The following is a 121,896-nucleotide window of genomic DNA, read 5'->3' as shown; positions in this document are numbered from 1 at the left end:
GTGCATAAACACCAGGTTTAGGAATTCACACAATGAAGAACACTTGAAGGTCTTAAAAGATTTTTTTTAACATATAGGCTATAACTAAAGCATTTCTTTCATAGCCAGAAGAAAAATCTTAAGAAAACTAACATGCATCAACAGTTCATGTGGAAATGTTTGTTCCATTAGAAGTATATGAACAGAGTCCATTAAGAGTTTATAATTGCATAAATATGGAAATGTGAATTTCATAATTCACATTATGATACTGTATGCAATCTAATATTTGGATGAGAAATTGGGAAGTTGCCTCTGTGTTCACAAATCAAAAACACAGTTTTCTATACAATGAAATAGATAAATGACATTTTAAAATATACCTTATACTTTTGGCTACCTAAAAGCTATTTTGATTTCAAATGAAAAATGTAGAACATAAACATTTAATTTTTCATGGATTGACTTTTGTGCAAAAATTTTGGCCCCCCCACTGAGTTATATACAAATGAGCCAATGTTCCAGCAGAACCAAATATGCCTCTCAACCATATGTGCCAATTACTTTACAAACACACTTTAAGTCCTTTCACAAAGAAAAGATGAAACTTCTTAGGGCTGTGATGACCAATTCAGTTGGATGACAGTGGAAGGATTAAGGGGGAAGGGAGATAATGTAGTACTGGGAGGATCAAGCATGCTCAAACTTCCTCTGACCACAGTAATTTTCACCCTGGATCACAGTTAAATCCTTTTGACAGAAGATTAAGTGTAGGTGGTACATGGAGCACAACAGAGAGCTAAATTCTAAATCAACACATAATGGATCAGGACAGACAAGTGCAAAGTCACCAGGATCTGAGGCCAGCAAGGCTTAACTGTAACCTGACTGAAGGTATTAAAATAGCTAAAGAAAGAATTTGTCAATCAAAAGGAGGATTATCTGTTAGCAATAGAACCACAGACAAAATGACAGAAAACGAAATTTTTAGGTTTTTCAAGTGTCTTATTTGGATGGACAGCCTAATATTTTGAAATTTCAACAGGTAAAAAATTGATGTAGAAAAATTAGCTATTTTCTAAAAATAATATACTAATATCTAGTGGCATAATACACACAGTTAATCTGAATGCATAACTATATTCTGCTGTGGCCTAATTTCAGGGTGTAAGTCATATCAACTAGTTTAGTACCTATTATGTGGTTAGTTTGACTCTGTTTTGGAGAACTAAGTTTTGAAGTTATTTCTATAGGGTTATTTAATTAATTAATTTATTTAAATTTTTATTTATTTATTTTAGAAAGAGAGGAAGGGGGTGGGAGGAAGGGAGGGAGAGAGACATTGATTTGTTGTTCCACTTATTTATGTATTCACTAGAGGCCCAGTGCATGAAATTCCTGCAGGGTAGGGTCCCTAGGCCTGGCTGGTGATCAGGGCCAATCGGGGCCTTCTGGCTGCCGGCAGGGGCCTCTCTTCCTCGGCTGCCAGCTGCCAGCCAGGGCCTTCCTTCGTTCCATACCACCGCCTGGTGGTCAGTGCACATCATAGTGAGTGATCGAACTCTCAGTCTCCCGGTTGAACTCCCAAGGGGACAATTTGCATATTAGGCTTTTATATATATAGATTGGTAGAACCCTGTCTGTATGTGCCTGGATGGGAGATGGAACCTGCACCCTTGGTGTATGGGAATGATACTCTAACCAACTGAGCTACTCAGCCAGGGCTAGTCTATGGGGTTTTTATATTAGTTTAAAAAATTTTTTAAATATGTTTTTATTGATTCAGAGAGAGGGAGAGAGAGATAGAAACATCAATGATGAGAGAGAATCATCGATCAGCTGCCTGACCATGAATCTAACTATGATCTCCTGGTTCATGGATGCTCAACCATTGAGTCACACCAACCCAGCTACTGGGTTCTTTTAGATTGCTGACTCCTCCAGTAGACCCTACCCTTATGTGTTCCTGACTCATCCTCCCTTCTACTCTCCATTCTACTTCCTTTATTCTCTTTACTTCTTTTGTGTCCCATTGACATAAATTTTTCTTCCAGCCCACTGTTTTCCCTTAACCTCCCAGGATATGTTATTTGATCATGTTCCTCTCTTTGGTTTTCCAATAGCCCCTCATACAAGGAAATGAGAAACCATTCTCAGGCCTCTTAGTTCCCTACCACAGTCCCCTCATCCCCAAGCTCATGGAGGGTAACCTCTTGAGTGCAACTGGATTTAGGGAGTGAGAGAAGTGATTGTCCTTGGTTCATAAACACTTTGTTGAGAATCTTGGCATCTGGGATCATTGTACTTTTTTTTAAAAAAAAAATCTTTTTCTGATTTGGGTGTTAAGGTGACCTTTCTGTAGGTCATCACTGCCTGGTCTGTTTCCCACTTAGGGCTGCCCCCAGTGTCCTGCTGCCTATGTGTTTGTAGTCTAGGCCAAGAGAATTCTCAGGAAGGCCTCCTCCAATAGAGGTTGTTGCATCTTTCCTTAGCCCTCCACAGGAACACAAGCACATGGATAGGGTGGTTCTCAGGCAGTTCACTGAAGCCTTCAGGGTGAGTTTAATGGGGAGAGAGGAGGAAAATGGGAAGGAGCTAATCCACACCCTTTTTGTACCAAGATACTCCTCAGCACAGGATTTTATGTCAGCTCGGCACCGGGTACCTCTGTGTGTCAGCCACACTCAGCATTTGCAGCAAGATGCTGAACCTCTCCCAGAATTCAGGTCCTACCCTTCAACTTTATCGATATGCTCTTGCCACTGGCCTTAGGCAGGACTGTTCAAAAGCAGAGGGACAGAGGAATGAGGGTAAGGATAGTTGCTCCCTTACAAACATTGTTTTCCTCTGAAGGCTTCTAGCCCTTTCAAAGGGTCTACGTTTTGATAGATTTTCTGCAATGTCTCCTCTTATTAAGCCCCTTGGTAACGATGGGCTATACATGGCCACTTCTTTGAACTTAAAATGGAACAGAGTCCACAGAAATCTTGGTACCTTCCCATGAGTTGTTGGGTGGGGGGGTGGGCCAAGGGCATTCTACAGTAATTCCAGGCATCTTAATCTGTTTGGGCTGCTGTAACAAAAATATCAATAACTGGGTGGCTTATAAACAACAGAAATTTATTTATAAAATTATGGAGGCTTGGAAGTCTAAGATCAAAGTGCTGACAGATTTGGCATTTAGTTAGGGCCCTCTTCTTGGTTTATAGCTGGCTGTCTTCTCACTGTAACTTCACATAGGGTAAAAGGTTAGTGATCTCTTTGGGTCTTTCTAAAGGGCATTAACCATTCATGAGGGCTCTACCCTCATGACTTAAGCATATCATTCAGGAGAAATGTGTTGTCTTTTGTATGAATGAATAATACATCCTGGCTAGGTGGAAGAATGAAGAAATGATTGATGTGCACACCTCTATCTGCCCAGGTACCTCCTTTTCTCTTTTTCCTCTCTCCCAATTTCCCGATTCGATCTCCCACTATCCTTGTAACTAGTCATTCTCATCAGCAACACAGGTTTGTAAGGCTTTTCCAACCTGATAATCAAGCAGCTGCTCAATATTACCCCAATAGTTAGGTGTTCAAAATCAGCAAAAGGGTGAACCCAGTTTATTAAATAGGGTTAATTAAATAAGAGTACATTGTATATTAAGAAGGTTCAGTTCAGTCATGGCAAGAGCTCCAATTTCACATAAAATGTAAAGTGCCAGGGAAGATTATGATCTTTAATTCTTTGTCTCGCCCTTAACCATTAATTCTCCTTTATGTGAAGAACGAAAAATGGATGTAAGAAGAATTTATTCTACAATGCTTGGACTCTTCAGCCAAATAAAATATTAATAAATGAATTGGAGTAGAAGAAAAATTGGAGGGATTTTTCCCCCCCAGAATTGTTGCTGGTCTGTGGATCCCCACCTCTAACCCCAAGGAGTGATGTGAGTATAGGGGGGAAGCCTCAAAGGAGCTACTTAGATAATTTGTAATGTGGTCCTTGCAATTGAGAAATACAAAGGATTGGTGCCCAATTCAGGCCTGAAAGAACTACAGACAACTGTGAAGGGCAGGCTGACTCCCTCAGGGATATCAAAGATGGGCTGATTGCTTTGATGGTATACCTGGGAGAATGCAGCTACATTGGGATTGGCTTGTGTTCCCAAAGTTTTTGGTGCAAGGTTATGTCTGATCATTTCTGATAGAAAAGATTTTCGTCGTGTGGGGGAATGGAAAAACTAGCCCGGGTTAGACCTTCCCTCCAACTCAAGTGGGCCTCTAGGAGAGGATTAGGAGACCTTAGATGGTAGAGGCAGAAGTAGCAACCACAGTATGCCCTGCAGCTGCAGAAGGAATTCTAAATGACTACCTAGAATAGAGATGTCTCTCTTCACTTGCAGGTAACTATAGGAGAGAGGTCTCCAGAGCAGTGAATATTCCACAGAAGAATCAGGTTCAAACGTTTGCAGGTCCAGTGTATGATGGTACCAATTCATGTTAAAACTGTCTATTCTTTTTCCCCCCTTCCCTCCTCATTTTGTCCTAGCAGGGAGACCACTCCACTTCTTCCCTACTATCCGATTCCAGCCTGAAACAGGTCCTAGGTGGGGGATAACTTATTATGAAGGGATGGTGGGATTCACTCATGAAGTTGTGTTTTGATCACATGACCATCATGTTTGTTGAATGCAGTGGTTAAATATGTACCTACATTCCAGTGGACCCAACCAGGCACGCCTTCCCAGGAACTATTTCCCTCTGCTTCATTATGGACCTATGGCAGTATCTGTTTGGTTCTCCTACTAATATTACAAGAACCTGCCATTTCATTACCTGTTTACAAACTCAAATATCTTTGGGATATGAAGTCACCACGGAAATTCACACACCTGTACAGCTATAAATAGGAAGACCATAATATCACGTTAACAGTCTCCAGCAAAGAATTTTCTCGGGCCAGGCTCCAATACCAGCCAATTAGAAAGTCAATTGGGCAGCGGGTAAACTTGGTGTCATCAGAGGCAGCCTTTCCTGGACCCGGGGGAGGCGTTCCGCTACCCACTCTGCCCTGGACACTAGGGATAAACGTCCTTTGGAGAGGAAGTGGAAACGCCTACAGTTGGCTTGAATCTCCAGATACAGCCAGTGCAGCCCTTGCGGCGCTCCCTGGCTTTTCCAGTCCATCCCTTTAGGCCGAATCAAGCAGCATCTCAAAAGCTTGCACTGCGGTGAGACGTCCTCGCTTAGACTGGCGCATCACCTCGGAAGCCGACAGCGCGGTGACGTACAGATGACGTAGAGGTGACGTCCCGGCGTCCCCGCGCGCGTCGGCCCTGAGCGGTCCTGGCCGCTCCGCCCCCACCCCCCCCGCCCGACCAGTCGCCAAGGGACGCGGATGGGCTGGTCTCCTTGGCAACCGCTTGCTCCACCCCCTTCGTCCCTTTAACCTTTAGGGTGCGCGGGCGGGCGCCGCGTCCCTCGCCCTCTCCCCCTTTCCCCTCCCCTTGCCCCACCGCTGGGGCTCGCAGCCTTCCGGGCTGGAAGCGAAGATGGCGGCGGAGACTGCGGGCGCGGCCTCGGCGGAGCTGGTGATCGGCTGGTGCATTTTCGGCCTCTTACTTCTGGTAGGGGAGGCGCTTGGAGTTTTCCCAGTGTTTACATTTGTGGGAGAGAGGGAGGGGCCGGCCCAGCCGCTGGCCTCCCGGGGCGCCGTCGACACTCTTCGCCCCGTCGTGCCTTCACCTGGGACTGTGGGGTCCTGGCGGGGTTTGGGGGGCTCCTCGGCGCTGGGGATGGGGGACGGGGCACTGATTCCCGGCCGCTTTCGCTGTTTTTTTTTTTTCCTGAAGACGTCTACTATTGCAGGTTTCCTTTCCCGGAACTCTTGCCCTCACCCCTGACTTGGGCCCTGGGGCGGTTGGGGTCTGGGGACGGAGGAGACCCTCGGGGTGGGGTGGCCTCGGGTACCCGGTGAGACGGGAGCACCGGGTGGTGGGGCAGCTGTGCCCGATCTTTGCAACGTGTGTGGGCCCTGGTGTGGTAGACTCAGAACAGGGCCTGTCTGCTGCTCTCTGCACCGGTTCCCTCCCTTGGGGTTGTTGAGTCGCCAACCTTCTCCACCCATTGTGCGATTCTGTCTTGGTGACTTGAGTGTTCGTTGGTTCGTTCTGACTTCAGGGTTTCACATTCCTTTCGAGTCTAACCGTGGGTGTAGAAAGAAACCTGTGTGGGGCAAGCCGTAACCCTCTCTGCGGCCAGAATCAGGGTGTGTGTATGGCCACCCGTCTGAACTACCCTTCCCACCTTCCCCTTTCACACTCCTTGTCTTCATTCAGCCCTGCTGTTGCTTCAGCCCCCGAGGTATTTTAGCCACTTTGCATTATGAAAACAAATAAAAACAAAACAAAAATCAAACCAAAAAATTGTTATCTTCACTTCTGGAAATCAAGGCGTTTAATTGTACTTATTAGATGCCACACGGTGTCTACAGCCTATGTAAATATGCTTTGCTAGTAAATGTTGCAAGTCTACCAGCAACCCTACCAAAAAAGAAAAAAGTGAAAACTTAAAGGTTTCTCTTGCTACCTTTGCTTTGGCAGGAAATAATACTGCCTTTACACGGGAACATGCTTTACTCCTCTTGGTGAAGAAAATGGAAACCCTGAAGCTTGGCTGTGGTTTCCATAGCCCATCCAGTCCTGTACTTGGGGAGTTCACTGGCTTTTCCAGACCATCGTATTCAGTAGGTTTAGAAGAAAAACAAGCAAGTAACCAGTATCAGAGTCTAGTGGGAATATCTTGGCTGTTATCAGTGAATAAACATTTCACAGGTAGTAGTTTTGCTGACAATTGTAGGAGGATGCCAACAAAAGAAATTGTGGCCTCTAAGGAAATCTGAAGATAGGTAGGAAAACAAAAATGCTTGAAACAGGTATTTTAAGTACTGAAAACCAAAGTATGATTTTATAGAATAGGACTTCAGGGAATAGAGAACGATATTGGAAGAAAGTGTAATTGAGGTAGACTTTGGATAGATGAAGATGGGAAGGCATTTACGCTGATTTTACAGTAGAAACAAAATAAAATGAGAAGGGAATTAGGAATTTGAAACTGGATGTTGAAGTAGAAAAAACTTAGTAATAAGGGCCATTGTTTAATTTTCTGCAAATCTCTTTAATTCCTGACTTATTAGATTAGAAGAGACCTGGATTCTCTTGTCTGCTTCTGCATTCAGTCTTTTGAGATAAGTTATTTTTGTTGAAGTACATGAAGAAAATCCAGTTTTAGTGATACGTAGTTGGAAGCAGAGGAGTATTTTTTAGGTAATTGTGGACGTTGTTCTTTAATACCACACCAAAACTCAGTAGTAGAAGCTTCTTAAAGGTTAGTTGCAATAAGGAATCTGAAACCCTCTCAATGAACTTTTAATTCTGTTTCATTAACACCCATTGGGCCATGTACTTTGAATGGGTCTTTTCACCATGTATGGTTTTATAACATGATGCATTTGTCATTTAGAAAACACTGGTTCACTGAGTTATACAGATCTCCCAAATATGGATATACGTATATTTTATTACATAATATAAAAATTTCACATTCATTAATATCACCACTGATCTTGTCATAAGAAATCCAGAAGTAATATTGTGAAACAGTCAAGCTCAGTTTTGGATACTAGTTTTCCAAAATTCTAATTTTCATTTGAAAGCTTGAATTTGATGATTGGCAACAAATACGGTCAGTTGCCTTTCTTGGAAGTGATAGGTCCCCTTTGTTCATTTCGACAAAATCTGCCAAATATCCAAGTCTGCACAACCACAGTTAGTCAGTTGTGCTTTCAAGTAAAAATGATGTTCCTTGCCAAAAGTGCCTAGTTTGGCTTCCAACCCCTAGGTATTCAGGTATTCACCTTTCCTGGATTCAGCCATCACACCTTGGTTGCAGTTTGGTGCCATTGTCTGGACTCATGCTTGCTTTTTCAGCAGTTTTCCCCGCCATGAGTTATACACTATGCGTGCAAATATCAACATAGTGGAAAAGGCAAATAACATTTTAGTATTGTTACGAGAATAATTTTGAAATTGCAGATCCTCAGAAAGGATTACCAGGGGTCTGGGGACTTAACACACTATTTATTGCCAGTCATCTACTAAAGAATAGAACACTAGGATTGATAACTTTTGTAATTGTGGGCAAGCAGAATGTTTGCCACATAAGGAATTGTTATATCTGGTTCCTCGGCTGATAATCTCTATCAAACCCTTCTATCTAGTCTCCCCAAGAGCCTCAATAATTTGGCTTATACCACCTTTCAAATTTTCCATTACTATATAACACAGTCTCCGTTTCTTTAAAACAAGTTCTCTCTTGTTACTCAAAAGTGAGGGCAGCACCTGGGAACTTGTTAGAAATGCATACCTAAGACCCCAGTCCTACTGAATCAGAATCTGCATTTTAACATGATCCCAGGCAGTATGTGTGCTCATTAGTTTAGCCAACATCTGTTCTCATTCCTACCTCTGCCCCAGTGGTTCTCAGCCATGACTGTTCATTAAAAACAACTTGGGAGTTTGAAAAAATCCTAAAGCCCAGACTAGTTAAATCAGAATCTCTTGGGAGGGTTTGGGGACTGCTCTAAACCTTTCCTTGTAATTATTAGCAAATTGTATGTTAGTTTCTTTTATGAATTTCTCTAAGATGCTATTTTACATGACATCTATCTATATATATAAAAGGCTAATATGCTAAGTGTCCTTCCCACTGTCTGACTGGCTGCTATGATGCGCACTGACCATCAGGGGGCAGATGCTCAATGCAGGCGCTGCCTTGACGTGTACAGAGAAATGGCACTGTGGACCTGGTGCCCACAAAGCAACACTTGATTTCCCCCAAGTGGGACACAGGCCCTGCCACCACCCTGGAGTGACAGCCCACCAAATCGCAGCTGATGCTGCCATGGCACAAAATGCGGCCCACAGCTCAGCCCAGCCCACAAATGGTGGCTGTGGGTGCCAGGTAATGATGTCACGTTTTTTGTTGACATTCTGAAGCCGAAATTGTCGCCAGAATATGTCTGAAGAACACTTATCGACAAGTACTACCAATACTGGTAGGAACTGCCTTCATAGCCAAAATGAGGTAACTGAGGATTGCAATTATTGAACACAAGTTGTGGTGGAATGACTATTACATGTCAATTTTGCTTATCCCTAAATTTCTCCGGTGAAAAACTATCTGATGGAAAATTTACTTGATGTTGTAGCAAAGGCAAAGTTTGTCCTAATGATATGAATTTTCCAGAATACCCAGCATATTTAAAAAAAATTAATGATAAATGAAGATTCTGACAGTAAAAGTTTCATGGAAAATATTTGTTGTTATGTTACTGTTTTTTATTTATATATTATATTTATGTTCATTTTACTAATTTTCTTTCATCTCTGATACTTCTATTACAGAGAAAGGGCGAATAGCGATATTAAAATATTTCTTCTAATTAATTTCCTTTCAATATGCACAAATTCATGCACCAGGACACTAGTCTCATATAATTGAATAGAGCAGAAGTCCTCAAAATGTAATCTCTGGACCAGCACAGCCTCACCTGGGAAGTTGCTACAAATGCAGTTTTTCTGGCCCCACTTCAGACCACATGAATCTGAAACTCTGGGAGTGGGGCCGAGCAGCCTGTGCTTTAATAAGTATTCCAGGTGATTCCGATGTTACCTAAAATTTAGAGAATCAGGAGACTGAATTCCTCTACTCTGTTAATTAGTAGAAAGACATTGCTAACTATTAAGAATACCTGCTTGATTAGAGATGTCAGCCTCAGTACCTCTCTGAGTGTACTTTTTCACTGGAAAGTTCCTTGCAATGCACATGTATCCATTTTCATTGTGCACTTTTTTTTTGTTTGTTTAATGCTCTTTAAAATTTGAGTTATTGTATAATGTGTCAGTTGCATAGTGATTATTGGCAGTTAGTCTTTAGCTGAATGGTACTCTTGAACTGTCATAATGGGGCAAAAGTTAATTTCAATTCAAGTTATATTCTGTGATGCTCCAGTAGGATAGAACATGTAGTTATAGCTCCTTTAGGTTGGAGAGCTCTATAGGGAAAATGTATTCAAAGCTAGTTATAACTGTGACATTGTGTGAAACCATTAATTATTGTACTGTGTTCTGTGAGGATATAGGCAAATGAGCACTGTCATCATTAACTTTTACTTTGTATGTGTCTTTGCACCTAAGTGGGGTTATACTGCATCCATGAAATGGGCTTTGAAAATTATCAATCTTAAGTTTTTTTACACATCTAAAAGAACCTTTACTTGATATAAAGTTTCCCATTGGAAACAAACACATGCTAAAATCAGTTTTGGAGAATACATAGGATAATAACAAAACATTTTGTTTGTTTGTTCTATTTTAGGCTATTTTGGCGTTCTGTTGGATATATGTTCGTAAATACCAAAGTCAGCGGGAAAGTGAAGTTGTCTCCACCATAACGGCAATTTTTTCTCTGGCAATTGCACTTATCACATCAGCACTTCTACCAGTGGATATATTTTTGGTTTCCTACATGAAAAATCAAAATGGTACATTTAAGGTAATTAATATACTATATGATTCTATTCCTTTCAAATTCTTGGCAATTAAGTGTTTAAGTTTAGCAGTCCAGTGTATATTGTTGTCTCTGGAATAAATGAGAATCAAAATGCAGCATAGGCGCTGAGAATGTGACAACTAACATGGAAGACTAGAAAAAGGCTATTGAGTGACATAAGACTATTAATTTGACAACCCTCCAAATTTGAAGAATGTCTTTTGTTAACCTGAAAATGTATTAATTGTAGTAGGTTTTATTTTTGTGCCTCTCATAGCTTGAAGTTTATTTGACTTGATTTTCATTAATGCACTAAATAAACAATTTAGAAGGGCTTTTGTTACTGGAAAATCAGAATCTTAATCTTTATTTCATATTGAGTACTTTTAGTCAGTGTGGTATAGTGAAAAGACCACTAGGCTGGGAATTATAAGACCTGAGTTCTAATCTTGGGCTCTTAATTATCTGGCATGTATCTTTGGCCAAATCAGTTAACTTTTCAAAACTTCAGTTTTCTCCTTTTTTCTGGGAGGGTGGGGTGGGTGGGGCAGGAGGTTGTTCCTATTTTTAAGTGAAGGGTTTTGGAATGGAAGATTTCTAAGTTCCTTTTTCACTATGCAGATTACTTTCAGTTTCTTGTTAGTATAAGCTTCTTTGTGGCAGGAACTGGGTCTTACTTATTGTTGTATGCCCAGTGTCTAACACACATGTAGGTACTTAAATATTTGAATGAAATATTATTCCAGTTACGTCAATAATGCATGGTTCCAAAATAAGTTCCTGAATTTGGCCAACTGGGCTTAAATAATTTGAAACTGTTTTTATGGTTAGATTTAGATATATTTTGATTTTTGTAAAAATTACAGTTACTTTCTATAGGTATTCATTTAGCAGGTATTTAATTGAGCACTTAGTACGTGCCAAATACTGTATGAACTAATATCTGTTGAATATTTACTATGTGTCTGTCCTAAATGGTTAACATATATTAACTGCCTTTGATCTCCCAAACAACTGTATGAGGTAGCTAGTATTGTCCATGTTTTTATGGGCAAGAAAACAAGGATTGGAGAGGTGATGTAACCTATCTACAGCTCCTAAGTGCTGTAGCTAGGATTTGAAGCTCTGCAGACTGGTTCCAGAGCTCTTTGTTCACTAGGATCTTTAGCTGTATCTATAGCTGAGTATTATCACTGGTATAATTATTATTTGAAGAGGAGATTTTGAATTTTGTATTTATAATATTTGATTTGTTTAGATTTTGTGGAAATATGTTTTCATCTTGAATTTTCAAAAAAAAAAAAAGAATAGCTGTAAGTATTCTATTACAGTGTCTTTTATAGTTGGCCAGTAACTCTGGATAGTATTGCACAAAGTATATTAATCAAAGAAAATAAAAAAATGATAGTAATGTCAACAAATATTCTTTATTTTATACTATTTTATACATTGTGTAAAATTAAAATTAGTAGTTAAGATATGGTATCATAATATTTAATGTTTTTTATTTTTTTAGATAAGTTTTTATTGATTTTAGAGAGAGAAGAAGGGAAAGAGAGAGAGAGAAAAACATTGATCGATTGCCTCCTGTGCACATTCCCACTGGGGATAAAACCCACAACCCGGGCATGTGCCCTGACCTGGAATCCAAACAGCAACTTTTCTGTGCTCAAGATGACGCCCAATCAACTGAGCCACACCAGTCAGGGCCATTTAATGTTTTGATAGCTAAAATATATCTTATTCCCTTTCCCCAGTGATTAATCTCGTTATGGCCTATTAAGTATCAGGATTGAACTCTCTCCTAATGCTTCAATCCTACTCTCAGATGGTGGTAGTTGTATCTTGAGAACTTTGTACTTTTTATTACATCTATATATATCCATTCACTTAATATTTATTAAGCTTGTACTATGTACCTGATAAATGTGGGTGCTGGAGATTAACGACCCAAACAAATGAGGCTGCTACTCTCATGGAGCTTACCTACTGTAAAACCAGGCCAACAGTAAACAGCAAAACAAGCTAACTTCATAGTGATGAATTCTATGTGGAAATATAACAGACGGATGTGGGTAATTTAGATAGGAAGATTGGAAGGCCAAATTGCTTAGGTAAGCCAGACTGGTGAGGTTACTTGAGACCTAAATGAGAGAAGCTAGTCAAGTAAAGAGCCCAGAGGGAGTGCCTTTAGGGAGAAAGGATCAGTAGATAAAGAGGCCTTTTGCCTGGATGAGTTTGGTCTTTTGGGTGAAGTGTGGTGTTGGGGCTTATGCTTGGTACTAGCTGAGATCAAGAGAAGGTGGGGACCAGATTACTTATCACTTTTAAGTCATGTTAATGAGTTTAGGTTTTCTTCTAACTGCAGTGTGAATTTAATGAAGATAAAAGATAAGGTGAATTGGATTTGAGTGGTGCTAGTAGAGAAAAATGATTAAAATTGGTATATATTTTGGAGCTAGAACTGCTTGGATTTGCTAATGAATTAGATATGGAGGGTGAAGGAAAAACAAAATTGAAGCATTGATGCCTAGGTTTTTGTATACCTTAAAGAAATAGGGAAGCCTGAAGCAACAAACGGCATATGCATGCCTGTGGGCAGATGAATGTATGAAAAAGAGTTGTATTTAGTGTAAGTTAACTTTAAGTTCCTGTTATATATACTCAAGTGGAGGTGTCAAGTAGAGAGTTGAAACTTCAGGGAGACTTTTGGGTTGGAGTGAAGTATTTGGAAAATCATCAGCATATGGATGTTATTTAGAGCTATGGACTGCCTAGTAATTGGGGAGAGTGAGTAGTCAGAGAAGGCATTGGACCATGCTGCGGTCGCCAACCTTTCGGACCTCATGGACCACCGATTGGCAACCACTGGATTAGAGTGCTCATTATGTAGAGGCCAGCTGAAGGGGAAAGGCTGTAACCTAAGAGTTAGGAAGGAAATTGGAGGAGGGAGGCTATGACAATCAGAAGTATTTGTTTCAGGAAGAGAGAATGAAAGCTTTTTCGAATGATGAAAAGTGAAATGAGAGAGGTAAAAAAGTGACGGTTGGCTTTGGTCAGTGGTAACCAAAGAGCATGAAGAATAAGTTCAATGAGGCATTGGGGTGTCAGGTTGGAGTGGGCTAAATGTGGACAGGGAGGTGAGAAGGTAGTGATAGGGAATGCTGACAAATTTTTGGTGAGTTTTGTCCTTTAGGAGAGTAGAGTCAGGCCAGGGGAGGTGTTTTTATTTGTGGTGGTTGAGAATGGATTGATCTCTTTGTGGTTTAATGGAAATTAGTAAGGTTTGGGTACTTAAGTATTCCGTAGAGTTGGAGAACTTTTTGAGAGTGGAGAGGTTATTATTGTAGGTGCAATGTCTTTGAGAAGGCAAAGGAGTTTAGGGGGGTGGTATCTAACAGTGAAATGTTGGCTATACTAGTAAATGGTATGGACACCTAGCAGAAGGAAGAGTTAACTATTGAATACAGGTCGAATCTAGGTGTTAGATTTGGTAGTAAGTTGAGTAAGTTCTTTTGGCTTCATGTTATTTTATAGACCTCTAAGTTAGTATTTTTCAACCACTGACATTTTGTGCTGGATAATTCCTTGTTGTGCGGGACTCTTCTGTGTGTTACAGATGTTTAGCAGATCCTTGCCTCTATCCCACTACATGCCAGTAGCATATTGACCTCCCTCAGCCCCATATCTGCAGACATTGCCAAATGTCCCATGGGAACAAAATCACCTGAGTGAGAACTCTGGTCTAAGGTGAGGTTATCAGGTAAAACTAAGGAGATTCAGATGTCGTTTTGGGTTGGACTAAGTGTTTCAAAATGTCACCTGAAGAATGGGAAAGGGGATTTTATATATATGACTCATTACATCTTTTTTTCCTATGGTATTTATTCCCTTTTCCTTTCTTTTGACGTTCTTTAATATTCTCTATTTAGTATTAGTTCTTGATTGTTTCACATTCCTTTGGGTCTTAAATGACTCTGAAGTTCCTTTGGTCTCCACTCTGGGAGAGGGTGATTTATAAAATGTATCAAGGGCATAGTAGTTCTCAAAATGTGGAAAAAGGAAGGTTTCATAAACTAAGTTCCTTGGACAGTACATCAGATACCTTGGATGCAAGACAGTGTATAAAAGCCAAATACACTAATAGTTCTTGAGTGATGTTGTATATTTTACACATAGTTTTAGCTTTAAAATAGTAACAGTAACACTTAGTTTCTTTTTGGCACAAGATTTGGTTAAACAAAAGAGCATTGCAGAGTAAAAAATACTAAATTTCGGTGAATCTTTGGCTTTAAATTACCTTCAATCTCTCTACACTTTTTTTTTCTTTTTCTGAAGTTGTGGTCTTACTCAATTTTAAAGTTTAGCTTTAAACAGATTATCAATGGGTATGTTAATACCTCATGGGAGTGTCTTGGAAATTGGTAGGGAGTTTGTGTAAGGGTAGATGTAATTATCCTGTTTCAAAAAAACTTCAAGTTTCAGAAATCTTTTAAAACTTCTGTTTTGATGTATAAACAATCACTAAAGAAACACAGCTGTTAGGAGCTGAAGCTTTGTTTATGTACATATTCATTTAGATACTTGAATCATGGATGAAAAAAATTTCAATCATTGCATAGAATTCTTCCCAGTGCTTTTCCATTCCTATGTGGTAAGCACTACTTACACTTTCCATTTTTCTGTATATGTATGGATATTTCTTTCAGTACTTTTTTAGACAAAGACTGTTAACACTGTTGATTGCAACTTGTTCTGCTTCTCCATACTCAAAATTACTTCATGGGTGTCCAGTTATGCCAGATTATTTAGATTTAATTGTTTTTAATCTCTGTATGATATCCCATGTTATGAATATACAGTATTACATTTTACCAGGCATGTAGATTGTCTTCAGTTTTGTTGTTGTTGTTGTTATTAATATTTTAAACAGTGTTACTCTGAATATTGTTGGGTAAAGGTCTTATGGTGAAAAATCAATAAACATTACTTGGTGCAGGCAGGAATTTACGGGGATAATTATTAGTAAGCAACAAATGCTTATGTACTTGACATTCTGTAAAGAGGCAAGCTTTCTCAAAGTGCATACATCTCAGCAGGTGCCTCTGCCTCTTCTATAGGGCAAGTAGAAGAGTGGCTTTGCAGGTAAATAGACAGTGTGGACTTGGGTTCCAAGAAGTGTGAGCTTAGATGTAAGTTGTTCATGGGGCACTAGGACATTCCAGTTGCGGAACCCTAGAAACTTTGGGCCCCTTTGTCCCATAATTGAAATTGGGTGCAGCTCCTCCTACTGTGTGGGAAGGGGAGGCCCCATTTGGGTTACCTTGTTGCCAGGCAACCCAGTAAGAGATCTTCATGTCATTCATTGGATAGTACTACTCATCTTAAAACATATCTATGTACTTATAGCTGTCCTGATTTATGTGAATCTAGGTTATAGACTATTTTCCTTACTATTACTATGTAGGAGATGGCTTTTCCTCCACATTTGCCATTATTGGATATTATTAATGTTTTAAATTTGCCACTTGGGTAAGTGAAAGGTTACTATAATAATAGATTTTTATGTTTTCTTAATAAAGTTTAGTAACTGGGTAAATTCTTCATTGTTGGTGTTATTAAAAAAAAATTACCCATCTCTTGCTTGTGTTTTTCAGATGACTTTTAGAGTCAGCATGTCAAGCCCCCTTCTCCCCTCCCTCTCCCCCCCACTATTTGGTATTTTGATTGGCATTACATAGTTTTATGGATTAATTGGGAGGGATTTAATATTTATAATCTTTTCGTGTGGGAACATGTGACTTTCCATTTCTTTAGATCTTTTTAATTGGCCTCCGCTCAAGGCTACAAAGTTTCAATTATAGAAGATAAATAAATCCCAGATACTTGCTTCCAGCCAGCCCTGGCCTCTGCTCAAGGAGGTGCTGGAAAAAAAATAAATAAAAGAAAAAAAGGAGCGGCTGGGAGCTTGGGTCGCCAGGGGGTGATCAGGCCAGGATGGGACGGCAGTTGTGGGTGATCAGGCTGGTGGGGGGCGGGGCCGTTGTGGGTAAGCAGACCAGTAGGGGGACCAGTTGGGGGTGAGCAGGCCGTCAGTGGGGGTCAGTTGGAGGTGATCAGGACAGCGGTGGGGAGGCAGTTTGGAGTGAGCAGGCCAGCAGGGGGGCAGTTGGGGGCGAGCAAGCTAGTGGAGAGGGAAGGTGGGGGCGAGCAGGCCAGCAAGGGGGGCAGTTGAGGGTAAGCAGGCTGGCATGGGGGACAGTGGGGGTGATCAGGCTGGTGGTGGGAGCATTTGGGGGCAAGCAGGCCAGCAGGCAGAGTGGTTAGGGGCAATCAGGCAGGCAGGCAGGCAGGCAGGTGAGTGGCTGGAGCCAGCAGTCCTGGATTTTAACCTTTTGCACTCGGATGTCGAGTGTGACTCGACACGGTTAGCATTAGAATAAAGGAATTGAGAAAAAAGCAAGCGAGTGCAAAGGGTTAAGAGGGATGTCCGACTGCTGGTTTAGGCCCAATCCCTATAAACCGGCAGTAGGACATCCTTTGAGGGGTCCCAGATTGGAGAGGGTCCAGGCCGGGCTGAGGAACAGCACCCCACCCCCCTTGCATGAATTTCGTGCACCGGGCCACTAACACACACACACACACACACACACATACACACACACACACACACACACACACACACACACACTGAGTGGCCAGATTATTATGCGTTCTGAGATCAATAATCTGGCCACTCAGTGTATCCTATCTAATAAAAGAGTAATATGCAAATTAACATCACTCTGCTACACCCACAAGCCACGCCCACCAGCCAATCAGGAGTGCGTATGCAAATTAACCCAACCAAGAATGCTGCGGCCACGGAGCGAGCAGGAGGCTTGGGTTTCCCCGGTAATGGAGGAAGCCAAGCTTTCCGCACACCCTGGCAGGCCCAGGCCTCCACTCAAGCCTACAAAGTTTAAATTATAGAAGATAAATGAATCCCAGATACTAGGGCCTCTGCTTGTGTCACCGGGGCGTGTGACCGGCCTGCAAACGACCACAGGCCCCTCTCCCAGGCCACCGCACGCCCCAAGGGAAGCTCCACCCTAATCCGGGACACCCTTCAGGGCAAATCAGCTGGCTCCCACCTGTGCAACAGGCCTCTATCCTATCTAATAAAAGAGTAATATGCAAATTGACCACTCCCAACACACAAGATGTCTGCCCCCATGTGGACACAAGATGACCACCACAAGATGGCCAGCAGAGGAGGGCAGTTGGGAGGGACCAGGCCTGCAAGGGAGGGCAGTTGTGGGCAGTCAGGCCAGCAGAGGAGGGCAGTTGGGAGGGACCAGGCCTGCAAGGGAGGGCAGTTGGGGGTGATCAAGCCTGCAGGGGAGGGCAGTTAGGGGTGACCAGGTCGGCAGAGGAGGGAAGTTGGGGGCGACCGGGCCTTCAGGGAAGGGCAGTTAGGGGCAAACAAGCTGGCAGGGGAGCAGTTAAGCATCAACCAGGCTGGCAGGGGAGTGGTTAGGGGGTGATCAGGCTGGCAGGCAGAAGTGGTTAGGGGCAATCAGGAAGGCAGGCAGGTGAGCAGTTGGGAGCCAGCAGTCCTGGATTGTGGGAGGGATGTCCGACTGCCCGTTTAGGCCCGATCCTACCAGCATCAGGCCTAAATGGGCAGTCGGACATCCCTCGAGGGGTCCCAGATTGGAGAGGGTTCAGCCTGGGCTGAGGGACACCCCCACCCCATGCACGAATATTGTGCACCTGGCCTCTAGAATATATATATATAATATCTATATATTCATATAGCTTTCTAAAATACAAATCATATTTGTCACTCGATATAAAAATTCATCACTTTTTTTCTATGCTCTTAGGACAAAGTTCAAAATATTTGGCATGTTCATGATTCACTAGTCCTTCAAACCTGTTCTTCTCCTTCACTCTACCTGCTTTCTCTTACTTTTCCAAAAGCTCTGGTGAGTCTTTGTTTAGCTTTTTGCAGTTTTTTTCAAATTCTCCATGTATGTTCCTTTCTTCCCTCCTCCCTACTGCCCCTCCCCACCCCCGAGAATGACCTCTCTTCCTTTAGGTCTCAGTTTAGTTATTTTGGGACACCATCCCTGAACTTCAGTCTTAGTTAGGTGCCTCCTGTTTCTATGTGTTTCCCTAGAACTATGTTATCTCCTGTCTCAGCATTTACTTGTCTATCACTTCTTACAGGTACCAACCATACCTGTTTGAGTTGATACATTTATGAGTGATATTCTGTCATGGTAAAACTTAATTATAACTGTTAAACAAATGTATGTTAAATTAATATTTCTGTTTCCTTTTTGTCCTAGGACTGGGCTAATGCTAATGTCAGCAGACAGATTGAGGACACTGTATTATATGGTTACTATAGTAAGTATCTTTCAGTTTTGTTTCCTATATCTGGACTACTAACCAAAGTACAGAATAAAACTACATATAAACTTTTATTTTGACATCACATTTGAGATTACTGTTTGACAGCTTGAATAAGTAATGTAGCATCCATTCTTATAATCCTTAAACTCCTTTTACCTGCTTTGCTATAGGTTCATTTGCAGCATTTCTTTGTGGAGGTTCAGTCAAATTACTTTAAATCTCAGGTCTCTTCCTTTGTTACCACTAACAGTGTCACACTTGCACTCTTGATTTAAAAGTTCTCAGTTTCCTAGCAATTTAAAAAAAATATTGACACTAGTAGAGTGTTCTCTCTGGGGAATTTGTAGCATCAGCTTTACTGAGCCAGTTTAATCCAGGGGATTATGGTTATTGATCCTTTTCTCCCTCACTTCCTTCCTCTTCCTTCCCTAATTTTGGATTATAAAAGCTTTATAATAGCCACCTAAATGTTTGCAAATTTTTTTCTTTTAATAAACATAAGACTCAACTGGAGCTTTTATAAAAATGTATAAGTGCTGAGTTAGGAAAGGGATGCTTTTTTTTTAGCACTAAATCAAGATGTTGAATAAGATTTCAGTAGGACATTAAATTGGATACTGAAAAAAACATCTGTAGAAGTTTCTGTAAAAGATTTTATTGGATCTTAACCTGTTAACTGCCACATGTCCAAAACAGAAACCAACCCCTCACCCCACGATATTTTCAATTTAATTTAAAAAAATCAATTTGCAATTCTATCTAATAAAGAGGGAATATGCTAATTAACCCTCACACTGTCACAAAGATGGCTGCGCCCACAGCCAATGAGGGAATATGCTGATTGACTGCCATGCCCTCAAAGATGGTGGCGCCCAGTTCCCTCAGCCCCGCTGGGGCGCCTGCCTCCAGAGTCCCCCAGTCCCCTCGGCCCCCCAGCTGCCCAGGGCCACGCGAGGCTCAGGTAACCAGGGCTGGCCGAAGATTGTGCTGCTGGCAGTGGCAGCAGCAGTAGTGTGATGGGGTCGTCGCCTTCCCCTGACCTCCGGGTCGCCTCCTGCCCCTGAGGACTCCTGGACTGTGAGATGGGGCAGGCCGGGCCGAGGGACCCCCCTCCCCCCAGTGCATGAATTTTCATGTGCATCGGGTCTCTAATAAATATTATAAAAATATATTACTCACAGTTTGGCTGTTCTTGAATATTTTCAGTTGAAAATTCTCACGAAAAATGATTTTTTAAAGCATCTATAGACACTTATGGCGTACAAAGTGTTAATTTAGCTGCTTTGGTTATAACCTTTGCCTTTTCCCTTGATTTAAAATCTATAGGACCCATGAAATTCTATTCTTTTGGTATAGAGTTTAGAAATGTTTTTATTGTATTTTAATATAGAATTTATTTTTCTGATGAATACATTAAATATATATGATAAAACTTAAATTTGACCTGTTAAAACTTGAAAAGGTGCTATGTTAAATGAAATGTTGCCTTTTTAATACAAATTTATTGGAAGGACATAAATTGCATCTTCAAAAACAAATTTGGGGGAAGGGACCTGTCTCCTATGTGACATTAAAGTGTATTTATGCTGTAGAGCACGTGACAAAATAAGCCAATTTTTATCTCAGTGTATTCAGGTTCATAAAGCATATCTTATTGAACCTAGAGGCTTAGTCAAGGTTACAAAGATTTCTAATAAATACTTCTAAACTGGAATGTTAATTCATGCAGCCTTGTTGGTTTCATGGAGAGAATTAAGCCTATAGGAAATTATTTTAGTGAGTGTTTTTCTCAGTCCTCCTAAGGGTAGTGTGCAATCTTAAATGTGTTATAGCTAAGTTAATCTTTATAAACAGTAGATGACTTAGGGATTTGGGTTTGATTCTCTTTAGAACTTGGGATAACTACCTTGGGATACAATAGATGAGACACTGCTCTAGGAAAGAAATTTGAATAGAAGATTTCTTGAAGACCATAGAGTCAAAGCAGGAAGATTTAATTCGATAATATTTCGAGATGTTAAAGATCAGCTTATTAGTGAGTGGCATAGTCCAAAGTGGATATTATTGCCTAAGCTGGAGCTGCTTGTCATTAAATGAGCTACGTTTTAATCAATAGTGCTGAGGATGGCACCTGTGGGAATGCTTAGCAGCACTGAACCCCCAAGGCAATTTCAAAAATCATCTAAGGACCTTTTAAACAATACTAGTGCTAGGTTACATCCAGAGAGATTCTGATTTACTCTTGCATTTCATTAATATCCCCGCTGTTCTTATAAAAAATATGTATATATTGGAAAGATGTCAGGCTCCAGATGGGTGGATTCAAGTTTTCTCAAAATTCTAATTTTCTCTTGGAAATTCAGGTTTAGCATTGGCAAAAGTACTCTCACTTATTTTCTTTGAAGTGACAGCTCACTTTATTCATCTTTTAGAAAATTGGCCCAATATTCAAGTCTGGATAACCGTTGCTTGTCTGTCTGTTCTTTTTTTAAGTGAAAATGGTGTTTGAAAAAAAAAAAAAAAGACTAGTAATTCACAACTGAAACTGCACAAGTGCTTCTCACAAGTACGCTTTCTGTGGAGTTCTCTTCACCCATAAAGTTAAAGAGTTGTGTACTTGCCCTAACTGGTTTGGCTCAGTGGATAGAGTGTCGACCTACGGACTGAAGGGTCCCAGGTTCGATTCTGGTCAAGGGCATGTACCTTGGTTGCAGGCACACCCCCAGTATGTGCAGGAGACAGCTGATCGATGTTTCTCATTGGTGTTTCTAACTCTCTATCCCTCTCCCTTCCTCTCTGTAAAAAATCAATAAAATATATTTTTAAAAAAGAGTTGTGTACTCAAAGGTGGACATCTAATAGAATTATTACTACTTCAGAGGGACTTTTCCTGAATAAAAGTGATCCTGCTGGTGAATACTTCATGGTGAAGAATACAATAGCTGCTAGTGGAAAGGCAAACAATATCTTAATGTTATTATGAAAATAATTTTCATGTTATGAATACCCTGAAAGGATCTCTGCTAATCCAAGGTCTGGAAACTACATTTTTTGAGAACCTTTTTTTTTTTTTAGTATGTTTTTATTGATTTCAGAGAGAGGAAGGGAGGAAAGAGAGATAGAAACATCAGTGATGAGAGAATCATCAACCGGCTGCCTCTTGCACACCCCACACTGGGAATGGAGCCCACAACCCAGGCATGTGCCCTGACCTGGAATTGAACCATGACCTCCTGGTTCATGGGTCGACGCTCAACCACTGAGCCAACTATGACCTGCAGGTTCATAGGTCAGTACTTAACCACTGAGCCACATGGTCAGCACTTAATCACTGAGCCACATGGGCCAGGCTCTTAGTTCTATTTTTGTTTCAAAATTATTCTAACTTTTAGATTCTTACCTTTTATTGTAACTTATCATATATATTTACTTTATTCTAACATTTTCTCTAACCATTTTTAGTTTTAATTCTTTCACTGTCTTTCTTTTAATTGCTTTTAAGTGAATTTTTCTTTTAACTAATATTTTTTCCCAACTTCTTATTTTGATTTTGCTTGAATGCAGGGGTTGTAGAAATGAGGAGGACCCAAACCATAAGTGGGAATTATTCAAGGCTGTTGTGTTCAGTTCTTCTCTAGTTGTCCTATTACTTCCTCCTAGACACGCTTTCTCCTCTTCACACCAATTCTAGGGCTATTAATTCTTGTGTAGATAACATATAGAATCTCATAGTATGTATTGTTTTCTGTTTGGCCTCTTTAGTGCTCAGCATTATATCTGAAATTCCTCTTGTGTTGTTGCAGGTGAAAGTTAGTTCTCATTGCTGTATAATATCTCATGGTACTAAAACATACCATGGTTTGTTTATCCATTTTAATATTGATGATCAATTGGGTTATTCACTTTACTGCATTGTTTTCCATTGTATGGATACTTCTATTCAAACAATCCCAGATGATTATATGTTTAAGTTCTTACTTTTTTCTATTAAATAATTATTCAGTGAAAATAGGAGTGTGTGGCAAAGTGTATGCATATTTATTTCTATGCCAGGCCTTTTGAGCATTCAAGTTTCTCCTCACTCCCTATTGGCTGATTGATCAAAAATTGTACCTGAAGTCTTTACTATGTATTTTGAATTTAAGGTTTACAACCTTCTAGTGTTTAATTTGAGAAGTTAAAGGTATTTAACTTCTCTGTGATTTCTCCACCTGTGAAATGGCAATCGTGTAGTATCTACTTTATAGTGTATTAAGAGTGTGACCATTTTTGTCTCCTTTTTGTCACTGAATGAAGAGGAGTACTAGTTGATTATTAAGGCAAGTAGGGTTGCTGCTACACAGTAAAGAAAAGGAGGAGTGTATCTTGAAACCAGGGGATTGATTCTTTCTCATGTACCATGTTTAGAGGCAAACAATTGAGATCTATTACACTCCTCATAGGCAGGACCACCAAGGGCTCAGGGTAGCTCAGGAGGAGTGTTGGGGTTCCCCCATTTCTTGTACCAAATTCTATTTCAGGAATTATTCCTGGCTGCTATTAACAAATTGGAAATGCATGGCTTAAATAGTATAGTGGTTTTTTAGTTTCACTTAAAATAAGTCTGGAGACGGGCTATCCAGGGCTGCTATGGCAGCATCATGGCATCATGAGGATCCTAAGCTCATTTTTCCTCAGCTTTCTATCCTTAGTACACGCTTTCCATCTTAAGGTCACTACAGAATCCAAAAAGGTGTATGGAGTTTAAGTTGTCATGTATCCATTTCAGGCAGGATGCAGGAAGAAGGGGGAAGGACCAAAAGGGGAATGCCAACTGAAAGGAAAATGGGTATTGGATATGCCCTTTAGCAATCTTGACGCCGTGTTTCTTCAGCTGAGTAAATAGGATAATTTTAGAAGGCTTTTAGAGTTCCCAAAATATCTTTATACTTTGACCCTCTAAAACAAAAAGCTTTGTAATAATTAATTATCCTATCACAATATTGACTAAGTTATTCTTTGTCTCTGTTTTCTTTGGTAGTTGGGAGGAATAAAGAGTGTGTAAAAAGTCAAAAGCCTAATTTATCCAAGTTAATTTTCATGTGAGTTATAACTTAATTATAAACAGTTCTTAAAAGGTAGGTTGTTTGTTTTGTGTACATTTAAAAAGTCACAAGAATTACCATGCATTCTTTGCCACAGTTTTTGTCCATGGCTCTCTGTTCATTTGTTTAGGCTAGTTCTTGAAAAGTTGTTTTGAAAAAGAACTTGTTTTATGAGTTTAATTTGTGGGTTTTTTTATAGAATTTTCATAAGAGTTTATTTAAGTCAAACTGACCACATATCCTGGGAGCCAGAGCTCAAATGCTCCCATGAGTTTAAATTTTGCCAATGTCTAGTGGACATGAGGCTTTAAATTTTTTTCTTAATGTGTTTTCTTTGATGTTAGTGGAACTATTAAACCAAATAGTCTGTTTATCTTTTACTTGCTAGTAGCAGTCTTTTAACAAAAACATTTACAAGCAAGCATACTTTATAAAGATTTCAGGATATGAGAGTGTTATCACTGTTGGAGTTAAGAATAATTTTCCTTTGAAAATACCTCTTAGTTTGAAGTAGAACTTGAAAAGAAGCACTTTCTATGTTTCATGATAGTGGTAGCAGCACTTTTTTCACTTACAGATATATAAGCCCAACTTGACATTAGAATTGATCTGAAACATGCAAAAATGTTAACTTAATATTGTCTTTACAGTATAATATTTACCAGTTAAAGGGTTAAAAACAGAAGTCTTTAAAAGGACACTTAGGAAGAATAGTCAGATAACCAGAAGATAGCTTAGAATGTAGTATCAGGGAAACAAAGATTTAGAGCAGTTGTTCCACACCTATTTTGAGTCACAGACTGCTGAGGGGATAATATAGTCTCTTAGAATAGTGTGTGTTCCCCATGACCTCCAGTGTTGATTTCTAGAAATCATCTTTTTCTGACTATTTGCTCATAATACACTAGTGCCCCGGTGCATGGATTCGTGCACATTGAAAGGAAATTAATTAGAAGGTGGCCAGTGGGGCGGGACTGGGCGAGAGGGACAGACATGCCCTGGAGCCAACCTCCTGCAATCCTTCCCCGGCAGGTTGAACCTGGGGTGGCACCACGGCTCAAAGGGTGTCTGAGGAATGAGCAGGGTCCCTCCAGCAGGTGGGGTCCCTCGGCCTGGCCTGCAGGGATCGGGCCGAAACCAGCTCTCCGACATACCCCGAGGGGTCCCAGATTGCGAGAGGGCAGTTCTCAGGTGACACACCCTGGAATTGAGCTCTCTCCTCTCTGGTTCCGGGATACTGGTTCCGGGATACGTTACCTGAGAACCACCGCTGCCAAGTCACCGCAGCTTGGCAGCTCCTGTGTTGAGCGTTTGCCCCCTGGTGGTCAGTGTGTGTCATACCTGCTGGCTGGTTGGATAGTCAGACAGTTGCTTAACCTTTTATATATATAGCTAGTAGGATAGAATTTTATACCTTGTTATACTTATTGAATATGATAGTAACTTATGCAGTTATAAGATCATTTATCCCACAAGTTCAGGAATACTAGGAATATTTATGAAATAGTCATTAAGCACTCTGGCTGGCTAAAGGGCAAGGCCACCAAGTACTAGAGACAAGTGACATACTGACCTTGAATCCTAACCTTAATGTATCTTTTTATCAAAGCTTTTGGCATGTGGCAATCATCTCACAAACTCTGCTATGCTAATTCAGGATTTTTCCTATTCTATATAAATTTCTTATTTTAATCATAATAGCGGTATGGTATTTAGAGTGACTTATAGCCCTGTTTCTTTTATGTTTAATTTTTCAAAGCTTTTAGAATACTTATTTTGTTTATGCTTTTGAATATATGTTTATTTCTGTTGGCTTTTAGATTTGTAATAGAAATGTTAATACTAACTACTCCCTGATCTGTAGTAGAAATACCAGTATTCATTACCCTTAATGATTTACTGTCTTTATTAGTTTTTCATAACATTGAAGACTGCATACATTTCACTCAATATTTGTAGTGCCAAAATTCATTATGCTGGCAGTCATTTTCTGATCAGTATAAATTAATTCTTACCTTTCTGTTGGTTATTTAGGGCTCTGTTTGCACTGAGTATTTTAGCTATGTTGCATTTAGTGGGGCTGTTTCAAAAGTGGCCTCCAGATAAATGAGGTAGTGCTAGCAAGTATTAAGATCATGTTTAAAAATTCTATAACTCGTATAATGATTCCTTCAGAATAAGTAATTGAGAATTTTGTATACATTTCTAACAAATGCTTTCTTTTACAAAGGAGTCTAATGATTATCATCCTATATTTGCTTTATATAATTATACTAGAGACCCGGTGCACAAAATTTGTGCACTCCGGTGGGGGGGGTCCCCCAGCCTCGCCTGGGCCTTCTCACAGTGCAGGAGCCCTGCGATCGATTGCCCCAAAGAGGTAGGCCCCGCCCACCCATCTAGGGCTCCTCGGTGGATTGCCCCAAAGACGTAGGCCAGAGCTGGGGGTCCCGCTTCCGAGCCGCCAGACCCCGCTTCCTCCACGCCGCGCAGGGCCGCAGGACCCCCAGGCCTGGCCAGACCCTGCCTCATCCACGGTGTGTGCACCTCCGCGCCATGCATGCAGCGTCAAGTCCCCGCCCACCCGTGTGTACCCTCTGCGCACGCAGCCTCCTGGTGTTAGATTGTGGGATTGTGACAGCGTGAGGGTATCACGGCATGAGGGAGTGATGAGGCCTGGTGCACAAAATTCGTGCATGGGGGGGTGTCCCTCAGCCCGGCCTGCACCCTCTTCAATCTGGGACCCCTTGGGGGGTGTCTGACTGCTGGTTTAGGCCCGATCTCGCCACATTTGGACATCCCTCTCCCAATCCGGGACCGCTGGCTCCTAACTGCTCGCCTGCCTGCCTGCCTGATTGCCCCTAACCGCTTCTGCCTGCCAACCTTATTTCCCCCTAACTGCTCCCCTGCCAGCCTGATTGATGCCTAACTGCTTCCCTGTTGGCCTGATCACCCCCAGCTGCCCTCCCCTGCTGGCCTGATCACCCCCAACTGCCCTCCCCTGCCGGCCTGATTGACCACAACTGCCCTCCCCTGCTGGCCTGCTCACCCACAACTGCTCTCCCCTGCCAGCCTGATCGCTCCCAACATCCCTCCCCTGTCAGCCTGATCACCCACAACTGCCCTCCCCTGCCACAACCCACCTCCTCCACTGGGCCCCGCCTCCACTGTGCAGTCGGCCAACTCTTGAGGCCATCTTGTGACGATGTTAGGGAGTGATGCATGAGGGCATGATGACCAGCTAGGCTATTACAAGTATAGATTGTTGTTATTATTTTCCATGAACTTATGTATATGCAGATAAATTTAAATCTACGTAAGATTTGAAAAGCAAATTTCTTAGGCTTAAGTCTCAAAAAGTTGTTTGTGTAGTTTTTATTATCAAACTAGTAGCCCTGCGCACAAATTTGTGCACCAGTAGGTTGCTGCTGCCCTCCTGTAACTCACCCCACCCCCCTCATTTCGCCCCACCCCCCCTCATAGCTTGCTGCCCTGCCCCTTCCTGTAGCTCTCAGCCACCTGCTTGTAGTTTGCTGCCCCACCCTCCTGTAGATTCGTGATCAGGTCATTACAGGGTTGGTCTTTACACCTTAGGGCGTAACAGATAATAAGTATATTCCTCTCATTATATAGGATATATTCTGTTTGGCTGTTCAAATTTTAAGTTGCATATGAATTAAATAATTTGATTTGCTACTGGTTGAAAGTATCTCAAATCTAACATTACTTTAAAACAGATAAATAGTAATAGTAGTTAACTTTGAATCTAATTTTACTGTTCTGTTGTACTTCTTTTCTATATCTTGATTTGTGTAAGATCAGTTTTACAACACTGCATATTTAAAATTTAAATTTGGGAAATTATTTGTATCAAAATGACATGATTATAGATGTTTCTTTAACTTGAGTGACGGGCAACTGTAACAGTTGTGTCAACTGTACTTGATTTTAAGTTGGAAGGAATATAAAAGTTGAAGTTCATTTAAATGAGATAGATGGTTCACAAGAAATTCTTAGCACTGTGTTGTTGAATACATAATAAGAGTAAGATGTTAGCTGCCACAAGTGTTGGCAGAATTATTATGATTTTATTGTTGAAAATTGCTCCATAGTTTTACTTGAATTATGTTTTGTTATCTAATAGTGTTATTGATTTCTTGGGACAGGGGTCAGAAAAGGCTGATTTGAACTTTAACATATATACATAGATTTATGCTATATATTATATATATATATGTATATATATATGTGTGTATATATATATGTAATTTTAAGTTCATATGTTTTAGTAGAACTCGGTTTATTATTTCTTTTCACAGCCTTATATTCTGTTATATTATTCTGTGTGTTCCTCTGGATCCCTTTTGTCTACTTCTACTATGAGGAAAAGGATGATGATGATACTAGTAAATGCACAGTAAGTATCATTGTAGGGGGGCTGAATGATTATTTCCTTCTTTTTCAAAAAATGACATGACTGAATTTATTCTACAGCATTGTTGTCTAATAGAAATACATTGGGAGCCACATGTGAAGTTTGAAATTTTCTAGTAGCTAGCCACATTAAATTAAGTACAAAGGAACAGTTGAGATTATTTTAATGATACATTATATTTAATGTCATATGTTCTAAGTATTATCATTTCAGATAGAGTCAAAACATATTGAGATATTACTTTTTTCACATTATTTTATTTTTTTCTTCAGATTTTTAATTTTTTCTGTCACCTTTTATCCCCTCTTTGTGCTCTCTTCCCCCCACACTCCCTTCTCCCCCCTCCTTTTTTTACACTATTTTAAATTTAGAGTAGTACATTTTACACTTAGAACAAAATTCCAGTTTGAATGAGCCATATTTCAAGTGCTTGATAGCTGCATGTGACTTGTGACTATTCTAGAGCAGACATCAACAAACTTTTCTGTAAAAGGCCAGGTAGTAAGTATTTCAGTCTTTGAGGGCCATATAGACTCTGAACTACTCAACTCTGCTGTTGTAGTGTGAAAGTAGTCAGAGATGGTACTTAAAGAGCATGATGTAGTCTAGTAAAACTAGAGCCTCAGTGCATGAAATTCATGCACAGGGGGCAGGGGCCCTCCTTCTGGCCTGCACCCTCTCGCAATCCAGGACCTTTCAGGGGATATCTGACTGCCGGTTTAGGCCCGATCCCACCCTGTGGATCGGGTCTAAACTGGCAGTCAGACATCCCTCTCACAATCCGAGAGTCTGCTGGCTCCTAACTGCCTGCCTGCCTGATTGCCCCTAACTGCTCGCCTGCCTGCCTGATCACCCCTCTTCACCTGCCTGCCTGCCTAATCACCCCTTACCGTCTCTGCCTGCCTGCCTGCCTGCCTGCCTGATCGCCCCTAACCACTCGCCTACCTGCCTAATCATTTCTAACCACTCTGCCTGCCTGCCTGATCGCCCTTAACCACTTGCCTGCCTGCCTGCCTGATCACCCGTAACCACTCGCCTGCCTACCTCATCGCCCCTAACCACTCCCTGGCGGGGTGGGGGGGGGGGGCGGGGGATCAGCGGCCATGGTTGTTCTGGTCTCTGGTCATTCTAGTCGTTCCACCGTTTCAGTCGCTGGGCTTTTATTACATAGGATAGGAGGTGGGCTACATGTGGCCCACAAGATGTAGTTTGCTGACCCCTGTTCCAGGGCACAAAGGAACACTTGCAGACTGTTCTTACTAATCCAGGATAACACTGTATAAAACCCTGATAGATATACTACATGTGCATGTCCAAAACTGCAAACCAGTATCTCTTAAGGATTGGTATAAATATCTTAACTAAATATTAGCAAATTGAATGCAAGGCTATCTTAAAAATACATTAATAAAGTATAAATGATTTGGACCCATCTCTAGTTTGTATGAGTGATTTTTCATCAGCACATCTATTAATATGTGATTATTTAATAGGTCAAAGAAGAAATTGTATGTGGAAAGTATTTGCCAAAAACGAACATTTTATTTCTGATTTAAGGGGGAAAAGTAGCATAAAAAGAATAAATGTTTTTTGTCTTTTTATTGAGTTACAGGAATTTGTTTTATACTGTGTTTATGTTTTGTATTTAAGTGTAAAAACAAATATATTATTGACTCAAAAGCCAACATTATGCTTAATCATAGTTATTAAAACCTAAAGCATTTGCATTAAGATCAGGAATTAAGCACATCAACAATATTTTATATGATTCCCAGAGTGGTAATCAGTGTAATTTGTTAGAAGTAGTAAACAAGATGTTTAACTATTTATAAAGAAGGTCAAAATTATTATTTGCAGATACTATATAACTCTCTATTTGAAAACCCAATGTATGTAAGGTAAAGTGGCCGGATACAAATTTATTGTTAAAAATTAATGAGATATAAGCTTTCTCAATTCACTTTTCTAAAGTGCATCTCCTCCAGCCCTTTGCTTGATCTTAAGTCCTTCCTTTTTATATTTTTACCCTCAAGACTATCTTAACTCCTTTGAGAATAAGAATTTATCATATGAAGCATGCATTTAACTTTTAAAAGGTCATTTTTAGAGACTTCAGTAGACTGAGAGACAAATAGTTTTTTCTCACTGATTTAACTTTTTCTTTAAGATGAACTTTTCTTCCATATTTAGAATTAGATTCAGCTTTGTGTTTTTCTTTATATTTGGATGACATCGTGGGCACCAAGTAAAACAGACTTTAAAGACCTGAGTTCCTGGTTTCAGGTTCTTTTTAATCACTTACCACCTATATGACTTATGGCAAATTATTTAACCTTTCTGGGCCTCAGCTTATTTATCTCTAAAGTAGGAATGAGAATATCTATCTTAGGGTTGTTTTGAGAATGAAATGAGTTTAAGTGTTTAGCACAGTTCTGGTATGATATATGTTTTCTGTTTATATATGTTTTTATATTTTATACTAATACTACATGCTTTATGTATAATGTATACATATATGTATACATACATGCATATATGTTAAATATTTATTATAATTACTAGTATAATTTATTTTGGTGAATTGGGGTAGGGCCATTGTAGATTCTTATTGTTCCCTATTTGGGGGAATATTTTATTAAATATTCTAATAATTTTACTAAAGATACCCATTGGAGAATTAATTATGCTTTAAGTGTACTGCATTTCACAAGCTTTTATTTATTTAATATTTTTTTACTGATTTTAGAGAGGAAGGGAAAGAGAGGGAGAGAGAGATAGAAACAATGATGAGAGAGAATCATTGATCTGCTCCCTCCTACATGCCCCCTACTGGGGGTCGAGCCCACAACCCAGGCATGTGCCCTGACTGGAAATCAAACAGTGACCTCCTAGTTCATAGCTCAGTACTCAACCACTGAGCCACACCAGCTGGGACATGCTTTTAAAAGATTTTAAAAGCTAATGTAGTTTGCAAAGATGCTTAAGATGTGTATATACATTGGTTTTCCTTAAATTTTAAGACTTTTTAACAAGGAAAAGTTTACACAGTTGAATAAAATGCACATTTGATTTAAAAATACTGTTATATTGTAGTAAGACTATTATATTTTAAAGACCTTACTAAATGGTATACTTTTCCTCCCTTGACATCTAGCAAATTAAAACGGCACTTAAGTATACATTGGGATTTGCTGTGATTTGTGCACTTCTTCTTTTAATTGGGTAAGTATTAATTACTTTCCCTTGAGAATGAAAATAGCATCATCCTACCTAATAAAATGGTAATATGTAAATTACCATCACTCCGCTACGCCCACGATTGGGCCAGTGGGAGGCGCCGGGGGCGGGACTCGGGGTCACCGGGGTAGCCGATTGGGCCAGTGGGATGCTGAGCTGCGGAACAGAAGGGGCCTCTGGGGCAGCGAGCTCACGTCCCGCCGCGGACCATCAAAAGCGGGGGAGCTGGGTGCCTGTCTGCTGGTGCACCAGGCCTTTCAGAAGCCTCCGCCGAGCCGGACAGGCACCAGCTCCCCCAGCTCCTACACGTGCATGATTCAATCATGCACTGGGCCTCTAGTCCTATATAATAAAAGGCTAAATGAACATCGACTGAACAGTGGTACAACTGGTGGCTGTGATGCTCACTGACTACCAGGGGGCAGACGCTCAACGCAGGAGCTGCCCCCACAGCAGGAGCGCCACTCAGCCAGAAGCCAGGCTCATGGCTGGCAAGCACAGTGGTGGAGATGGGAACCTCTCCTCCCTCCATGGCAGCACTAAGGATGTCCGACTAAAGGCTTAGGCCTGGAAGCAGGCCTAAGCCTTTAGTTGGACATCCCCCAAGGGCTCCTGGACTGCGAGAGGGCGCAGGCCAGGATGAGGAACGCCCCCCCCCCCCCCCACTGAATGCACGAATTTCGTGCACTGGGCTTCTAGTTTTAATAATAACAAAAGGAAAAACAAAATGTAAAAATAATGAACACCTTTCATATCACCACCAAGCAGTAACCACGATTATCCTGTTTTTTTAATGTTGTTTTATCTAGACATTTTGTATGTGCTCAAATACATGCAGAGCGCCCCTCCCTCACATACCCTGTATGTTGTAATTTTACACAATTGTGATGATATTTTTTGTAATTCTTAATAATCTACTTGCTGAAATATTATAGACACCTCTTCAGAATAATAATGTAGATCAATTAATTTTGTCCATATTGCATTTCCTTAAGATATAATAGTTTATCTGATCTTCTAGTGGTAACTACTTGGACATCTGTGATATTTGCAGTTTTCCCATTCTTATAAACAACACTTCAATAAAAATTCTTGTCTGTGCATCTTTCTAGATTTTTTTTTTAAACTTTACCCAAGGAGTGAGGATAATTTTTCCATTGATTTTAGAGAGTGGAAGGGAGCGGGGGAGAGAGCGAGGAGGGAGAGAGAGAAACAATGGTGTGACAGAGACACATCAGTTGGTTGCCTCCCATAGGCACCCTGACCCGGGGTGGGGATTAGACCTACAACCCAGATATGTGCCCTTGACCAGGAATCGAACCCACCACCTCTGCTGTGCATGCTGATGCTCTAACCACTGAGAATGCTGGCCATTCAACATATCAGTCTTTAAGTTGTTGAATTCATCTTTGTCAATGTCTTCTTCTTAATTTTATACTAATATTAATAAAGTTTTACACATGTTTTTATACATTTAAAATTTCCTCTTTGGAAAACATTTGTCCTTATTAAATGGAAGACATTTATTCTTGTTAAAATAAGTCTTGGTTTTTTTTTTTAATGTTAGGAAATATTTTGAGGTACTAATAAATTTTTTAAAGTTTCTATTTAAAATTTTGTGTCAGAAATTTCAATAAATGAAATTTTATGTATTGAATACAACTTGTGATGGGAATAAGACTTGTCACTAATTTTTTATAGTTCTAGGAGTTCTTAGAATGCAGATGTCCTATAGGCATATTTCTAGTTCCCTTTGCCTGCCTTAATGTGTCATGAAAAATAGTACTTTTTGAAAGGACATTTTTTAGTGGTTTTGCTGCTTATTTTAGCTATTGAGTATATTTTAAAAAGTTGTTTTGGCCTTTTAAAGAAAGCTAAATCTAGTTTTGTGAATTTGCTTTGTTAATGTGGAGGTCCCTTATCTGTAAACTGAAATTATCTAGAACAGACATTAGCAAACTTTTCTTAAAGGGTAGGTAGTATTTTAAATTAGAAGTCCATGTGGTCTCCATGGCTACTTGTTGTGGGCAAGCTCCTCAGCCAGGGACTTGACCCTTCTGGGTGCAGGGAATTGGAAAAACACACAGGTAACACCAGGCAAATGGAACATGCTTTATTATGAAGAAAACAGCCAAAACTGGCTGATCAGTGGCAACTTAGGTACAAGCTCAAACAAAAGAGGCTTCTTGCCAAATAGTGATATCAGCATTTGGATTTAGTAAGGTACACCTGCGCAGTGCATACAGTGAAACTGCTGTGTCCTTGCTTTTGCACATGTGTGTGGCAAATTGGCCTTGAACACCTGGCGTACTCTGAACAGCACCCCCATACTACTCAACTACTCAACTCTCCTCTTTAAGCTCTACAGTAGTTATGGGCAATACATAAACATAAGGACGTGACTGAGTGCCAATAAAACTTGATTTGCAAACAGGCAGTCAGTAGTTTGCCACCTTCTGATTTAGAGCCTGAATGAGAACCATCAATAAAACCACAAATCTTTACAGAGACCAGAATATCTGTCCAAAACAAAAGGAATTTTATTCTAAAGTTTATTCTAAAATTTACTGGTCTTTTTTATGGAAAGTCACCTTTAGTCCTCATTTACAGAGTTTACAGTTTTAACAATTCTAATTAATAAGTTTTAACTGATCCTCTAGATGGTATTTATTTATTTAGAAGCAGTATGTTAAAGTGAAGCAAATGGCTCCTTGCAAAAACATTAATAACAAGAAGGGACAGTTCCATTCATTTGTTTTACAAATATTTATTGTGTGCCTGTTATGTTTCAGACACTATAAGGTGCTGGAGAAACAGCAGTTAATTGAAAAGACAACTCCTCCTTCGTGGAGCATACATTTAGGAGGGGGCAGGGGCATGAGAGAAAGAAAATAAAAAGTAGGTTGTGTTGTGTGTGTGAAATTTTAGTGAGAGTGTAGTATTTGAGAAGACATTTGAAGGAAGAGAGGAGCCATGAATTATGTGGGAGGAGGGGAGAACATTGCAGTCAGAGAACAGAGTAAATGACAAGCCCTCAGGCAGGAATGTGTCTGGCATGTTCAAAACAAAGTGAGGAAACTAGTGTGGCTGGAATGGAGTGAATGGAGGCTGGAGTAGCTGAAGATATGGTCAGAGGTAACTAGAGCTGCCAAATTTAGTTGAGCATTGTAGGCTGTTGTAAAGACTTGGGCATTTGTTCTGAGGGAGTTGGGAAGCTATTGGAGGTGTTTTTGTCATTGGGTAACATGATCTGACATTTAAAAGGATCTCTGGATAGTGTTTTGAGATTTGATTTTATGGGGTTAAGGGTAAAAGCATGAGATCTGTTAGAAGTTATTGCAATAATCTCGACAAAACATGATGGAAGCAGTAGTGATTTAATTCTGCCTATTATTTGGAGAGAAAGCCAGCAGGATTTTCTGATAAGTCTGAGAGGAAAAGGAATTGGGAATGTATCTGGAGTTAGCCAAACTAAAAAGTCTGAGGGAACACACCTCTCACTTTTTATACTTAACTACAATTTTGAGCAGTTCATGAAACCACCCTCAGGTTAGATAATTCTCCAGCAGGACTCATATAGCTCACTGAAGGCAATTATATTTATAGTTACGATTTATTACAGGTAAAGAATCCTACCTAATAAAAGAGTAATATGCAAATTAACCATCACTCCATGACAAAATGTCGCCACCTGTAGCCACAAGATGGCGGCGTCCAGTCCTCTCAGCCCTGCCAGAGTCCCCCAGTCTGCCCAGTGGTGGCAGCCCGGGGTGTCCAGCTGGGAGGCCCCCGCGCCATGCCATGATCCCCGCCCAGCGGCCGCAGCCCAGGGTGTCCGGCTGGGAGGTGTCCAAGCCCCTATTCCGTGATCCCTGCCCAGTGGCGGCAGCCTGGGCTGGGGTCTCAGCCTGGCTGGGGCATGCACCCCCGCGGTATGATCTCCGGCCAGCGACGGCAGCCTCGGCTGGGGTCTCAGCCTGGCCGGGGTGCACACCCTCGCGGCCAGGGGCGGCAGCCTGTGGTCTCAACCACTGAGTCACACCAGCCAGGCAGATATGGAGGAATCTTAAATGTTTCTTTTTAAAAAATATATATTTTATTGATTTTTTACAAAGAGGAAGGGAAAGGGATAGAGAGCTAGAAACATCTATGAGAGAGAAACATCGTTCAGGTGCCTCCTGCACACTCCCCACTGGGTATGTGCCCCCAACCAAGGTACATGCCCTTGACCGGAATCGAACCTGGGACCCTTGAGTCTGCAGACTGATGCTCCATCCACTGAGCCAAGCCAGTTAGGGCTGTCCAATATGTTAAAGAAAAAAAACCCTCTCTAATAAAGAGGGAATATGCAGGGGAGGGCAGTTGGGGATGATCGGGCTGGCAGGGGAGCAGTTAGGCGTCGATCAGGCTGGCAGGGGAGTGGTTAGGACAGTGATGGCGAACCTATGATACGCGTGTCAGCACTGACATGCGTAGCCATTTCTGATGACATGCGGCCACATGCCGAGGATGAAACATTTGCTGCTCCTGAGGATGAAACATTTGCGACTAGAGTCTTGGAGTTAGTTTTTTCCTCAAAGTGACATATTACACGAGTTATGCTCAGTTTTTTGGCGAAGTTTGACACACCAAGCTCAAAAGGTTGCCCATCATTGGGTTAGGAGGTGATCAGGCTGGCAGGCAGAAGCGGTTAGGGGCAATCAGGCAGGTAGGCAAGCAGTTGGGAACCAACAGTCCTGGATTGTGAAAGGGATGTCTGACTGCAGTCGGACATCCCCCGAGGGGTCCCAGATTGGAGAGGGTGCAGGTTGGGCTGAGGGACATCCCCCACCCCAGTGCACGAATTTCGTGCACTGGGCCTCTAGTCTCTCTATATAAAAGCCTAAGCAACCGGCCAACTGGCCCACCAGCTGACCGTCAGGTAGCTGTGATGCACACTGACCACCAGGGGGCAGATGCTCAATGCAGGAGTGGAAACCCATGGAAACACTGATGAATCTCAGAGGGAAGTGGGGAGGGGGCATCTTATATGAATACTAGAGGACTGGTGCACAGATTTGGCCTGGCCTGAGGGGATCAAGCCAAAACCAGCTCTCCAACATCCCCTGAGGGGTCCCTGATTGCGAGAGGGTGCAGGCCAGGCGAAAGGACCCCACCGGTGCACGGATCCGTGCACTGGGCCTCTGTTACAATTAAAAGAAGAAATACATAGGACAGAGTCTGAGAGGCTTCCAAATGTGACGCTTTTGTTGTCCTCAGGACATACTACCTTTCTGGCATCGACCTATGATAAGACGTAGTGTTGCCAATCAGGAAAGCTCACACAAGCTTTGGTGCTCAGAATATTTTTGGGATGCTATTATGAAAACATCTGATTTATTTACTTTCATTATGAATATTGGTAGAATCTTGTAAGATAAAGAAATATACTAAGAAGAAAGTAAAGATCAGCCCTGGCCTGTGTAGCTCAGTTGGTTGGAGTCTTTCTGTGCACTGATATTTCTCTCTCTCTCCCCCTCTCCCTTCCTCTCTCTCTAAAATCAAACATATCCTCTGGTGAGGATTTAAAAAAAAAAAAAGATGCAAAATGGTTTCTACTTTGAGTATCTTCCTTTCTTAGGCCCATAAAATTCTTGACTGTTGTTTTGCAAGAAAATAGAGAATTATGATCATTGTTCTAGTTAATATTTGCTTCATTATTTGCTCCTTTGTTCATTTCCCCTACACATTAACTTTTTGTTCCAATAATAATTCATAGTACTATCTTAAAAGACATCATCCCTAATCCCACAAAGAGATATTTACTGTTTATTCTGGTATATTTCCTTTCTATTGTTTCCTATGCATATAAATATATTGAAATCATTACATACATTTATATTCTGTTTTCCTGATTTAATGCAGAGATTCTTAACCTTTTTAATGCTATGGACCTTTTTGACCATCTTTAGTTTATGGCTCCTTCTCAAAATATTTTTGAATGTGGAAAATAAAGTAAATAGGGTTACAAAGGAAACTACCCTGAATGCAGTGATAAAACTATTAAGACAAATTTGTGATATAATAAACACATAGGTAAGAAACTTCTCACACCCTCTGTACATGGTGCAGATTTGATTTGCTAACTCTTTTTTGGGGAAAGTTGATCTCTGTTTAAAAAAATTACTAAGAATTGAGTTTCAGACTATTTCTTTTTATTTGATCTTTTGAATTTAACACCATTAAACAGCTATTTTCTCCTTTGTAGTGCTTTTGTTCCATTGAATGTTCCCAATAACAAAAATTCTACAGAGTGGGAAAAAGTGAAGTTTTTGTTTGAAGAACTTGGAAGTAGTCGTAAGTATTCTTTTCCTTAAAAACACACAATCTTAATATTTCATATTTCATGACCGTTGAGACTTTTTTGAGAAGCCTGTTTTTGCATTATTAAGAATTTTAAACTTGCGGTTAGAAGTATGCTAGACAAATTAGGGGGTTTGTGTTGTTAAGACTTATTTTAATTATGTAGCTATTATGTATCTAGTCCCTTGACTTCATAAAATTACTTTGTTGAAGAGAAAATATGATCTTCAAAGTATTTTAGCAATGAAGGTATTATAATTTTTATGTGATCTGTAATTCACTTTGGATATATAGAAAAATATGTTAAAGAAATTTGCTAAATATTGGTTTTTTAATTTTTTAACTAATGAAAGAACCCTATATTGCTATTTGATCCTGATTAAGTAGTCTTTTATAAATAGAATATAATGTGAAGAAATTTCCTGTGAGTAAAATAATATTACCTTTACCTCATCAAAACATTTTAGAATTGCTTTTCTAGAAGCTTTTTTTAATTTAGTCAACATGACCTAGGTTTTTAGAGAAAAACAAAATAGGTTCAGGAGGTTAGGTTAAGAAAGTTGTTTATTCATTGAAAAATACAGTTGGCATTAGAAATTGATATCAAATAAGAATGTTTACTTATTACTCAGAATTTTATGTGCTTTTACACATAGTAACTTATTTTCAAAGAAAGATAGAATATTTTATAATCATGCTGAGAATTTTCATTACTATTTTATTTTTAAAATTTTTTTATCCTCATGTGAGGATATGTTTATCAATTTGAGAGAGAGAGGGATGGAGAGAGCGAGAGAAACATCAATTGGTTGCCTGTCATACTCCGGCTGGGGACTGAACTTTCAACCCAGGTATGTGCCGTGACTAGGAATCGAACCCACAGCCTTTTTGGTGTACAGGATGATGTTCCAACCAACTGACCCACCCAGCAAGGGCTGCTTTTGTATTTTTTTAACAGGTACTGTACATCCTTTAAATTAACTCCTGGAATCTTTGCTGTACAACTTCTTAATTTTCTCCCTTTCCACTTAAGATTTCATCTTCTAAATTGTGGTCCATTAATATCTTGCTGATACCAGCAAGAATAAGGATAGCAGGCCTAGCATCTACTAATACTGAATTGTCAGGATTATGCACCTGATCCTATTGCTGAGAAATAAATTGCTTCTTTTCTTGCAATTAACTCTTTCAGGTCTCTTGAATAACTACTTTTCTGCCCTCTTAAATAACTACTCTTCTGCCTTAAATATTTTAAAGTTATACTAGTTTTTGAGTATTAGTATAACTTGAATCACTGATTATATAGGTAGCATAATGATAATTTCTGTAATTTCATTCTCTTTAGTCTTAACATTAATTTTTAAAATCTCAAATCTTAACATCATACCTAGAATACATTTTGCTTACCACTATTAGTAATATTAACTTTTTTGATTTGCTAAATATGTTAGCATAGTACTCCATTTTAACAATTCTAAGATGCATATTTTTTCACACTTTTATATCTTTGTTTTGGGGATGTATTTTATGTGATGGTATCTTAAAATTGCTATCCACCAAATGCCAGACCTTTCCTAGTTGTATGAACTCTCTGTTGATACTCCTAGTAAGGTCAAGAAAAAAACAGCATCAGTGTTTTTGATTTGATAAAATGTAGTATTTATAGTTTAAAAAATTAAGGATTAAAATTTCCCTTGCATAGTTTGTGATTTTGTTAATGTGCTCTCTTCAAGTGTTATATAAAAACTTAGATGCAGGTTTTAAGAAGATATTATTCTAATTTTATTATTTATGAAAAGGTTAATATTGATTCATTAATTTAATCAAAATTATAGTTAGTTCCACAGGGCCTGCATTTAAACTAGATCAATATTTAAAAATTAGCATTGCTCCTGTTTAAGAATATTCAAATTTGCATAGTATTTTGTTGCATAATCTGTTATATCCTCACTCATTGGCTTTTGTTTAAATAATTTCCAAAATCTAACTTGTTAACATAGTTTTTCTATTTTGGTATTATGTTTTTCTATTTTCTGTTTGTTTGCTTTTTTCCCCCTTTACAGATGGGCAAATTAGCTCTTTTCAAGTTAAAAAGTGAAATAAACTCTTTAAAATTTTAGTTTTAGGCTATATATTAAAAGTTATTGGAAAATTAAGAATAAAGTAATTAGGAATATCAAGATTGAGGGGAGAGGGATGAGTCAAGGTTAGTGGCTTTCCTGTGTAGGTCTGCTATGGCAAAAGGCCAGAAAAATTTTTGCTAACTTTTGAGTGTCTAATATTTTGCTGATTTTGTGTTAGGCTCCAAAATTAGTGCTCTTCCTCTTTAATTTTAAGCAGTGAAGGAAAGAAAATCTTAGTCTGAAAGATCTTTTACAAATCAATTTGTGAAGAGACCTTTAAAAACATTTTTCTGCACTTGCGAGTTTAGTGCTTCGAGGATGAGGGAATACATACTGGGTTTATTATTTCAGAATGTGTAACAAACCCACTTTTATATTTTTATATTGGTTTGTTGAATATAAACATTTAAATAATATATCTCTACTTTTTTAACAGTGTTTTTCTTTCTTTGTAGATGGTTTAGCTGCCTTGTCATTTTCCATTAGTTCTCTGACCTTGATTGGAATGTTGGCAGCTATAACTTACACAGTAAGTATATGGTGATAATTGAGTTAAAATCAGAGAATCACTTTATGAATCAATTGTTTTTACCTTAGTCATATATAGGGTGGGGCAAAAAGTAGGTTTACAGTTGTGAGTAAGCAAACAGTTTATTCTTGTTTTGTTATTTATCAATTATTACATTTTCTATATGAACAACTGTAAACCTACTTTTACCCCATCCTGTATTCAATTCCTGTTTACTTTCTTTAATATTTTAGTGCTTCTTTCCTCATTTTTCTTGAGTTTACTTAAGAGGAGGGTTAATTTTGAACTACTTAGTCACAATCATTTTATCTTTGTTTGTGAAATTTAATATTCAGAAACAAACATAAGTTGTGAACCTTGAAGGTTATAATATATACCATGCCATAATAGATTTAGTGATTTATAAGCATATTAGAATTCTGAACCATAGATCAGCATCTGTTATTAATTCAGTAGATTTATCCTACTTGGGAGTATAGGACTTTTAAAATCAGATATTTTACATAACTTGATATTTTCCTAGTATATAGAATCTAATGTTATACTCTCAGAGATTTTGATTTTTTTTCAGTCTTCCTAGAAATGATAAGGTAAGAATTATAATAGCCCCACAAACTTGAGTATAGACTGCTTTTTGAGGTTTTTTTTTTCTCTCAAATTATAAAGGAAGAGCCAGTAATAAATGCTTCTTTACCTATCTCCCGAAAGAGAATTGTGCAGGAAGTTTTAAGTATCTGGAACCTTTTCAGGTTAATGGAGTTTATGTTTACAACATTCTTGATTCTTGCAAAGATGAAAAATACTGGTTATAAAGGAAACCTTTTTGATATTTTTTAAATATATCTTCCTTTAAATATAAAAGAAATGGGCTACTAGTGTAATAGAATCTAGATTTTTACATAATCATTTAAGTTTTATAACGTATAATGAAGTCTAAAATACATGCATCTTAATGTATTTCTGGTGCTTATTTGGGTACTCAGTTTTATTATTCATTGTCAGTTTTGTTTTTTTCATGTATTACTATGCAAGGAATTTGCCATCTGATATATAAGTGGGTAATTATCCTCCCATGTCACAGAATATATGTATGGCATATGAGATATTTGTCTTTTAAGAAGCCATAAATAGTTAATAACAAATTAGGAGTTAGGCCTGGACTCTAATTGCTTTTCTGTGACAGATTTGTTATGCTGATGTTGGGTATGTCTTTTAACTTTCTTGGTTAGTGTTTTCCCCATTAAATGGGGATAGAAAGTGCCTCTTAGGATTTTTGAAGATCAGATGATACTGTTTGTAAAAGTGCTTTGAAAACTATAAGGCAAATGAATATATAGCAGTCGATAAAAGATTAGTTGCGGGGTAGGGGGTGGAAAAGAGGAAACAAATATCTAAAGTCAACATCAAGAACTAAGAAGGGTCTGAGGTTTTATCCTATTTGTAGCCTGCTACAGTTTTTATTGATGCCGGCCAAAGATGCAAGAGACAAAGAACTTCATATTACTTACAGCAACAGCAGTAGCCATAGAATAAGCATTTTCTTGTTGCCCCGAGTCCCAAATCCCCTGGGGCAACTTGAACAGCACCAGATGAGACTTTCACATAGAAGAGAGGAAGTTTGAGCTTAGGGAAGCTGAATCTTTTCTAATGGACAGTAAACATGCCTGCTCTTTGCTCCAGAGGAAGATGCTATCTTTGTCTTTCAAGGCTATTTGTTGTACAAACATCTTTGAAAAGATAGTACAAGGAAAAAAAGGCGATTAGTGCCTGGCTTACACGATGTGCAGAAATGAGTGACCCATGGAGAATTGCTTCCCTCTGATCAAGTGGTAGATGCTAGGAAGAAAAATAAGGCAGTGTAAGGGATAGGTAGTAATGGAGGCTGGTTCTGCTGTTAAGGTCAAGAGTGGCTTCTCTAACATTTGAACAGAGAGCTGAGTAAAACGAAAGAGCCAGCTATGAGGGAAGAGTAAGTGCAAAACCCATATATATATGCTGTATTCAGATAATAGCAAGAAGACAGAGCCAATGTGTTGGACTCAGTTCACGAGGGGAAGAATGGCCAAAGTTTAGATGGGAAACAGCCAGAGGCCATGTTATGTAGACTTATATGCCATGGTTGGGATTTGAAATTAATTTGCTTGAGATTAGAAACCATTGGGAAAGCAGTAGACTCTAACAGTTTAACAGCACTACTCTGGTGGCTCTGGGGTGATAAGTGGGATTGGGAAAAATGTGAAATTATTAAAAATCTTTGACAGAAATCTTCTTGTAGGAATAATATTATTGTAAAGATATATATTTTCATTTAATTTTGCTTTTTATTTATTTATTTTCTTTATTAAGCTATTACATATGTGTCCTTATCCCCCCATTGCCCTCACCCCCCTGGTGTCTGTGTCCACTGGTTAGGCTTATATGCATGCATACAAGTTCTTTGATTGATCTCTCCCCCTTACATCCACCCTCCCCTACCTTCCTTCTGAGGTTTGACGGTCTGATCGATGCTTGTCTGTTTCTGTATTTGTTTTTGTTCATCAGTTTATGTTGTTCATTATATTCCACAAATGAGTGAGATCATGTGATACTTATCTTTCTCTGACTGGCTTATTTCGTTTTTCAAATTAATACCATATCTTATATTCAAACAGAAACTGAGAACATTATTATTTAACCTTTTGCACTTGGATGTCGAGTGTGACTCGACACGGTTAGTATCGGTAGCAGGAATCGAGAAAAAAGCAAGCGAGTTCAAAGGGTTAAGCAGTAAGTTAAACCTAATAATCATACTGACTTAGTTGAGATATCCTTAGATGAGCTTTACTTTTCTAGAATGCAAAGGTCTGTGCTGAAGAACATTGATAAAGCAATCAGAGAACCTTCTGATGGTGCTGAGATTGGGAACCAGAAAATCATGCTGAGTAGGTAGGCAGGTGTCACTTAAGGCCTAAGACCTAAGGGAGAGGATCCAGTGTAACCACTTATCAAGATCAAACTACCGCCAAAACCGGTTTGGCTCAGTGGATAGAGCGTCGGCCTGCGGACTCAAGGATCCCAGGTTCGATTCCGGTCAAGGGCATGTACCTTGGTTGTGGGTACATCCCCAGTGGGGGGTGTGCAAGAGGCAGCTGATCGATGTTTCTCTCTCATCGATGTTTCTAACTCTCTATCCCTCTCTCTTCCTCTCTGTAAAAATTCAATAAAATATATTAAAAAAAAAAAAAAAAAAAAAAAAAAGATCAAACTACCTAGGAGTTTTATTACATACTAGAGACCCGGTGCACAAAATTTGTCCACGGAGTGGGTGGTCCCTCAGCCCGGCCTGCACCCTCTCCAATCTGGGACCCCTTGGGGGATGTCCGACTGGCTCTAGCAATCCGGGACTGCTGGCTCTTAACCGCTCGCCTGCATGCCTGTGTGATCTCCTGATCGCCCCTAACCCCTCAGCCTGCCTGCCTGATCGCCCCTAACCAACTCTGCCTGCCTGCCTGCCTCATTGCCCCTAACTGCTCCCCTACTGGCCTGATCGTCCCTAACTGCTCCCCTGCTAGCCTGATTACCCCTAACCGCCTCTGTCTCGCCCCGCACCCGGGATTCCCTCCTCTAGCCGGTTGCAGGCACCCAGAACACGGGATTCCCTCCTCCAGCTGGTCGCAGGCACCTGGGACCTGGGCTTCCTTCCCTCTGGCTGGCCGCAGGCACCCAGGACCTGGACTGGCTTCACCCAGGTCAGCCGCAGCCACAGGGGACCGTGGGCAGGCGGCTTCGTCTGGGCCACAGGCGCAGGTGCCTGGGACCGTGGGGTGGGCGGCTTGTCCCTCTCCTGGGCCGCAGCCGCAGGTGCTGGCTCCCGGGACAGTGGGGCAGGCAGCTTGTCCCTCTCCTGGGCTGCAGCTGCAGGCACTGGCACCCAGGACCGCGGGGCGGACGGCTTGTCCCTCTCCCGGGTCGTAGCCTGGCTGGTCCCCATTCCTCTCTTTCCAGTATTGAGTGTCTGAGCCGTTATGGCATGAGGGCATGACAACCATTTGCATATTAGCTCTTTATTATATAGAACTTAATAAGGAATAAAATTATGATGCTTTTTGATGGAGAGACTTAAATGTGGATCCCTCTTAAGTCCATGGGTCCATTAAAGTGGGGATAATTTTAATAAGGTTATGATAATTAAATAATTTACCAAATCTTGGAATCTGTTGGCTACTCAGTAGTCACTAGTATCTCAAATTGTTGAATATTTATTTTTCTTATGGCTCAGAGTATAGTTCTTACCACTCTGCTCTTGCAGGTATAGAAAACCAGCTGCTAACAGCAATTGTGTTATGATCAGTGAAACTATATGTTAGGAAAAGATAAGTCATAGAGGCATTCACAGTTGGATGGTAGTTACGTGGGTATGTGTGGCTAGACAGATAAACATTATTTAAATAACACTACAAGATATGCTCAAAACTCAGTGGCAGAATGTTTTGTTACCAAACCACAGTCTGGCCAACTACCTAGTGTGTAAAGAGAGAAAGAAGGGTAGGCTAGAGGAGACTCTCTTTAAGGGGGCAGCATGGTGTACATAGCTGAGCACTAATCATGAGTGTCTATGTAATCAAACATCTGAACCCTAGCTTTTCCATTTGTAAAAATGGGCCAATCATATACAAACTTTATTAAAAACTAGTTGAAAATCAACTGTTTATAGATGGTTTAATTATAGATAGGTGGTTAATAGTACTAGTTACCAGTTGTCTCCTAACATTATATAGATGCTTGAGAATTGAGCTTTTCCTGGTGGAATGTGGAAGAGGGTACAAATTCATGGGAAGTAGAGAGGTTTCATTTTCATTAAGGTACCCAAAGAGGGAAGTTAATACTTAGCATATTTTAACCCTAAGTATAAAACATTAATTATTAAAGGTATAATCATGTCTGTTATATTTTTTTTAAATAAATATATTTTATTGATTTTTTACAGAGAGGAAGGGAGAGGGATAGAGAGTTAGAAACATGGATGAGAGAGAAACATCGATCAGCTGCCTCCTGCACACCCCCTACTGGGGATGTGCCCACAACCAAGTTACATGCCCTTGACTGGAATCGAACCTGGGACCCTTCCGTCCACAGGCCGATGCTCTATCCACTGAGCCAAACCGGTTAGGGCTCATGTCTATTATAGAATCTGTAACTGTTAGTATTGAAATTTGAGATGTTTTTGTAATGTATATGTCAGTCAAGTGTGAATTTCTTAGATATGCATTATTGTTTAGTTTATAAACTAGTTGGTTATTTAAATTTTACTAAGATTATACCCACTGTACCATGTCTTAAGGAATAGCCAAATAATTGGCCACTCAATTTTAGAAGAACAATGTCAAGCATATTAATTAGTCTTCCTATTGTTTTCAGCTTAAAAAAGAGAGAGCGAACTCATGGACATATGGACATATACAACAATATGGTGATTGCGGGGGGTGGGATGGATGGAGATGGAAGAGGGCATAGAGGGGATAAATGGTGTTGGAAAAAATAAAATAAAGAGAATCTTTTATTTTTTAAATAAAAAAGAAAGAAACCTCTGGGCACAGATATTTATGTAGATACTTTAATTTTCGGTGCCATCAAGTTGGGAAATGTTGAATAATGATATTTTTATAAAAATGTAATATGTGGACACTGAATTGCCTATAAAAGCAGTGACTACTAAACTTCTTATATACATTTATCAGTTGAAAACTGAACATGTGCTCTAGGATATTTATGAATTTTATTTGTATTTGTATCTCTATATGTTCACCTATATACATTTTATATGAAATGTAAAGTGATAAATTGAAGATTCAAAAATAGAAATAAGTAGAGCAGTGGTTCTCAATAATCTTTGAAGACAGTCCCTTTTAAAAGTCAAATTTCTCAGCCTTCCATGTGATATAGATGCACCTGTATTTTATGTACCACTATAAAAAAGGTCCCGCCCTAACCGGTTTGGCTCAGTGGATAGAGCATCGGCCTGCCGACGTAAAATACCATATTTTCCGGCGTATAAGATGACTGGGCATATAAGATTTTCCTGGGTTAAAAAGTTGTCTTATATGCCGGAAAATACGGTACAGGTTCGATTCCGGTCAAGGCCATATACCTTGGCAGCTGATTGATGATTCTCTCTCATTGATGTTTCTAATTCTCTATCCCTCTTCCTTCATCTCTGTAAAAAATCAATGAAATATATTAAAAAAAATAAAAAAGGTCCCTGTATAGCTCAGTGATTGAGCATCAACCTATGAACAAGAGGTCTTGGTTCCAGTTCCCAGTCAGGGTGCATGTCCCGGTTGATGGCTCCATCCCCCGTAGGGGCAGTGCAGGAGGCAGCCGATCAATGATTCTTTCTCATCATTTATGTTTCTATATCTCTCTCTCCCTTCCTCTCTGAAATCAATAATATATATAATATATATATATATATATATTTAAAATGTCCCTGCCCATGCTTTCATATTTAATGAGAGAAGTTTTTTAGGCTTTTGTAAATAATTTAAAATCATATCACTTTTCTGCATACAGAACAAGAAATATAAGTGAAATAAATTGGAAATGTATTCCTAAAACTTGACATTTGTAATATGAATCTTTTGAATCACTTTTTTGAATTGTTTATTCATGTCCATGATTTATTATACAAGATTGTCTTTTATGCTATCAAGAGAATTGATGATACAGCTTTCTTAAGAGCTCCACTCTTGTCACTGGGATTTTCTCCAAAGCTGCTAGCATACTAGTAACTGTTGTATAAATTTAAGCTTTTTTCATTGTTGTTTTGCAGTTGTTTCTTATTTTGCCATATGAAAGGCTATCTTTTTGCATTTACCTAACTAGCAAAATGGCTTCTACTTTGAGTATCTTCCTTTCTTAGGCCCATAAAATTCTTGACTGTTGTTTTGCAAGAAAATATAGAATTATGATCATTGTTCTAGTTAATATTTGCTTCATTATTTGCTCCTTTGTTCATTTCCCCTTACACACTTAACTTTTTGTTCCAATATCAAATCATAGTACTATCTTAAATAACATTTAAAATGACAATAGTTGTACCAAGAATGCATGCGATTCAACCAATGAAGTAACTATATTGTAACCAGCTATGACCATATTTGTAAATAGCTGGTATGACAACTATGTATGACTTCTGCCTAGCCAATGATTATAAGATGCATCCAGATTTCACTGATGTGAGGAAATAGAGATGTCTTAGAATCAGTGAATATTTAGAAGGGAAATCTTATTGAGTATGTTAAATTGTTTCATTAGTCATTTTAGCAAACATGTACTTGAATAATAGGAGTTACAAGTATATGCAAGACATTTATTCAGCTTAACAGCAGTGCTTGGTGTTGATTCTTTGCAATAATCCAAGGCTCACAGGTTGGAAAACATCCTAGATAGAGCAGAGATATGCAGAGAAAAGGTGCTTTTCTACACTAGACAGTGTAAGAAGGGATTATAAATATTTGTAGTTTGTATGTAGTCCTTCAAAATATTTTGGATTTTAAAATATAGATGGTGATTTATTTTTGGAAGTTGAAACAAATAAAATTGGAGGCAATTATGGATGACCTAAAAGCATTTTAAGTAATATAATCGCTTTAGCCTTGTTGATTTCCTAGTAATTCACTAGAGGGCAGTAGTAAGCAATAAAAGTTTTATTTCTGAACATGATAGTCTTTTCATACATTTTTTCCCCCAAATAAGTCTGAGGTTGAATTGAAAATATTGTTTAAAGATCTTAAAGTTGTGTTGATGAAATGTTTTGTATAATGCGTTATGTAAAGTGTATCATAATCTAAATCTTATCGTTAAATTTCCAGGTAATTATTGAAACTTAAACATGCAATCCAAAAACAAGCTAAAAGCTAGGCAACCAAAACCATGACTATTTCTTTTACTTGCTCTCTTCAGACAATTAACCCTTTGCACTTGCTTGCTTTTTTCTCGATTCCTTTATTCTACTCGGGATTTAATTTTTTAAATACCCCATATTTTAAAAAGCGCGGCAGTAGAATAAAAAACTGAAGTTTCTTTTCATACAAACTTATTTATTTGGATTTTTTAATATTTCAAATTATTGATACATTCAAAGAGTAATTTTAATCTCAACATCCGAGTGCAAAAGGTTAAAAACTCATTAAAAGATGCTGTATTCTGATCCTATGTTACCACAAGGTATTTTCAAGGACATATTTTTTTTCCCCTAAAATCTTTTACATTAAGCTATTTAGAAATTCAGTTCAGCTTTCTAATAAATATATGAATTTCATGTAAGGAAACAAGTTCATATGAATAAAGAATTCTTTTAAAATGATTTTTGGTTAAATATCTCAAAGAAATTATTTTATCAACTTAATAAATGCTTGTTCTTGGAATAAAAGTAGGAGAAAAAAGAATTGAGAGAATCAACACTCTTAGATAAAATTCTGACATGTAAAAATGTAGATGAGGAAAGTAGATTTGCTCTAGAAAAGTAGCAGTAGGTCCCTGCATCACTCACTACCTGCCTTCTTCTCTCCTGTAGTGGCCCTAAAGATACCTACCCAGAATCCTAGGAACTACTCCCAGAGTACTTTGAAAACTACCCTTATTAGTCCTTGAGGGTGTTAATTAGAGGAATGGTATAATCTGACTTGAGTGTTAGAGAAAGATCACATTGGATATGTTATAGAAGATGGGTTTGTAGAAAGTGAGACCAACAGACCAATGTATAGAATTTAGATGACCTGCATTTGACAGTGGACTCTAAATAAGGGCCACTTAACTTCTCAGACATGGGAAACAAAAGAAAAAATAAAGAAATGGGACTACATGAAACTAAAGAGTTTTTGCACAGTGAAGGAAACCATCAACAAAACAAAGACAACCTATTGAATGGAAGAACATATTCGCCAATACATCTGATAAGAGGTTAATAGCCAAAATATGTAAGGAACTCATATAATTTAACACCAAAAAAACCCCCTAGTAATCCCATTAAAAAATGGGCAGAGGACCTGAATAGACATTTATCCAAAGAGTACAAACAGTTGGCAAATAGACATATAAAAAATGCTCAACATCACTAATCATCAGGGAAGTGAAAATTAAAACCGCAATGAGATATCACCTCACCACTGTCAGAATGGCTATTATCAATAAATCAACAAACAAGTGTTGGCAGGGATGTGGAGGAAAGGGAACCCTTGTGTACTACTGTTGGTAGGATTGTAAATTGGGTGCAGGCTTTATGGAAAACAGAATGGAGGTTCCTCAAAAAATTAAAAATAGAACTACCATATGAGCCAGTGATCCTAATTTTTGTTATATATCCAAAGAATTTCAAAACACTAATTTGAAAAGACATTTGCACCCCTATGTTGATTGTACCATTATTTATGATAATGAAGATTTGGAAGCAACCCAAGTATCCATAAAGATATATATAGAATGGAATGTTAGCCATATAAGGTATAGCACAGGAAATATAATCAGTAATATTTTTATAACTATATATGGTATCAGAAGGGTACTAGCTATCAACTTGATCACTTTGTAAGTCTAACCACTATGTTGTATACCTGAAACTAATATAATATTGTATGTCAACTACAATTGAAAAAATTAAAAAAAACAAAAGATTAAAAAATAAGGGCCACATTGTGAATATTGACTAGAGCAACATATTTCTTGGGAAATAGTATTGAGTACTCAGGTAGTATATTTAGGGAACCAAATCCTTCCAACACAAAATAACATACAAGAGGGTAAAAATAAGCCTAATTTGGAGTTGATTGGGAGGACAGGGAATTTACTTAAATTGGGTTTAATAAAATATTTTTGCCTTGGCATCTGGTTGTAAAAAAGCAACATTGTACTGACCTTGTGTTAAAATGATATGGATAATTGGTAATTATAATAATAAAAGCATAATAAAAGCATTACTAGACTGACTTCTGGACGACCTTCTGGACAAAGTTGGGACTGTGAGGGAAGCCTGGGTCCCGGGTGCCTGCCGGAGGCCTGAGGGAAGCCCGGGTGCCAATGTCCAGAGGGAAGCCGGAGCCGGTGGCCAGGGAAGGAAGGCCTACTCTTAAATGAATTTCGTGCATCAGGCCTCTAGTCATTGCATAATACCACATATATATCAGACTCTTAAATGTTGTGTTCATTTTTTTTAAGTGGCATTTTTACCTGAAAATTGTGTCATATATAGGGTGTCCCCCCCCCAAAAAAAAAATGTATACACACACTTTAAATAATTATAAAACCAGTGTTTACTAAAATGCATTTCATTTTCAAAATTGAGCTATCAGCTGTTAAAGTGTGTATACCTTTTTTGGGGGATATCCTGTATTTAAAATAATATTACTAAATCACATTTTAATTTTGTTTTTTAGGCCTATGGCATGTCGGCATTACCTTTAAATCTTATAAAAGGCACTAGAAGTGCTGCTTATGAACGTTTAGAAAACACTGAAGACATTGAAGAAGTGGAACAACACATTCAATCAATTAAATCAAAAGTGAGTTGGTATCCTAATATATAAAAACCCAGGGTCCGTAATGTACAAAACAACCGAAGGCTTGACCGAACACCAGAAGTCAGTCTTGCAATCAGTGCTGAGTTGCCGTGGCTGCAGAGATGTCCGACTGCCCACTGGGATCGAGCCTAAATGGGCAGTCAGACATCCCTCTCATAATCCAACCACTCGCCTGCCTCCCTGCCTGCCTGCCTGATTGCCTCTAACCTCTTCTGCCCATGGCCAAAATGACCGGTGGGCAGTCGGACTGCCGAAGGGGCTGCAGATCAGGCCCGGAGAGGGGCCCCTAAGGAGAGGCAGGGTGTGATCAGCAGCCTCCATGACAGCAGTTGATCAGCCGTTGCCTCTCTTTCTCTCTGGGCTTCCCCCGCCTCTGTTTTTGTCTGGGCCTCTGTGGGGGCTGCTGATCAGCCCTGCCTCTCTGATCAGGCCTAGCAATAGGCCCAGAGATGCTCACTGGCATAGAAACTGACCAATCAGAACCAAATTGGCCGGCAGGGAAGGGCAGTTGGGGGCGAGATCAGGCCTGCAGGGGAGAGCAGTTGGGGGCGAGATCAGGCCATCAGGGGAGGGCAGTTGAGGGGGACCAGGCCTACAGGGGATGGCATTTGGGGGCGACTGGGCCAGCAGGGGAGAGCAGTTAGGGGTGACCAGGTCTGCAGGGGAGGACAGTTAGGGGCAACCAGGCCATCAGGGTAGGGCAATTAGGGGTGACTAGGCTGGCAGGGGAGGGCAATTAGGGGCAATCGGGCCGGCAGGGGAGCAGTTAGGCGCCGATCAGGCTGGCAGGGGAGTGGTTAGGGGGTGATCAGGCTGGCAGGCAGAAGAGGTTAGAGGCAATCAGGCAGGCAGGCAGGGAGGCAGGCAAGTGGTTGGGAGCCAGTAGTGTTGGATTATGAGAGGGATGTCCGACTGCCCATTTAGGCTGATCCCAGTGGGCAGTTGGACATCCCTCGAGGGGTCCCAGATTGAATAGGGTACAGGCTGGGCTGAGGAACACACACCCCACCCCCACCCCTGCCAGTGCACGAATTTTGTGCACTGGGCCTCTAGTTTTATTATAATTGGGAAGCATCAAATTACTTTTTCTTTGAGCTGCTTTCTGATGTGACTTAGACTTTGGCAAACATTTTTGATATTGAATTGTTTTGCAACGTATTCTTCAAAAACCATGCCTATATTTATTTTTACTTTATTTTTTTTAAATATATTTTTATTGATTTCAGAGAGGAAGGGAGAGGGAGAGAGATATAGAAACATCAGTTATGAGAGAGAATCACTGATAGGCTGCCTCCTGCAATGCCCCACACTGGGGATTGAGCCCACAATACTGACTGGGAATCAAATGGTGACCTCCTGGTTCATAGGTCAACACTCAATCACTGAGCCATGCCACTGTGACCACACATTCACATTTTGGTGCTGACCTTTGTATATATATGTGCATTGTCACATCAAAATTGTTCGTTATTTTTAATTTGTAAATTTGCCTAAGGAATCAAATCCAACCTAAAGAAGTTTCATTGCCTGATCTGCTAAATCTGATGGATTACTTTATTAAGACCTTAATGGTAAAAACTGTTTCATTTTTATTCTGTTGTTTGCAGAGCAAAGATGGTCGACCTTTGCCAGCAAGGGATAAACGCACCTTAAAACAACTTGAAGAAAGGTTACGAACACTTAGGAAAAGAGAGAGGCGCTTAGAATTCATTGAAAACAGCTGCTGGACAAAATTTTGTGGCGCTCTGCGGCCCCTGAAGGTAAATGGGTTTTTTAAAATTATGCTGTCACTCTTCTTCCAAGTTTATATTGTACCTGTCAGAGAGGTTGAGTTCTCCTTTAGAGGCAATACAGCATGGTGCTCAAGAGCATTTTGGAGTTAAAATAATCTGGGTTTGAATCACAGCTCTTTCATTTGGTAGTTTGGGCAAGGTACGTAACTCTCTGAACTTCATTTACTCATGTGTAATGCAAGTGTTATCCTACCTAATAAAAGAGTAATATGCAAATTGACCACACCTCCACCACACCCACAAGCCATGCCCACCAGCCACGCCCACCAGCCAATCAGGAGTGAATATGCAAATAAACCCAACCAAGATGCCTGTGGCAGAGGAGAGCAGGAGGGAGGCTTGGGTTTCCCTTGCCCTTGTTGGCCATGGCCATGGTTGGAGCTGGGCATCGGAGCCAGGCAATTGGAGCCAGCTGGGGTCCCCTGCAGGCGATGGGAGCCAGCTGAGGTCCTCTGCAGGTGATCGGAGCCAGCTGGGGTCCCCTGCGGGCGATCTGAGCTTGCTGGGGGTCCCTGCCCAGATCCCGAGCCTCGGCCAGAGGCTTGAGGCTTTGGCTGCGGGAGCGGAGCCTGGCAATTGGAGCCAGCTGGGGTCTCCTGCGGGAGATCAGAGTGAGCTGGGGGTCCCTGCCCAGGGCCCAAGCCTTGGCCAGAGGCTTGCGGCCTTGGCTGTGTGTGGAGCCAGTTGATTGAGCCAGCTGGAGGTCCCTGCGGGCAGTCGGAGCCAGCTGAGGGTCCCTGCCCAGGGCCTAGGCCTCAAACAGAGGCTTGCGGCCTTGGCTGGGGGTGGAGCTGGGCGATTGGAGCAAGCTGGGGGTCCCTGCCCAGGGCCCAAGCCTCAGCCAGAGGCTTGCAGCCTTGGCCGCTGGGGCAGAGCCTGGCCATCAGAGCCAGCTGGGGTCTCCTGCGGGTGATCAGAGCAAGCTGGGGTTCCCTGTCCAGAGCCCAAGCCTTAGCCAGAGGCTTGCAGCCTTTGCTGTGGGTGGAGCCAAGCGATTGAGCCAGCTGGGGGTCCCTGTGTGTGATGGGAGTGAGCTGGGGGTCCCTGCCCAGGGCCCGAGCCTCAAACAGAGGCTTGAGGCGTTGGCCGGGGGTGGAGCCGGGCGATCGGAGCCAGCTGGGGTGCACTGCGGGTGATTGGAGCCAGCTGGGGGTCCATGCCCAGGGCCAGAGCCTTGGCCAGAGGCTTTCAGTCTTGGCTGGGGCGGAGCCTGGAGATCCAGCCAGCTGGGGGTCCCCTGCCAAGGGCTGGAGGCTTTAGGCCTTGGCAGGGGCGGAACTGGAGATTGGAGGAGATAGGTGTGAACTATAGAGGAAACACCTTTTCTGACCGCTCATTGGCTAAGCTCCCTCTATGCCACTGTAATATCCTTAGTAACTTGGGTATAAGAATCCAAAAAGGTGGTCTAGGGCTTTTCCACCACACTCCTGGGGAAAAAATGAAGGTCCGCTGCTGGAGGGCTAAGAAATGTCATAACCTGCCCTACACGGTTTGGCTCAGTGGATAATGCCTAGGTTTGCCAACCGCAGAGTCCAGGTTAGATTCTGATCAAGGTCATGTACCTAAGTTGCAGGCTCTTCCCTGGCTGGGGCCCGGGTCAGGGCTCATGCAGGAGGCAACCAATCAAAGTATTCCTCTCACTTTGATGTTTCTCTCTGTCTTTCCCTTTCTCTTCCACATTCTCTAAAAGTCAATAAAAACATACACTCAGGTGAGGATAAAAAAAAAAAAAAGGAAAGAAAGAAATGTCATGTCCTATGAAAAGAGATACATCTTGAAAATGCCTAAAGAAAGTTGTCATTTTTTCATGGTGAAGGGACTGGAGTCCGTGTTGATGAAAACACCTTGGTGGCTGCGGTGAATGGCAGTGGCTCCAGCAGTGGGGTGATGGGGCTGGTGCCTTTCCCTGATCAGCCCAGTTGTCTACCACAAAGGGAGGCCAGACTGCAGCTTAGGCGTCAGTAGGACATCCCCTGAGGGCTTCCAGTATGTGAGAGGGGGCAGGCTGGGCTGAGGAGACACCCCCCCCCCCGCAGTGCACGAATTTCGTGCATGGGGCCCCTAGTATCAACATAGTTGTTGGGAAATCTAAGTTAAAATATAGATAAGTAATGTAATTTGCTGCTAGCATATTTTGTTAAGTTGTACTTTTCTATAAATAAGAGATCTGGGAATCATAATAAAGTTTAGGATCCCTAACTAAAAAGTAATAGAATTTTTTTTTATCGTTAGATGATATGTGGCGAAAACTATGTAAAAAGTTATTGAGATAGAAAACCATTACTTTTTTGGGGGTGGGAGCATCATTTGCTAGCCTTGAATTCTTGGAAGTATGGTACCTAAACATAAGTATCTGAATTGAGGCCCTGGCTGGGTAGCCCAGTTGATTAGAGCATCATCCTGATATGCCAAGGTTGGGTGTTCAATCCCTTATCAGGGCACATACAAGAAACAACCAATGAAATGCATACAAATATGTAGAATAACAAATCAGTGTTTCTCTCTTTCTCTCTCTTTCTAAAATAAAAATAAAGCTATGATTATTTTAAATAAATAAATTGAATTAAGGTCATCATAATATGAACCTGAGTCTAAAAAGTAACTAGAACTGCTGGCCACAAATTTCTATATGTGCCCATTCTGTATTTGGCATTTCAAACACCAGGGCTTTGTATACCATAAGTATACAATGCCAGTTGTAATTCAGAAAGTGCTGTACATATAGATTGGTTTGAGTAAAGTTGGGCAAAACGAAGCTAGAAAATGGTTCTTGGCTAATTTTTTTAAAAGGTGTTTTATAGAACCCCCTCAGAGATCAGTCAGATTGAGTTCTAATGCTGCTTTGTCTTCCTGTTATAATTAAAAAGGAAGTGAGATAATGCAGTTAGTGACTGCTCACTCCAAAAAACTCCTCTTTTAAAGAGTTTCTCAACAATTACCATATTATAGCATGGAGGGACCTGAAGTATAGTATGCTAAGAGAAATAAGCCAAATAACTCAGAGAAAAGACAAGTATCACACAATCTAACTTATACGTGGAATCTAATGAACAAAATAAATTGATGAACAAAAAAGATCCAGAGACATTGAAGCATGCAACAGATTGAGGTATTTCAGAGGGAAGCTGGAAGAGAGAGGGGAGGAAGAGATTACCAATGAATTTATATGCATAGCCATGGACAGACAATAGTGGTAGTGGTGGAGGGGTCTGGGGAGGGGACTGGAACAGGGTGGAGGGAATCAGTGGGAGGATGGGGGAAGGAAAGGGACATCTGTAATACTTTCAACAGTAAAGATAAATTTAAAAAAAATCAGTTCTATGTCTCATTAATTTAACCTTCTGTTAGAATACATTTTTGTTTTTTTTAATTCACCCTAATCCTTTTTTCCAAAGAGATTTGTCTTTATAGTACCAAAGGTATGATGAAGCCTTCCCCAACCTTATCTTAATTTTAAATTGTAGCTTCTTATAAATATTTATAACCAATTTGCAACATTAACTGCCTTGTTGTATGTTCCATTTCACTGAACATATGCTTAAAGGGATTGATTTTACCAAATATAGGTTGTATATATAGAACATCTACATTACCCAAAAAGCTACTTTGTCTCCCCCTGCTTCCTTGAGCACAGACCCCAGACAACCACTAATGCACTTCTGTCTCTGTACTTTAGTTTTATGTGTTCTATAATTTTGTATAAATGAAATAAAAATATATAATCTTTTAACAGTTTATTGGGGAGTGTATAGTTTTTTGTCTGGCTTCTTGGGCTCAGCACAATGTTTTTGAGATTCATCCATGTTGTTGCATTTTTTTTAAAGTGGTTCGTTCTGTTTTATTGGTGATTAGCATTCCAGTGCATATCTATGTCACAATTTGTTTATCCACTTATCTGTTAGTGGATTTCAGTTGTTTCCACTTTGAGACTATTATGAATAATGCTTATGTAAACATTTGTGCATAAACCTTTGTGTAGACATGTGTTTTCATTTAACTCATTTTTTTTCTTGGGTAAATACCTGAGTAGAATTGCTGGGTCTAATGTTCAATATATGTTTAAGTTTATAAGAAATGGCTAAAATATTTTCTAAAGTGGTTGTACCATTTTGCATTCCTATAGCAATATAAGATTGTTAATTTCTTCATATTCTTGTCACCTGTTTGCAATAGTTTTCCTACTAGGTATGTAATAGTAATTTACATTTCCCTGATGACTAATGATATTGAACATCATCTTGTTTTCTTATTGGCTGTTTACTTATATGTCTTCTCTAAAATGCTTGTTTGGCCATTTTAAAAATTAGGTTTTTGTTTTATGAGTGAATTATAAAAATTCTTATGTATTCTGGATTAAGTACTTTGTCTCCTAGTTTATGGCTTTTTTTGTTTTGTTTTCTTAACACTATCATTCAAAGAGATGTTTTTAAAGCCTTTACAGAAAACATTTTCTCCTATGTTTTCTTCTAGAAATTTTATAGCTGTAGCTCTTGTATTTAGGTTTGTGGCCCATCTAAAATTAATTTTATGGGATGGTATGACCTACGGGTCAAGGCTTATTTTATTTTCCATAAGGACATTACTATTTTTTTTTCTCAAGACTATTTTTTGTACTTTGAATTTCCTTGGCAATTTTGTCAGATCAATTGATTATATATATATGTGTGAGGGTCTGTTTTGGACTCTGTCTTTGGCTTTATTGATTTATATGTCCTTATGCTAAAACTTTATTACTGGAGCATTCAAATCAATCATGAAATCAAGAAGGGCAAGTTCATCAGTTTTGTTTTCCTTTTTCAGAATTGTTTTAGCTGTGCATAACCTTTGCATTTCCATATACATTTTAGAATCAACTCATAATTTCACAAAATACCCACGAGAATTTTTATTGGTATTACTTTGAATCAATAGGTAAACTTGGGGATAATTGATATCTTAATATTGAATCTTCCAATTCATGAATATATCTTTTCATTTATTTATGTTATCTTAAATTTCTCTTAGCAGTCATTTGTAGTATTAAGTGACTAGGCCTTGCAAATATTTTGCTAAATCTATCTATACGTATGTCTTTATTTATATTTTTACAAATGATTTTGTTTAATTTTAATTCTCAATTATTTGTTGCTATTATGTAGAGGTTTGCTTTTATACATTGTACTTGTATCATGCAGCCTAGCTTAATTATTAGTTTCTAGTAGTTTATAGATTCCTAAGGGATTTTTAAGTACATGATCAGATAAGCTGCTAAAAGATAGTTTTAATTTTTTCTTTCAAATATAGGATTTTCAGTTGCTTTTTTTCTCCTACTGCACTAGCTGAAACCTCCAATACAGTTTATTATTTATTCCTTTTGCTGTATAAATGTGTCATTCCTGAGTACTGATCTAAATTCTTACCTATCTTTCCATTATCTAGTTCTAATTTAGGAATAATTAGTAATAGGGATTCCTGAAGGGACTATCTGGGGATACAAAATTACTGTTATGTATTTGAAGGGTTAACATGAATACCAAGAGATCAATACTGCTTTTTTTTTTATCAAATGAAATATGAAAATAAGTTATTATTCATTACAACTGTGTTTGTCCACAGTTGATATAATTCAGAAATAGGAAGCCACATGCTATTAGTGCTTTTCTTTTTCTTTTTTAATCTTTATTGTTGAAAGTGTTACATATGTCCCCTTTCCCCCCCCATTGACCTCATAGACACCCCCCCCCTCCCGAGGCCTTCACCACCCTATTGTCTATGTCCATGGGTTATGCATATATGCATACAAGGTCTTTGGTTGATTACCTCCCACCCATCCACCCTCCCCCATGTTCCCTCCTAAATTCCACTCTCTGTTCCATGCTTTCATGTCTCTGGATCTACTCTGTTCATCAGTTTATTTTGTTACTTAGTTTCCACACATGAGTGAGATCATGTGATACTGTCTTTCTCTGACTGACTGACTTCATATCGATGCTTTTAAACATTAGCATCCAAGTAGTCCTAGTGGAAAAAGGTAGAAATAGGTCCATTCACCCCTTTTCAGTGCTCCATATATGCTGAAGATGATTTAAGACTGGTGAGAGCCCTAGCTGGTTTGGCTCAGTGGATAGAGTGTCAGCCTTCGGACTGAAGAGTCCCAGGTTCGATTCCAGTCAAGGGCACATGCCTGGGTTGTGGGCTTAATCCCCAGTTGGGGGCGTGCAGGAGGCAGCTGACCAATGATTCTCTCCCATCATTGATGTTTCTCTCTCTTTCTTTCTCTCTCTCTCTCTCTCCCCCGGCTCCTCAAAATTTTGTGGTAGTAATGCCTTTTACTCTGTGCTGTAATACATATTTGTTTTATTATAAGGTGTATTAAATTTGAAAATGCAAAGGTTAAGTTATATAAATTTTTTTTTCATAATAGTAGATCTCCATTGCCCATTGATCTGTGATTTCACATGGCCATGTACTCCTTAGGATGTGCACATCTCATTTCAGAAGCACGGGAATTCAGTGCATAGACTTATATTCTTTTTTTTTTTTTTTTAATATATTTTATTGATTTTTTACAGAGAGGAAGAGAGAGGGATAGAGAGTCAGAAACATCGATGAGAGAGAAACATCGATCAGCTGCCTCTTGCACACCCCCTACTGGGAATGCGCCCGCAACCAAGGCACATGCCCTTGACCGGAATCGAACCCGGGACCCCTGAGTCCGCAGGCCGATGCTCTATCCACTGAGCCAAACCGGTTTCGGCAGACTTATATTCTTAATGGAGTTATATTCTTAATTTTATTTTCATTATGGGAATTAAGTGAAGTAATGTATGCTCTTCATTGCCTTTTGATATAAACAGCTCAGAAAATTGCAGCTGCTATTGTTACAATTCTAAAGTTGGGATTTTTCAACTCCTTAAAAATACTGTCATGTAACTCAAGGGAGAAATTTAGTTTTGTGTTGACATAAAAATAGGCATCTAATTAGAATAAGTTAATGGCTCCTTAAAGCAGCATCCTATCTAATAAAAGAGTAATATGCAAATTGACCGTCACTCCAACACAATATGGCTGCCCCATGTGGTCAAAGATGGCCACCCCCATGTGGACACAAGATAGCTGGCACAAATGGCCAGCAGTGGAGGGCAGTTGAGGGGGGACCCAGGCCTGCAGGGGAGGGCAGTTGGGGGGGGGGCACCCAGGCCTCCAGGGGAGGGCAGTTGGGGGGGACCAGGCTTACAGAGGAGGGCAGTTGGGGGGGGACCAGGCCTGTAGGGGAGGACGGTTAGGGGTGACCAGGCTGGCAGGGGAGGGCAGTTAGGGGCAATCGGGCCGGCAAGGGAGCAGTTAGGCGTCGATCAGGCTGGCAGGGGAGTGGTTAGGGTGTGATCTGACTGGCAGGCAGAAGCAGTTAGGGGCAATCAGGCAGGCAGGCGAGCGGTTGGGAGGCAGCAGTCCTGGATTGTGAGAGGGATGTCCGACTGCCCGTTTAGGCCCGACCCTACCAGGATTGGGCCTAAATGGGCAGTCAGACATCCCTCGAGGGGTCCCAGATTTGAGAGGGTGCAGGCTGGGCTGAGGGACAACCTTCCCCCCTCCCCCCGTGCATGAATTTTGTGCACCAGGCCTCTAGTTTATATATACTACTAAATATGTTTCTAAGCATACAGTCTAAAATGTTCATTAAATATTTTATTAAACTTTCCTCTGACAGGAGGGCATAGTTTGAGCTTGTGCAACTAATTGGCCTTGGTAACCTATAGATTCAATAGATTTTAAATGTAATTTGAGATTTTACTATATATACACCTCTTATTTTACACACACACACACACACACACACACACACACACACACACACACTCCTCTTGTATTTGTATAGAAAGTTACAAATTCATGTCCATAATTGTATCACATATATTTTTTTCAGACTTTTATAGTGTGGTAAAATATACATAATATAAAATGTATCATTTTAACCCTTTGTAGTTTACATCCAGTGGCATTAAGTATATTCACAATATTGTGCAATATACTTATTTCATTCACTATTCATTTCCTGAACTTTTATAGACAAAAAACACTACCCATTAAATAACAACTCCCTGTACCCAGCCACATATCCCATAATGACATCTCTTCTGTTTTCTGTCTCTCTGAACTTGCCTATTCCAGGAATGTTATATAACAGATTATGCTATACTTGTCCTTTTGTATTTGGCTTATTTCACTTCACATAATGTCTTCAAAGTTCATCCATTGGTAGATGTATCAAAATTCCATTCCTTTTTAAGGCTGAATAATGTTCCACTGTATGTATATACCACATTTTGTTTATTCATCTATCTACTGGTAGAAATTTGGCTTGTTTTCAAGTTTTGGCTATTGTGAATAATGCTGCCATGATCATTGGTGTGCAAGTGTCTGTTTAATTCCATGCTTTCAGTTCTTTTGAATATCTATCTAGAAATGAAATTGTTGGATTATATGGCAATACTGTGTTTAACATTTTGTGGAATCTACAAACTCATAGCAGCTGCTCATTTCACATTCCTACCAGCAATGCACAAGGGTTCCAATTTCTCCACATCCTTGCCAACACTTACTCTTCATTGTTTTGGTAACAACCAAACTATGGTTGTAAAGTGGTATGTCATGGTTTTGATTTTCACTTCCATAATGATTAGTAATGTTGAGCATGTTTTCATTTGATTGATGGTCATTAGTATAATTTTTTTGGAGAAATTTTATTCAAGTCCTTTGTCCATTTTATAATTGTTTATGTTTTATTGTTGTCGAGTTATAAGAGTTCTTTTAAATATCCTGAATGTTAATCCCTTATTAGACATATGATTTGCAACATTTTTCTCCCATTCTTGGGTTGTCTTTTCATTTTGTTGATAGTGTCCTTTGATGCACAAAAGTTTTTAATTTTGATGAAGTCCAATTTTTTCTTTTGTTGACTGTGCTCTTTGGTTATATATAAAAAACAGTTGCCTGTTGGTACATGCACACCCCAAGAAAAACCCTGAGATTACCTCCATAAATGGAGGGCAGGGAAAGACTGAAGAAAGAGGCTGGCCACTCCATTCCAGTAATGAATAGAGTTTATTAAGGGAAAGTCACATAGGAGGCCTGTCTTGGGTGGCTGCAAAATGAAATAAATTGCCATGTCACTTGACAGGTGCCAAAGGATTGTGTAGGTTAAAAGGGGGAATAGTCACTGGTACCTGTACATGAATACTACCATGTATAGGAAATTACATGCTTGACCAAGTCAGAACGACAACCTGTTCCTGGAACTAGCACATAGCAAGAGGTAAGGAAAGGGTGCTGATGTATGTCAGAATTAACATCAGTTATAATGAAACAGTCTCTAAGAGGGGTTTATGGAAAGCAGCCTCCCTTCTGGCCAAGATCCAGCTTGCGGGACAAACAGCAGTCATGTTATAGAACAGTCTCTCCACATTGCCAACCCCAACTCCATGAAGAGTTTTGTTCTAAGAGTTTTAACAGGTTTAGGTCTTATGTTTAGGTCTTTTATTTTTTACAAAATGTATGTTTTTATTTCAGAGAGGAAGGGAGAGGGGAAGAGAGAGGGAAATATCAATGATGAGAGAGAATCATTGATCGGCTGCCTCCTGCAAGCCCCACACTGGTAACAAGCCCGCAACCTGGGTATGTGCCCTGATTGGGAATTGAAACATGACCTCCTGGTTCATAGGTCAGTGCTCAACCACTGAGCCATGCCAGCTAGGTCTTTTATTTTGAGTTAGTTTTTACATATGGTAAAGGAAAAGGGTCCAACTTCATTCTTTTGCATATAGATGTCCTGTTCTCCGCACCATTTGTTGAGAAGACTATCCTTTCTCCATTGAATGGGCTGGGCACTCTTGTCAAAAATCATTTCACCATAAATATGAGGGTTTATTTCTGGGGTCTAATCCATTGGTTATTAAGTAAATCTGTGTGCCAGTACCAAAACTGTTTTGATTACTGTAGCTTTGTAGAAAGTTTTGAAATTCAGATGTGTGAGTCATGTAATGATGGGTTTTTATGATTCTGCAAAAAAAAACACACCATTGTGATTTTAATAGGGATTGCATTGACTCTGTAGACCACTTTCAATAGTATTGTCATCTATATATATAAAACCCTAATATGCAAATAGACTGAATGGTGGAACAACTGGTCCCTATGACGTGCGCTGACCACCAGGGGGTGTGTGCAGAACATGGCGGGCATCAGCAGCAGGCAGCAGAGCATGGAACATGGCGGGCGTCGGCCTCAGAGGGATGGTGGAGCAGATGAGCAGGGGCGCCAGACCAAGGCAGGGCACCAGTTGCTGTCATCAGGGCAAGTCTCTGGTGGTTACTAAAAATTCTTTGCTCCCGCATGCCGTGGTCCTGCCCGACATTCACACCTACTGCCGACGCCAGCCCCGCACGTACCCGCTGCCAGCACCTGGTGCCGGCCCCGATTGCTTGGCACCATCAGCGGGTGTGAGTGGCAGCTGCTGCCCCGATTGCCTCTCAGGAGCAGGGGGAGGTGGAGAAGCCCTCAAGGGTGATCGGGGCTGGCAGCTGCCACTCGTACCACTGACGACACTGAGCGATCGGGACCGGCACCAGGTGCCAGCAGCAGGTGTGAGTTGGCGGTTCCGGCAGCAGGTGCGAGAAGCAGCTGCCGGCCCTGATGGCCCCTCAGGGCTTCTCCACTTCCCCCTGCTCCTGAGGGGCAATCGGGGCAGCAGCCACTGCTTGCACCCGCTCGTGGTGCCGGCCCCAGTTGCTCTATGTGGCCAGTGGTGGCACGGAGCGGGGCTGCCACAGACAGGGAACCAGGGGCTGTGGTGGAGGGGCCGGGCTGGAGCGTGGAGGATGGGCCGAGACCCGCCTCTGTGCCAACCACAGCCTCTCGGCCTACAGTTCCTTTCAAGGTGCACGATTTCATGCACTGGGCCCCTAGTTTAACAATATTAAGCCTTTTTTTTTTTTAAATATATTTAAATATATTTTATTGATCTTTTACAGAGAGGAAGAGAGAGGGATAGAGAACTAGAAACATCGATGAGAGAGAAACATCGATCAGCTGCCTCTTGCACACCCACTACTGGGGATGTGCCCGCAACCAAGGTACATGCTCTTGACCGGAATCGAACCTGGGACCTTTCAGTCCGCAGGCCGACGCTCTATCCACTGAGCCAAACCGGTTTCGGCAATATTAAGCCTTTTAATCCATGAACATAGGATGTCATTCCAGTTATTGTCTTCCTTTCTTTCTGCAATATTTTGTAGTTTTAAGTATATATCATTTGCCTCCTTGTTTAAATTCATTTCTAAGTATTCTTTTTGATGTTACATAAATGGAACTTTTTAAAATTCCTTTTCAGATTACTCATTGTTAGTGTACACATACTTTTAAAAACATGTTTACATTTATTTGAAGAAGATCCAAAATAAAGAACTGTTAAAATTTGTAATTCGGGTTGCCCCACTTCTTTCCCAATTCTCTTAAGAAATAAACAGACCTAAACATAACTATATTTCATAAGGTAAGCAAGTAGTGAAATTTAATTTTATTACACACTGACAGTGTGTAGTTGTTTCGAAGGTCTGTGAGAATATTTTTAAAAATTTTTACTATTCCTGTCATCCTAGAATCCACTGAAATTGAATGTGAATTATGTTTAAAGATATAGCAGATGTCCTTCTTCACATAGTAGTATTTAAAACATGTGTGGTTATTCTTTATTATAGGCCACACTATGTCAAAATGCCTAAAGGCAATGACTGACTCTAACTCTAAAGTAGGCTTATTAAATACTAGTACCCATTTGCAGGAAGAATCCTGCAAGCGGCTGCTGCGGCCGCATGCGCTGCTGCTGCCGCTGCCGCTGCCACTGCCATTGCCGCTGCCGTTTCGGCTGCTGCCGCCTGCCCTGCTCCGCCCCGTCCCGCCCCGTCCGGGCTTTCCCTCTGGCAGCCACTTTGCTTTCAGCTTTTCCTCCCTCTTCTTTCTAAGTTGTCTTCAGTCTTCACTCCTCCCTCCCTCAGCGTATGCAAATTAACCACCATCTTTGTTGGGTAATTTGCATACTCGCCCTGATTGGCTGGTTGGCATGGCTTTGGATGATGGGCGTGGCTTGGGTGTGGCAAAGGTGCGGTCAATTTGCATATTACTATTTTATTAGGTAGGATTTATTGGAAGTATAACTACCCATTCCAGAGTTTTACTTGATCATTTTTTATTTGAGAGGTACATTTTGGGTTATAGTGTAGTGCTTCTTAATTTAAGCTAACGTGATGTGTTTTGGATGTTTTTTGTTGATAGTAATTGAGTTCATGTAACCTACAAGTTCTTTTATAGATTGTTGTTAATTTGAGTAAGTCCACTTGTAAGTGTCTAACCCATGTTTACATTAGTGCAGCAGTGAGGCTCTAGTACCTAGAAAAGTTTGGATTGGGACTTGGAAATCAGCGGCTAATCAATACAATACCTTGTTTCTTTTGTGCTTGTGTTTAAGAACAACTCATTTAATATCTGTTGTTGATTCATCAACATTGAACTTATGACCAACAACAGTATAACTCATACCTGAACAAAGCTTACCTAACACAAGTATTTTTCAGTAATCGTGGACTTAGCTTTGTGAACTCTTCAACTTAGTTGTCTCTGGAACTTGAGAAGATGTCAAGAAAAAAAAAGCCTAGGTTACTAGTAACATCGGTTTTACCCCTTTTTTATTCTGAAATTTTATTTCTTATTGTAGAAACGTAGTTCCAATAATTGTTTTGCTTAGTTTCTACCTTCCCTAATATAAAGTTTAGATATTAAAAGGAAATATGCCCCACCAATTACATTGCTTAACACATTTCTTCACAGAAACATGGTTTTACCTGACAGTTTCTTTAGTGCTACTGGTATTCTATTTCAGGAATATTTTTAGTTATATAGTCTCTTCTGTGCTATGATATATTTTTTTTCATATATAATTGGCATATATTATATATGTATATATTAATGGTATATATATATATATATAGGTGTGTGTATATATATTATGTATGTATATGTACATCATTATTTCTATGGGAAAATGTTCCAAATTCCATATTTTAACAAGTTAAATATAACCTGATAAGTATTTTGATTTTTGTGTGTGTGTATATTAGTCTTAATGTAGTCTTATTCGTCTTAACTTTTCAATTAATTTTGAAGTTTACTGGTATGTGTGAGTGTAACTGGATATAAATAAACCTTTTATTTGACCTAGCAAAGAGTCTCATTTGTTTACTTACAAATGAAGACTTTCAAATGCTTTGTCTGTTTTGTGTATGTTCTCAGTCTCATAATGGAAATTTAGATGACAGATGTCTAAAAATATATACTAAATTAAAATATATCGTGGATCATTTTGGATAGATCATGGTTATATACCAGCAACTCATATTGAACATATGGTTTTGGCTTTTGATGTCAACTTTTAGAACTATATTTCAGTGACTTTTTTACTATTATTATTATTTTTTTGCCTTTAGATCATTTGGGGAATATTTTTCATCTTAGTTGCATTGCTGTTTGTGATTTCTCTCTTTTTGTCAAAGTAAGTACACTAGACACATTTACTAAAGCACTTATATAAATCTTATGATGTTACACATTTTCCATGCTGAATAATTCTATTAGTGTAGTCTGTTCATCTTCAGTGGTCATTTTACTTGAATTGTTCTATAGCATTGACTCAAAGAATGACTAAAACATTTCAATAGTAGTTAGTATTTCTTTATTCTTTATTAATTGACCAATATCTGTAAGGTATTTAAGTGAGGTTCAATTTGTTTTTTGAGGTTTTCTTTGACTCAGTTGAATTTGCATGCTTATATTTTGTATGCTTAAGTTATAAATTAACTGAAAATGTGGTCATATAATATATAAAAATCACTATAATTTTTATTTTACTTTTTTAGTTTGGATAAAGCTCTTCATTCAGCTGGAATCAATTCTGGTTTCATAATTTTTGGAACTAATCTGAGTAATCCACTGAATATGCTTTTGCCTTTACTACAAAGAGTAAGTAAAAAGAACAATCATTTTATACTCTAGCACATATTCTTACAAACTGTCAAATTATTATGTTGAAAAACCTATTAATACTTGGCAGTATATGCTTGTGCCCTCGGCTGATTTGGCATTTTATTTATACATGACTTTTACATTGATATGTTGCTTTAAGGATTATTATATTGGTATATTGCTGAACTCTTAAGGTAAGATTTTTAAGCAATTCCTGTTTTTAATTTTTGATGAAGTTTTTTATTCATATTTAAATGTAATTTCTAGCTTAATTTGTTATAGGATTTTTCTTATGATAATGGTACTAAACAATTTGGTAATAGTTTAGTAATTGTTTTGGGGGGATTTTTTTTATTTTTATAGTAGATTTTTTTTAATTTTTATATTTTATTTTTATAGTATTTTATTGGAGAGGGTGCAGGCTGGGCTGAGGGACACACACACACACATACACACACACACACACCCCATGCATGAATTTCATGCACCGGGCATGCACCGGGCCTCTAGTTTTAAAATGAAGCTGTATCAGATAGAGACTACTTCCACCTGTGAGTATAAGAAAAACCATTTAAATTGAGTATAATAAAAACCATTTTTATTTTTTTATTCTTATTTTTATAGATCTAAATCAGGGTTGATATTTTAAACATTTGCCAAATGTAAATAATGACATTTCAGTTAATTTTATATGACTTCTAAAGCCCTGCGTGTGTATTAAATTTAATTTTATCTTTTTTTTTTTTTTTTAGGTTTTCCCTCTTGATTACATTCTTATAACAATTATTATTATGTACTTTATTTTTACTTCAATGGCGGGGATTAGAAATATTGGCATATGGTTCTTTTGGATTAGAGTGAGTATATACTACAGTATTATTACTTTCATTTTGTTCATACTCTTTATTATTGAAAATTATCTTAGATTTATAATATAGAAGTTATAAATACATTGATACTAAAAGTGATTGAAAATTAGCATTTTTACTTTATGCTAACATAAAAGTGCTTTTGTGTAGAGCAATGGTTATTAAACAGGAGTGATTTGCCCCTGGATACTTTTGGCAATGTTGGAGACATTTCCAGCTGCTACCACTAGGGGATGCTATTGGCACCTAGTGGGTAGAGGCCAGGGATTCTGATAAACACCCTATGGTGCACAGGGCAGCCTCAGACAACAAGGACTCATCCAGCCCATAATGTCACCCGTGCCAAGAATGAGAAGCTCTGGTCTAGAATTTATATTATTTCCCTTAATGTTTGGCTTCATGGAAACACATTGAAGCACAATTGGATATATTGTAGTTCAAAAGATGGTCCTTCCTACTAGGAGTTAAAGATCATTACATGATTAGAGAAAGGGTTATTTTCTTCTAATGTTCATTTTGAGGTGAATTAAGAACCCTATATAATAAAGAGGTAATATGCAAATTGACCATCACTCTAACACACAAGATGGCCAGCAGGGGGGCAGTTGTGGGCGATCAGGCCAGCAGGGGAGGGAAGTTGGGAGGGACCAGGCCTGAAAGAGAGGGCAGTTGGGGGCGATGAGGCCTGTAGGGGAGGGCAGTTAGGGGTGACCGGGTCGGCAGAGGAGGGCAGTTGGGGCAACCAGGCCTGCAGGGGAGCAGTTAGGCATTTATCAGGCTGGCAGGGGAGTAGTTAGGGGGTGATTAGGCTGGCAGGCAGAAGCGGTTAGGGGCAATCAGGCAGGCAGGCAGGCAGGCAGGCGAGCAGTTGGGAGCCAGCAGTCCTGGATTGTGAGAGGGTTGTCCAACTTCCTGTTTAGTCCTATCGGGCCTAAATGGGCAGTTGGACATCCCTTGAGGGGTCCCAGATTGGAGAGGGTGCAGGCTGGGCTGAGCAACAACCTCCACCCCCCGCCCCGTGCACGAATTTCGTGCACCGGGCATCTAGTTTTAAAATGAAGCTGTATCAGATAGAGACTACTTCCACCTGTGAGTATAAGTAAAACCATTTAAATAGTGGCTTGAACTAATGAGTGACTTCTTGCTATGGGAAAAAAAAAATCTAACATTGGTTTACTAGCTCAAAAATGTCAAATCCAATATCTCTGTAATCCTCTTGGCTTCTCTCTCATTATTGTAATTTGACAGCTGCAGCTCTATTTATCCTGTCCACATTACATAAGGAAAAGGTAGTTGGGAGGAAGCGGTGACACCTATAATAAAACAAAACTTTCCCAGAAATCTCCACTAGACTTTGACTTTTCTTTGATATTTAATATTTTATCACTGCCGGCCACTACTAGGTGCAAGGGAAGCTGGGAAAGGTAAAATTTTAGGTGATTATATCATCATCCCATCCAGAACTGGAATTCTACTACTCTGTATTATACTACAGTCCAGTAATAAAACAGGTAGGTGGTACCTTAGTTGCTAAAATAAAAGTGTGCTCTGCCATTGAAGCATATGTTTTAGTTTTGCTCTGGTATAGGTACATGAGAATATGTAGTCATATTATAATAAACTAGATTTTATGACAGTATTAGGATGTTGAGTATTTCATAGAAATGAGTATTTATAATCATGTGATGTGTCTGTTCTTGTGTATTATTATATAAAACCACAAATAAATACTTACAATTTAAACTAATTCTTCTAATTTTTAGATAGAATTAGAGGTAGTTCACAATTCTTCTTCGCTCTATGAACTTCTAACAGATGCTATTGCATAATACATTTAGAATGTTTGTCTGGAAACAGACCATGCAAATACTGATATAGTCCCTGGGTCCTGAGTTTTTAATGAGTCATTTAAAGGTTACTTTCTATATAGATGCTTTGCCATGATCCTATCTAATAAAAGGGTAATATGCAAATTAACTGTCACTCCGTCACAAAGATGGAAGTGCTCATAGCCACAAGATGTTGGCGCCCAGTCCTCGGGGGGGCGGCTGCTGAGAGCGGGCAGCACGAGTGGCCTGGTGGAATGCTTGCTTCATCGCCGCGGTGACGAGGCAAGCATTCCACCCCGGCCACAGAGGGCCTCTGGGCCACGGAGAGCCTCTGGGCAGCGGGCGTGGAGCAGCGAGGCCCTGCAGAGAGCTACTGGTGCACAGATTCGTGCACAGGGCTACTAGTCTATTATAATACAAGTGTAATATGCTAATTAGACCGGACAGCCAAATGACCTTCCGGACAAAGCTGCCGCAGCGGGGACAGAGACAGAGGCAGTTAGGGGTGATCAGGCAGGCAGGCAAGCATTTAGGGGCGATCACACAAGCAGGCAGGAGTGGTTAGGGGTGATCAGGCAGGTAGGCAGGTGAGCTGTTAGGAGCCAGCCCTCTCAGATTGTGAGAGGGATAGGACCTAAACCGTCAGTCAGACAACCTCTGACGGGTCCTGGATTGCGAGAGGGTGCAGGCGGGGCTGAGGGACAACCCCCCTCCCATGCACGAATTTCGTGCACTGAGCCTCTAGTTTTAAAATAAATCTAAACCTGAAAGCTGTGCAGGGAGAAAATTGTTTTTAACATCCTTATAATTATTTGGAATGATTAGGAATTCTTAGTATTTATTTTGAAAAAAGAAATGGTTGATTAAACTGTGTTCATTGCCCCTAAAATATGAGCAGGTCTTAGTGCCTTACAAATAAATATATTGCTAAAATGTTGTTACTGTCTTTTTTCTTCCTAGTTATATAAAATCAGAAGAGGCAGGACCAGGCCCCAGGCACTCTTATTTCTCTGCATGATACTTCTGCTTATTGTCCTTCACACTAGCTATATGATTTATAGTCTTGCTCCCCAGTATGTTATGTATGGAAGCCAAAATTACTTAATAGAGGTAAGTGCAAAACCTAAAAATTCATTATTTTGATATTTCAAATATACTGATATTTTAAAGCAAATTTTAATTTATGAAGGCTAGCATAAGATATGAGTTCATCAGATTAAATTTAACTTTGTTAAACCTGTTTTTTTTTTTTAAATATATTTTATTGATTTTTTACAGAGAGGAAGAGAGAGAGGGATAGAGAGTTAGAAACATCGATGAGAGAGAAACATCGATCAGCTGCCTCTTGCACACTCCCTACTGGGGATGTGCCCGCAACCAAGGTACATGCCCTTGACCGAATCGAACCTGGGACCTTTCAGTCCGCAGGCCGACGCTCTATCCACTGAGCCAAACCGGTTTCGGCTAAACCTGTTTTTTTATTCCATTTTTGAGCATATTTATATTTGTTTCTTACAAGTTCTTTTTAAAAATAACACACTATTCATTAAAATATTTTTAAAATGGATCCCATGATGTTAAGCTACTGAGCTTTACATCAGAACTTTAATAAAACCCGTAACATTTCCTCTAAAATAGCATTTTAAGTAAATTTATTAATATAGTTCCCCAAAAAGTTTTGGTAAGAAAAATATGTCTGCTCATCAGTACTATGAACGCCACAGAGATCCTTTATAAATATTTTATTTGTAGGTAACTGGGTGTTCTCTTACCTATGACACTGATTTTTTGATGTTGATCTTTCAAAGGCAGCTGTGGTTCCTATTTATAATTGGGCAGCTAGTTTGGGTTTTTTGACAATTTAAAATATTTTGGCCATATCTGATTCAACCTTTGTTTAGTTGTTTTTCCTTTTCCTAAAATATTCAAATCTAATCCATGTTTCAGAGTCTCATTCAAGCCTTGCTTTAATAGAGTCTTATTGTTAATCTAGTCTGCTCACATCATTCCTTTTTTTATCCTGTACTTATCCTCCATCCTTTTGTACTTTAACTTGTAGTTAGGGACAAAAGCATCTAACTAGCACATCAAACCCTCAATCAATACCATCTATATATTGCTAAGTATTGTAAAGTTAGTTCATTGAAAAAAGTTAAGTAATAATGTGGGAGGAGCAATCATGGTGGAGGTACAGGAATGACGAGTTTGGGAAACACAATACTAGAAGATCACCCGAATCATAAATCTCACTTTATACTTTTTAATTCTCTTCTTGCCTCATCCCCAGCATGTAGTTCACTGGGTCATGCTTTTTAAACATTTTTCTTTGAATGAATGAAGATCGTGCTTTTACATGGACCAAAGATATTCTTTTTTTGCTTCACTGTGGAAAAATAAGTGGGTTCTTGGGGAAGGAGCTCTGTTGTTCAACACAGGACCTAAGGATTGTTGCAATAAAATCTTCATGTTAAATTTATCTTAAAACTTACTATTTAGAGTATTAGTTAGATGTAGTTTAATAGAAAACATAGTATAAAGTTAATGTGATTACTTTGGAATCAAAATATGATTTTTAATTTTCATGTTTCAGAGCAATATAACTTATGATGACCATAAAGGCAACTCAACACTTTCCGTGCCAAAGAGATGTGATGCAGATGCCCCTGAAGGTAAAGCAACTCGTACAGCTGTAAGAAAAGTATTGCCTTACATTTTGCTGTGTTAATTATTTGGTGCATTTGTTTTAATATATAGTGACAGAGGAACTTTTAGCAAGAAGAAATTGGTAAGTCTCTTCAGTAGAATTTCTTGATGATATAATGATTTTAATTAAGAAAAAGACCATTATAAATTAGTTGCTTAGGAAGTAATAAAGGTAGGTATAATTTATCACATTTACTAATATAAGAAGCCACTCTTAAGTGTTTTTTCTTAGGTGGAATTCATAATTTTTAGAACCAAGATCAAAAGTACCTGTGACCTAAAATAACCTTTAATTTGTCCAAACCTAGTCACTTTAGTTAATAATGTTAACGATAATAGCATTAACTTTTAAGAACATATAATTGTGTTCCAGGCACAGTGCTAAGTATTTCATGAGTATTCTGAGAAAAACTCTGATCCTGTGCTCCTAACCTCTATGTATTTTTAGAGAATCACTTTTCCTCCACTATTTTCTGTGTGCTAAGGTGATTATTTTCCCTTTGAATATTATAATATTTTGTCCTGATTAAGGATTTCAGATTTATTCCTTCAAAATTTACAGGGTTTTTTTTTTTTTCCTACTCTGCCTTCAAAATGCTTTTATTTCAGGGTAAAGTAATATGTCAAATATAGTATATTTCTTCATAAACCATTCATGGATATCATTATGAAAAAGATACATTCTGAGTTTTTTAGTGAGGCCAACTATAGAATGTGATGGAGTAGCAGGAATAGGTACAGAATACAGGGATAGCCCAGAGGAAGAAGTAATTTACTCTGCCTGGAGAAGATCATTGTGGAATGGAAGTCAAAAAGAAACCAGAGCTTCAAGGTTAAAGATTTATCTGGTATGTGTGCACCTAGAGAAGGCTTTTGTATGCAGAGGGACAAAACACACAGATAAAATCATCTTAAACTCTATGGGTATATGTTCAAGAGAATTTAAAACATTCTTTTGTTTTTTAAATTATGGGGGTAGGGTAATGGAGAGAAGGAGGAAATGAGATTGCATAGTTAGGATCAGGTCACAAAAGGTCTTGCAAAATAACTAAAGGGCCAGTAGTTTTAAACAATTAAGTAGATGTTATGATTTCTTTTCAGTAACTTAATTATAACAATTATATAGAGAACAGATTTGTGAAATTGAGACCAGAGCATAGAAATCTTGTGTGAGGTGTTGTCTGGGAGAGCTATTTATAATAATCCAAAAGAGATGGTGAAAGCCTGAACTATACAGTGGTCATGAGGGTGTGAAATGAAGAAAGAAATTTGTGGGTTTAATTTAAAGAATTTCTTATTGCTTGGATCTAGAGCAGTGACAAGGGAAATAGAGAGTTCTAGAATGGCTTCTTGTTACTTTGTAGTTTGGTAAATTTCAGTTTCACCAAACTGAGATAAAATCCATACTAAGGTTAGAGAAAAGTGTAAGAAATGATTAGTTGACTTGATATGTCTCAGGAATATTCAGGTGAAGATTTTATAGGCAATTGAATGTATATGTAAGGAATTTTGAGGGTAGAGAATGAGAAGAGCATGAAGACTGGAACTCAGAGGAAAATCTAAGTGCAAAGGAGGTATAGAGAAAAGCAGTGCAAAAAATGCTAATGATGAAGATAAAAATTGTATTGAATATAAAGGAATATAAAGCAGTGACTGAGTTTACTTAGTCTGCATAGGAATTCTTAATAGAGATTGAGAGAGATTGGATGGAAACTATAGAAGGCATTCAGAGTTGAGGACATTTTTTTTAAAGATTAGGAGAGACTTAGGGATGGTGGGATAAAACTAATGGAGTGGGAGTGGTTGAAGAAAAATATCAGAGGTTGAATGATGGACCAGTATCATTCATTTCTGGAGGAGATGATATTAAGAACATCAAGACAGAATGCTTTCTGTAGATTGCAAAGAAGGAAGCAATGATGTGGACTCAGTGAGGGTGGGCAGGAAGTTGGCATTTCTGGATGATTGTCTCAATTTGCTATGAAGTGTTAAGTTTAGGTCATCTGCTGATAATTGAGTGGGCACAAAATTGAAAAAAAAAGTGTCAAAAGGTTTTGATAGGCCATGAAAGTGAATAGAAGAGGGATCTGATTGAAGATATATGTCAAGGGACAGAGATGAAATGATCAATTTGTATTTTTGTTGAAAAGGTCGGTAAACTGGTATGATTATTCTCCATCATTGCTTAGGTTGTTTGGGGAAGGTGGTTGAAGAATGAAGTGGGATGGAAAACAAAGGACAAGCTGAGAGGTAGAGAATGAAGTGACCAACCTCAGAGTCCAGAATGCATAGGGAATAAAGAAGAGGCTAAAACTGGGAGAACAAGAGAAGGGAACACAGATATGGTAGGGATGCCTCTTTTTGCCTGAAGAAATAATAGTAAAATATTTTTAGGATAAATAATATACTTGATTTTCCAGTTCTACATTTTAATGACTTTAGGCCTAGAGTTTTTACTTTAAAATGTGCATACACACATCATTAGTAGGGTTGATAATTGAAATGCTTTGGGTTGTCACTTTTAGCTAAATGCAAATAGAATGAAAAATTAAATGTTGAGTTGATTTGTAATATTTTAAAACAAGAAGGCAGTGGTCCTGGAGATATAAAATTATTAAGATTCTGTTTCTTAAATTATTGTACTGCTATTGAAACTTTAAGCAAAAATGCAAAACAAAACAAGATTTCGGAATTACCTCACACTTACGTGAGGCTTTAAGAATGCCTTTATATTGCTGAACTGAGTGAATTTGTGTAGCATAGATCAATAAGCGTTAGTCAAGTGATATACTTGACCATGACATTTTTATGAATCACATTTAGTATTTTTCTTTTTCAGTCTAATCTAATTTATAGTGCTTAAAATGACTCCTTTTGAACTATTTAATATTTTTCTTAAACATTGAAGTTGACTTATCCTTTGAAATGTTACTTTGCAGTACAAAATATACCCTTTAGTTTTGCGGATTTGATTTATACTTCCAACCTTTTTCTGTTCTCAATCTAATCTCCAAATTTAATTTTACCTGTGCATATTTGGAAAAGAATGATAGAAATATAATCATTGAATTTGGAGTGTCAGGGTACATTTTTTAAAAAGAGAATACTTTAAAAATAATGATGGAAAAAAATGAAAAAGCAAATGAAGGCATGGCACTTAACACATGGGGTGGAGATGGGGTGGAATGTGTGGTGATGGACTGGTGTGACACTATTTAAAGGCGAGCTGGTAACATTGTGACATTTTGGTAGGAACGTTTGATTAAGGTAGATGATGGTATAATATAAGTTCCTCAGGCACTTGATGGCATCTTTGTTATGTGTTTATGGCAAATAACAGAATTTTGGAGAATAATTTTAAATTTAGAAACAAAAATGATAATTTACAGTGTTATAAATAAAATTATTTCTAAAACATATTAAAGCAGTGATTTTTAAAACTACATATATTGATCTCATCAATTTTAAGTACATTTTAGAGACTTTTAAAGTAATATTGTGTTCATATTTGGGGTGGTCTGGCATTTATTAAACATATTAAAAATATTACTGAAACCCCAGTTTCAGGTATTTATTATGTGTATGATTCAAAAGAGAGTTATTCATCTAAAAATAGTTCAGGTTTTTTGTGTTTAAAATAATATCTTAAAGAATAGAATAATTTAGCAAATTTATAAAGAATGCTTATTATACTATACTAGTGGACCTGTGCATGAAATTCGTGCACAGGGGTGGGGGGTGGGGGGCGTGTCCCTCAGCCCAGCCTGCTTGCCCCTAACTGCCCCCCCCTGCCAGCCTGCTCACCTCCAACTGCCCCCCCCCCCCCTGCTGGCCTGCTCGTTCCCACCTTCCCTCCCCACTGGCCTGCTTGCCCCCAACTGCCCCCCTGCTGGCCTGCTCACTCCAAACTGCCCCTCCCCGCTGTCCTGATCACCTCCAACTGACCCACACTGACAGCCTGCTTGCCCCCAACTGCCCCCTCCCCCACCAGCCTGATCACCCCCAACTTCCCCCTGTGCCAGTGTGCTCGCCCCCAACTGACCCCCCTGCTGGTCTGCTTACCCCCAATGGCCCCGCCCCCCACCAGCCTGATCACTCACAACTGCTGTCCCATCCTGGCCTGATCACCCACAACTGCCCTCCCCTCTTGGCCTCTAACTGCCTCTACCTCGGCCCCGCCACCATGGCTTTGTCCAGAAAGTCTCCTGGAAGGTCTCCCAGTCTAATTAGCATATTATCCTTTTATTAGTATAGATGGAGGCCTGGTGCAAGGGTGGGGGCCCACTGGTTTGCCCTGAAAGGTGTCCCGGATCAAGGTGGGGGTTCCCTTGGGGTGTGGGACGGCTTGGGCAAGGGGCCTGTGGTGGTTTGCAGGCTGGCCACACCCCCATGGGGTGAGGGTCCCCACTGGGGGAGCATGGCCAGCCTGGGTGAGGGGCTGAGGGCTGTTTGCAGACTGGCCAAGCCCCCCAGTGGGGACCCTCACCCCATGGGGGTGTGGCCAGCCTGGGTGAGGGGCTGAGGGCTGTTTGCAGACTGGCCACAGCCCTTTCAGGGTGTGGGTTCCTGCTGGGGTTCCTGCCCAGCCTGGGTGAGGGGCTGAGGGCTGTTTTCAGGCTGGCCTCATCCCCTCCAAGGTGGGGATCCCTACTGGGGTGCCTGGCCAGTCTGGGTGAGGGGCTGATGGCTGCTTGCAGGCTGGCCACACCCCCTGGTGACCCATGCTCCCAGCCCCTCCTTTTTTTTTTTTTAGCGCCTCCTTGAGTAGAGGCCAGGGCCGGCTGGAAGCAGGTATCTGGGATTTATTTATCTTCTATAATTGAAACTTTGTAGCCTTGAGCGGAGGCCAGGGCCAGCCAGGGCGGGCGGGTAGCTTGGCTTCCTCCACCACCGGAGGCAACCCAAGCCTCCTGCTTGCTGCAGTTCCATGGCCACCACTATCTTTGTTGGGTTAATTTGCACACTTGCTCCTGATTGGCTGGTGGGCATGGCTGGTGGGTATAGCGGAGGTACAGTCAATTTGCATGTTTCTGTTTTATTAGTGTAGATTTGCAAAGTTCTCTTAAAATGACAATTTTATTTAATTTGTTTTGACAGGTAATGCATAATTTATATATTAAAACTGAATCAACTGAGCAAATTAGAAATTATTTTAAAAATTTTATGTCATTACAGCAAAAGGACCTTTATATTCATAGTTTTACATTTTTTAATTGCTACTTAATCTAATTTGCATTAATACACAATTTATGTGCTAATGTGAATAAAATGGTTTTAAAACTATTGTTATTAAAAGTAACATAGACATAATTGAGTCAAAATAGGAAGATGAAAGATAATTGTTCCTTAATGTACAAACACAATAGCCATTGTGAATACTGGGGTGGATTTTTGGAAAGAGAAAGAGTGTCATAGGAAACACATATACAGTCCCTATCTTCTGAAAGCATACCGTCTAATGGATTTGGATATGAAAATAAATAATTGTAATAGAAGGAAAAATAAATAGCAAGTATGTTGAAATTATAAACAAAGTACTGTGGGAAATAAAAGGGGGATAATGATTTATTCTGCCCAGAACATTATAGCTGAGCTCAAAAGCATAAGTGAAATCTAAATAAGTAAGCTGAAACATCTGGAGGATATTGCAAGCAGAAAAGGAACCTGCATTAACAGGGCATCCTACCTAATAATAGACAAATATGCAAATTGACCATACCTCTGACACCCACAAGCCATGCCCACAAGCCACGCCCACCATCCAATCAGAGCGAGTGTGTAAATTAACCCAACCAAGATGGCTACAGCCACAGAGAGCAAGGTTTCTTAGGTAACAGAGGAAGCCAAGCTTTCCGCCTGCCTTTGCCAGGCCTAAGCCTCTACTCAAGCTACAAAGTTTCAATTATAGAAGGTAAACAAATTCAAACAGAAATGGCAGCAGAACGGAGCTTGAGAGAGCAGGCCAGGGTTGTCCCTGGCAACAGGGGAAGCAAAGCTTTCCGCACACCCTGGCCGGGCCCACCCGCTTAAGCTACAAAGTTTCAATTATAACCCCAACAGTAATGGCTGCCAGCAGCGGAGGGAGCCCCAGGCTTGGCTCTGCTCCAGGCTACAAAGTTTCAATTGTAGAAGGAAAATAAATTCCAGCCTCCACTTGGGTTGCCAGAGGGCGTGGCCGGCCTGCAAACCACCACAGGCCCCTTGCTCAGGCCACCCCACACCCCAAGGGAACCCTACCCTGATCAGGGACATGCTTCAGGGCAAACCAGCTGGCCCCCACCCCTGTACCAGGCCTCTTTCCTATCTAATAAAAGAGTAATATGCAGATTGATCATCACTGCAACACACAATATAGCTGCCCCCATGTGGTCAAAGATCCTGCCCCCATGTGGACACAAGATGGCCACCACAAGATGGCCAGCAGGAGAGGGCAGTTGGGAGGCATCCGGCCTGCAAGGGAGGGCAGTTAGGGGGGGGACCCAGGCCTGCATGGGAGGGCAGTTGGGGGGAACCTGGCCTGCAGGGAAGGACAGTTAGGGGTGACCAGGCCGGCAGGGGAATGCAGTTAGGGGCAATCTGGCCAGCAGGGGAGCAGTGAGGTGTCGATCAGGCTGGCAGAGGAGTGGTTAGGGGGTTATTACGCTGGCAGGCAGAAGCAGTTAGGAGCAATCAGGCAGGCAGGCAGGCAGGCAGGCAGGCGAGCGGTTGGGAGCTAGCAGTCCTGAATTGTGAGAGGGATGTCCAACGGCCCTCGAGGGGTCCCAGATTCGAGAGGGTGCAGGCTGGGCTGAGGGACACACATACACACACACGCCCATGCACGAATTTCATGCACTGGGCCTCTAGTAATTTAGTTTCAGGTCTACAACATAGTGAATAGACATTCATATAACTTACGAAGTTATCACCCAATAAGAAACTTGTGTTGTGTTATTTGAATAGTAAAGTAACTGGAAATGAAATAATCTGTATATATCAAAGTTAATTTTGGCAGATTATTCTGATCAAGTGTATTTGTTAACATAATATGTATAGATAGCCTTAACAATAACCAAATGATCTACAACTTAAGATTTTAGCTTTAGGTTATAATATTATAGAACAAATGGTTAAGATGACTCAAGTTAGCAGATAATGCTTAAATAAAAACTGATGATGTGTTGAATTACAAAAAAACTGAGCAGACTGAAAATTATAAATCTAAGAGGTAGGGTTATAATCAGATATAGGAAGTACAAAGGAGGGGGAAGTAGGAATTATTTTAAATAACTAAATATAATATTAGGGAAAAGTCAAAGTAAAATGGGCATCAATATCTTAGTTGAATACTAAGTTCTGAACAAACAAGCCTTTGAATGGTTCAGAATACATTCTTTATAAATAAAACAGGTTTGCCTGGCTGTTTCACTTTTGCCAACAAATAAACAGGTTGACCTGTTTTCACAGAACCTCTAGAACTTAACATTCTGAAAACATTTATCTAAGACAAAATGTCAGTTAGAAATAGAGAATCTTTTCCCCTCTCAGTTTCTGTGTAAAAATTATAAAAATAGAAATAAAGGCTATAAAGAGATGCATAATTTGTGAACAGTTTTAAAAGTGTAAACTAGAATCTATACTAATAAAAGGGTAATATGCTAATTAGACCAGACATCTTCCGGACAACCTTCCAGACGTCCTTCCAGACAAAGCCACAGTGGCAGGGCCAAGGCAGAGGCAGTTAGGGCGATCAGACTGGCAGGGGAGATCAGTTAGGGCGATCAGATCGGCAGGGGAGAGTAGTTAGGGGGATCAGGCCAGCAGGGGAGAGCAGTTAGGGTGATCAGGCTGGCAGGTGAGATCAGTTAGGGTGATCAGACAGGCAGGCAGAAGCGGTTAGGGGTGATTAGGCAGGTAGGGGAGCAGTTAGGGGCATCAGGCCGGCAGGCAGAGTGATTAGGGGTGATCAGGCAGGCAGGTGAGCAGTTAGGAACCAGCGGTCCCGGATTGCAAGAGGTATGTCTGACTGCCGGTTTAGGCCCAATCCTGCAGGGCCTATATCAGTAGTCGGACATCTTGAGGGGTCCCGGATTGGAGAAGTTGCAAGCCGGCCTGATGCACCGGGCCTCTAGTCTATAATAATAAAAGCATAATATGCTAATTAGACTGGATGACCTTCCAGATGAAGCTGGGGCTGCGAGGAATGCCTGGGTCCCGGTTGCCTGCCAGAAGCTGGAGGGAAGCCCAGGTCCCGGGTGCTGGAGGGAAGTCGGTGCCGGTAGCCAGGGGAAGGAAGGACTACTCTTTTTTTTTTTTTTTATATATATATATACACACACACACACACACACACACACACACACACACACACACATATTAATTATTGATTTTTTTACAGAAAGGAAGAGAGAGGGAGAGAGAGGGATAGAGAGTTAGAAACATAGATGAGAGAGAAACATCGATCAGCTGCCTCCTGCACACCCCCTACTGGGGATGTGCCCGCAACCAAGGTACATGCCCTTTGACCGGAATCGAACCTGGGACCTTTCAGTCCGCAGGCCGACGCTCTATCCACTGAGCGAAACCAGTTTCGTCGGAAGGACTACTCTTGCATGAATTTTGTGCATCAGGCCTCTAGTGTGAAAATAAGAAAACAAAACTTAGAAAGGCCATCTAAGTAGTTAATCCCCCTTTTTTCAGATGCAGAAACTAAGGTCCCAACAGATGAGTTAAAAGTTGCACAGATAGTATGAGATTTAGGATTTTAATGAAAGTGTCTGGATTCCAATTATCTCTTTTACTATACTTAACATTTTCATGTTCTGTGTTTTGTTTGATCATCTGTCCTTTAAATTTTAAGGTCAGGATGGGGCTGGGTAGATGGGAGGGGGAATTACTTTTTTTGTATGGCCGCTTGTCATTAGGAAAGAAAATTTTTCTCTGAGCCCCTATTTTTAGTTTTTCATTGTTAACAGGTCCTCTTTAGTTTAATTGGTGCTTTTATATATTCTTTTGTGGAACAACAGTCACAAGTCTGCTGAACACTTCTGATTTTAGAACACAATCTCTACATGAAGCATTCAGCAACTTCAATTTACTTTGAAGATCAAAGTTCAAAATACTCATTTATAATTTTTTTAGATAACTGTAGAAAGACATCTATAGAACTAGATATGTGTCATTCAGGTGAGCAGCTGGAAGATGGCAAATGGAAAGAAGGGGCACCCTCCCCTCCATTTATTCAGTGTGGAATCATCACTGGAATATAAAATATGTGTATAGGACTTATTAACCAAATTATTCTATGGACATGTGCCACTAAATATAAATTAAATATCTCTCTATATAAAAGCCTAAGCGACTGTCCGACCATTTGACTGGTAGCAGTATGATGCGCACTGACCACCAAGGTGCAGACGCTCAACACACAGGCATGGAAACATGGAACAGACTGATGAATCTCAGAGGGAAGGGGGGATGGGGAGGACCTATATGCATACTAGAGGCCCAGTGCACAGATTCGTGCACCAGTGGGGTTCCTCGGCCTGGACTGCGAAGATCAGGCTGAAACCAGCAGTGCAACATCCCCCGAGGTGTCCCAGATTGCGCATGGGCACAGGGCCTCTGGTATGTATATATAAAGATAACTATAAAGAGCTGTTATATACACATTGTGTGTATAGATTTATGGTCTAGTGTCATCTTTTTCAACAACAAAGCAGAACACTAACAATGATTTCACCTTTTAATCTTATTTTAGAAGGAGTGTATCAAATCTCCAACCTTTAAAAATGGTAAGCAAGTGACAGAAAAACGATGTAATAGAAAAAATGTTTAAGATTTGTTTTTGTGGTGGGCAAAATAATTGGTGGATATAACCCAATTTAAAATGTCACTGATTTGTTTATTAGACCTCTGGGAGAGTGATTTGATTTTACTTGCTTCTGCCAGCTCAGTCTCTGTCTTGTAATCCCTGTTCTGACCCTGAATTTCTAATTCAGTTAAGTTCTGACTCCAAAAATATCTTTAACCTTTTGCACTCGGATATCGAGTGTGACTCGACACGGTTAGCATTAGAATAAAGGAATCGAGAAAAAAGCAAGCGAGTGCAAAGGGTTAAGTATGGAAATCAGTAATAAAACTTTTGTTTTTAAAGTTTAGAGTATGTTGAGAAAACTGAAGGACATTTTTCAAACAAGTTTATACTTGTACTAGAGGCCTGGTGCACGGATTCGTGCACCAGTGGGGTCCCTTGGCCTGGCCTGTGCCCTCTCACAATCTGGGACCCCTCGGGGGATGTCAGACTGCCGGTTTTGGCCCAATCACCACAGGCCAGGCCAAGGGACCCCACCGGTGCACAAATCCTTGGGGTCCTCTAGTATGCATATAAGGTCTTAGGTTAATCTCTTCCCGTCCTCCCCCTCCCCCTTCCCTCTGAGATTCATCAGTCTGTTCCATGTTTCCATGCCTGTGTGTTCAGCATCTGCCCCCTGGTGGTTAGTGCGCATCATAATTACTGTTCGAACATACACACACACACACACACACACACACACACACACACACACACATATATGTATGTATGTATATCACAGCTCATGTAATACTTAAACAATGCAAAATACTGATCTTGACTTTAAAATAATTGTGAACCAGCATTTTTGCATAAGCCGCTTAGCCTGTCTTCATTTTTGAAACATTCACAATGATTATTTTTATTTAAAGGCATATAACTAGTTAGCAGTTTGTCTGTTACTAAATTATATACATTTGAATTTCACCAAAACCATTTGTATCTGTTTTGACTATAAAGAAAGAAAGATAATGAACATGTACAAAATAGTCATGATACTGGTACCAAAGCAATTATTTTTCATACTTCTATTGCACATATACTTTTAAAATCTTAAGATTAGTTGTTTTTCTTGGTACCATTTGAGCAGCTCTTGAGAACTGTGTTTTTTTAATCATGTGTTCAGTTATACCTTGAAAGGAAAAAAGAAGAAAATATTAACTGTCACTTTGCATGAGGATTTTGATATATAGTCAGCCTTCCTTATTTGTGGTATCATATCCATGGATTCAACCATCTGCAGATCAAAAATATCTGAAAAAAATTCCCAGATAGTTCTGGAAATCAAAACTTGAATATGTCACGCATTGAACACTCTCCTGAGTCCATATGAATGGCATGATGTGTAGATACCTTCTATAGCCTGTGTGCAAGTCTAGGCTACATGCAGATACTATGCCATCCTATATACTAAAAGGCTGTAATGCAAATCAACCGAATGGCGGAAGGACCGGCACTGACCACCAGGGGTCAGACACTCAATGCAGGAGCTGCCCCCTGGTGGTCAGTGCGCTCCCACAGGGGGAGCGCTTCTTAGCCAGAAGCCAGGCTCACGGCTGGAGAGCACAGGAGTGGTGGAGGGAGTCTCTCCCGCCTCTGCAGCAGTGGGACATTCCCCAAGGGCTCCTGGACTGTGAGAGGGCACAGGCCAGGCTGAGGGACTCCCCCCACCCCAAATGCATGAATTTCGTGCACTGGGCCTCTAGTTTTATATAAGTGGCTTAAGCATCCCAGATTTGGGTATCCATGGGGATCCTGAAACCAATCTTCTGTGTTTACCAAAGGACAACTGTATCTCATTTGGTCTTTAGAATGACTGTAAGGAAATATGGCCATATCCCCATTTAACAAGCACAGCATCAGCAGTTTAGATTTGCCTATTCATGGCAGAGAAGTGGCCAAATGATGTTTGACACCAAGTGTGTCAGAGACCAGTCTGGGCTCTTCCGTCACCATGCTGGACATTTTATACTTTCCTTTTCAGAACATATTCAAGTGTCTTGTTTTGATACCCTTGGAATCTTGTTAGATTGTAGTCAAAAGAATTCAAAAATGTATTATTTAGTAATATGATTTTAAAAATAAAATATCCTTTTTAAAAATTTGTGTCACTTCAATCATTACACTAGGTGAACCGGTTAATAATGGTGGATTTTGTAATCCAAGAAAACACGATAATTTCAAGAGAAATACCAAAAGTGCTTTATTCAAAGTAATGTCCATCACTAGCTACACATTTCCCCCATCTTCCAGGTAATTTGTGGATACCGTCCCAATAGAACTTTTCTTGTTTTGAGGCAAACCATTCAGAGACCCAATTTTCCACTTCTTCGTATGTTTTGAAGTGCTGCTCAGAAAGTGCATGTGCCATCGATCAGAACAAGTGGTAATCTGAAGGAACAAGGTCTGGTGAATACAGCGGGTGGGTTAGTACTTCCCAGGCAAGATCTTTTAACCTGTCTTTAACTGGTTTTGAAGTGGGTGATGATGCGTCATCATGAAGCAAAATTACTTTGCCGTGTCTTCTGGCACATTCTGGTCGTTTTACGATCAAAGTGTGGTTCAAGTTGATTATTTGTTGTCGGTAGCAATCAGTATTAATGGTTTCACCTGGTTTTAGAAGCACATAATACACCACACCTTCCTGATCCCACCAAATGCAGAGCATTGTCTTCTTTCCAAAGCGATTTGGCCTTGCAGTCGATGTTGGTGGTTGAGCTGGATCGACCCATGATTTTGTGCATTTGGGATTCTCAAAATAAATCCACTTTTCATCACCAGTCACAATTTGATGCAGAAGACTTTCTTTCGTGCTGTTGAAGCAACATTTTACTGATGAATTTTCGGTTTTCCATTTGTCTTTTGTTCAGTTGATGTGGCACCCATTTTCCTTCCTTTAAAATCTTTCCCATTGCTTGCAAATGATCAGAAATTGTTTGCTGCACAATGTTTATTCTTTCTGCAAATTGTTTTTGAGTTTGACACGCATCTTCATCCAGTAATGCTTGTAATTGTTGGTCTTCAAACTTTTTCGGTTGACCTAGGCATTCTTTGTCTTTCACATCGAAATCATCACTTTTAAAGCATTTAACCAGCGTTCACAAGTATCTTGAGATGGAGCATGTTCACCATAAGCTTCCCGAAGTATTCAGCAGCACTTTTCTTCAAAATAAAGTAATAAATTAAAATGCTCCTTTTTTTTTTACACATAATTTGACATTTTTAAGCGTAAAAATATCTATGTTAACATCTTCAGAAAATTTGACATGAAGTTTTGAAGCTTGTAGTCAATACAACAAAATAGCATACATATCAAGTCGCATATATATCAACATATGTGTGACTCCATCTATTGAAAAATTCTGCATTATGAACCAGTACACCTAGTATATGAATGCTAGGGTACTCTGACAAGGTCTTTGGAATTCTTAGGCTTATCTAATTGAAAAAGTGTTAAGTTGAAGTGACATGTTACTATGAAAAAAGTTCTGCACTGGGGGTGAGAATAGAATGTTATGGGAGCAGGGTAAGTGACTCGTGAATGTCCATCTAGGAATCTCCTCTGCTGGACTGAACTATAATCTTGTATAAAGCTATAATCTTGAGTGCTAATAACTATGGGAGAAAAGGGAAACTGTCCAGCTACTGCTGCATAAAGTCTTTTTGGTTTTCCTTAGGAAGCTTTGAATATTCATCCTAGACTTTTCTGTTGAGAAAGAGCAAAGAATACGAAGGATGTAATATTGGTCTCCTAATTGCATGTAGAATTTTTTGCCACTGTCCATTTTGAATAAAAATATGTGGAAATCATAATTGTTTTTGTAATTGGCTAATAAGAAGTTGCCTTGTAAGTTAGGATTTTCTTCTGTAATGAATAAAGGCCTTCTGAAATTTGTGAGGTTGAAATTCTATATTAACTGCAGCATACATAATTTTCAATCAGTTACATTATATTGTGTCACCCATACCTTTCTGAATGGTTTTAATAAGTATTTCCTTAGACATCATTTAGTAGGTATATGTCAAGATATATAGAGGACTTGTTAACTTAATAGAAATAATGTATTTGGATAAAACCACTATGGCGTCTAACACAAATAGCAAATAACCAGTCTGCCACTTTCCCCGTAAGAGAGATATTTTTTTGGAAAAAATATATGATTTATTTTTAATTCAAGCTATAATGGTATCTAAAGTTCAAATAGTAAGCATATCAGTATAAAATGATGTTTTGAATATTTTAGAAGCAGCAGCCATCTTTTCAATAGCATTCTTAGAAAGAAAGAAAAAAAAAAAAACAGCTCAAAGAACCTCTCAAGTTTGTGCTCTCCTGATAATTGGATTCTTAGAAAAGTATAGCTTAATACTAACCACATCCAATTACTTTGTTCATTTTTTAAATATTCATCAGGAAAACTTTATCTGTTTTAGAATATGTCTAACACTCCTGGTTAAAATGCTTTTTATATTTAAAATAAATTGAACTAGCCAGTATAATGTTTTTAATACTTAATAGCCAGGATTACATTGGTGGCATTCATTTTTAAAAATACATCATATTAGTTGGTAATTTAAGTTATAGTAGGGAATTGAAACAGTGTGTTTTGGAGACAGACGTAGATTTCAATCCTGTTCCTAAATATTTATTGACTTTCTAACCTTGGTCATTAGTTTTGTTTAATAACTTTAAAAATATAGTATAAATAGTCCACATCAAGAGACACATTATCTCACAGCAGTTTTTATTTGCTCTTATAGATCAGTGCACTGTCACCCGGACATATCTGTTCCTTCACAAGTTCTGGTTCTTCAGTGCTGCGTACTATTTTGGTAACTGGGCCTTCCTTGGGGTAAGTATGGGTATCCCAGGGGTGATTTGACCCTTAATGGTCTGTTTGTATCACAGTAGTGCCATTGGATTTTAAATTTATTATTTTCTGAATGACTTTAGATTTGAGAAATAACATAGTTCATTGAAATTTACAGGTATTCTTAATCGGATTAATTGTATCCTGTTGTAAAGGGAAGAAATCAGTGATTGAAGGAGTTGATGAAGATGATTCAGACATAAGTGATGATGAGCCCTCTGCCTATTCCATCTGACAGCCTTCTGTCTTAAAGATTTTATAAAGCTGACTGCAATATCTCATGCATTTTTGAAGTGTTAGGATGAACTGAATATCTTTCATAAAAAAATGGGAGCATGGCTATTTAAAAAACTATATTTTTTATGTTTTCCGAAGTAACATTGTATCATAGATTAACATTTAAAATTGCTATAATAACACTCTGTAAATATAAAACTACCGGCTTTGTGAGGGTATGTTTGTGGAATTTTTTTCTCTGGTGTATAATAGTGTTAAATTGATTAAAAATCATCCAGAATTAATACCCCTTTTGTCAGTTTTTAAAAACATAATAAATCACTGTGTCTGTGCCTTTGGATCTCTAAAGCAATGTGAAATTTTAAAGTGTCCATATCTGATTGCCTGAAAATAATATTCACAATATAGCCAATAAATAAATGTTATTCCCCTATGCATCTTGTTTCCTGTTTTCCACATTAAATCACCAGTGCCATTCAAATAGATTTCATGTACAGATTTCAAGCTACTTGATGCTCTAAGACCATGGCATTCTAAGTTGTGTTATATTGTTATTGTTCAAATAATCATTATTTATCTTAATAGTGGCCTGGTGCATGAAATCGTGCACGGGAGAGGGGGCTCCCTCAGCCCAGCCTGCACCCTCTCCAATCGGACATCCCTCTCGCAATCTGGGACCGCTGGCTCCTAACAGCTCACCTGCCTGCCTGATCGCCCCTAACCTCTCTGCCTGACCGCCCCTAACTGCCTCTGCCTGCCTGCCTGATCGCCCCTAACTGCCTCTGCCTCGACCCTCACCACCATGGCTTTGTCCAGAAGGAAGTTGTACGTCCGCGATGGCCGGTCGACCCAATCTAATTAGCATATTACCCTATTAGTATAGATAGATTATATAGGATAGGATTGCTTAAATGAGGTCAGGGGGCATTTTAGCAGGAGGAGATGCTCTTGGCAGACAAAAATACATAATCCCTATATCTGGACTGATAGCCAGCCATATGCACTATACTGCCAAACCGGTCATTAAAAAATTGAACCACTTTCTTACACCTTACACCAAATAGCTGTTGCCCTTAAAACCCCTCCTCAGCCCTCACCTTAGGTTCTACCTTAGAAGTTCACCCAGATTAGGTTCTGATTGGTTGGTTTCTATGCCAGCGTCAAAAGCTCTGCCTCCTAGGCAGCCATTGGTTCCTCACAGTTCACCTAAATTTGATTCTGATTGGTGGGTTTCTATGCCAGTTAGAAGCTCTGCCTTCTAGGCAGCCATCTTGTGAGGGGGTGAGGGTTAATTTGCATATTACCTCTATTATATAGGATAAGATGGGGGAAACTATGACTTATATTTGCCTTTAAACTATTAATACTATACTAAATATATTTTATGGTAATTGAGTATGAGTGCTAGAGGCATAAAATAGAAAGCTGTAACACACCTAGTAGAAAAACTTACTGTTTTCCCCAGAAACAGCATTCTAGTCACACGATAGTTCCAGAAACTCTTCCTCCCAAAGACTAGTGTTCCACAGAGGTTGGTTTAAGGACAACCTGCATTAGAATTACTTGAAGGGCTGCCCTAACTTGTTTGGCTTAGTGGATAGAGTGTTGGTCTGAAAGGTGCCAGGTTCAATTCCCGGTCAAGGGCATGTACCTTGGTTGCGGGCACATCCCCAGTGGGTGGTGTGCAGGAGGCAGCTGATCAATGTTTCTCTCTCATCAATGTTTCTAACTCTATCCCTCTCCCTTCCTCTCTGTAAAAAATCAATAAAATATATTTAAAAAAAAAAAGATTACTTGAAGAGCTTGCTGCAGATGGAGATTTCTGGGTCCTACCCTAGATCTGGGGAATTAGAATAGTGAGGGTTAATATCTAGGAATATGCATTTTTATCAAAGTTTCTGGACAGAGGCCTTAAACTATTTTTAAAACAGTTTTATTGAGGTATAATTAACATAATAAATGCACATATTTAAAGTATACAGTTTGTAAGTGTATATATACAAACCTCTGAAAGCATGAACACCACAAGATAACACATCACCCCACAAAGTTTCCTCGTGCTTTTTAATATATATACATATTTATTGATTTCAGAGAGGATAGGAGAGGGAGAGAGAGACAGAAACATCAAAGATGAGAAAGTATCATTGATCAGCTGCCTCCTGCACACCCCCTACTCGGGAGTGAGCCTGCAACCAAGATATGTCCCCTGACCAGGAATTGAACTGTGACCTCCTGGTTCATAGGTTGATGCTCTGAGCAACACTGGCAGAACTTGTGCTTTTTTATTATCTTTCTCCTGCTTCTTCCTCACCTCCCACTGCTTTTCAGGTGATCACTGATTTTCCTGTCACTATAGATTAGTTTGAATTTTCTAGAATTCCATAAAGAGAATAATATAACTTGCTAATCTCATCATCCTGCTAAATCTCATCAGGAATCCTGCTAACCTCATCACCCTACTAACCTCATCGCCCTACTAATCTCATCGCCTGCTACAAAACGATTGCAGGCCCTTGGTGTCCAAGGCTGTCACCAAGAGTCGGGGGCAGAATGGGACAGGGCAACTGAAACACCACACAGCTCGTTCACACTGAAATACAGCCATTTCTCTTAAATAAATGCTGTCTGGATTGCTGTCCACCTTTGTTTAATTCCCAGTGTTCTGAAAAAACAGTTTCTTTCTGTGCTTTCATATGGAGTTTTTGGAAGGATATATACACTGAGTGGCCAGATTCTTATGACCACCTGACGTTTGTAGGCAAATTAGCCTTACACTGCATCGGATGGGATATGGAAGCCGAAGGTCTGTTCGAACACCTTTGCTATCTGCAGTTATCAAGATAAAACGCCTCCAATTCGCACAGGAATACAAGGATTGGACAGTCAAGCATTGGAAAAAAAGTCATGTGGTCCGATGAATCACATTTCCTATTGCATCATGCAGATGGCAAGAGTGAGAATTTTGCGGAAACAGCATGAAAGCATGCATGAGTACAACCCTTCAAGCTGGTGGGGGCAGTGTTATGGTTTGGGGTATGTTTTCCTGGCATGATTTGGGCCCTTTAATTCGTGTGGAACAATGTCTGAATAGCACAACATACCTAAGTATCGTTGCTGATCAAGTTTCATCCTATCATGTTGATGGCGTATCCCAATGGAGATGGCTTCTTCCAACAAGACAATGCGCCATGCCACGGTGCTCGTATTGTGCAGGAGTGGTTTCAAGAACATGAGGGAGACTTTACCTTGCTTAGGTGGCCCCCACAATCACCAGATCTCAATCCAATTGAGCATTTGTGGGATGAAGTTAAAAGAGCCATCCGGCAGCTGGTTCCACAACCATCAAATCTCACAGAACTGGACAGTGCTATTCATCAGGCATGGTGTCAGATTCCTCGCATCACCTTTCAACATCTCATGGAGTCAATGCCAAGAAGAATCGCTGCAGTATTGAAGGCAAAAGGTGGCCCAACGAATTACTGATGGCGTGGTCATAATAATCTGGCTACTCTGTATATTTTTTTGCACCATTTTTACAAATGTCACTTGCAGCAGTCCTTTTAATAATTAAAACTCATCTTTGAGTGGCTTCACCCTGTCACTTTTTTTTTTTTAATATACCCTCATTATAGCAGGGATATTTTGTAGAACAATCCACAAGTGTCATCCATTGAGTTTTAATATTTCCTCTAGGTAATGTTGCTAGGGTTAAAAAATGTGGGTCTCATATGGAAAATCTATTTCCTACCTGGTATACTGGCAATGTTGTTCTGCACTTGGTAAGAAAAGTTATCTATACTAATAAAAGGATAATATGCTAATTAGACCAGACGTATTCCGGACATCCTTCTGGACAAAGCCGTGGCTGTGAGAGCCGAGGCAAGCCACCAAGGCTGGGAGGGCCCATTGCAGAGCCTCAGCCAGGTTGGCAGGGCCTCCCTCTGCGCAGCATTGATCACAAAGCCCTGGCAGGGTGAGCAGTGTGGACACAGCCTCCTTGTGGGCAGCGATGGGGCCCAACCAGAGGGGTGGGCAGGGCCTCCCTGTGAGCAGGGATTAGTGGTGGAGCCCAGGCCTGGTGGGCAGGGCCTCCCTGTGGGTGGGATGAATGGCGGAGCAGAGTGAGGCCCTGCCCACCCACCCTGGGATCCGCCATTAATCCTCTTCTGGGGCTCTGGGATCAATGGCAGAGCAGAGAGAAGCCCTGCCCACCCGGCCGGGGCTCTGGATGGGCCCCATCGCTGCCCACAGGGAGGCCCTGTCTGCCCTGCCCACTCTGCCAGGACTATGTGATCAATGCTGTGCAGAGGGAGGCCCTGCCAACCTGACCAGGGCTCTGCAATGGGCCCTCCCAGCCTTGGTGGCTTGCCTCGGCTCTTGCAGCCACGGCTTTGTCCAGAATGATGTCCAGAGGGTCATCCGGAATATGTCCAGTCTAATTAGCATATTATCCTTTTAGTAGTATAGATTATCACATCTACAGTATTTAAGACCTATACATTGTTGTAGGTAGCTACCCTCAAAATTTGTATCTCAACATAAACAGGAGTATTGGCAAGAATAATCCTGAAAATAATCAGTCTACTGATTAAGATATCGAATCATATTTTGGCTTTTTTTATCCTAAAGATTTAGAATTTGCAACAGACGTAAGGAAAGCTATATAATATCAAAGTATTTTGAATACATTCTGGATACTGAGACATCATAAATGATAGCTGAGTTTATTAACTTCAGCAAATTAGGACTCATGAAAAGCACATATGATGCTTGAAATAAAATACCATTACGTTTCTGAAAAAATAACTAGGAATTAACAACCATCTCCCACTTAATTCTTCTTTCCCTTAATTTTCATGGCACATTGCTCTGTTTTGATTCTTTTTATTTTATTTTAAATCTTTATTGTTGAAAGTATTATATATATCCCATTTTCTTTCCCCATTGACCCTTGGTAGCCTGCACACACACCCCCACTCTCCCCCCTTTGCCCCAGGCCTTCACCACCCTATTGTCTGTATCCTTGGGTTATGCCTATATGCATACACGTTCTTTGATTGATCTTTTCCCACCCACTCACCCTCTGCCTTCCCTCTGAGATTTCACAGTCTGTTCCATGCTTCTATGTCTCTGTATCTGTTTTGTCCATCAGTTTATTTTGTTCATTAGATTCCACATATAAGTGCGATCATGGGATACTTATCTTTCTCTGACTGGCTTATTTAGCTTAGCATAATACTCTCCAGGTCCCTCTTTGTCTTTCTAGATACACCTTCACAGCCTTCAGGTCTGGCTTCTTTATGTACCCTTTAATGTTATTCACCAAGATTATATTCCCTGCTGCTCTGATTTTACATGTTCTTTCTGGACAATCTCATATACCCTTGGTTTCCATCTATATTATTCTTTCCTAAGCTCCAAACTTTTACTTCCCCTATTAACTAGAAATTACTACTTCAGTTGCAACATGTTGAAAGTTGAACTTTTCACTTTTCTGAGCATACCAAGCTGCCTTCTGTAGGTTTTGTTTTGTTTTGTTTTTGACACATGGTATCAGCACATACCTGCTTACCTAAACCAAAAATCAAGGAGGCCTTCTTATGTGCTGTGTATGCTTGACTCATCAACCAACCAAGTCATGTTGATTTCTATTTCTTAACTGTCCTTCCATTTGTCCCCTCTTCTCCATTTTTACTGCCACTCATTGTGTTATGGACTGAATTGCGTCCCCCCAGAATTCTTATGTTGAAGCCCTAACCCCCAGCACCTGAGACTATGACTATACTTGGAGATAGGGCTTTAAAAAAGGTAATTACAGTAAAATGAGGCCATTCAGTGGGGCCCTAATCCAATATGCCTGATGCCCTTATATGAAGAGGAAGAGACATCAGGGATGTGTGTACATAGAGAAAAGACCATGTTGAGGACACAGTGAGAAGATGGCCCTCAGCAGGTGAAGGAGAAAGCCCTCTGGAAAATCCAACCCTGCCAGCAAATGGATCATGGACTTCTAACCTCCAGAGCTGTGAGAAAAGAAATGTCTGTTGTTTAAGCCATCAGTCCATTGTATTTTGTTATGGCAGCTCAAACAGACTAATACACTGGTTCTTAAACTTCCTCACTGGACCTTCTGTCAAGTCCCAAGTCCTTGCACTTTTTCCTCAGTGATGAAAATCCAAATCAGAGTATTTCATGCCTTTGCTGTGACAAGCTTTCAGTTACTTCAGAATGAAATCTGTAAGCCATCACATCATGTATAAGGTCTTTCTGGTGTGTTTCTTACCTGACTATCCAGCTTTCTCTGCCATCTTCACACTGCTTATATAAGCCAAACTAATAAATGTCTCATCATTATCCAAATGGCTCTGATTTTTCACATCTCCACCCTGCTGGACTGTTCCTTCTGCCTATGATCCTCTGCCCTTCCTTTTGTCTCCTAAGAAAACCTTTTTTCTTCAGATCGCAACCTTAACATTATCTCCTCAGATACTGCGCCTCTAAGTCTCCCAGGCAAAGTTAGGTGCTCTGTCCTACTCATTGGGCACCCTGTACAGTGTTGTGATTTATTGCTTTCTTTTCTGCCTCCTTTCATGCCTACAAGTCTTTGAACACATCTGTTTCTTCACCTTCATCCCTGGTGCCTAGTATATCTCCTTGTACATAGAAGGCCCTCAGTTGACAGGGGAATTTGTTAGTTAGATGCTTTAAGTCTGAATACATGGTTTAAGCCTATATAAACTGCATCTAGATGAAAGGGAATGTGTACTTAGCCTGTTTTAAGATTTATTTTGCTACCTAGACGTTTAGAAGCATTACCATATTTGTCTTGAATACTACGTGTATGTTTCATTACTTCTAGGAATGATTGTTTTTGTCAGACCAACCTCTTAGGCTTTCATTTTGCCTCTTGTATTTTTAAAATATATATGTACTTCTTAGATTTAAACATTTGTTTTCTGCCCATTTAGAAGTTTGCTTATATTATAACCAAGTTTTGTTTGTTTTTTCCTTCATGGTCATAATGAATGGCTTTAACGTTTTATTTTCATGAAGCTGATTTAAGTGTTGTGACTTCCACTAATGAAGAACATATTTCCTTTGGAGTCCTCTAAAATGTCTAATTTAGAGATCATTCATAGTTATGGCTTTTCAAAAGGTCAAGGCCCTCACGTTACATGCAAACTTCAAACAGTGATTAATTTCTTCAGCTATTGCAGCAAGGTGCTGGCAAAAATGAGGATCCTGGAACTGACTTCTGTCTTAGTGCCACTATACCAAAGAAAATGCAGATGCATATTGCATTGGAAAAAAAAAAAAGAAGAAGAAGAAAGGGTAAGCAAAGCAGGAGCTCCAGGAAAACAACAAGCCATGCAAGAAAAGAATGTCTTCAGGGTGTACTACTGAGTTCTTCAGTACATACATAGTTACAGTAAATACGCTGTCTTAGAATTAACCCATAGAACACAGTACACATTGATTATAGCACTGAATGCAAGTATCAGCCTTGACAATGTAAAGACAGCTGATACAAATTGGATGATTGGAGTGGGTGGAAGACAAGGGGAAGAGGGTATTCATAGCCTCACTTTATGTGGGATAGGTGAGGGGAGTGGTGAAGAGAGAAATCAAGAGATACTGTCTCTGGTAGAGGAAGCAAAGTAAAAGGTATGAGCATCTTAAAGTTATGAAGTTAAAGGTAACACAATATCAAATATAGTAATAGAACCCTGTTGGGAGATGGGGGAAGGGGAGAGCCAAGGGGAAACTGTCAAGCAAACAAAATTACAAGAAATCAGTAGGTATTTAAAATGGATACACTTAGAAACAGCAATATATTAAAATGTAACAGGTATTAAAGATGCAAAGATCAGGGTACCATTTAAAGGGGAAATTTTATCAGAAGATGAAATAATTTCAATTATATGTAAACATGTCTGAATTTCCTGGAAACCCAGACAAAAAGGAGACTGAAGGATCATGAAGTTTTTACATTTGATAAAAGGAAGCACTCAAGTGTTTTTTTCTGGCATTAAAATTTAGAAGGAAGTTGCATTGTGAATTCTTATGAATGTTAACAATGAACAAAGGTCTTTGCTAAAATTTAAATAGGAAGGCATATGCAAGGAGACAGAATCTGAGATCTCCAGGGGAAGTCAGGTTGGCTTCGGAGAAGCCTCAAAGTGAATTAGCTTTGTGTGTACATCATTTATTCATTCCACTCAGCAAACATTGGTGGGGCTCCTACATATTCCAGGCATTAGATCGCAGATACTGATTTCCTAGGTTTGAAGAAGGCAGTCCCTGTTCTTTCAGAACTTGGTCTAGGAATTTGTAGCTGAGTGGCCCTTGGCAGTAATTGAACCTTATCGATATCTACTAAGATTATATGTGTGTGATATCATGAATACATAAAAAACCACTTTATCGCTGAAACGGGTTTGGCTCAGTGGATAGAGCATCGGCCTGCAGACTGAAAGGTCCCAGGTTCGATTCTGGTCAAGGGCATGTACTTTGGTTGCAGGCACATCCCCATTAGGGGGTGTGCAGGAGGCAGCTGATCGATGTTCCTCTCTCATCAGTGTTTCTAACTATCTCTCTCCCTTCCTCTCTGTAAGAAATCAATAAAATATATTTTTAAAAAATCACTTTATCAAGTTGGAGTTACCATAGAAAATATTCCAATAACTGGAATGCTTACATCCAAACAACAACACATCTTCTCTTGGCAGATGAACATGGAATTGATGTGAGATGAATAGTTGGGTGAATTATTTTAGTCATTTGCTGATGCTTGATTAAGTATCCACTTTTCTTTAGCAGAGACCACCTCCCAATGGCCAGATTGAGTTGCATTTCCTAGATACACATTGACTATATTTAACTGAATCCTAACTGACACATTATTTTACTCAATTTATACCTATAGGTTACATTATGGTTCTAGCATATCCCCTCTAACTATCTATCTACTTACCTACCTATCGATCATCTGTCTCTCCTCCCTCCCTTTCTTCTCCACAAACACGTTCTGACTTAATAAGTTTTATTTGAGAAGTACCTTATTTCCCTTATCAGCAAGTTCTCGGGAAGCACTTCTAGAACTACTTGTAATCTTCAACTGACTTCACAGGGAATGTGAAAACTTCCTTTTCAGAACAAACTTCCAGTCATAACTTAGGGATAACATTCTGGGGAGAACTAAGCTAGTACGGTCAGGTATATGCCTTTCTGCATGGTTTTCCCATAGATTCATACCTGCTTCAGCTCTGCATTGAAGCTGGTGGTTGGTAACAAATCTAGATTGAGTTCTGGAAAATATGTATGTAAAGCAATGTCTTCTGTTGTCTATAGAAGAAGTACATTTATAAAACCTTTTTTTTTATTTACTAGAGGCCCAGTACATGGATTCATGCATCAGTTGGGTCCCTTGGCCTGGCCTGCAGGGATAAGGCCAAAACCGGCCCAGTGCACGGATTCATCCAGGGCGTGTCCAGCCCATCTCACCCAGCCCCCATCAGGACTATCTCGCCCAGTCCTGAGCTGGCCAGGTAGGGACCACAGGAGGTTGGCCGGCCAGGGAGGGACCACGGGAGGGCTCCAGGGCATGTCTGGCTCATCTCACCCAGTTCTGATCGATTGGCTGGATCCCAGCAGCAAACTAACCTACCAGTCAGACTAACCTACCAGCAAACTAACCTACCATCTTCCCCCTGGTGGTCAGTGACTGGTGTACAGTCAAATGAAAGGTCGGACAGTTAGCATATTAGGCTTTTATTATATACTAGAGGCCTGATGCATGAAGATTCGTGCAAGAATAGGCCTTCCTTCCCCTGGCTGCTGGCACCACCTTCACTCCGGCCAGAGCCACCTCTCTGCCTTCACTCTGGCCCAGAGCTGCCTCTCTGCCTTCACTCCGGCCTGGAGCCACTTTCCGCCTCTCTCCTTGTTGCGTCAATTTGCATATTCCCTCTTTATTGGCTGTGGGCGCCGCCATCTTTGTTGTGGAGTTATGGTCAATTTGCATATTCTATCTTTATTATATAGGACTAGAGGCTCAGTGCATGAAATTCATGCGGTGGGGGGGGGGGCGCCGGTCCCTCAGCGTGGCACCCTCTACAATCCGGGACCCCTCGGGGGATGTCCAACTGCCGTTTTAGGCCTTGTGGGATCTGGCCTAAACCAGCAGTCAGACATCCCTCTCACAATCTGGGACTGCTGGCTCCTAACTGCTCACCTGCCTGCCAGCCTGATCCCTCTAACTGCTCTCCCCTGCTGACCTGATCCCCCTAACTGCTCTCCCCTGCTGGCCTGATCGCCTCTAACTGCCTCTGCCTTGGCCCTGCCACCGTGGCTTTGTCTGGAAGGATGTCCGGAAGGTTGTCCGGAAGATGTTCAGTCTAATTAGCATATTACCCTTTTATTAGTATAGAGGATTTGAGAGAGAGGGAGAGAGAAACATTGACCTGCTGTACCACCCATTCATGCACATCAGTTGACTCCTGTACTAGTATGTGCCCTAACCAGGGATCAAACCCATAACCTTGGCATATCGGGACCATGCTCTAACCAATTGAGCTACCCAGCCAGGGCAGAAGAAGTACATTTTTGATAGCAGATGAGCAGATAACAAAGTTAAAACTTGAAGAGATTAGGGGGCACTTAGAGTTGCCTCATTTCCCCATCAAGAGCTGGGGTATTTCTATTTAGATAGAAAGTATATCTAAAATAAATGATTGCTTTACTTGTACCAAGTTCATTCAATGACTATCCAATTAGTGGTTACCATCTGCCAGAAACTGTTTTGGACCTTAATTTAATACTTAGTGAAAAGTTCTATCAAGTCTGATAATATCTAATGTCCTTATAAGTTCCAGTTCTACTTTCTGCTATATTTATCTGAAGCTTTTTAAAGAACATGGGCTTGTATATGTAAATATTTATACACACACAAACTCTTAACTGATATGAGAAGACAAGTCTGCCCAGTAAGAGTAACTTAAGAATATTTTAGTTTATTCCCAATGTATACAATAACTCAAATGCTGACAGAACTGTAAGTCTGAAAAGCCTTCTCTAATGGAGGGATTTAGTGATGCATTACCTTGAACCAATATTTGAGCACCTAGTATGAACCAGAAATTGCTATGAACTGGAGACACCTAAATGAAAAAAACAAAAGGTGCCTACTATCAAGTTTAGAAACCATGGGGCAAATAAATTAAAAATAATAAATTGTAGCCCTAGCTGGTTTTGCTCAGTGGATAGAGTGTTGGCCTGTGGACTAAAGGGTCCCAGATTCAATTCCTGGTCAAGGGCACATGCGCAGGTTGCAGGCTAGATCCCCAGTGGGGGCATGCAGAAGGCAGCCAATTAATGATTCTCTCTCATCATTGATATTTCTATCTCTCTCTCCCTCTCCCTTCCTCTGAAATCAGTAAAAATATATATTTAAAATAATCCTATATAATAAAGAGGGAATATGCTAATTGATCCTCACACCATGGCAAAGATGGCAGCGCCCACAGCCAATAAGGAGGGAATATGCTAATTGACTGCCTTGCCCTCAAAGATGGTGGCGCCCACAGCCAATAAGGAGGGAATATGATAATTGACTGCCCCGCCCTCAAAGATGGCAATGCCCACAGCCATAAGATGGTGGCATGCAGTCCCCTCAGACCTGCGCACCTGCCTCCAGAGTTCCCCAGTCCCCTCAGCCCCCCAGCCACCCAGGGCCACCTGAGGTGCAGGCAAGCCTCGGATGGTGGCTGCCCAGCCGCCCAGGGCCACCCGAGGCTTGCGCTGCTGGCAGTGGCAGCAGCAGAGGTATGATGGGGCGTTGCCTTCCCCTGATCGCCAGGTCGCCTCCCAACGCTGAGCGCTCCTGGACTGTGAGAAGGGGCGGGCTCGGCTGAGGGATCCCCCCTCCAGTGCATGAATTTTCATGTACCGGGCCTAGCTCCCAAGTAGAATGAGAAATAGAAATTAAATTGTTATAGAAATAAGTTTATTTCAACAATTTATGAAAATTTTATATTCTTGTATGCCGGAGTTCACACAATGATATTTTCACCTGCCAAAGCTAAGTACAAGTAGTTACACCAGCAAACATTTTTATTCCGCTGCCATTTAATTGTCCATTGTTCTGTAAGTTAGTTCCTTCACTAGTGGAATAGAGAAAACAATCTAGTTATGTTATGTAAGTAAAAGCTCAAATAATACCTGCCATTTCAGTGTTTGGTTAATTCAGAGGTTGACAAACTTTTCCTACAAAGGGCCAAATGGCAGCTATTTGGGGCTTTGCAGGGCCACATAAAGGACTCTGTCATACATTCTTTTTTAGATTTCCTTTCACAACCCTTAAAAAACTAAAACATATTCTTTGCCTGGATTTGACCTGTAGCTTGCCAACCCCTGAATTAATCATTTTGTTTAAGGTAGTTTTGCCCAACAAAGCTTGGCTAATGACATAAAATATGAAATTACAGAAGGGAGACTTTTAACCTATCTGAAAAAAGAAACTTTTCAAATGTTTTTTTAGCATGCTGTTTCATGGTTTATAATGATTAAACTTAACTTTTATTTTGAGTTTAAAGGTGATATGAATGCACACATTTCAGAAGTTGTGACTGACCAAGAGAGATAATGAGCAGAATATGCAGTGATCTCCGAATTTATGTGATCAGGGATTTGTTGTCCCTTATCGTCTCATAGGGAGCACAGCTGGAGCAATGATGGACACAATTATCTCAAAGGTAACTTCCACTAATAACATGTGTCTCCTGTTTCTCTCTTTTGGTCAAAGAGAATTATAAATGTGACTTCAGGGTTGAAAATTGTGAGCACTAGTGATTTTTCTGAGTCACAGTTTCCTCCTTTGTAAAATTGTGATGATAATCATATGCCCTTTATGGGATTATTGGAGGCATTAAGTTATTATAAAGTGCTCAGTGTAGTGCTTCTTAGGTGGTAAACTCTAAATATTTATTAGTCATTATTGTTATTTCTAAGATGCTTTCCTTTATTTCATGGTGCTCTGTAATCATCAGGGCTCCAAACACTTCATATTTAAGAAATATTCCTGTACTTCAACGTTTAGGTTAAGTACCTAATAGCTTCAAAACAAGCATTTAATTGCATTATGGGAGCTGAGAGTGTTGTAAGAAACCCTGGAGAGTAAATAGTTTTGAGACTTAAAAAAACTTTTGTAATGTAAATCATCACTATTAATGTCTCCATTTTTTTTTCTGTTTAGATATCTTATTTTCTTTACATTGTATTTCAAAACTCCAAATAATGAAATGCAAGAATAAAATCCCAATTATTTCAAGCATAGGAGCAGTTGCATTGTGGTTGGAACAGTAGTTACGAAGCACAGCCTTTGTGTCCCACCTTCTTCACGTTGCTCTCTTGCTGGGTTGCTTTGAAAAGACTGCAGTATAATCTTTGTCTCTTAGGTTTTTGTTTTTCTGTTTATTTAAATGTGCAGCAGAGTGAAGAATTTCTCTTCAGCTCCTCATGGGAACATTGTGAATTCAAAAACTTACATTTGTAAAACTGTTTTTTTCTTCTTTAGGAGTGAATAAAAAAGGGTGCACCCGTACCATCATTGCAGAGTACAGAAACAAAGGAAAGTTAAATGAAACATTTGCAGTCACTTTGGAGGCTGGGATTTGCAATTCATTACATAAGCTTCTGTTTCCCTCACACACTCACACTTCCAACAAGCTTGCTTCTGTCAACAGTGTGGTAAAAGTAAAGAGCGGGCAGACTTGGGTCAAAATCCAGTGAGTTGCTTAGTAGCTGTGTGAAGTTAGGCAAGTCATTTTACCTTTATAAGCCTATTTCTTCATCTGTAACCTGGGTGCACAGTGCCTACTTGGTGGAGTTACCTAAAGGATTGACAACACCCAGAACAGAGCAGGCACGTGGCCAGCACCACCAAGGACCGCTGCACATACCTACCCCTTAGGAGGGCACTGGGTCCTAACCCTGGAATGAATGCGTTTGGAGGGGCATGTGTTCTCCCATTGGCCCAACAGCACAACGTCTGCTCCAAGCGGCTTTGGCTTTTGAGTTTGGTCCTGGGCTCTGGGTTCTGTCCCCAGAGTTCAAAGGAATAAACTTCCCGAAGGAGTAAACCAAAAACACAGATTTCTTTCCCTGTTCATCTAGTAACATTTCCTGTGGGGTGACTGAATAGAAGCGGAGAGCTAGCTACAAAGATGTATAAAGCATAGCCATGGTCCAGAGAGCTTTTCCACTCAATGATATTCTTTTTCCCCCCTGAAAATTTGGATTAAAGTTACATAGTATATTATGATCAGGGCAAATAAATATGGCAAAACTTAAAGACATGTAAATACCAAACTATAATGCATTAATTTTCGGTGTTACCTTTAACTCTTTCAGTCTTAATCCTTTCCTTTTTCTCCTACAGCTTTCAAAACAGAACCTCTACTTCTTGATCTTTGCTACCTCAGGTGTCAATTTTCAGTGTAAAAAATTCAGTTTCACACGATCAGAGATTAACCACCCTGGGAGCCCATCTCAACCCGGTCGCTGTCTCTTATCTCAACCTCTCCCTATCTAGTGGTTGAAGTAATTTCCTCAGAGGATTTTGTGCTTCTCTCTTTCAAAACTATTTTTCTCTTTCCTTTGATTTGACAGAAAAAGAAGAAATTTCAACTATTTGGGCTCCACATTTCCCAGCATGACTGCTTTTCTACTCAGTAAGAGTGATTTCTCCCCATTTCTAAGTCACAATCTACTCTCTATCCTGAATTTCTTTATACCCAGTGCAAATTTTTGCCTTGATACAGGTTTGTTCATATGTAAAAGGGCCATAGTTTCCCCAATACAGAGTAAAACAATATTGGAAAATGCATCTAACCAGCTCAATACATTTTATTTTATTATTTTTAAAAATATATTTTTATTGATTTCAGAGAGGAAGGGAGAGAAAGATAGAAACATCAGTGATGAGAGAGAATCATTGATTGGCTGCCTCCTGCATGCCCCACACTTGGGATTGAGTCTGAAGCCCAGGCATGTACCCTGACTGGGAATCGAACCATGACATCCTGGTTCACAGGTCAACTCTCAACTACTGAGCCGGGTAGGTCAATACATTTTAAACCTAGATATGAATTTGTCCCCCTACCATAAATTTTTAAATGAAGTAACCTAAAACCAAACAAAAAATGGGGTTTGTTCTCACTACAAAAAGTCAGCAACCTCAGTTATACTGTCCATTCTGACTGACCTTTTGAAATAGAGATATAACTATATCTATTAGATTAAGCACTTTTATAATTATTCAAGAAAAGACAAATAATTGAACCTAGAGAAATTCCAGGAGACCCCATAAAAGAGAGGGGAATGCCCTGGAAATAGCCTCAGGAGCCCCACTAGAGGGCTTTCCAATTCTGCCAGAGCCATTGAAACCACTGTCCTAGGAACATAACTAATCTATAATAATAAAAGCATAGTATGCTAATTAGACTGGACGTCCTTCCAGACAACCTTCCCAATGAAGCTGGGGCTGCGAGGGCCAAGGCAGAGGCTGCTGCTGCAATGAGTAGGGGCCAAGGCAGAGGTGGCAGATGCCTTGGCTGCAGCGGTGGCAGGGACTGAGTCCCTTGCACGAATTTCGTGCATCAGGCCTGTAGTCTATATACCGTATTTTCCGGAGTATAAGACGACTGGGCCTATAGAAGATTTTCCTGGGTTAAAAAGTCATCTTATATGCTGGAAAATATGGTATATAAAAGTCTAAGCGACTGAATGACTGAACAACTGGTCGACCAGTCACTATGATGTGCACTGACCACCAGGGGGCAGATGCTCAATGCAGGAGCTGCCCCCTGGTGGTCAGTGCACTCCCACAGGCAACCACTACAGTACCTCCCCCTCTTCCTCCCCCCCCCCCCCCCCCCCGGCCATCTGGCCCTGATCAGCCCCAGGCCCTGATCAGGGTGGCAGACAGTCGATCAGCCCCGATCGCTGGCCAGGCCGAGGGACCCCACCCATGCCCAAATTTGTGCACCGGGCCTCTAGTTTTTAATAAGGAGAAGAGTAACTATACCTTCTCCTCAGACCTGGTTTTTGCTTAGTTCTCCATCTCAGTCTCCATCTTTCTCATTTCCCACCCTCTCTCAGCATGTTATTCCCACCGCTTGTTTGCTGCTGCTCAGCACGCTTGCTTGACCCCCTCTGCACCTAGGCTTTACTGGAACAGCCCCAGAGAAGTGTGCCAACCTGCAAGGCATGGATTCGCGAGGCTGGCAGACCCTGGGCTTGCATTCTGCTTAGTTGCTTATTAACTCTGTGAACCAGGCAGCTTGCTGTGAGAATTAGCAAGAGTATATGTAAAGTGCCTAGTGTGACACCTGGCTTTTAGTAGGCATTCAATAAAAAGTAGTTGCTATTATCTTACACACCGGTGTTTCTGAAAACAACTAAATCCACCCAACCATCTCTCTGCCTTGGTAGTTGGAATAATGGCTTGCTAATTGATTTCATCCAACCACATTGCCCCACCCACCTCGATAAAAGTCATGACTGTGGGGTATGTTTCGGCATTTAGGCACAGCAGATGTTTTCTGTTAAAGTAAACTTTTTCAATTATTTCAAGAGTTATATAATTTTTAATAGTGTAGGGACCTTACTTGGGCAGTCTCTTGTTGAACCTTCAATTAACGGATACTGAGGAGGTAATCTATCTGTGGCTATGTTAACATTGCAGCATAAATCTTTCTTTACATTTGCAGCAGTGTTCCTATGACATTTTTTGCCTGAGAGCAGCAATTATTACAAGGACTCATGGTGACTAACCAATTGCAAGGCTCTTGCAATCAGAAGCATGTTGTGAACTTTTACTGTGTGCCAGACTCCAGGCAGTGCTGAGATTACAAAGACAAATACTACCCGAAAGACAGAATCCTTTCACACCTTCAAGGAAGTCACATCTCGTAACTGGGCTGACTCATGAGCTCTCTGAAAAGCACAGATAGTCTGCCTCTAGATGACAAGAGTGTGTGAGGCCGATAATATGAACAGCCCCTGTGGCCCAGGCTCCTGCCACCTTTGGGTGGTGTTAGACATGGTTTCCAAAATCTTCCAGCATCTCCTTAAGCAATTTATGACCTATGCTCCAAAAAAGGTTTTTATCTGATTATGAGCCACTTGATCAGTAACAGTGTTTCCAACAACTAATGGGCTTCTGGAGCCTACCTTGTGAAGCATGAGTACATGCTTCTGTTTACACTCTTTTTAAAAAAATATATATTTTATTGATTTTTTACAGAGAGGAAGGGAGAGGGATAGAGAGTTAGAAACAGCGATCAGCTGCCTCCTGCACACCCCCTTCTGGGGATGTGCCCGCAACCAAGGTACATGCCCTTGACTGGAATTGAACCTGGGGCCCTTCAGTACACAGGCTGACGCGCTATCCACTGAGCCAAACCAGTTAGGGCTCTGTTTACACTCTTAACCGTACCCAACAAGCTAGTGATTGGTATTTCTGATTTATTTATTTATTTGCCAGAATAACAACTGTGTTTGTTTATTCCACATCACTGGTAATCAAGCATGAAAGAATTAGGGATTTAATTTTTTGTTAACTCTCACCTGAGTATACTTTTCCATCGCTTTTTGGAGAGAGTGTAAGGGAGGGAGATAGACAGAGACAGAAACATCCATGTGAAAGAGACTCATCTGTTGGTTGCCTCCCACACGATTGAGCCTGCAACCCAGGTACATGCCCTTGACCAGAATCAAACTGGGGACCTTTCAGTCCATGGGCTGGCGCTCTATCCACTGAGCCAAACCAGCAAGGGTGGGGATTTTTACAAATAAATTAAACTTGAAAATCCCTTTAAAGACATAAAGCTTTAGCTAAACAACCTGTCAAAAGCAAAGGATTAGGAAAAATGAATGCTTGGCTTTGGTTTATGATGTTAGCATTTCAAAAATAATATTTACAAAGGATAAATAGGTTCTTTCGTACCATAGAGAAGCATGCGGCTCAGTTCATTTCCCTGCAAAAATTATGAACAGCGCTGTGACCGTGGTGTCCCCTCTCTCATGTTCCTCAAGTCCTAAGGCTTTGTTTTTTGGGTTCAGTGTAGCTTGTACTTTCTTATAAATAATACTAAAAATATTAATCAAATCTACTTTTCAAAAACATAATTTTTACCTAACTGTTCAATCTTGTACTTCCATTTTTATTAAGACTCAGAATCAACATTTTGAAAAGGAAAGCATTTTCAGTTAAAGGTGAAAAAAGGGTCAATGGGGGAAATATACTTTAGTTCTCAGAAATTCATTGTAGGCACAACTTTTTTGAAGTTTATTTTAAGCTGTTCAGGGAGATACATCTGGTCTACATATCACAATCAGGTTTATGCTTTTGACTTAATAAAAGTAATAAAATCTTGCCTGGTTGGCGTGGCTCAGTGGTTGAGTGTCAACCTATGAACCAGGAGGTCACAGTTATATTCCCAGTCAGGGCACAGTCCTGGTTGTGGGCTTGATTTCTCAGTGTGGGGCATGCAGAAGGCAGCCAATCAATGATTCTCTCTCATCATTGATGCTTCTATCTCTCTCTCCCTCTTCCTTCTACTCTGAAATCAGTATATGTATGTATGTGTGTGTGTGCGTGCGTGTGTGTGTGTGTGTGTGTGTGTGTGTGTATACATATATATATATATATGATCTTAAAATCTTGCCAATTTGGATAATAGTTTTTTCAAAGTCTATTTTTTGTGTCCTTACTTTGGAAAAAACAAAGTTTGGTTGATATGGTGAAATTTGTTATTTTTATGTTGAAATTAATTTCTATGATTTGTCTCACTTTATCTTTAAATTTTTACTTTTTATATATGGACTTTGTGAAGTTTTTATTATTAACAACTAAGTCACATTTACAAGGCAACCTTTTTGGTACGTTTTTGGTTCTCTAGCTTTGTGTTTCTCAGCATCATAAGAAAAACACTGAGAGAAGGAAACTCTAAAGGAGACAATTTATCCAGATGGCATCCCAAAAAGACTCCCATATTTCTCAGGTTTCTAGAACAGTCTTTCCCTTGTTGCTTCTATCCCCTCCAGCTCTCTGTTTTTGCTCTGTATTTTGGGCTATTTTTTATTTTTCAGACTGGTAAACTTGTTCTTAGCTATGACTATTTTCTATTTTTAGTTTGTCTATTGAAATATTAAACTATTTTATTATCCATGTGTTATACAATAATTATATATTTTAATTAAATTATTATATATTAAAGTTTAAATGATGATTTGGTAAATATATTAAAATCAGTTAAAAAGGTGCTCACTTTGGCCACACATGTGTTATCATTTAATTAAATTATATATACATAGTTTTTCCAGAAATCTACTTTTGTGGATTATCTATTTAATATTTATTTTCAATTCTTTTGCCTTTTCTTCCTCAAAGGGAATGATTTGTTCTTTATAATGAGTTTGGCCTTTCTTTTCTTTTTTTTTTTTGGGGGGGTGGGGTGGGTATTATATAATCCCCTTAAGAATATTCTGATTTTGCTTTGCTTCCTCGATCATGTTATGTTCCTTCAATATTCAGGTTGTTCTGGACTCTCCATCACTGTCAGCAGGGAATGTCTGTTCTTGTGGGTCAGTGGTGAAGGAACTGACCAATTATTGCCAAATCTGGGAGAGAGGGATTCTCTGACAACAGGGACAGGGAAGGAGGCAGTTAAGGCCACCATGCAGTTTCTGCTCTCAGTTCCCCTCAACAAAGGCTGTTAAGATGTGCCAAGCCCTCATAGGATCAAAGATAGTAAGCAAGCAAATGCAGCCCACACTGCATCCTGTGCCCCTCCAAGAACCACAGAAACAGCGGCATGCCCCAGTCCTGGAGAAAAGATAAGGCTTCTGAGCCATCTCCGGTACATCAGCTGCCTTAGGCATCAAGGATAATAATCCGTGTGCCTGCCTTTTCTACTGGGGATCATGCCCCCAGATGTACCTGCAAACTGCTACCAGTTTGACTGCCCTGCCTGTTCGAGCCCGCCAGATAAGAAATGGGAGGAAGATATGGTCAAGTCACGAGAAGGGCCCTATGAGATAATTTTACTAATTGTAACATCTTTTTTAGGAGATTACTTTCTATTTCTTACTATGCAAACATATAACCTATCTGTAGCAATATTTTTGCTCCTTTTTATGAACAAGGTGTAAGCCATTTATTTCTTTTCCAAAACCACTCTGGATATTAGTCCTATATAATTTAACTTGAATCCAAGCTTTGGGTCCAACTTAACCAGGTCATGCCATGATGAAGAAAATGGAGTCCAACTGTGCAGAAGCGGGCAGGCTGTCAGTCTCCTGACCAAGACCCCTGGAGGAGGCAGGCTTCCTGGTCTCTGGTGCTCTTCAGGCTGCAGGCCATGGAGCACCCAGGCCACCACGTCAGCTCTCCTTGGCCTCCTCAGGGCTAGAGGTGGTCTCCACATGCTCACTCAGTGTTGCTGTTGACCTTCCACCTGGGCTTCATAACAACCTGGGTACGATCCACAACCTGAGGCTTTCTGGTGCAGGTCTCCAGGTGCTGACCCAGCCCCGGGGTGAACCTCACACCATTTGTTTCCACACAAGCAACACCTTGATGCAGTCTTTTTGGCTGTTTAAAAGCTAGTTCTTCAGGTATAATCCTCTGTTCTGACCTTGATTGATCCAGAGGAGGAAAACGTCTCTCTGAATTTTCATTTCCTATCCAATATAACACTCTTTTCAAAATGTATGTTTGCAAAATTATTTTTACTTGTAGCCAATTATTTTTTAAAACCTGAAGCATAGTCATGACTTTTTCTAAGATTAATGACTATTTTACTTACGTTTGCAATTTTTTCTTAGTTTACATTTTTTATTAGTGATGCCGACATCCATTCATCCTGTGTTCTTTGGAAAGTGCTAGCATTTGTAGGTTTAGATTTATATGCTCTAGTCCCTCTGATTGTCATTTTTTTGTGTGCAAATTTTTAATATTTATATTTGTTTCTCAGTGACCAGGATGTAGTTGTGGCTTTCATTTTCTATCTTGCTGATATAACGTTTTGTTGTGAGGCCTGCTTTTTTAATGGTTTTAGGTGAAAAGTTTGAAGTGCTTACTATGTGCTAGGAATAGGTACAATGACATATTATTTTTCACAGCAGAACTTTAGCATATTTTGTTATACAACTCCAGGGAACATTTCTTTTATATTCCCCAAGGTTGTGCAATAAGATGTGTCTGACTAACTTGAAAACACAATGGTAAGTTTTTTAATGGTAAATTCAAAAATTTATCTTCATATCTAGTATTTACTTGTGGTAAATAAATAATAAAAAAAACATAAAGCACATATGTACATACATCAAAATGACGGAACTTTTTTTTTTTTTAATAAATAAATGGGAGATGGCGACGTAACCACAAAACGACATACGTCGAGTCCGACATAACCTGAGGACTGCCTGTACTCAGAGAGGTTGAGTGATTTTCTTATGGTCACAAAGTAAGTAAATAACCAAACCGTTTTTTATCCCAGATCTTCCGACTCCAACTTTTATACCCTGTCCACTCTATCATACAACAACTTTATTTTTCTTCTTTTTTTCTTTTTCTTTTGTTTTGTTAATCCTTACCAGAGGATTTTTTCCCATTGATTTTTTTATAGATAATAGAAGGGAGGGGGAGAGAGAGAAAAAAAAAAAAAAACACGTCAATGCAGGAGAGACACATCTGACTGGTTCTGGGATCAAGCCTGCAACCAAGGTACCTGCATCTGAACCTGCCACCCTTCAGTCTGCAGGAAAGACGCTCTAACCACTGACCCAAATGGCTAGGACATACAACAGCTTTCTATAGTAACCAGATCTTGGCTGCTTCCAACAGTGGTTTTATTGTCTATTGCAGATTTCAGGGTTTTTTTATTTTTTTATTTTATCTTGGACTGCTATGGTTTAGTAGGTGTTCTGTCCCTTTTTATCTTTTTGAGAATAGATTTTATCCCTTTTCTAAAACCTTCTTGCAGCAAATTTATTTGGGGGTTATGTTTATCTCTGAGCTCCCATAGTTTTATTCTACTTTAGTGTTCAAAAGACTTTCAGCGATCCAGATTACTTTTTCTGTTTACTCACACTATCTGGAGTTCTTGAATTACATGTGGAGCTTTGTGTTTCTGCTGAAAATGATCTTTGTGTGGGATTTTACAGTCACACATATGGAATTGAGATGTAGCTATCTATAGTTTTTGCTTGTTTGCCTACTTGCTTTTGAGAAGTCCACACCTTATTACACAAAAAATCCACTAGCTTATATTAATATTTCATTGTTTTTAAAAAATATAATTGCCCCTCGAAGAAACAGTATTGTGGTATTTTTTTGTTGCCTATCCCTCAAATCATCCAACTCCATATAAAGTAGAGTCACTTTCCCACTTTGTCATTAACATCCTGTGATTTTCAACAAGTTTTCTTCTTATTATTATTACTGTTTTTAAATTTATATTTATTATTGAAAGCATTACAGATGTCCCCCTTTTTTCCCCATTGACCCCCTCTACCTTACCCTCACCCCACCCCCAGGCCTTCACCACACTATTGTATGTGTCCATGGGTTATGCATATCTATATATATAAAAACCTAAGTGACCAGCTGACCAGCTGGTAGCTATGATGCACACTGACCACCAGGGGGCAGACGCTCAATGTGGGAGCAGAAACCACAAGCATGGAAACATGGAACAGACCAATGAGTCTCAGAAGGAAGGGGAGAGGATGAGAAGAGATTAATCAGAGATCTTATATGCATACTAGAGGCCCGGTGCATGGATTCATGCACAGGTGGGGTCCCTCAGCCTGGCCTGTAGGGATCAGGCCAAAAATGGCTTCAGACATCTCCCGAGGGGTCCCGGATTGCGAGAGGGAGAAGGCTAGGCCGAGGGACCCCACGGGTGCATAAATCCATGCACCAGGCCTCTAGTATGAATATAAATACTTTGGTTAATTTCTCCCCACCCACCCCCCTCTTCCCTCTGAGATTCATCACTCTGTTCCATGCTACTATTACTATTTTTAAAAATATATTTTTATTGATTTCAGAGAGGAAGGGAGAGGGAAAGAGAGATAGAAACATCAATGATGAAAGAAAATCATCACTCAGCTGTCTCCTACATGTCCCGCACCAGGGATCAAGCCTGCAACCCAGGCATGTGCCCTGACTGGGAATTGAACTGTGACCTCCTGGTTCATAGGTTGATGCTTAACCACTGAGCAACACCGGCTGGGTGCTACTATTACTATTTTTAATTCTACATTCTAAAACTCCTCTTCACATAACAGGAGTTAACTTGTTTTGCAAACGAGATTTATTCTCAGTAGATGTTCTCAAGTTACCATGAATAAAAAACTGCTCAATACCTGCAAAATATCCACTTACCTGACATCTCTTCAAAAGGAATATGGTTTATTTTATTACATTTCCTGCTTGTATGATAATACATGAGGAATATTCCACTTGTTCATTTAAACTACTTTGTTTTGAAATGTTCAGCTTGGAGGAAAAAAGAAACTAAATTAATCAGAGTTGCATGTTCCTGTCCAGTGACTTAGTGAAATAAAATTGATGGCCTGGTCTTACATTATACAGATGGTTCGTGCTATGGAAATAAACTTCACATGTAAAAAGTCACTACAGAAATATATAAGGTCAGGAAAACACTTACCTGTTGTTCCCAAACATGGTTGGTTTGTAAGGTGGCCCAAACTTCAGCTGTCAAACTGTTCTGACTAAAAATAGTTTAGAATAGTTCAAAATTACATCTTTGCTCTTCACATTTATAATCTGTTAGATTTACTTCATTGATGAGTAAAGGATTAAATCTTAGGGGTAATTTTCAACAAAGTAATTCAAAGGTTACCAAGCTCTTTCTAATTATGTTTGTACTTCCAAACAATATCCCAATATTTAAATAAGTTTTAAAATAAGATCCAAATTTTGGTATTTAAATTCCTCTCTCCTTCCTTCTAGAGACAGATAAGCAGTGAAATGCAGGCTCTACAAATCTACTAAGCTGCATTATCTGCTAAATGCATGAGGCCGATCACCCAGAAATGTCACTAGTTGGGCAGGCAGGACAGGGATCTTAAGTAGATCTGTTAAAAGTTTTGATGAGAAAAAGAGGTGGGAAAAATAGTAAAAGAGTTGTGAAGAACTGAGTTGCATTATGTACAACTAAATAGGTCCCATAGAACTGGATGTTTGCACTATGAAAGGCATCAGGTGTCAGGGGGAGAGGGACTGGAGGGGCTGGAAAAGGTTAGTGGGGAAAAAAGGAGGACCTATGTAATACTTTAAACAATAAAGATTAAAAAGACTATCAATAAGTTATTCAAAAACCTCTGGTATATTGATGAGGGCAGATTCTATGAGGTGAGAAGACTATACAAAATTGAGGAATTCTTAAACGTGGAATTAATGAGGAAGAATGTCTGTTATAGGAAATTTAACTTTATAATTTATAAGGAGCTAAATCACCTTCCCCACAGCAGTGACTTTCCATGTATAAAATTTCAGTGTGTGCAACCTCACTAAATTATGCCCTTTTCTTAACAGTATTGGCTATTGTTTATCACTCTTCAGGGATAAATTGAAAAAGGGAAATGAAAATCTGTGAATAGACAATGGAAGCAAAGCAAATGGCAGAGAGGAAAAAATATTCCTCTAACAAAGCCTTAACAAGATGAAGGAAACTGAAGGTCCTAGAAATGAGTTGAGATTTAGCAGCACTGCTAGGGCATTATCATGGAGACAAGCTACGCTACACATGGTTTGGAGAAGACCCTTGAGAAATAACTCTTAAAATGTCCCAGATATCTAAAAAGTTACCCCAATCATTCACAATATGTCCATTGCTCAGAGGTACCGAGTATTGGACCATTGGGACAAGCCCTCTCCACCTCTGAAGATGTTGGTAAATGAATAAGAACCAGTGCAGGCAGCAGACTTTGCACAGGCCCTTTTAGCCTTTAACCACTTTTCTTTCGCTTTTAAATAGCCTTTTCTAGTTTCTGAGTTCATTGGGATTTGTTCAGCTTTCTTCAGGTTTGGCAATATCCTTATTCCTTTATACCAGAGTTTCAGCCTGAAATCCTCCCTTTTTCTGCTCACTGTGCAAGTCACTCTGCATCTTGGCATCTTGGGTAATATGTTGGGGTACAGGAGAAGCGATTTCACAACTGAGGCATCTTAACGAAAAGGAATTGCAAGTTGGGATGTAGGACCAGAACATAATATCTTAGAATGCATTTGATCTCAAATTTGAATTTCCACCTATCTTAGATACAAAATGAAAAAAGACAAAAAAGATGGAAACCATGAGCCATAGGAATTTTCTGTGTCTCAGATGCCCACAGCTGTATATTAGCTCTCAATAGCATTCAATAGTACTCTTGGGGGAAACCATTGCTCTTGCCTCCAAATCCCCATCATCAATCCTGGTCTATAACAAGCTAGACACAAGACATTTGCTGCCTTTGAGAAAAGTGTTGATTCTTTCTGCCTGCAGTCCTCAGATTTTCTCTTGGATCACGGCCCTTAGTGGGGTTCTTGCCAGGGGGGTTTCTTCCACACACACCCTGTCTAAAATTGATGGCAGAGGATCTCACTTTTTGCTTAGAGCCAGAGATGTAATAGTTACTATACAAGTAGAGTCCCTAGAAGGTTTTGCTCCTCCCTACGTCAGTCACCTTATTCCTTACCAGGCTACGGCCATGTGTGCCTCTTCCCTTTTCTTGAAAATGTTATTCTCTCACAGGCTTTGTACTTGCTCTCCCTTTTGCCCAGAATGCTCTCTGTCTCCAGTTCTTCACACAACTAGGTTCTTTGCATCATGTTGGATTTAAAGAACCTTCCCTGGCTACCCTATAGGGAGTAGCACCCCCTCAACTAGCAGTTGTTTTCTATATCACTATATTAATTTATTTCCTTTAGAGCAGTTATCAAAATTACTAGGTTTACTTGATTTTTTTTTTTTTTTTGTCTCTGTCCACTAAATTGTGAACTTCATGAGAACTGGGCCTTCATCTATCCTGTTTATGCCTGGCATTTAATTAGAAACCTCTGAGAGTTTTCTTCTTGATTTCAATGTCTTGATATGGTATAGTCTCTAAGCTTTCAGAACTAGCATAAAACTATATAAAATATTGTTTGGCTGGGTCAGTAGCTACAGTTACAGAACCTTGAACTGAACATATCCTTGATTTTGGGTCCTGCTTTGAGGTTTCCTCTTTCTTATGAATGCTCTCCTGTGGAACTCTGGACCCAGGATTGCCTTTAATTATCTATAGTTGATAGATTGGGCTATCAACTATAGTTGATTATCTATAGTTGATAGATTGGGCTACAGAGCATTCAACTTGAAGCTCATGTCTTGTAATTTTCCAATGCTCTGTAGGTATTTGCTTCAGGCCTAACAGAATGGACATTTGTCACGGGATGAATTTGAGGAAATCCAGCGCTTTGAGGAGAGGATTTCCAGGCTCTTCTAGGGTTCTGATGAGGACAATGATGTCATCTAAGCAAAATAGCACTCCTAGAAAACTCTGCCCATGGTTTTTTGTGTTTTTTTTTCATCAATAGCTAGAAGGAGCAGGGTCTTCTAAGATCCTTTGGAGCATTTTTCATATTCTCCATAGGGAGATGAAAACTGCATTTTCTTTGCGTCCTCTACTTAGGTATTTGCCAATGCCCACCCATCAAGTCTAACACTAAATACATTAACTTTCTAGCAGTCGAGGGGACATTGTAGAATGTTACTGCAGAAATCAATAATGCATATATACCTGAGTTTTATCCCATTTATCTCAATTATAAAATAAAAGCCCCTGTGCATACCAATTTAAAAACTCCCAACAGATTCTGCTATGTGTGGGTTTGTGTATACGTCTATACTATGGTAGCTGCCAAAACTAACTTTTTGATTAGCATCTTATAAGAAGAATAGAAGATTAAGATCCAGCCCTGGCCTGGAAACCTAGTTGGTTAGAGTGTCATCCTGATATGCCAAGGTTGTGGGTTTGATCTCTGATCAGGGCACATACAAAAATCAGCCAATGAATCCATAAATAAGTGGAACAATAAACTGATGTTATGCCCCCCCCCCATTTCGTCTCTCAAATCAATAAATTAAACAAAATTTTAAGAGATCCAATATTAGGTGGTAAATTGAATATCAGTTGTCCAGAACTATTGTTAATTTGTATAAAGAGTCTCTTTTAGCTTTTTAGTTGACATAAATACATATGTATATGACTTTCTTGAGTTCACTTCCAATATCAGTCTCCTGAACTCTGTCTTCTAAGTCAGGTGTTTTCAAGAGTCTATTCAGGGACTAGGACTACCATACTTTTGCTAGATAAACATAATAAACCACCCTGCATAAATCAATGGCTATAGGTAAAATGGCCAATTAGAGCAATAACCAGAGGCTAAGAATTATGTATGCTCATCAAGATGTGGGGCCACATGAGATAAGGGTGGAAGATGGAGTAAAGGAGAGAGAATTAAACAAGTCTAAAAGAAAAGCCAAGACAATTAATGATCCACAAATGGAATTATCAATATTTAAAATCCCTTGAATTCCAAAAAAATAGAATCAAATGTTGATCTAGTCAAGGTATCCAGCACAATCTAAAGTGAATAGATTGGGAAATTTTAGGAAACCAAGAAATGTGAAATATAAATGAAGCTTTGGTGTAAATGTACTCGGTATTTATTATATAGAGAGAACTGACAATGGTACTTTTTTTTTTTAACAGCCCACAAATACATATTCTGACCCAAATACAAAAGACCATAGCTCAGTAAATGCAAAAATACATGTTATTCAACTTGCAATTTGTATATAATACATTTTTTAAAATGCCAGCCTACAATTTGACTCCATTTTCTTTCTAAAATTCACAATTATGCAAACAGTAAGTACATTTAATTCTATATAATTACAGTGCAAATATACTTCCAGAAAAATATAAAATTCATTTTTATGATATAGGATACATTTATTCCTTTGTATTTAAAATATAAGACCACAATTCCTTAATAAAAATACCAGGTTCCAATTTTAAAAGTTATTTTCTTGTCCAAAAGTAAAAGTTTCCCATTTAATGAGCTGTTTGACACCCAAGTTTTAATACTTTTATTAAAGCTTTAAGAAGCTACTCTTCCATAATATAAAACAAAGTATTATTTTTATATATTCTGAACAAAAAGGAAGATAGAGATCAGAAGCTATCACAATGCTTTTTCTATTCCCAGGTTTTACTGTTTGCCGAGCATCTGCTCTCAGATTTCGACAACAATTTTGAGCAAACATTTTCCTTATATCTCTTTTCATCATAAGGGTCTTATATGCTTTTCTGAGTTGTTAGCATTTTCTTTTTTGATGAGGGGCTTATTTCCTATTGTGTTATTAGCACATGCACATGCACACACCCTTTCCTCTGCAATAATTACAGAGCCATTTGCTAGCTAATAGCTTCAACTGGGCTTTGGAGGTGTGCCACAGGACACATTTTATTGTTATCTAATTATTCAGCTGCAAATTAAAGTGTGGATTTAGATAGCCATGCTTCAACTTTCTATACTTTGGCTATAAAGAAAAAATTTATTAATTTTCTTTTTTGAACATAGGGTCTGGTCATTTTGCAGGGACAATTCTTTCTTTTTTTTTTTTAAATATATTTTATTGATTTTCCACAGAGAGGAAGGGAGAGGGACAGAGAGCCAGAAACATCAATGAGAGAGAAGCATCAATCAGCTGCCTCCTGCACACCACCCTTGGCTGGAATCGAACCTGGGACTCCCCCAGTGCCCAGGCCGATGCTCCATCCAGTGAGCCAAACAGGCCAGGCAGGGACAATTCTTTTTATGTGTGCAGTTTGCTAGAAAGATGTAAATGTGGGCTCATTTGCTATATCTTTTATTGTAACTGCTAGACTGGGGTACATTCAAAATGGTGAGTCTACAAAATTAGTCAGAAATAGTCTAAACCTAAAATGTGTTACTAGAGAAAGGGAAATTCAGGTTGACATTTATATCACCTTTTAAAGCTTTAGAGGTTTGAGTTGTTAGTGACTTCCTGTCTTATGACCTTCCTAATGCCTGCCTTTCTCCCTCTACAACCCCCCCCCCCCCACCCTGCCACACACAATTAATACTGTCTCCTCTTTGAGTGGGGGCTCAGCCCAGAGAAGTAGAAGTGACTGACTTTGGGAGTAGAATCTGTCCACCGTGGGAAGCATTTTCCAAAGTATCGTTGACTATGGAGTTAACTGATGTTCAGAGGCAAAAATGATTTCACATCAATTTAATGACTTTAACTCCTAGCCAATTTGCTGGACTTCTCTAAGCCTCAATTTCCTCTCTGTGAAATTGAGATAATCCTGTCACTGTGGCATTGGATTGTTTTTGAGGATCAGATAAGATCTTTTAAGGGGTTTAGTATGGGCCTCACACAATGTAAACTTGATAAGTGGTAGGATTTTCAGGACCCTGTTTTCCAATGTGCACTGTGAACTTCAATGGAATGATATATAATTTTTAATATTCTTGACTGCCTTTGGCAACAGCACCTCTTATTTTTCATTGGGCATCTGAGGGATTATCATGTTATGAAAACATCTTTAGAGGACAGTTCTCAGGGACAGTGTTTCATATACAAACATTATAAATATGTATTATAATAAAAACTAATTTCACATAAATAAAATTAAAACAAATTAATTAAAAACAAATAAAATAATAACAATATAATAATGTCAACTTTCTTTCTTAAGCCAATTCCAAATTGTTTTAAATACAATATAACCATGTAAATATATTAATATTGCTTTGTCAAGTCATTAAACAACATCTTTTATTGTTTTGATTCCTTCTTGCTTCTCATAGCCCCAATCTCTATCACAGATGGGCTTTTATTCTTAGCCACTTGTAGAATTGACTAAGGGCTCCTTCTTCCAACACAAATTTAGACTTTTTGACATTATCTCCAAGGTCATACAAGTAGTCATTGTGATTTTATAGGTGTTTATTAAAAACATTAATTAGCCATATGTAAAACTTTTGTATATACTCTATTTTGGTGTTTTTCCATTTTCTAATATAATAGAAGATGGGAAGAGAGAATGGAAATGCTCAGGTCTTGGTAGCTCTAAGTGGCTCCACCCTTGCCTCCCACTGATGGTGTATTTAGCTCAAGTGTGTTGCATCCTGACCTGACCTCATCACATTCCCTTCTAAATATAACCCTCTTCTGTAGGGCTTATCATCCTTTTCAGCACTGGGGGATCAAATAATGGCTCTATTCCTCCATTTCTTATTCACCTTTGTCCTTGGATTAATCAGTTGACAAATGTTGTAGAGTCAGTTCTGTTATCTGCTAACCCATCCCTATTGCTATAGTCATCAGGTGAATTTAAGAGGTGGGAAGGTGGGGAGAGACAAGGGGTCCTGATATATGGTGAGAGGAGATTTGACTTTGGGTGGTGGGCACACGGTGCAATATTCTTTCTTGTAACATAAAAACTCACACCTGAAACCTATATGTTCATGTTGACCAATGTCACCCCAATAAATTTAATTAAAAAAAACCCCTTTTTTTCCCTCATCCAGAAATATCTTTTCTACCCACTTTCCTTGTCTCTAATCTCTTCCTATTCTTTCCCTCTACAGTGCTGCCAGATTAAGATCTGAAAACATAGCTCTGACCTTGTCACTTACCCTGCTTAAAAACCATCTGTAGCTCCTTAGTCACTATAAAATAAGATCTTTTTAAGTCAACATAAGTTCCCATTACTTCATCACAAATACTGTTTCCTTTTGTCCTCATAGATTGAGTTCAACCCTCCATATCTCACTAAAAGCCATTTCTTCCATGAAAACTACTCTGATTCTCTCTCTTCTCTCCTCATGTACCCAGCTAGAAAGAATTCTTTCTTTCTTTTAATTTATTTGTTATTGAATTTATTGGGGTGACATTGGTTAATAAAATTGCATAGGTTTCATGTATGCAATTCTACAGTATATCATCTGTATATCATATTGTGTGTTTACCACCCCAAGTGAAGTCTCCTTCCATCATCATTTATCCCCACTTTACCCTCTCCTACAACTCCTCACCCAAAAGAATACTTTTCCTCTGCCATAAGCATGTTACCTTTACCTGGAGATAATATAAATATATTACCTGATGATATATTTGCCAAATGAAAAATATAGTTATATATATAAATGAATAATATATTTATCAACCATAAGCATCTTAAAGGAGAGCCTTTGTCTAAATCATTCTTGGTCTCCTCCACAGTGCATAATAGATAATTGGTCACAATAACTATTTAGATAAGGGAGGAAAGGAGAATGGACAATAAGGGAGAAAGCAGAGTGCTACATGACTTAATATATGTTACATATTAACATTATATTGATATAAAAGTATTTAACATCACCTTTCCAATACCATCAATTTAGGCAATCAGTGCAGAGAAAATACATATTTTGCCTCTTCTGTTATCTGGTTTTTCATAAATTTTTATTTAATGACTTATTTTCTAGAGACCCCATATTTGGTTGTGGGTATGTGAGCAAGTACATGAAATGTTTCATATGTTAATGCCTCAAACAATATTTGTTTCAGGCAAAGATTTTGAAGGTCCACATTGGGTTGAGTTACTGAAGGGAACTTTAAAGTTAGCAAACCTGCTCATGTAACAGATGAGGAATTGAGGCCCAGAGAGCTAACTAATCCAGGGCCACCCAGCTACTTAATTATCATTAGATTTAGCACTAGTATCCAGGGCTAACGATGGGTGAAGATGTCAGAAGCCATCTCCTTTGGTTTTGCCTAGGCCTGAGTCTGCAATCCTGATTCTAGTACCAGTGCATCTGCTGTGGCGTAATATAGACTACGGACTGGAATGTTGTGCTCTTTCAATAAAAGCAGGTTTCCTCTGCCTCTTGACTGGGCAAAGTTGAATTCCTTCTTTTTCTTTTAGATTGAAATTGGTTTCTATCCCAAGGGGTTGAAGCCAGGTTAAGAAAACACACAAAACTATAAGGCAGAAGAACAGAGGAAATGATAATAGGGTCCAGTCAAAGCACCAAAGAAAAATTAGAGAAACTAGACCAAAAGGATTTTATTTTAGCTACATGAAGAAAGGAAGATTATTCAGTCTACACGATAACTAGCCAGGCCTGCTTTAATTATGAATTTTGAACCCACTGCTATGACAGTCCAACCTCTGATTTATGAACTAAATAGTACTAAAATAAATTTGCCCATATCAAACTTGGCTTAATGAGATTTCTCCATATAAAAAGATATTATTGGCATCATTCTTCCAAGAGTTTAAAGACTATCTTGGAGCAATATGAGCAGTTGCCATCTTCTATTTTTTGTTTGTTATGAAATGGCCCTGCTTTCTTCCTGATATTCCTTTATTTATAATTTATCAAGCACCTATTATGTATCAACTACTCTCTAAAAAAGCACACATCACCTCTTTACTCAAAACTGTTGCTGAAAACACTACATTACCTGACATTTGTCATCTATGAACAAACAACTAAAAACAGTCATGTCATTTCGGGGCTGGTTTCTCTTCCTTGTGTCTCCATAGGTGGCATAAGTAAGCCTACGTCTTTCTCCTTTTTTCATCCTAACTTCTTTTCATGGTCCCCTGTGTTTTCTCTGTGTCCTTTGCTTCTTTTTGTTCCAGACCCTTATTTCTTAAGATAAAGTTCCTGAATCACTCCTATCAGCAGGAAGTCAGGCTGCCTGCAGAATAGTCAGAGGCAGACCATTGAAAATTCGTAGTTTTAATTTAAAAGTTGACTAGGTTACCCTGTAGCCGACAGGTATGTTTTTTGTTTGTTTGTTTGTTTGTTTTGTATTTTTCTTTTCACAGGAAAGAGGTGGACAAGGTGGTTTCTGAAAAGAAATGGACAAGAAAATTGCAGCAATCCTAAACCCTGGGCACAGATTATAACAAAACCTTGCCTTATGAAGAAGTCCTGACCTGAGCCACAGGAGGTTAGCTTTTTCCTTAACTTGGATGACTTGGGAAGTCTCTTCCTACAGTGCGTGGACTGCAGCCACCAATGTCTGCAGATTGGCCTCCAGCCCTCAGTGAGCATATGGGAACCTAGGTCACCCCCTTTCCATTTCCGCTCTACTTTCTGCGGGCTCTGGATAGGTGTAAATTCTCCCTCATTAAGGACCCAGTCAGTCTAATTGCCTCATTTGCAGTGTTGAAAGCAGAGAACTCTGTAGGAGCTGAAGGGGCATTGCCTTCTAGTCTGCCCTAGCCCAGGAGCTGGAGACCATGTTGTGAAATGTGTGTGAGAATAAGGAAAAGAAGAAGAAAACTGAAGAGGGAAAACCATGAACAGAGTGGTAAATGGGTGGGGATTGGGGCTTTGGGAAGCAGGTCAAACCTACTGCATTAATTAACATAGTGCTGGCTATTGTGACAAATAAACCACACATTTCAGTTGCTTAATCCAAGAGAAATTTATTTCTTGCTCACAGAAGTCCAAAACAAGTGTTTCTGATTGGCAAGCAGCTGTTTCCTAAGCTAGGACTCAGTTTCCTTTCATGTTGTGGCTCTACCATCTTTTTGTTGTTGTTGTTAATCCTCACCCAAGAATATTTTTCCATTCATGTTTAGAGAGAGTGGAAGGGAGAGGGAGAGACACATGGATTGGTTGCCTCCCACAGGTGCCAAGAACAGGGCTGGGGATCAAGCCTGTACCCAAGGTACATGCCCTTAACTGGAATCAAACCCGGGACCCTTTAGTCCGCAGGCTGACACTCTATCCACTGATAGTAGGCTAGGGAAGCTCTGCTATCTTTAATGTGTGGCTGCTAAGCTCATCTACGTCAAACCAGAGAAGACAAGAACCTGGAGGATCAAGTATAAATGCTTTTATGGTCCAGGCCTAAAAGTGTCACATATCTCTTTCTTTCACACTCCATTGGCTAGAACTCAGTCATGTGGCATACCTAAGATTTATGGGATTTTGGGAAATGTAGTCTAGCTTAATGCCCAGGGAGAAAAAATGAGCTGGGTGAACCACTAGCCCACTTAACATCACCCATTTAATTTTTCACAAGAGAAACCCTGTCTATAACCCAAAAGTATAGGTATGTAGGTTGGAGTTGTAATAGTTCTGCAATTAGAGGACTTCGTAAAGGTTGAATAAAATCTGGAGAACACTTAGATTGTATATGTTGCCATTTCTGTCTTTTGATCATCTTAACTTAATGGCTTATACCCAAGTTATTTTGGCTGTAACTTTTGGTCATTAAAATGTTGCAGAATCAAGGGCATGAACCTGTAATATACACTGAAA

General features: G+C 39.7%; 1 protein-coding gene across 2 annotated transcripts; it reads left to right on the top strand.

The window, feature by feature from the left end:
• The first annotated feature begins 5,360 nt into the window (after positions 1–5,360).
• Positions 5,361–87,897, top strand: LMBRD1 (LMBR1 domain containing 1). 2 transcript variants are annotated; one of them, XM_054722222.1, is made up of 16 exons: positions 5,361–5,591; positions 10,402–10,578; positions 18,912–18,972; positions 28,382–28,479; positions 31,652–31,719; positions 37,982–38,070; positions 40,655–40,728; positions 51,138–51,263; positions 52,889–53,041; positions 66,592–66,656; positions 67,021–67,123; positions 67,879–67,983; positions 70,785–70,934; positions 72,415–72,513; positions 87,118–87,209; positions 87,346–87,429. In XM_054722222.1, the coding sequence occupies exons 1-16, from the start codon at positions 5,517–5,519 to the stop codon at positions 87,353–87,355; spliced, it is 1,545 nt and encodes a 514-aa protein (XP_054578197.1). In that variant the 5' UTR covers positions 5,361–5,516; the 3' UTR covers positions 87,356–87,429. The 2 variants fall into 2 exon arrangements, with proteins under 2 accessions (XP_054578197.1, XP_008137863.1); XM_008139641.3 differs by having other exon boundaries at positions 5,368–5,591; positions 72,415–72,493; positions 87,346–87,897.
• The last annotated feature ends 33,999 nt before the right edge of the window (positions 87,898–121,896 follow it).

This window comes from Eptesicus fuscus, chromosome 10 (assembly GCF_027574615.1).
Source record: "Eptesicus fuscus isolate TK198812 chromosome 10, DD_ASM_mEF_20220401, whole genome shotgun sequence".
Lineage (NCBI taxonomy): Eukaryota > Metazoa > Chordata > Mammalia > Chiroptera > Vespertilionidae > Eptesicus > Eptesicus fuscus.
The sequence above is the reverse complement of the archived record's forward strand: the minus strand, read 5'-3'. Positions and strand labels throughout refer to the sequence as shown.

Bases quoted from the DNA above. Each gene is read 5' to 3' on its own strand.
- LMBRD1 (XM_008139641.3), top strand. From the start codon at position 5,517: ATGGCGGCGGAGACTGCGGGCGCGGCCTCGGCGGAGCTGGTGATCGGC. The intron at 40,729-51,137 runs GTAAGTATATGG...TTTGTTTTTTAG, and splicing joins TGGCAGCTATAACTTACACA to GCCTATGGCATGTCGGCATT. The intron at 72,494-87,117 runs GTAAAGCAACTC...TTGCTCTTATAG, and splicing joins TGATGCAGATGCCCCTGAAG to ATCAGTGCACTGTCACCCGG.